This window comes from Euleptes europaea, chromosome 7 (genome assembly GCF_029931775.1).
Source record: "Euleptes europaea isolate rEulEur1 chromosome 7, rEulEur1.hap1, whole genome shotgun sequence".
NCBI classification, from domain to species: Eukaryota; Metazoa; Chordata; class Lepidosauria; order Squamata; family Sphaerodactylidae; genus Euleptes; species Euleptes europaea.
Window position 1 is genome coordinate 37,149,174 of NC_079318.1, and position 143,123 is coordinate 37,292,296.

Below are 143,123 nucleotides of genomic sequence, written 5' to 3' on the forward strand. Positions count from 1 at the left end.
TCCAGGAGATGGGTGCTATCTTCCAGTGTGGTGTAGTGATTAAGAGCAGAGGTTTGGAGCAGTGGAGTCTGATCTGGAGAACCTGGTTTGATTCCCCACTCCTCCACATGAAGCCAGCTGGGTGACCTTGGGTTAGTCACAGCTCTCGTCAAGATCTCTCAGCCCCACCTACGTCACAGGGTGTCTGTTGTGGGGAGGGGAAGAGAAAGTGATTGTAAGCCAGTTTGATTCTTCCTTAAGTGGTAGAGAAAGTCAACATATAAAAACCAACTCTGCTTCTTCTTCTGGCTCCCGTTACTAATGTTACAGGGGTGGTTCTGGGAAGCGCAGAGCTGCAAAAAGGACAGCTTTCTCTCCCTTTAGGGAAGGGTCATTCTCCCCCCACCCCCGAGGATTTCCTGCCCTAACATATTCAAGTCACTTAACAGTTGCCGGCCCTTTTGTCCTTAGGAAAGTCATTTGTGGAACAGCTAGAAGCTGTCAACAGACCGCAGTAGTAAAACCTTGCTAGACGTTAATTCTGCAGCTGTGCTTTGAGTCAACACGGCATTTCCAGCCTGAGCTTGGATAGCCTGCAGATAGGCAGACACACATTTGCTAATTACAACTGTCCTTCCTCCCATAAAGCCCTCCTCCTCCTAGTCAACCCTGTGTGGTCTTTGGCAGGCCAGAATGGGGCTGCCAGGCATTGATGCTCTTCTCCTCACTGGCCAATAAAGCCAGGGGAGGGCAGTTAATCATCTGGCTCTTGCCTTAGAAGGGCTGTCCTCGGCAAAACATTTACTGGCTTGTGGCAACCGTGAGCAGGAACTGTACGTGGTACAAATGGAACTGAACCAATGAGGGATGTAGTCAGTTCAAACTCGTTCAGCCATGCTACCAACAGCTTGTCAGATACTCATAGGCAGTGCGTGGCTAGTTCTAATTACCATAGTGTCTTCTCTTATTTTTTAAAATTCCCCCTCACTTTCTGTAAATCTCCGTTTTATCCACTTTGCATTCCCCCTCAAAAGGAAATTCATAAACTTTTTGGGGCATTTGATTATATTTATGCCTGTAGTGTCCAGCACAGTGAGCGAGCACAGGACACAGCAAAGCAACTTTTATTTTTTAATGTAGATTATAAACCCTCCACAAGTGTATTGATATCTATGTTATGTACGTGGCACAGAGTGGAGCCCCATGGCGCAGAGTGGAACGCTGCAGTATTGCAGTCCAAGCTCTGCTCACGACCTGAGTTCGATCCCAACAGAAGTCGGTTTCAGGTAGCCGGCTCAAGGTTGACTCAGCCTTCCATCCTTCTGAGGTCGGTCAAATGATTACCCAGCTTGCTGGGGGTAAAGGGAAGATGACTGGGAAAGGCACTGGCAAACCACCCCGTAAACAAAGTCTGCCTAGTAAACGTCGGGATGTGACGTCACCCCATGGGTCAGGAATGACCCAGTGCTTGCACAGGGGACCTTTACCTTTTATGTACTGGAGCAAATGAAAAGGTAAGCAGTAGGCTTCATTCCAGGTATGCCGGGCTGTGTTACTGCTCCTCACAGTCCTGCCTCCGGCGGCTGCTGAGGCAAGAGCTGCAGGCGGATGCCATCACTTATTCAGACGCACCAGAATCCCTCTTTGTACCACATAAAATATCCCACCGCTATGGGAGTGACTGGCTACTGATTTGTGAATGTAGCCATGATGAACCATCACAGGGACAGAAATCTTTCATAGCAGAGCAAAGGATTAGATTTTGGAGCAGTGATAACAGAATTCAGGGCCTGAAAGCTAACTTGCCTCAACAAACAACAAAGAATGAGTTGATTTTTATATGCTGACTTTCTCTACCACTTAAGGAAAAATCAAACCAGCTTACAATCACCTTACCTTCCCCTCCCCACAACAGACACCCTGTGAGGTAGGTGGGGCTAAGAGAGCTCTAAAAGAGCTGCAAGTAGCCCAAGGTCACCCAGCTGGCTTCATGTGGAGGAGTGGGGAAACAAACACAGTCCTCCAGATCAGAGGCCACAGCTCCAAACCACCGCTCTTAACCACTACACCCTGTAGGGAAAGTGTGTTGTGTGGACCAGCTGCTTAACTCCCAAGATCGGTGCAGTCAATGAGGGGATGAACACTCAAAATATTTCACAAGATATACAGTATAAATACAGAAATGCTACACACATCTACCTCTGAGTAAAGTCCATGGAACTAGTTAGGATTTCTTTCTCAATAAACAAACTTGGGCTCATGTTCCAGATTGTGGCTTACCACATCGAGAACAGGTTTTCAGAGACAGAGATCTCCCACCTCACTCAGATAAAATAACCCCACAGGCAGACACAAGCGCACATCTTTTGACTGTTCTTTATTATCAGAATGGTAGCGCTCCACAGTCCTTCTACCCAGGGTATCCTCAACAATGCAGAGTGAGAAAGTCGTGTCAACGTCCACAGCATTCCTTCATGCTCGTAGGACAAAACAGGCCTGCTCCTCCTCCAACATAATCCTCGCGTGTACAAATGAAGACGCACAGCAATCTCTGTGTAGACCACGCTGACACCTAGACATTCCATCAGAAAACTGCAGTCCAGAATAAATCCACGGTGCCAACAGGAGCAGCTGAGTGACTGTGTGCTTCTCTCCAGTGAGTCCTCATCCACCAAAGGATTGTCTTGTTGCAGTGTCCTTTGCGCTCCTTTGGCCACCCAGGCAGACTTCAGAGTTTGTTCCTTGCGTATTCCAGAGCTGCAGTTAGGACCAGCTGCAAGTTGTCGGTGCTCCCAGAGCCCCTGGCGACAACTCCAGAACCGCCTGCCTTGCCTCCCATTAGAGTGCAGACAGCCAGGGCCCAATCAGCGGCAGAAAACACCGGCAACAAACTCTGGCGAGAGAGAGCAGGAAATACAGATGTTAAAGTGAACTTCCGGCTGCAAAGAGCAGGCCAGCAGAGCAATCGTAGGCACCCTGGCTTCAGTCCTTTGTATACCAGCAGCCAGTGTGCTGCAGTGGTTAAGAGTGTTGGATTAGTATCTCGTTCTGGCCAAATAAGACACTCTTCAGCTTTCCTTGTTTACCTGCGACATGCTCGATGAAGCTAGAGACAGATGGATAAAGCCTTTTATTTGGGAATCTGTTTGTGAATTAGATAATTTGAGGGTTCTTTTAGCAGGGGTGGATTTTAACACTACATTGGCAGTTGCCAAGTTTCCACCCCCAGTCAATCAAGATAAAAAAAAAATACTAATTTTCTTATGGGTTATCTAGATAGTTCTTTTTCTTTAATTTTTGATCTCAGTGTGACACTGTTCAGGGCCAAATTGGCCATATGAACAGTATCATTAAAGTAAAGGATTAGTATCTCAAAAACCCAGATTTGAATCCCCATTCCTCGTGCCAGGGAAGCTTGCTGAGTGACCTTGGGCTAGTCACACTCAGTCAGCCTAACCTACCTCACAGGGTTGTTGTGAGGATAAACTGGAGGAGAGGAGAATGATTTAAGCTGCTTTGGGTCCCCATTGGGGAGAAAGGTGGGGTACAAATGAATTAAATAATAAAGGGGATTAAACAAATTCCTGGAGGAGAGGACCATCAAAGGCTATTAACTGCAAAGACTAAGTAGAACCTCCATGTTCAGAGGCAGTAACTGCCTGACTTCCAGTGTTGAGGGGCAACAGCAGAAGGAGGCTTTAGTTTCCACCCCCTGCTTTATGTCTTTTGGGGATATCTGGTTTGCCACTGTGAAAAACAGGATAGTCAACTACATTGACTATTGGTCTGGTACAGCATGGGTGCCATTATGCTCCTGTATCTTGGAACTTTTCTTCCTCAAGCTCCTGCTTTGTTTGCAAAATCACAGATGCAAAGCCTCATGGTCATGAATTGTACATATTACAAACACCTATAGGATCTTTGCACAAATATTGAATCTACATTTTCAGCCCGAAACATTAGATTTCCTTTTAAAACCAAGCATATCTTGAATCCTCCTGACTGAAATGATACACGAATATTACGAAAGCTCAAAACCAAAGAATAGGCAGGCAGTACTTTGAATCAGAGCCGGGGGGGGGGGCGGGGGGCGCTTAGTTGTTCTGCGCAGATAGGTCTTTTTTACGGCTGTCTTCCTCACCCTCTGTGGCCATCTAATTCCAGACTGTGATTAGGGGAGGGGGCATGGCTCAGAGGTAGAGCATCTGCTTGGCACGCAGAAGGTCCCAGGTTCAATCCCCGGCCTCTCCAGTTAAAGGGACCAGGCAAGTAGGTGATGTGAAAGACCCCTGCCTGAGACCCTGGAAAGCTACTGCCGGTTTGAGTAGACAATACTGACTTTAATGGACCAAGGGTCTGATTCAGTATAAGGCAGCTTCATGTGTTCATGTGCTCCTTGCTGTTTCAGTTCGGGGCTTTAGGTGCAGGGTTCAACATAACTGACTGGGGCCCAGTCCTGGTTATACAAAGATCTGGGGAAGCCTCTGCTCTGGACCTTGCCCAGTAAATGCCACCAAGTAAATGCCGCCAAGAAGTTGGCACGCTTTCTGTTGGTTCCTCTAAACTGCAACGGCAGTGACGATGTGTAGTCATTTTTAGCTACTGAGCAAACAAAACTTGTGTCCTCAAATAGGCTGACTGCATCTTCCCCTCGTGCTCCGGTTTCCTGCTTTCTGTCATTCATAGAAAAGTGAGCTATTAGCGCCCTCTGGAAATGAAGAGCAGGCAGAATCCAGCTTACCTTCGGTACCTGGCAAGCACAGAAAACCTGGCCAGAAGCTTGTGGGCTTAACAACATGACTGAGGCGCCTGGGATTTTGTCACACAGCTGGTTGACCACTTTCATCAGGATCTAGAAAGAGTGTGGCAAAGATGAGGTTAACATTGAGATGTTAAGTTTACAGCATTAAAACTCACGGCCGTTAAAATCCTGCAGAACAATTTGGATTATGAAATTTAAGCATCTGAGTGGCTGACCTTTTAAAAATGTATCTTGGTGCTTCTGAGGCTTCTGTGGTGCACTAAAGGCAGGGTAAGTACCAGTTACATTCAGAGGCAGGCAAAAAAGGGAATGTTGATTACCTGGATGATCTGCACCAGGGCAAGCAGCATGACAGCAAAGGAAAGCACTCTTCTGCAAAGGGGATCAGAGCTAGCCATTCCACTCCCCTCCCCATTTTTATCCCAATATCATCTTTTCATATTGTTTTCAGTTCATTTGACATACTTGTGTCTATTTTAATTAAATGAGAATGTATTTTGGAAATTAATCCTTTTGCGCCATTCATACGTCCCATTAGGATCTGTTCAAATCTCATCATTTTTCTGGTCATACTTTGCCTTACTTAGGATTCATAATTAGGTAGTGTAATTGATGAAAAAGAATCCAATTCATTGACACTCCTTGCAGTTTTTTAAAAAATGTACTACAGTAAGGGCAGTTCTATTTCCATAAATGTCTCTCAATCTGTAAGTTCCCTTTTCTTTCCATTTAATTTATGAGTCTTGTCTACACAAGAAAAACTGGGATGTAGCATAAATGGAAGCAGCGGAGATATTTCTGGAATGAATTTATTTTTCCATTTATTCCAAATGATCAGTGTATAGAAAAGGATTCTCAACCCATTTTATATTTTTTTCAATTAATTCTAGATGTTTCCTAGTTGCTTCTATATCTACCCATGGCTGATCAGAGGCTTCCTCCAGATATGATACCAGTGTTCTCAACTGGTTTGTCTCATAAAATTTACTTATACTAGGTTCTCCCCACCCCACTTGATCCAATCTCTTTTGTCTTAAAGCCTTTGTAAGTCGTGGTCCTTTGCCTCGATAAATAAAACTAGTGCGTATTTTTGCCAAGTCTTTTGGTTCAATTACTGTGGGGAGTGTTTGAAAGAAATAGTTTAATTTTGGCAACGCTACCATTTTTATAGCACTGGTTCTGCCCATGATAGTCCCAGATTTCTCTTTTAACATCTTTTCTTATTTGCCGGATCACTGTAAGAAAGTCTAACTGCTGAAGTTTATTTAAACTCTTTGCAACAGTTACTCCCAAATATTTAAATGATTTATGAAATACTGGGATACCTATGTCATTTTGGATTTCAGGTTGTATTTTGGGTTTAATGTTTACATATAGCACTCCAGATTTTTTTATAATTAATAAGTAATCCTGCCACTGCTCCATACATTCTTACCTTCTCAAGACCCGAGAGAGTTCAGGTCAACCCACTGGATGGTCAGACCTGCTCATCACAGGGTGCTCATCCATCCTAGCTATATTTTAATAGAAAGGCACACCTGGTTAAAACTTACCGAGGGTGACTCAACAGGGATGGTATCGATTATGACTGGCTGGTTGGAATGCTTTGCCACCAGGTCGGGCACCTTCTCTGCAGCCTGCGGGGTCAGAAGACACACTTGTGTATGGCTGAATGCAGTGAGACTGCCCCTGTGCAACAGGGAAGGGAACATTGTCCAGAGAAGATCATACCCACATCACTACTTCACACAGCTTAAAGCAGGGGCGGGGAGCCTCCGGCCAGCGAGATCATTTGCTGCGGCCCGTGTGCTGAGACTGGGAGCTCCAGGGCGCCACTTCCTCCTCGTGGCTGTGGCTCAGTGGTAGAGCATCTTTGGCATGCAGAAGGTCCCAGGTGCAGGATGCAAATGTGCAGCATCTCTCTCTGTGTACTCTGTGCCCCTCCCCAATCTGGACCCTTGCTGTGTGACTCCCACTTCTCCTTTGGGCTCAGTCTTAGAGCATCTGCTTAGCATGAAGAAGGTCCCAGGTTCAATCCACGGCATTGCCAGGATGGGCAAGAAACGAACAGAGGTGAGTTAATTAAATGTTTGACCAAAAATAGCAGGCTAATTTTTGTTGATAATTTTGTATGGCTCCCGAATGATGTTATAAATATCCAAATGGCCCTTGGCAGAAAAAAGGTTTAAATGGTGACTAAACAATGTCTGGCCACAGGATCCACGCTGGTTATCTCTTTCAACAAGGTCTTCCTGGGTGACCCTGCCTTTAGAAGATAGGTGAGGGGCTATTGGAGATGGGGAAAGCTCTGTCATGGTGCCCTGGCAGAGGGATTCCTTTCTCCTGCTGGAGTTAATTCAGGCCAGGATTCCAAGGATCATGCTCCATTTACCCCGGGGGTTTTGGAAACTGAGGGGAGTTGCAGATGTAGTTTGTGATGAGCTTGGAGATTTGCTGTTCAAAGGAACGGGGAGCCAAAAATCCTAGTGGACCAGCACACAGCTCTTGGGTGCCCAGAAAACAAAAGTTTGGTTTCTGGCCCAGGTTTTACTATAAACAAGACTCTTGTAATAAGAGACAGGAATGAATAACTAAAACAGAGTGGCTAGAAATACTTCACAGACCACGAGATCTAGCAGAAATTCAGCCTAGGTATATAAGAAAGGTATATAAAGTATATAAGAAAGCAGCAATAGTCTGGCTGGAAATCCTGATTTCCATTTCTGCTTCTGTCACTGATTTTCCATGTAGCCTTGTGCTCTGTCTGCTTAGTTATTCCATGCATGTAAAGGTCTTGCATATATCACCATGGCTTATGGCTTATGGAATTGTGGGGAAGTGCATGAGAATTTTGTTTCTCATTATATTCCCATTTGGCGAAGACCTGTCATCATTACTAAAATTAGCATCTTTTTGACTTAGCTAGAGGATTTCAGCTGCTTTTGAATCATTAACAGAAATTCCAGCTCAGAACTCTTTGGTCACTGGGGGGTGCAAAAACCTCCAGGTCATTCATTTAGCGCATTAGCTCATGTAATTGATTGCCACTGTTCTCCTGCACAGAAAAGTCATTCTCCAAAATGAATACATTCTTTCTATGCATGGTTGTTTGTGGCGTTTTTGCCATGCCAGCAGCATACGGGATGGGTCTTCTGGATCCTTACCAGTTTGGTTTCCCGTTTTCTAATGGCAGAATTGGCTACTCGCTGCAGAGTTTTGAGAGTGGCGTGCAGCTCCCTTTTCAGCCCCTGCGGCATTGCAGTATTCTCCACCGTCTGGAAAACAAAACCAAGTATCTAAATTAGTCCTCCCCGAGTACTTTATGCCATTTTAACATTTTACTAGATGGCTGCACAAGTAGGGGAATGGAAACCAAAGAACAGAGGGGTGCTTCCGGTGAGGGAAGACCAGAGGACTGCAGTGTCTCTCTCTCTTAGTGAATAAAGCTTTTCTTGAGCAGGACCGCTTTGGACCTGATGGTGGGTGGTAAGCCTAATTGTAAAAGTCCAAAAGTAAAATCCAAAAAGCCAAGGACGCAATCCATGTAATGCCTTTATTAGGACCAACTCAACAACACCTGGGGGACTGCGGATGCAGAGGAGAGCGACGAGGATGATCAGGGGCCTGGAGACCAAGTCCTATGAGGAAAGGCTGAGGGAGTTAGGAATGTTTACTCTGGAGAAGAGGAGGTTGAGGGGGGGACATGATTGCTCTCTTTAAGTATTTGAAAGGCTGTCATTTGGAGGAGGGCAGGGAGCTGTTCCTGTTGGCAGCAGAAGATAGGACTAACAATAATGGGTTTAAATTGAGGGTGGAAAGGTACTGGTTGGATATTAGGAAAAAACTTTTTACAGTAAGAGTTGTTTGACAGTGGAATCAGCTACCTAGGGAAGTGGTGAGCTCCCCTCACTGGCAGTCTTTAAGCAGAGGCTGGACAAGCACTGGTTAGGGATGCTCTAGGCTGATCCTGCATTGAGCAGGGGGTTCAACTAGATGGCTTTATGGTCCCTTCCAACTCTATGATTCTAATGGTGCGCAAGCTTTCAAGCAATAATGCTGTCACATTCCCCTGACAGACAGCTCCTGTTTCTTAGCCACCCATTTTGCTCCATCAAGAGAGAAGAGGAAGGGTGGAAGGGAAAGACAGTGGAAATAAGAGGATGGGGGGGGGGGCTCATTAGGTATGCACATAATCTGACCAGCCAGGCAACCAAGGCATGTGTGTTGAGCAAAGTAACCTGAGCTCAGGCTTCATTATGGATTAAATGATCACAGCACCCAGTCCCAAAGTAGGCACCCTGCCCTCTTATACCAAATAGCAGTGAAAGTTTCAACCAGCCAGATGCTGCCCACTAATAGGTTAACTCGGGGGTTCCCAAATTTTTTGAGTCATGGAGCACTTTTCAGGAGAGAAAATTAGTCTTGGAGCACTAATTTTCACCTAGCACCTGTATACTAAACCGAATGACAGTAGCATTTTTCTTTCCAATCTCTTCACGGAGCACCAAGTGCTCTACGGAGCACAGTTTGGGAACCTCTGGGTTAACTAAATGTCTCTAAGGGATGGTGCTGTTGTTGTCATTTCATTCAACAGGTATCCGAGAATACAAGCTTTCTGGGGCAACTAGCTTGGGGCAGAGAACATGGTCACGCAATACAACAACATGTATTGACAGCTTTCTTGGGTCCCTTTGGAGAAAAAGCACCGGCAGTACTCACATCAATCAGAAGGCCCACCTCCCTGGAGAGTCTCTGCGCACCGTCTAGAGAGGCCCCTCCCTGTTTCACCCGGACGGAGAGGGAGTCCACTTCTTCTGCCGAAAACCGGCCAGCTTCCCGGGCCTAGAAGAGCAATAAAAGGACAAAGACTTTCAGGAGAAAGGATTTATAAAAGCAAATATACCAAGGAAGGAGGGGTTTATTCATGACTCAGAGAGTTAAACCTTTCAGGACTGAAGAGTTCTCAGGCGCAAGATGCCTAAGTGTGGTTGACTCAGGAGCCAGAGACTCACATCATACAATTCCTGGATTGAGTTTAACCGAGATGTTCTTTTAAAAAAAAAAAAGATACTTAGAAGGCTGAAAGAAAAAAATGTTTCTGGATAGTTATCACCCCTGATAAAATATACAAGGTAAGAAGCCAAGGAAATGGGAGCCAGTCAGAAAATGCTCTGCATCACACTGACAATAGAGTGTTACAGTTGATTCAACAGGCCGTATGACTGCCCATTCAAAAAACTAAATGCCGTAAAAAGTCCAGTGCAGCCCTAGGAATTCTTGCTAGAGCTCAGTGCTCCTCAGGGGATTCTGTGCTTGCTTATGTGGTGAGGCAAAGAACCCTGGAGGGAAATCACTGTGGGAAAAGAGGTTTCCTTCTCTCCTGCTCCTCTTTACTAGCTCATCTGGCCTACAGCCAGGCTGCCCAAGTGATGTCCTTAGGGTTACCATCCTTTATAAACAAAAGGACTCCTGCAATATGCAAAGGAAGGAGAATTTTGGCCGTTTATACACATAGGGGTGTTACTGGTGCACAAGAGATTCAGTGCAGCTTTGAATTGGACAGATCTGGCCCTCTAGCATCAGGGAGGGACAAAGAAATAGCCAGTGGACGAAGTATCGGTGAGGAAGCTGGTTCGGCCCTGAGGGTGGCCATCAGAAAGCCCATAAGCCTCAGTTGAGATAGCTGACCTTGATAATCTCATCAGTAAAGCTTGAATCCTAAGGAGCTCTTCTTCTAATGCAGCAGCAACTCCTCAGTTGCTCCTTCCTTTCCCCTCCCCACAACAGATACCCTGTGAGGTAGGTGGGGCTGAGAGAGCTCTAAGAGAGCTGTGACTAGCCCAAGGTCACCCAGCTGGCTTCATGTGGAGGAGTGGGGAAACCAACCCGGTTCACCAGAGTAGAGTCTGCCACTCATGTGGAGGAGTGGGGAATACGGATTAGCGTCCACCCGTTCCTAACCACCGCCTTTAACCCCTATGCCATGCTGGCTCTAATATAGGCTATTATAAACATTTGCTATATCTTGAGGATCCTGATGCTCACATAGAACAGTCCTGTGCATTTGCCTTAAGTTTCTTTTTAGCTACTATAGTTTGATGGAAAGATGGAATTGAAAAATACGAAATAGGACATTCTGCCTTTTACTCCAGAAGCCGTTTCAGAACTCAGGAATGGTTTGCTCAATACAAATTCATGCCCTAAGGTAGCAAACCCTATTCACGTGTGCAGTTGCCACTGCATTACACGTACAAATTTCAGCTGGTTCAAACTGTACCCCCTTGGTGCCTATTTTGGGTCATCCACAGGTCAGCGGACCTGTCTACAAACCCCTCAATCTACCTGTCAGCGTATACAGTCCTGTCACTGTTTTACACCAAACCCATCTTTAAACAAAACCTGAAATGTGGGACCAGCTCAGTTTTTTAACCACCTATGCTCATCTTTTCGATCCGACTCACTGGTAACCAGATGAAAGGAAACGCAGGGCTTTGCTAAATTAAACAGGTACATGGAAGAGGGAGCTGTGACAGACGCAGCCTGTCGTGTAGGAGTGAGAAAAGCTGTATGTGCTAAACCCTCTATAACCTCTCAAAAGGTATCAGAGGGGGCCATCCTTTAAGAACATAAGAACATAAGAAAAAGCCATGCTGGATCAGACCAAGGTCCATCAAGTCCAGCAGCCTGTCTACACTGTGGCCAACCAGGGAATCAAACTCTGTCTCTCACTTCCTCTGTTTAGAGATGCTGCCTCATCGGCTTAGAAAACATGGCCTCAAGTGAGAACCACTCCCTTCAGAGCTGAACATAAAAGGAAACTGCAGGTGAACATGAAGCACTGACATGAGGCTGCCTCGGGTCAATGCTTGCAGTTGACTGGACAAGGCTGCCCTGAAGCCTTCGCATCTCTGTGGCAGGCAGAGCCCTGTCAGAAATGTAACCACATAGAAGACGACGCGACAAACAGCAGAAGCGCCAGGGCAGAACACATTTGATGAATGGAATCCCCATTCTAGCCTAAGAGAAGGTAGCTGATAATGTACCCCGAGTAACTGGCCTAGACCCTGAATTGAGATTTCTGCTTAGCAAACGCCAGAGTAGAAGACTCACCACAGAGGGCTGCGAGGAGAGGGGGGGAAATAATGAGAGTAACAGACGCACAAGGGACCAGTACTCAAAAGTTATAGCTGTAGTGCTATGTTAAAAGCTGTAACTCTGTTCAAGAAGGGAATCTGAATATCATGCAAAGGAGCACAACTCCCAACGGAAACAACAATGCTTCAAAAGATCCATCTGTGACTCCATACATCGTCACTCAAGATAGCGAGCAGCTCAGAAACCGAGCTTAGAGAACTTTGGAATACTTCTGTTTCTTGGTCAGAAGTAGACAGTACACAAGAGGAGCTTTCCAGGGATCAGGCAATGAAGCACCAACGCCTTGTCCCCACTACAAGGACTTGTTTTCATCTCCCCCCCCCCGTCTACACGATCTTACAGTACCTTAAAGAATGTCCCCTGAAGCAGCAATGCCTTGCACAGCTTGTCCCCACTACAAGGACTTGTTTTCATCCCCCCCCGTCTACTCGATCTTACAGTACCTTAAAGAATGTCCCCTTTCCTCGATAATCTCAGTGCTAGCAACAATGAATGACTTCACACATAAGGAAAATTTGCACAACTGACTCTGAGTTGCAGAAATGACATTCTGTTGATGCAGAATTTGAAGGGCGCAGGGCAACAAGAGGCATTATTGTCGAAGGCTTTCACGGTCAGAGTTCATTGGTTCTTGTAGGTTATCCGGGCTGTGTGACCGTGGTCTTGGTATTTTCTTTCCTGACGTTTCGCCAGCAGAGACACTTTCCTTCAGTGTTACTCCTCTGAAGATGCCTGCCACAGCTGCTGGCGAAACGTCAGGAAAGAAAATACCAAGACCACGGTCACACAGCCCGGATAACCTACAAGAACCAAAGAGGCATTATGTTCTGGCAATTCTAATGCTAAATCAAGATTGAAGAGTGTGAAGAAATTAAAAAAAACTATGTATTTATAAATATAAAATTGTAAAAAGAAAAGTATATGTATTAGAATGCATTTAAGGACTATATATGTATTAGGATATTGAACAACCATGCAAATTCAGAGTTTGTAACACTAACCAATTAGAGAAGGAGGGAAAATGGAGCTACTGTATTGGTCCCTTGGCCTGGTTAGAGAAGAACCAGACAGCAGAGAGAATGTAGCAATCCTATTGGCACCTTTAGCAACCTTTGATAGGAGCCAATCACAAGTTAGATTTTTCAATCCCCCTTCAAAGTATAAGTAGAACTAGCTTAGTCAGCAAGAGGAGATAGAGGAAGAGCTCTGAAGGACTTCAGAAAACAGGGACAGAGCTGAAGTCCAGATACCTGCAGCAGAGAATTCCTTCAGGAGGTGGAAGGAGCCTGAGAGCTAAGAGAGCTGAAGACCAGGGAGGACCAAATAGAGAGCTAGGCCCCAACCGCCTGACTGCAGCCAGTCTTAAGGCAAAGTCCACAAAGGGAGCTGTTACGCTAAAGTCCTGGGAAGAAGAGATTCCTCTCCCCATAAGAATGCCGGCAGAAAAGGCCCAAGAAGACTGTAAGTTGAATTAACATAGAATAAGAACAAAGCCAGTTCTCCTGTACCCAGTTCTGCATTTTTCTATTTTTCTTATCAAGCTGGTGTTAAATATTAAAGAATACAGTTTGTTTGGATCCGAAGAGAAATGAGTTGTTCTTTTACCTGGAAAGCAAGCTCCTAAGGCCTAACCACGTTAACCAACGCTGAGTAACCTGGCAAAGAGCAACCAGGAGAAGGATAATAATAATTAATTTTGATACGCCAACTTTCTCTGCCACTGAAGGAACAATCAAACCGGCTTACAATCACCTTCCCTTTCCCTCCTAACAGACACCCTGTGACAATGTAGGCAACAGGTGAGGAAGACCAAGGAGTGTTAAGGAAGGAGAAGACATTAGGTAGCTGAAGCATTCAGTTACCTGCAGACTATATAGTGCCTATGAATTAAAAAACCACCATCAGCAGACCCACAGGAATGCTTACAGGGCTCCGGCAACATCGGATCAAGACAAGCAAGCTGCGCATGGACCTTACCTGCCTGGCTTGCTCTCCAGTCACTGCAATGACATGGCTGATCCCTTTGACTAGCTGCCGCTCATAGATGATAGCAAGGTCCTCTATGGCTCCTGTATGCCGAAGGTGCCTGGAAAGGAGAAGGAAAACGATGCATGTGCCAGAATCTCCACTAAATCTACTCTTTTGGTTTGAAGAAGAGCCATAGCTTTAGGGTGCATGTTCTGCATTTATTCAAAAAAATCTCAAGTTCAACCCCTGGTGTCTTGCCAGTTAAAAGTAACAGAGCTGGGAAAGTCCTCCAAGCTGAGACCTTGGGCAGCCACAGCTAGTAAAATAAGAATGGAGGGGGGGGGAGGTGGAAGCTCGTGTCAGTGGGGAGGGGCCATGGCTCAGTGGTAGAGCATTTGCTTGGCATGCAGAAGGTCCCAGGATCAATCTCCGGCATCTCCAGTTAAAGGGACTAGGCAAGTAGGTTATGTGAAAGACCTCTGCTTGAGACCCTGGAGAGCCGCTGCCGGTCTGAGTAGACAATATTGACTTTGATGGACCAAGGGTCTGATTCAGTATAAGGAAGCTTTATGTGTATGTGTAATGCTTTCTGTGCCCCTCTAGGCCAGCAGATGACCCAACTGGGTTTTGAGTGAGTGCCTGCCAGATACATACATACATCAGGAATTTTATGTGTCATGTAACTCATTCACAGAGCAGGAGCTACGATGAACGGCCAAGGTGGAATAAGAACAAAAATCCACACTTAAATAATCATCTTTTGTTAAAAGAGTCTCCTCCCAGACCGGCAGGGTGCACTTGGTATGACTAATGAGGCTACAATGCCCATCCACAAGCACTCGTGTGGTAACTGCTAGGCAAAGCACTCTGGTTATTAACCTTGTTGGATTATTACAAGGTACACAGTGGAACGGTGTAACCGTGTCTTCTCCTTGCACCTCGAATCTGCACCTTGCACAGAGAAAGCAAAATTCTCCTCACAAAATGTATCTGCAAAATCTCTGAACTGGAAAAAACCAGCAGGGGAACAGCACTTACGTTCCACAGCAGAGCTCCACAGAAGCATGAAAGGCATCCTGAGACTCTGGAGCCAATACGCTTTCCACTGGGACCCCCACAGACACCACCCGTGCCAGATCAGGGTACACCTGAGGGGAAAACAAAGCCCGGATCAGCTGAAAGTTTTGAGAGAAGAAGAAGAGTTGGTTTTTATATGCCAACTTTCTCTACCACTTAAGGAAGAATCAATCCGGCACACAATCACCTTCCCTTCCCCTCCCCACAATAGACACCCTGTGAGGTAGGTGAGGCTGAGACAGCTCTAAGAGAGCTGTGACTAGCCCAAGGTCACCCAGCTGGCTTCATGTGGAGGTGTGGGGAAACCAACCCGGTTCTCCAGATTAGAGTCCACTGCTCCAGACCACCGTTCTTTACCACTACACCCTGCTGGCTCTCTAGACCAACTTGAATGGAAGGGGTTAAAAACTGCTTCATGGTCACAGATGGCTGGCAGTTTATGCTTTGCGTGGAGAAGTACTTCCTCTACTTTTTTCCTGGATCTTCAAACCAGTCAGTTTCACTAGAGCCCATTTTCACCAACACCTTGCCGGCAACCACATTTTAACCAACGCAGCTGGCAACAACATGCTGACATGGGCATACCAGGGGCGAGAGCTAGCGTGGGTCTGCATGTGATAGAAGCAAATGGAGGCAAACTAGAACATGGCTAGTTTATCACGACTCCATATGGGAAGAGTTACCAACCAAGGCAAAAACTTGGCCTCTTTGAAAAGCACTGGATATGGTTTCACATTAATGGGAAAGCATGTTGAACTCCCAACTGCTTCCAGCATTAGTAGGCTTGTTACCAGGTTTGTGACCAAAAGGACTGGAAGTTTACATTAAAAAGAGGAACGTTTCAGGAATATAAAAGGCAAACTACATAGAAATTTCCCAGGCATTACAACGCCCACCCCCCGAAGTCAATAAACCTGCCTCACCCACTACGTCCCTGTCTTACCTCATCTAGTTTCCGGAGTCCCTGCACACCATTCGTCAGCTGGAGGGGGACTTCAGCTGTGTAGACCAGCTCATTCCGTTTGATTATTTCTTGTATCACATCTTCTATTTCTTGCAACTGTTCAGTCTTTACAGGGGCCTGTTAAAGGAGATCAATCAGAAAGATACAGCATTAAATGACATTAAAAAAAGTTTGTGAGAGGGCTAGGGTCTTCAAAGAACTTATGCCCGGCCTCTAGAGTTCATTTTGGGTTTTAATACTAGTCCTGTTTTTATGCCTTAGTTTCCACATCTATAAAACGGACTCCCTAAACCAAGTTACTTCCAAGGTTCATTCCCCAACACCCATGATGATCCTAGATAAAAGACACTTAGCAGGACTTTATCAGCCAGGCTTTTTTACCTGCTTTATCAAAAAGAACAGGATATCCACTAAAGCAGTTCAGGTCAAGTAGTTACTCAAAGCCTCTCTCTCTCTGGAATACCAATTGCTACATTGCAAGATGAATCTCCACAGTTCCATATTCTAGAACAATATCTTTCTGCAAACAGCCCATCTCCCTTCTTTACTCATACAGAGGGAGGGAAGCATCGAACAAAGAGGAAAGCACCTTTCCCCAACCCCATACGTGAATTCTGCTAGAATGGAGTATGGTCAGTTCAGTTTATTGGCATATCCAACATTCATCCAAGTACAGTAAGGACATAACATAACTTATTAAAAGGAAGAGCGAATTGCCATCACACCAACAAAAAAATTAGCCACAATTTTTATGATTTTAGGGTCCTGGTTATTAAGAAGGGTAAGAACCTTTGAACAGTTAGAAAATCCCTCCAACTGAATCAAACTAGTATTTAAGAGTTTTAATCGTAATCTGCGATACAAAGGGCACCGAAGGAGAACATGTTGAATGGTTTCCGTCTCTTCCATAGAGCAAGGACACCGTCTATCGCAGGGGTGGGGAACCTTTTTTCTGCCAAGGGCCATTTGGATATTTGTAACATCATTCGCTGGCCATACAAAATTATCAACTTAAAAATTAGCCTGCTATATTTGGTCAAACATTTAGCCAAGAGGCACGACCGGAGAGTGTCTACCACATAGAGCGACTCGCTTTTGAGCTCTGCCATCCCCAGCTGGGCTCAAGAGATTCAGGCAGGGCAGCATCCTTCTGAGCTAGAGATCTGCTAAGACCCATGAAGGGCCAGATCAAATGATTTCGTGGGCCTTATACGGCCCCCGGGCCTGACGTTCCCCACCCCTGGTCTATCGGGAAGGGGGACACCAGGATAACGGCCAGTTAGTAAGGCTGATGGTAATACATTGTCTGGCTAGTGAAAAAGCCCTGCGCACTTCCGGAGTGTACAGTTGATATAAATACGTGGAAGTTTCACCAGATTTAGGGAATATTCCATGGTGGAGAGGTGAGCATGTCTTAGTAGCAGACTCATATAATAAATGGAGCTCATGCTGAAGTAAATTGGCTCTTATAATTGAAAAGGCCGCAGATTCAGTAAGTAGAAAAAGGGAATCTATAGTGATGCTGAGAGACCTTATTTTTGATTCTATATAAGAGATCCAGTTCGAGTCGTTAGAGTCTAAGAGGAATTGAAACACATAACTAGAAGGATTTGAGTGGAACAGAAGGCGAAGCCAATACTTAATAGTAATAAGCCACATTTTAGTTATTATTAGATTCTGTCCACTTTCTAGGCAGAGAGCCGCATAGGGAACACATGGTGGTACATGGAGTATGGTAGGCTTACCAGCATTATATGTTTACCCACCACTAAAATGTGATGAGTTTTAGAGGATCCCACTGTAGGGAACAAGCTGGGTATTCACGTCACAGAGCTATTCTCAGATAATTTCACCACTGTGAGAACACATGAGCACATGAAGCTGCCTTATACTGAATCAGACGCTTGGTCCATCAAAGTCAGTATTGTCTACTCAGACTGGCAGCGGCTCTTCAGGGTCTCAGGTAGAGGTCTTTCACATCACCTTCTTTCTAGTCCCTTTGAACCTGGGACATTCTGCATGCCAAGCAGATGCTCTACCACTGAGCCACGGCCCCTCCCTAACTCCAGTTAGGCTAGGGCTCACAGCACACTCAAAGGCACCAGTGGAAGGGCTCCCTAGTTTCCAGGGAAGATAGAAAATGCTGGGCTTCCCCCTGCGGTCTGATTCCGTCCTGCCTTGCTACGGTATGGACTGTTTAGGGATCCCAGTCACCTTGGTGCTGACATCGAACCGTAGCCGCTCAGCTGTCACTTGGGACCCCCGCTGTTCTATGCCGTCTCCCAAGACCTGGCGAAGTGCAAAGTTCAGCAGATGGGTGGCAGTGTGATTCACCATGCAAGCCAGCCGCTGAGCCTGAAAGCAAAAGCAATGATCTGGGTAGGAAGGGAAGACCAGAGGACACTGCAGCATTTAACAGTCAAAAGGGAAGAGAAACAAGAGCGTTTTTTTTTATAAAGTCATTGTTTGAACACATAAACGAACTTGCATCTGAAATGGACTTTAATTGGATCAGACCACTGACCATCTTATGGACTTTAATTGTGTCAGACCATCTTCTTTCTTATGCTCTTAAACGAAGCATGTTTTCTAATTAGCAACCCAGCTTCCCAGCCCACATTGTAACATTAGCAAAATGCCTTAATAACAGCTCAGTCTTATGCGTGTTTACTCAGCAGTCAAGTCCCACGGAATTCCCCCAAGTTAAGACTGCACGATGGGACACCCAGCTAAACCTGCTGTTGCACACCTTGTTCCCATTCATTTCAATGGGACATGCCAAGGAGAGTTCTTGGGGATCTGTATTCTTGTCTTTGTTGAACAGAAGCTCTAGTTTTCTGCAACATCCTACTGCTCGTTAAGAAGAGTTAGGGAAATGCAGTGGAAAGGACAGTGGTCAAAGTCAATGACATAAAATCTGAACCCTTGATCCTAGTACCCAGAATCAGCTTTCAGTTAGGGTGCAACGTGCTTTCATTCCTTTTCCATCAAACCTGGTCGGTCTGCACAGCAAATGCAAAATCACAAGGCACAGCACAGACCCAGAAATTTCCAGGCAGCACCCAGCAACGACTGTTACCTCATCTACAAAGAGCTGTACTTGGTCCCCAGCCTTCAAGGTCTCCGGAACGATCACTTCATGGAGCACATAGCCACCAGAAACCTGTGCAGACACCACTGGGAAAAGCACATCCTCAAAACAGAAACAGATAAAAGGGAGGCTTAGCACAGGCGAGCGCTTGTCTTCTCATAGTAGGTCTTGAGAAGAATGCAGGGACTTCAAATCACTTTAACACCTTTTAAAAGATATATATATATTTATTGATATGGTCTGTTCAACCAGCCAAAGGTTAATACATAAAATTATCTGACTTAATAAAACTGTAAAACTAGTATAAATTACAAAATTAGATAAAAGACTATGATGTTAAAATGTAGGATATTAAAACAAATCACAAGATTAAATTTAACAACTTAATATTTCTAAAAGTATTCCCCGGTTTTGTAATTTTTTCCATCCTATTTTTGCGAATTTTAATTGCAATGGCACAGAATTTGGCAGTTGGGAGTGAAAAGTATGGAGTTTCACCCATCAGGAGTCTCTTAGTCAGGAATTCTACTGGCTTATCGGTGAATTCACTGATCAGGGGAGCAATGAATCTAATACGGGCCTCATGATAGACTTTTAAAAGGTATCAATTTGCCAGACCTGGAGACTCCTAGATTAACCACAGGACACATACTAGATGGGATGCAAAAAACCCCACAACATCAACAGATTTCTTATGCTCAGCGTCAACACTATACCAGTCAGTTTGTTTCAAGTTCACAACCAATGAATTCTAGTCTCTCAGTCATCAGTGGTGTGATGATCTCATATGCCTTGTACTTAAGAGTGACCTGCTTGGCTCAGTAAGGGATGATATGGATGAATCTACTGAAATAATTTCACCCAGTCTTCCTCGGCTGGGACAGTTTCATCTACAACAGGAGATGGTTGAGGGGCGGATGGAACGGAGGAAATATTTCACTCCATTACAGAACTGATGATGGCACAACTACTTAACTTCACGGTGAATATTCCTTCTAAATTAGAATTTCCCCACCATTCTTCTGTCAAACAAATACTTTGCCCATTCTCACTGATTTCTGTCAGATAAGAGTGGCTGCAACACAAGAAGGCCTGGAATAAGACAATACAGGCAAAGTTGCTTAGTTACTGAAATTGAGATGGATAATCCCACTCAAGAAAGTCCTGTCTAGCCTATGAACACAGGCAGGAAAACAAGGGGTGTCAGTTCCACAGCTGGGCAGTTAAGAAACTCACCTGCTGTTCATGATGCACCATGTAGCCTTGATCAGATGCTTGGCCACCCTTCTCGGCATAGAAGCAGGTCCTGTCCAGGAGGACACCACAGCGCTGTCCCCCACCAACTTCCTTCTGGAGAGACCCATCTTTATGCAGTGCTAGAACAGTGGCTTGGCATGGACTGAAGACTGCAAAGAACAAGAAGAGTATCACATCTGACGTGTCCGCTAGTTGGCCAATTTGATGGGACCTTCTGAAGACCTTCAGTCTCAAGACGGTCAGTTATGTTGTGCTACCTTTCCAAGGCTAAGATACACTCTGTGGCAAGAATAACAGCAAAAGGGACAATTCTTTTGTCATCCCAACCAATATTCTGCTCTAGTAATTTTGAAAAATCCATTTTCTAAGCAGGCCTAATCACCCAAGTTTAAAGTGTGTTTTAAGCCAGCATGGTGTAGTGGTTAAGAGCAGTGGACTCTAACCTGGAGAACTGGGTTTGATTCCCCACTCCTCCATGTGAGTGTTGGACTTTAATCTGGTGAACTGAGTTGGTTTCCCCACTCCTCCACATTAAGCCTGCTGGGTGTCCTTGGGCTAGTCACAGCTCCCTCCAAACTATCTCAGCCTCACCTACCTCACAAGGTATCTGTTGCGGGGAGAGGAAGGGAACTGTAAATTTGTTTGATTCTTCTTAAAAGGTAAAGAAAGTTGGCATATACCAACCAACTCTTCTTCTTCTTCAGTTGATTAACAGGTAGGGAGCCTTTATGGGGTTAGCTCTGCTCATGCTTCCTGTTTATAAACGATAATAGTCTTGCTTAGATGCTTGCTAGTCTCTGTGACAATGATTGCAACCTTACACATCGCTAAGTGCACTTCAGTACCTCTGATTCTAATGGGAGTGCACTTAAAATAAATGCAGTCCAGCACACAACTAAGTGTATTGAGCGACTACATGAACAGGAGCTCACCAGACTGTCTGTGGAAAGTGTCTTTCTGTCTGCGAGGATGGTAAGTCTATACCCACCAAGATCAGGAGGGCAGGAGCTTGCCCATGTGCTTCCAAGGTACAGCATCTTAGCAGAGATTATTCCACCACCCTCCCACACACTCACCAAGGTCACAAAACCCATGCGCTTTGGTGGTGCTCCAAGGTCTAAAGCTTGATGAGAAAAGACCCCGGAGAAGGGCGCCAACCCCAGATACTGGATGTCTACCAACGCTAACCAAATTTTGTGATTCCCTTATCCACGAAGTTACTAAAATAAGTCCAACGAGAGAGAGAGAAAATGTGCATTACTACTTTGGCTTATTTAAATTATTTATATATTGCTTTCTTCATTGAAAGTGCCTGAGATGGCTCCCAACAAAAATCAGTACGATACATTACCAGTACAAATGTTAATAGCCCAGAACAAATATCCTTATTTAAACAGCAGCATATAATGAAAGCAAAATCTCACATAACTAGAAACAGAGCAGAAAAATATCTAAAAACATCAGTGCATGAAATTCTAACAATAAAACAACTCAGAGAAATACATAGCAACAATTGGGTGAAAGGGAAAGAAAAGATTCAGCGAAATGCCTAGGAAAATAACAGTTTTTACCTGTTGCCTGAAGCTTAATAAGCTTGATGGCAGGCAGACCGCTTGCAGGAAGGAAGAGAATGCCACAGCTGAGGTGTCATAAGAACAGAGAAGGCCCTGTCTCTGGTTGTCACCCAACTCACCTCAGAGGTACACTAACTAAGCAGGGCCTCTGTAGAGCATCTGAACAGACAGTCAGCTCTGTATGGGAGCAGGTGGTCCCTCAAGAACTCTGGCTGGAGCCCATTTAAGGATTTAAAAGATATGGACCTGCGCTCTGGATTATGGTCAGAAATTAAACCACAGCCAATGTAGTTCTTTTTGAAACTGGAGAATGTCTCTATGCAGCCACCTCAGCAAAACCAAGAGCCTGACAGCCCCCACTAAAAGATATACTGCAGTAAACGTTAATTCTTAAAGAAGAAGAGTTGGTTTTTAATATGCCGACTTTCTCTTCCACTTAAGGCAGAATAAAACTGGCTTACAATCACCTTCCCTTCCCTTCTCCACAACAGACACCCTGTGAGGTAGGTGAGGCTGAGAGAGCGTGACTTACCCAAGGTCACCCAGCTGGCTTCATCTGTAGGAGTGGGGAAACAAATCCAGTTGACCAGATTAGCATCTGCCGCTCATGTGGAGGAGTGGGGAATCAAACCTGGTTCTCCAGATGAGACTCCACTGCTCCAAACCACTGCTCTTAACCACTACACCACGCTGGCTCTCAGAGGCCATGAGACTTCTTTGCACAGGGTGTTTATACCCATTCCTTAACTGTGTGAAACTGCCATCATGGGCGTGGCTGTTATTGACTAGTCTCTCCAGTTAGCAAGTAGACCATTCTCACATGTCAGCCGGTTATCTAACTATGAGAGGCAAGCTGGACAGAAATGCGGTAAATGTAAACTGCTGTGGACTCATTCAAGCTTATGCCACCCAAAAGTCTACATCCACTTTATGCTAGGTATGAAACAGCGACACCTTGAGGCTTGCTGCAATAATGACATGTATACAATAACCAAGAAATTTCCTTCCTATTTTTATTTACTTCATGTATAGCCTGCCTTTCTCACTGAGAAGATGGGAGTACAAAAGTTTAAAAACAGGGTCAGTCAGACAGCAAGGATCACCAACAAATTATACAGTGGACTAGGAAACACTTTGCTAGAAACTTATTATATGATCAGTTGCTGCCTCTCTACACTCCATCTTATATTGTCTCTTTGCTCTGTATCTAGCTGACATTAGCAGGAATTTAACAACCAGATACAACCATATTTATCATTTTAGAAGATAGCCATGTTCATCTGCAGTAGAAAGCTAGATTTGAGACCAGTCGCACCTTAGAGACCAACCAGATTTCTGTCTGTGACGAAGGGAGCTTTGACTCAAAAGCTTATACCCCCCCCCCCAAATCTTGTTGGTTTCTAAGGTGCTGTGTGCGTGTAAGGTGCCATCAAGTCATAGCCGACTTATGGCAACCCCTTTTTGGGGTTTTCACGGCAAGAGACTAACAGAGGTGGTTTGCCAGTGCCTTCCTCTGCACAGCAACCCTGGACTTCCTTGGTGGTCTCCCATCCAAATACTAACCAGGGCTGACCCTGCTTAGCTTCTAAGATCTGACGAGATCAGGCTAGCCTGGGCCATCCAGGTCAGGGCTTCTAAGGTGCTACTGGATTTGAATTTAACCATCTTTATGAAATAGTAAGAACCACTATTAGGTTCCTAATGCTTATAATGAAGCCACACACCACTGTTACATGACAGCATGTATTCTTTTTCTAACTTGAGCATTATTTCCTACACAGGAAAATGTAATGGGAAAACTGGCCTTTAGCAGGAGCAGAACAGTAAAATTGGCACTTTGCTCTGCTCTCTGATAAAAGAACGATGCATCATTAAAACTAAGCCAACACTTTAAAACGTTTGGCACCTTATAATCATGCTTTTCCAGAATTGGAAAAGAACACTACTGAACATGCAAAATCCAAGTATTTAAGGCTTTAAGGAAAAATACTACAAAACCCAAACCCCTCGCCCTCAAACCTTTGCCCTTTAAACTCCGGGTTTTTAGAGGAACACATTTTACAGAACTCTCTTACGTGCATATAAAATTCCTTCCTCAATGGAGAAAACCAGAGAATGAATATATGCAAATCACAGTATATCACACTACACATGGACTCTGGTTCAGTGATCTAGGGTAAGATAAGCACTTTGTGTCTGGGTTCAGGCTGAGGTAGGCATTAGTAGTTTCCAAGATGGATAGATAATATGCTTGGTACAACAGATTCATCAATTTGCCAGACTTCTGCTTGGAGACAAGGAGGGAGTTGCTCCTGAGTCTCCTGGGTATGAATCTTAACCTCTTTCTTCCCCGAGTTACCCGTTTTGGTACTTCTCCTGGCATGGCTGCATCCTTACCATATTTCCCATCTGGCCCAAGTTCATAGGCAAACACGGGAGAGTCATCAGTAAGAGGTACACCATCATGCTGCAGTTTAGCCAGCGAATGCACATCCAGCTGCATCGCTGAGCTCTCCTCCTGCTGTTTTGGAGCTTTGCGCTGCACATGTGGAAAAGTGGGAAAGACAACTTAAGCACATCTGCTTTGCCAATACGGTCCATGGAGCTGCAGCATCTTTGCCGGTTGTTGAGGTGCTGCCCCTGCTCACTGTCCTCACACAAATTTGTCTTGCTGCCGCTGACAGCCCTATGGGAACACCACCAACACCCCCGACAATACAGCAGACATTCAAAGAGCAGGTCATATTTATTTTGAATGCTGAAATTTGGTTTGCTTTAGGACAGAATTTAGATATTGGATTTTAAAGCTAGCGTTTAAACTCATTTGTGGATTTGGGACGATTATAGCAGGCCTTCTACAGGCAAGATGCCGTAATCCCTTAAATGGCCACCCCAAGGACAGCAGTCAGGGGCAATGGAGTGTGAAGCACACTAAGGACACTCGGAAAACAGGAAAAGGTTTTTGTCTTACTTCAGTATCCTCCTGAGCCAGCCGGTCCAAAGCAGCAGCGTCCAACTGGACCCCCTTTTCTTCAAGCATCAAGCCAATAAGGTCCAGCGGGAATCCCAAGTTTCTGTAAAGACCCCAAGCGACTTCCACTGTGGACAGGAATAAAACCATGAGTGGGAAGTACGGAATACTTCTTGGAGACTCTATGATCATCTAGCAGGATCCTTATTATTTCTTCACCAGTAAGACTTCTGAAGGTGGCAGCTGAATAAGAATAGTCTCTGCTAGTAGACTAAAATGTTAAACAGATGGCAGTGAGATTTTATTCCCCTGGGATGACATCTTGTGGAGCCAAAAGTAAAACAGTTTTTGCAGTGTGTGTGTGTGTGTGTGTGTGGGAGGGGCAACCTCTTTGGCTAATGTGCCATAAGTCCAAAAAGGGTTGTTCTAGAACCCACTACGATGTCTAGTAGGCCTGACAGTGCAGTCCTAAGCAGAGTTACATCCTTCTTATTGACTTAGAAGTCAATGTGCGTTTATTTCTATGGTTTTCTGTTTTTTCCAGCCAGAAATAATCTGCTGATGCCTCCCTCTTACTATATTCTAGGATTCTCCTTTGGCCATCAGTGAAAAAAACTTGCCTGGGAAGACTTTGCAGTGATCCATTTGCTGGAGTGTTCTGTTTATAACGCGACGCCCTTGCAAGAGGCAGGACAGAAATGCATTCTCATTCTCATTGATTGTATTTATAACCTGTAAGGAAGAACAGAGCCAGGTTCAGATATCTTCCCCCCCCCACCGCCCACACTCACACACAGTAGGAAGGGATACGATACGAAAGTAGGCAACAGATACGAAAGTAGGCAAAATGTTGCATCTACAGATTTCACCAGAAACTGTGGAGGCTTTGTAGGAAGGGGAGATGTGTTTCTTCTGCATGCTTGTAAAATAAAGAGAACTTGAAATAAGCTTTAAACTAAAGAAAACTGTGCAGACTCATCCCTTTGCGTCAAGTTTCTGATAAAAGCGCCAGGCATAATTGCAGTGTGGTCATAGAGAGCAAGCCCCTGGGGGCCATCTGCTAGAACACTGCCCTTCACACAGACCTATGACACAAGCAAGTGGAAAAAAGAGGGGGGTAAAGTGAACGCTGCATGTTCTTTGACCCCCTTCTTTTAGATTCTTTTAACAGTAAGGAGTTTGGAGCAGCTGCAACAAATTCAAATTGGAAATTCACTGAACAAACTGAGTATGAGGGGAAAAAACCCATCCCTTGAACAGCAGGGAGCAAAGGATGAGAAAGGAAGTGCAGAAAAGCTTCAGGATTAAAAGGACTGAGCAGAGCTGGGCAGTGAGGAAGATGGGCTGGAATGCAGCTGTGTTCATTGCGCCTATCAATCACCTGAGTTCAGTTGCTTGCAGAAATATTAGAACTCCCCAAACTAGCTTGAACTGTAGGAGCAAAAAGCAGCTACGGTATATTCTGGGAGAGAAATCTCGGTAAGAATATTGATACTGTTCCGGGTTTTAAGTACATCAGATCAGCAGAGGGAGTGATTGGCTTCATTACGCGCAGCCAGCTGTGGCACAGAAGTGACCTATAGGACTTCCCTTCAAACGGGAGATGGGAATAAATCACACAACCTGCTCGACGTGTGGTGTTAATACCAACCACTGCCTCTCTTCCATTAGTATGAAAAGAGGCAGAGTCTCTTCCCCACTGAGAAAAAAGACAACAGCATCCTTCTTTTCCACAGTAACTCAGGTGGCTGCTCTGCTGATTGTTCCACAGAATAAAGTAGCAGGGAGGGGGTTGTGGCTCAGTGATAGAGCATCTGCTTGGAATTCAGAAGGTCCCAGGTTCAATCTCCGGCATCTCCAGTAAGGAGATGTGAAAGACCTTCTGCCTGACACCCTGGAGAGCCGCTGCCAGTCTGAGTAGACAATATTGACTTTGATGGATCAAGGGTCTGATTCAGTATAAGGCAGCTTCTTGTGTTCACAAGAGGCCTCCTCCTCCAGGCACCATGGAATAACTATTTATTTATTCAGCATCGTTTTATTCCACCCTGCTCCTCATAAGGACTCAAGGCAGCTTTAAAAAGCAAACTAAAAACATAAATTGCAGAAGGCAATAATACCACAATAAAAAGATACAAGACAAATGAACAGCCTCCGTATTTTTCAATTCTCCTCAAAAGTCCTTCTGAACAGCTCAGCTTTGCAGCTCTTCCCAAGTCAAGAACGCCTTCCTAACAACCTGTTCCAAAGTGTACGGGGGACAACCACAGCAGAGGCCAAGAAGAGGTTGTGGGGGATCTAATCAGTCTATGCACAGGAAGGCCTTGCTTGGAGCTGCCAGGTAGGCTCTTGAGGGCTGTCCTTCAGCTAGGAGGATCCCAGGTTGTGAAGGGCTGTAAGAATCAGAACTCTGAGCTGTACCCAGAAACAAACAGGCAGCTAATGTAAGGTCCTCTAAATAGGGACAGTGGAGTGGATCCAACCATCCTCCAAGGAGCCTTCCTTCAACATAAGCATCTCCAACATAAGCATCTCTTCCTCCAACATAAGCATCTCTTCCTCCAAGGGAAGACCCACTTAAGGCTCCTTAGGCTAAGGGAAAGCTTCAAACGTTGCTCAGTGGTAGAGCAGGAGTGGTAGGGTGCCATCCTATGTACAGAGTGACTTGGCTCCGTTCATAAGCCCTTAGATGCAGCTTTCATGCCACCAGCTCAAGCTGCTTACCATGTCCGTTTCCCTCTTCAGGTTTGGATAGGCATCTCCCTGCAAAGGTGGAGTCACAGGTCATCAGCGATGTTACTGCGCAGATCTGCCCCCCTCCCTCCCACCACACACACACCTCATTTCTACTACAGAACAGCTCTGCTCCTTAAAACATTAAAAAAGAAACTGGGGTCATATCACGCAATTGTTTTGGATGAATCGGACACACTAGAAGAAGAGCTTACGCTTGGACGTACACAGCACAGCTTTTCATCCCATATGCCTTTCTCCCCACCAAGCCTCCTGATCGGAATCTCTCTCCACCATACATCTCTGACAAGGACTACTCTGAAGATTTCGCAGAGCCTCTAGGCAGAGGCTGGTCCCTCTGTTCGAATGCTACATTTGATGGGCAGAATAGGAGAACAGTAGCACCAATCAATGTTTCCCCTTTTATAGGGGAGATCATGTATTAGATTGCCTTCCCAACGATACTTTAGTTCTCACTTCATCCACCTTCTTTTAGATATGTTCATTGCAAGCTCAGCAACTGCTAGAAGAATAACATTAGGAAAATGTTTTTTCCCATAATAGAAGGATTTTTTTCCTTGCTAGAAAAAGTACCCCCCCACACACACACACTACTGTAGGACTGACCCCCTAAGCAGACTCCTCCTCTGTGTGAAGCAAGAAAAGAGAGAGGCCACCGCAAACCACATTCGGCGTAGAGATGTGCATTTCATTAAATAGAACACCCATTTAAACTATCGAAATTGCTATCCGTTAAACATTGACAAGTTCACAATCTATCTAGCCCACGTACAGATTTCTATTCTGGTATTGGGTTTTGTACGCAAAATGAACATGCTAATGCTGTCCGGTTTCAGTCATGCGCGCAGACAATTAACAGTAAAGCCAGCACTGGAAAAAGCTTGTTCGGCAGGCACAAACAATATTGGGCTGCACAGGTAGCACTTTGCCAATTTCCCAAGCCTTGGAAAACATTTAACTGTTTACAGTAGTGTATAAAGAGTAAATAAATCCTTGGAGGGAAGGCACCATGGGATAGCCCTATCTTGTCAGATCTTGAAAAATGAGCAGGGTCAGTACTTGGAAGGGAGACCTCCAACGAAGACTTTGCAGAGGAAGGCAATGGCAAACCACCTCTACTTCTCACCTGCCTTGAAAGCCCATTGCTGGGGTCGCCATAAGTTGGCTGTGACTTGACAGCACTTTACACACATAAAGGAATCCCTATTGTAAATGCTTTACATTCCTAATCTGGCCATCCAGTATCAATCAATCATCACCTTTATCAATCAATCATCACCTTTATTGGCATAAAAAGGAATAATCAGAACAGTTAAAATAAATCCAAGTTTAAAATTTGCACAGTTAAGAAACAAGCTCCCTTATTCTTATTGAACGTTGTAGGAAGCCATCCAGTATCACTAGACATGGACTCCTGGTCTAAGTACTAACAGCCCATTCCTGAAAGGGGGAGGCAAAGCTCCTTAGGAGCCAGATTGATTCTGTGCTGGCGTAGGTGCCACCTTATCACGGAATAAGGTGGCACGTACATCGGCATGGGAACAATGCCAGCATCTGGGTGCTGCCGGCTGCCACCATCAACACAGCCATGTGGCAGTGCTTTCCTGGAAGGGAAAGCCCATAACAGTGTGTGTGGGGTGGGGGTGGAGCTGCCTTTAGGCAGCTTCCACAGCTCTTTTGGCCCAGGAATGCCTCCTTGAATGGTGGCGGGGCTGTGCCACCTTTTTTCGTGGTATAGCCTCGCTGCTCACTGTGGGGCATTTTCCCCCGTTTAAAATTTTAAATGATTAAAAAAGGTTTTTTTTTTGCCTCCATGGTGGCTGGAAAACCTTGGAGGAGGCAGCGCAGCTCCGACACTCCTGGCCACAGCGGATCCACCCTCCCCCCCCTTTAGGATCGCGATCTTAAACAGGGAAGCCATTACAGTGTTCACTTCTATATGACATGCTAGCTATAGACAAGAAAATAATTTCTGTGTTACCAGAATCTCAACCACAACAGGAACCAAGCTGGCCAGGAACCCAGGTGGAGCCTGGAGGACTTCGGAGCAAAACCGCACAGCCCGACGCAAGATACGGCGCAGAACAAGCCTGCGAGCAAGGGGGAAAAAAGCCATCTTCAGTCAGCTGTGCTGCACCCCTTGATGCCATCTCACCCTTCCCAACCACCTTCACAAAGCCCAGCAGTAGAATTCCTTCAGCATGTACCCTGCCACCTTCCTACCCCCCGGGCACTACCACATGTACAGCTTCCTACATGTGCTCGTCACATCCACAGCTGTACTTCTCTCTCGCTTCTGCACCCAGTTTCTTTCTTTCTTTTTTTTAGTTTTCAAAATTGTATTTTTAACATAAACATTAAAACATACACAATCACAACATCATGTTATGTACGGAACTTACTATTTAAAATTGCATTTTGGTTATTAACTTCTTTGAATTATTTTTTAACATTACATTTCAATTGTTAACTTCTTTGAATTACATTACTCTTCGTTCTCAATATATTTTTCATATCTGATCAAGTATTTATTATTAAACGTAAATTACCTTAATCTTTCTTACTGTGTTTTAACTTGCTTTAATTCGGTTCTCAATTTTTAGCTACATACTTCAAGAAAACATTCAATTTTTCCTGAAATTCTGAAATTGTTCTATTATGTACAGGAGATGTTAGTTTGGCATTGTTGCGCAAATCAAATCTGGATATTTCTCTGGTTTCCACTTTGTTACATATATCACTCTTGCCGCCATCAGCGTGTAGTTAAGTAGTTTGTTATGTGTTTTTGGAATATTAAAAAAGGTAAAGGTCCCCTGTGCAAGCACTGGGTCATTCCTGACCCATGGGGTGACGTCACATCCCGACGTTTCCAAGGCAGACTTTGTTTGCGGGGTGGTGTGCCAGTGCCTTCCCCAGTCATCTTCCCTTTACCCCCAGCAAGCTGGGTACTCATTTCACCGACCTCAGAAGGATGGAAGGCTGAGTCAACCTATCCTAAGTCTCCACTTCTTCCCTTTCAGAGTATCTTCAAACACCCTCAGAAGATTCCCTGGTAGGCCGCATCCTGTAGCAACTCAGGCTCTTTAAGATCAGCCACCTCTCTGTCCCCAACCAGCCCTTGTTACCATGCAGCTTCCTTACTCGGCACCAGACATGCCTGGATAAACACCATCGGCAATGCAGACAGACAGGGCGCGGACATGGTCTGCCACCACTCTGTAGGCCGTATCCACACCTCCAGGGTCTGCCTCCCCAACCAAACCCTGGTATCGGGGCTTGCCACAACCCTGAAAGAGAAATTCAGAAATATTTTAGGAAAGCCTGAAAGACAGAGCCATGCTGGAAAGTTTGCAACCGTAAATACAGCACATAGTTTCTTCAAATGACTCCCTCCCCCAAAAAACAGCATCACTTTTCCTTAACTTTTCTGTTCAAAGTTCTTCCAACATTGTTTTCAAATGTTAATGCCTGTCCCCCCCTCAAACTAAGGCATTGGTTATTATATAGATGTTCTTTGAGCCAGCATGGTGTAGTGGTTAAGACAGGTGGTTTGGAGTGGTGGACTCTGATCTGGAGAGCCGGGTTTGATTCCCTGCTCCTCCACATAAACGACGGACACTAATCTGGTGAACTGGATTTGTTTCCCCTCGCCTCTTCATGAAGCCGGTTGGGTGACCTTGGCTGGTCACACACTCTCAGCCCCACCTACCTCACAGGGTGTCTGTTGTGGGGAGGGAAAGGTGTTTGTAAGCTAGTTTGATTCTTCCTTAAGTGCTAGAGAAAGTCGGCATATAAAAAACAACTCTTCTTCCTCTTTGCTAATAAATCTGTAAAGCCTGTCTGGGTGTCCCTTTATTCCCTGCTTTTTCATCATACACAGCTCTGCTTATCTCTCTGAAATGAACACCGAGGGTCAAACCACAGACATTTCTCCCACCCTTTTAAGGTTTGAGGAGACGGCTGGGAAAGTGCCAGAAAACTCCTCCCCAGCAACTGAAGGCCTGCCACGGTGCCACTGCAGCCATTTCTTTCAGCTCCTGAAGACTGTGCTGTTACAGTCAGGGAATACGTCAGTTCCCTTAGTGGGGATCCTTTCAGTTTTAAAGGGCCAGCTGCAATGGGGGAAAAGAAGCACCGGCAGGCTGCTGCAGTTGGCTCTCATGGCCCACGCAGTGTTTGAGCAACAGTGCCACAGCCCTCACCATCTCTCTCCTGCGGAAGGAGTACTCTGAGGCATTCCACCTCTTCTAGGTTTAGAGAGATTGATGGACAGCAGTGCGTCGCTGCATTTGCACTGCATTACACTCTGGCCAGGCCAATAAGAACCGACGTGTATTCTTCTCAGCCAAACAACAACAAAATGTGGTGGTGAAGACATTCATCTGCTTACCCAGAAGCAACAGCTACTCTTAAGGCCATGCTGGATCAGACCAAGGCCCATCAAGTCCAGCAGTCTGTTCACACAGTGGCCAACCAGGTGCCTCTAGGAAGCCCACAAACAAGACGACTGCAGCAGCACCATCCTGCCTGTGTTCCACAACACCTCATATAACATTCATGCTCATCTGATCCTGGAGAGAATAGGTATGCACGATGACTAGTATCCATTTTTACTAGTAGCCATGAATAGCCCTCTCCTCCATGAACATGTCCACTCCCCTCTCAAAGCCTTCCAGGTTGGCAGCCATCACCACATCCTGGGGCAGGGAGTTCCACAATTTAACACAATATGTGTTGTGTGAAGAAACACTTCCTTTCATCCGTTTTGAATCTCTCACCCTCCAGCTTCAGCAGATGACCCCGCGTTCTAGTATTCTTCTCTGGTGAGCAGCTGGTAATGCTTTTCACCTCCCTCTCAGAGGAAGTATCAACCCCATGACACCACCCACAACATATCCAGAGTGCTTGCAACACAACCTGGAGACTACAAAGTGAGCCTGGTGTGTCAGCCTGCTGAAGTCTCACCTTGTGGATGGCGTCCAGGAGAGGGGTGAAGAGGTCTGTGTCATAATTGGAGTGCTTGCTCTGCAGAACCGTCAACAGCCTTTCCAAGCCCATTCCTGTGTCCACGTGACGCTGGGGCAGCTGACGCAGACTTCCGTCAGCTTCTCTGGCGACACACCAGTCATCAACCAAGAAACAGACAAAGGGAAAAAAAGCACATAAAAAGTCCAATAAGGTACAGAAGCCAACGGCTCACCTCGGTGAGCTCAATGTCTGGATGGAAGGCAAAAGGAGACAGGGGGAAGGACAGAATTTATACGTATGAAGAAAACCACAGAGAAGAGTAGCAGATGCATTAAAAAAAGGCTCTAATGGAGCAGAGGGCAGCAAAGGTGTCTGGAAGTGGCATCAGAAAGTTTGCCTTACAGGTTATAAGATTCTGGAAAAATCAATGAAGATAAGTCTGGGAATGTTCAGTAGTATGGAAGCTCTGGCTCTGGCACAACCCCATGGCCCAAGTAATTTCCCCATTCTATACCTGTTGAACTGCATGAAAACCAGGTTCCAGATCTCCACCACGTCAGGGTTGCCTCGATTCACCAGGGCTGCCACATTCCTGCCACCACCCACGTGATCATAATGAATCTCAGTGCAGGGCCCACAGGGACCGGTATCCCCCATCTCCCAGAAGTTGTCTTTTAATGGAAAAGGAAGCACATGGTGGTGAGGCACGCTGAAAAGGAAAAGAGGACACTGCTGGGACAACCATTCCCACTCTCCTTTTCCTCCTTTCCCACTCTCTATCCTGCTGACCCGTCATCCCCTACAAGCAGCTGCAGCACCAGTGTTGAGTTGGTGCTGCTGTGCTCCCTCTCCATACTGTTGCTTTCATCAGTGAAGGCTGATATAACAAGAAAACAACACTACAGACTGTGGCACATGTCTCACAGCTAAAACTTGGCCAATAGCTGGGCCTGGTGGCAGAAAACATTTGACAGGCTGTACCGTATATACTCGGGTATAAGCCGACCCGAGTATAAGCCGACCCCCCAAATTTGAGCCAGAAAAGGGAATTTCTTATTGACATGCGTATAAGCCGAGGGTCAATAAGAAATTCCCTTTACCGGCAATGCTGAGCCCTAAAATGGCGGCCGCCATTTTAGAGCGCAGGGCCCCTGCCCCAGGTCGCCCTCCTGCCGGCCTCCCGGGCCCTCCCGACCCACCCCGACCCCAGTGCCATCCAAGGGGGGGAGGGGGAAGAGCCCCTGAACCCCCTACTTACCGGGAGACGTGGCGAATCGGCGGCGGCGGCGTGGCCTTCCTGGGCCGGCAGGAGGCCCCTCCAGGCCCCTGCCGGTCGGAGGAAGGCGCCTGGGCGCATGGATGGCGGTGGCGCGGCCGGCAGGGACCTCCTGCCAGCCCAGGAAGGCCCCTGCCGGCCGGAGGAAGGCACCTGAGCGCCTGAGAGCCGGCGGAGCGGCCGAGAGGGACGTCCTGCCGGCCAAGGAAGGCCCCTGCCGGCAGGAGGAAGGCGCCTGGGCGCGTGGGTGGCGGCGGCGCGGCCGGCAGGAACCTCCTGCCGGCCAAGGAAGGCCCCTGCCGGCCGGAGGAAGGCGCCTGGGCACGTGGGTGCATAACTCTTGTCAAAACAGTCATGTGTATTTAGAACACACATTTTTTACATAAATTATTTAAACCACAGCATTTATTTGTATATATCCAAATACCTTGGTGAAGGGATGGCGAGATGGGAAGCAGGGAAGGAACATGGAACTATGCTGGGTACAGATACCCAATGGCTGTTGACTGGAAACAGCAAGTAAGGCCTATGTTAGTTTCCAACAGTGCAATCCTATCCAGCGTTATACCCCTTGACTTAAATGGACTTAAGAGGGTGCAACTATGCTTAGGACTGCATTGCAAATCTTCAGTTAATTAACTAACTTTATTTATATACCAAACCTTTCTCCCCAAAGCAACTTACATCATTCTCCTCTCCTCCATTTTATCAAACCAACACTATTGGCACATTTTCAAGCTGTTCTCCTGTAAAAGCTGGAAACTTTCTCTTAAATGAAAGAATGTGGAATACAAACAGCTTTTCTTGTTTACTTACCCCAGACTAAGCCATATTTCTCGGCACTCTTCATCTGCAGTTAGCCCAAGTTTTGCATCACCTCCAAAATAGGTAACGTAGAGACGGTCCTTTGGAATCTCATAGACCTGAGTGAGGAGCTCCCATGCCATGCTGCATGCTTCCTCCTAAACAGGAAATGGGTGGGTGGGTGGAAAAAAGCAAGCATAGTTTAATAGGGAAGGAATTGCCTTGTTACAGTGGATGGGAGGGTGATGCATTGGATAACTTTTCTTTGTCTCAAAATTAAAGGATACTGTGGGAATGGAAAGGCCTGGATTTATGCTCCTACTCAGTCACCCTACTTCCTGGGTAACCTAGGTCTTTCAGTCTAAATTACCTCACAGTTGTCATGGGGATAAAACCACTTGTACTCTTTGGAAGAAGAACCAGGTTAAAAAAAAAACCCAGATAAATAACACCATTAACAACAGAGGAAGAAGAGGAAGAAGTGCCGTCAAGTTGCAAATGACTCATGACAACCCCATCCACTGGGCATTCCAGGCAAGATACGAGCAGAGGTGGTTTTGGCTTGCCATTGCCTTCCTCCACGCAGCAGCTCCAGTCTTTCTCGGTGGTCTCCCACCCAAGAACTGACAGAGGCCAACCCTGCTTAGCTCCCAAGCTCTCACAGGCTTGGGCTAAGCTGGGCTTCTTGTGCTGCTATTGACAACAGAGGGAGATTTCAAATGATTCTCTCATTCACAAATATCTCAGTTAAACGTTAAAAAAGATGAAAGCCTCATAAAGCCAAATTTCCACAAAACAACGCCAACAAAACCAGAACCTTATTAGTGCATGTCCTGTGGTTCATGCTGCAACAAAGCCCCCCTGACTTACTGTTCTCACAACAGAGAGGATAACAGTGACATTATACCTGCTCTCAGGAAAAGCAAGCAAATCTTATTTTCAGCAGTATGGCAACCAGTTACGAACATTCATTCCTCAGATCTAACAGTGCCAATTCTTGAGATGGTTTGTACAGCATACAGTCTACAAGCAGCCTTCTACATTTCAACCCATGTTACAGAAAATGGATGCTCGTTCTCCCCCCCTCAAGCCCCTAAGACAGCTTTCCAAGGACCAATTCAAACACGCAGAAACAGACTATGACACTATGCTGTTGGGTCTGGACCATTTCAGACAGGGAACTATCAGATTTGGCAGCACATACAAAGCACCCTGTATGTAGACGGTTAATCCACCAGGGAGAAGCGACTAAGCTAAAATTATTTACTCCTACATGCTAGTTTCCCATGTGCAGGGGGTTCTTTTTTCTTCTTCCTTTTTTTGAAGGAGATGGTGACCTCGGCTTTTTGCCCTGCTGATAAGGGAAGTTGCTGTACCGCTGTTCTTCCTCCCACAGATCCCGTCTTGCTTGGAGTTGCACACAATGATATTCACGTCCTCATGACAGTCGAAGCGCGGATTGAAGTGGAGCACCAGGTTCTGCTTCTTTCCCAAGATTCACTGCAAAACCTTTGGCATCCAGGAGGATCCTCCCCTTCACTAGGTCACTTTCTCCAGGCTGGATTTTCAGCTGAGTTGCAGTCAGTCCAGACTCCATCCTGTAACATTGCTTCAGGTCCAGCCTGCAAATCCAATATCAGCTCATCTATGACTCCAGGGGATTCTTTACACGGGGGAGTATTCAAACATGCAGTTGCCCACCTCAGTCTGAAGTGGTCCAGTCTAAGAAGGGCTTGACCGCATCCTATTTCTGCATGTTGGAACTGACTTTAAGGAGTCAGTGGCTTACAACTGAAGTTATCAAAAAGAAACCCTAGGGTATGAAATATAAGTCTGTCTCTATGGTAGCACAAACAGAATGTCCCAGTGTCATTTCTGGGAAAGCATATTTTGATATCTTACTTTGAAATAATCTCCAAAGGACCAGTTCCCCAGCATTTCAAAGAACGTGTGATGATAAACATCTCGGCCCACATCTTCCAGATCATTGTGCTTCCCGCCTGCGCGTACACACTTCTGGCTGTTCACTACCCGCCGATAACGCGTCAGTTCACTCCGGGGGTCTGCTGTGCCCAGGAAAATGGGTTTGAACTGCAAAATTTAAAAGAAACACCCAACAAATTTCACATTCAACAGAGGTCTGATGAGAAATGTAGTACTGCTCAGTATATAAAACTATTATAGTAACTGTCCTGATCTGAGCAGGGAGTGACTAAGGCTTGGATGTTGTGTGAAACTCAATCTGTGGATTGACAGCTGCAGGGGTTGGTTTCCTGTTCTCACCAGGCTACAGTGAGTGTGTTTTAGCTCTGTGGTGGTATACATGCTTTGCTTCCACAAGATCCCAGGTACAGTCCCCAGTATCTCCACCTAGTATCCCAGGCAGAAAGGCCAGAAAAGGCCCTTAACTTCCAACACCTGCTGGGAGTCCTGTGTTCATATACTGTTGTTTGACTGTTACCTACACAAGCTGCTGTACACAAGAAAGCAGAACGATGCATGAACAACACAGCCCCATCTCACATTGGAAGTCTTCACTGTCAAAAAGCCTCAAATTAATACAGTGAAAATTAGACTAATTTATAGTGGGACTACTCCAGATTACGGTACATGAAAAATTTTTCTTATACTGTGACAAAATTAGAACTGTCTCCAGAATCTTCAGGAAAACACATTAGTGGTTGCAATGTGAATGTAATTTAATCTTTAATCAGTCAACTGATCAATTAAATGTTGAAAGCTAGACAATCAATCGATTAATGGTGCATAGGAATGCATGCGTACTTGGAACTCTTGATCTTGTGATTTTAGAATTAACATATACATTACTAAAAGATCTTTAATCGATGAACAACTCTTAATATTGAAATGATCCAATTTCTTATGTAAACAGATTGTATAGGCCACTGATTGCTGCCCTGGTTTTGAATAAGGTACACTCAGATTTCTTTAGAGTTAATTTGATGCTCTTTGACAAATAGCCATTTTCCCTTCAATCAGGTACCTACTGCAGTCTTAAGTGCTGGCTCCGACAGTGGAGAGTTGGTAAACAAAGCACAGGAGATCAAAACCCTGCTTATATTCATACATCTTTTCCCCAGACAACATGATGGCTCACTGGCTCACTGCAAGTATATGTCAAGTTTGCTGCTCCATAAGAACATGGATCAGTCGCTCATATGGTTGACAGTTTGTGATTAGCACCCCACCACTTTTGGTCCTTGGTTGTCTTGCTGTCATTGAGCGGCTTTCAAGGATGTTACCAACAAGACCGTCTAATGGCAGCATCACTTTACAAAGTTCTTACACAGGAATCATAAGAATTAATGTGCATTCTATCTGTAGTTGATCTTATATGACAGTCCACCCTCAGATAGCGCAGTCAACTTGAGTCTTCTTGGATTGTTTACACGTAGCAAAGCACACAAAGGACATGTGGGGCTCCACAGTATGAATGGTAACTTCTACACTACAAAAAGTAAACCTCCGGCTACTGCTGAAGGTTTATTGCAGCAGAATAAAAATCAAATGAAAGCCTCCTGTATTTCGATTTGAAATCTTCCAGCTTAGGGGTGGAATTCAGGTTTTTGATTAAAGTGATATGGTAAACCAGAGGTTCGTGGGGGAAATAGAGACCTGAACCGTTATTTCAAGAAAACAGTTTATTCTGGCAGCTGCGACCCAGAGGCCCTAATGGGCAGAAATCTCTGGAGTCCAGATCATACTGGGGAAAGAGATATTTATCCAAATTCAAGTGATGACGATACATCAGAAAGTTATGCCTATCTGATTGTATTACAGACAGAAAGGCGACTCAGGACAGTTGCCGTTTCATCCAGTTTCTCCTATCATTGTTTGTCGTTCACGCTGACACTCCATGACTCTTAACCCACTTACTTAAAGCAAGCCTGGATCTAGGTAGACATTCCTTCCCCCAGCTTCCCTGGCAGTCTGGATGCCAATTGTTACCGGGAGATCTTTTGGGCCACGGTTACAGAAGCTCTTTTAAAAACTGCCCCTGTTAGAATTTTAAAATCAAATGCATTGGGCTCCCTATCGTTTTTTTTTTTTTTTAATTTCTATTTTAATAAACAGCCTTGCTCAGGCCACTCTTTCGATGCACCTTCCCCCCCACCCGAGTTCTCAAAACTCTGCACGGGGGCTTATTTTTGAGTCCAGAGAATGTGACGTTTTCTGCAAACACGACGCGAGTTCAGTTTTGAGGACCTCTCCCTTCAGGAGGCTGCACGTGAAGCCGTACAGCATCGGGATCCACAGACCAGGATAAGCCCCGGGGGGCCAACAGGTCCCGCCCGTATCTGCGCGGGAACCCTTCCAGGGCGCCTCTCCACCCTCCTCCTTCGCAAGGCCGTACCTGGTTCATGCCCGCGTTGACGAAGTGCAGACTGGGGTCTCCCCGCGGTCGCACCGGGGCCGAAGGCACCACTCGATGCCCATGCCTCTCCTGGAAGAACCGGAGGAAAGCCTGTCGCGCCCGCGAGGCGGAGAAGGAGGAGGCCGAGCGGGCAAGGCAGGCGCCACAATGCCGACCCGGAGATGCCCGGAGAACAGGCCGCACGGAAGCCGCCGCCGCCGCCGCCGCCATCTTTACTGTGGGCGGAATTCGGGGCGACGCGGATTCGAAACTGCCGCAGAGGATGGTGGGATTGTGACAGACACTGTACAGCAAGTGATCCCTTCTGGGACGTAGGCCATTTATGCACGGGAGGTTTTGCCTTGGATTTCCCTAGATGCACATTTCCCCCATCCAAATTCTTAAAACTCAAAGGCCGTTTATGCACGGGAGGTTTTGCCTTGGATTTGCCGTTCCCCAGATGCACATTCCCCCCGTCCAAATTCTTAAAACTCAAAGGCCGTTTACGCACGGGAGGTTTTGCCTTGGATTTGTCGCTCTCTAGATGCACGTTTCCCCCCGTCCGAATTCTCAGAACTCAACAATAAGCCCCCCCCCCCCCGGGGCAGAGTTTTGAGAATTCGGATGGGGAAAATGTGCATCTAAAGAGCGGCAAATCCAAGGCAAAACCTCCCATGCATAAAGGGCAAAAAAATAAAATAAAAAAAATAAGCCCCCATGCAGAGTTTTGAGAATTCGGGTGGAGAAAATGTGGAGAGAGCAGCAAATCCAAGGCAAAACCTCCCATGCATAAATGGCCGTAATATTTTCCCCAAACCACTTTCAGCTTTTGAGGCACCTCGCCGGGATAAAAAATAAAAAGAGACAACACATAAATACAAAATGGGGCGTAAAAAAGGAGACAAAATTAATAAGTGTCTAAATAGAATCAAAAGTAGGTATCCGGGGATGTCTTTTGAACTGGTTCAAATCATTCCTCATGGATCGGACTCAAAGGGATGCTGGGGTAGACTAGTTGTCATCGGTGTGGGACTTATCCTGTGGAGTTCCACAGGGCACAATCCTGTCTACCTTGCTTTTCAATTTCTGTGTAAAGCTTTGGGGTTGGTTGTCAGAGATATCCTGATGATCCTCAGCTTTATATATCCTTATCCAAATCTGGCGGTGTGGTAGAGGTCCAGAAACATGGCTTGGCCCCGTAGTTGGTTCCCAATTCATCATCGTGGTTTCTGTGCAGTCCCACATTGGGAATGTGTGCATGCACAAGCCAGCCGTGCAAAACAAGAACTAATTTGGGTTGATACAAATATTGTTTTGGGGTGCAGCTTGGCCCCAGTGTCTGCATGTGAATTTGTCCTGGGAGGCACCTCACTTTGGAGCAGCTGGCACAAGAACTGGGCTTTGGACCAGGAAACAGAATAAATCCCCTTGGAGGGCAGAGTCCGCTGAAGCTGAGGATGTATGATTTGTGGCGGTACAAGCCTTATTTTGGGATTAAATTAAAGGTCCAGTGTACCACGGCAGTAACGAGTTCAGCAAGGCTCATTACCTCGTGGTAATGTCAGATTTCTAGTACTAGCATTGTTGTGCTGACTATCAAGCCTTAATGCACAAAACAGACTTCAGGGTAGTTTTATTAAAGCTGGCAGACATACAGGAGATTAAATCACAATATGTGAGTGGCAAACTAAATTTGCAACCCCACACACATTTTCTTGCTTTCTAATAATAGGTCTGTCCAGTTAGCACCCTTATGGGAAACAAAATAATGCCTTTGAACTGTTTTCCATACAGAAGGAGCTGCTGATACCCTGGCCAGGAGGACAAATCCAAAAGTGTCCGTGTGCCACATCATTCATACGCTTATCCCCAAGCACCCTAGGGCATACAAGGGATGGGCAGACTTAGAGCAAGAGGATTTAGGAAAACCCACCTCTGCCCTCAGGCTATAAGATCATCAGTTGCCCTTAATGCACTCCCTCAACAATGCTGCTGCCTATGATCAGAGCAAAAGGGGGGAAATCCAGACCAGAATGAAAGTAAAGGAAAGAATAATAATAAAAATGACTGGCAGTAGTTGGTATAAGAACATAAGAAAGGTCGTGCTGGATCAGGCCCAACAAGTCCAGCAGTCTGTTCACACAGAGGTCAACCAGGTGCCTCTAGGAAGCCCCCAAAATAAGACGACTGCAGCAGCACCACCCTGCCCATGTTCCACAGCACCTAATATAATAGGCCTGCTCCTCTGATACTGGAGAGAATAGGTATGCATCATAACTAGTATCCATTTTCACTAGTAGCCATGAATAGCCCTCTCCTCCATGTCCACTCCCTATCCATCTAGATTAGAACATTTTTATCCTACTCTTCCAGGGAAGGGAGCTCAAGGCAGCTTAGAGGACTCTCTCTGGATCATTCACAACAGTCCTGTGAAGTAGGGTTGGGCAGTGAAGGAGATCAGCCCAGGCCTCTCAGTCCAGAGACCGTTGCGCCCAACGTTCCCTCCTGCCCCTGGCATCGATTGATCCTGCCTGGCCCAGCGGCGTTTGTGGGCGGCCCTAGCCAGGCGCCATCTTTGTGACGGGCGCCTGAAGCGTTTAAGTGCCTGGCAGTTCCCCCCCTCCCTCCTGCTCCTCCTCCCCTCAGTTGGGCGGTGCTGGTCCGCCGACTCCCCATGAGGCGATTGCTTCTGCCTGCGGGTCGCTGGGGTCGGGGAAGATGGCGGAGAGTTTTGGCGGCGACGGCCGAGCGGCCCGTCCCTCAGGGGACTCGGGGCAGGTGTGGTGCCTCAAGCGAGCGGGGATGGGCGACGAGTGGCTGCTGCTGGAGGCCGGCAGCGAGGTGAGAGGGGGGGTGGTGGTCTTCGACCCCAGGGTTTGAGGGAGGGGGAGCCGGCGAAGAATCAGGGGGCGACGAGCGGGCTTGGCGGGAGGGGAAACTTGGCGCTTCCAAGAAGGGGCATGGCAACTTTCAAGCCTGCTTCCCTTGAGGGGTTTGGGACATGGGCCTTGGCCGGTGCTTCCTCGTTCAAAGGGCTGTTTAGTTCTAATCTAACTGTAGTTTTTTTTACATTCCTGTACCTATATTCCCTATATGACCCTAGAAGCTAAAATGACTCAACTGAGGCTGTCGTATTTTGGTCACGTCGTGAGACGACAAGAGTCACTGGAAAAGACTAGGAAAAGTGGAGGGCAGCAGGAAAAGAGGAAGACCCAACAAGAGGTGGACGGACTCAATAAAGGAAGCCGCAGCCCTCAATTTGCAAGACCTGAGCAAGGCTGTCAAAGATAGGACATTTTGGAGGACTTTCATTTATAGGGTCGCCATGAGTCGGAAGCGACTTGACGGCACTTAACACACACACACCTATATTCCCGCTGTTTTATAGATTTCCCTTTAATATCTTTGGCTGCTGTTTTCAATTCTGGCTTTTACTCTAAAATGTAATGCATCTTTCTTACTCTGTTGGAGATTGCTCTTATTTGTTGTTTTATCATGTTGATTAATATTTTTTTTAAAAAAAACAACTTTGAAGAGTGGTACAAATACATGAAGCTGCCTTCTACTGACTCAGACCTTTGGTCCATCAAAGTCAGTATTATCTACTCAGACCGGCAATGGCTCTCCAGGGTCTCAGGCAGAGAAAGGTCTTTCGCATCACCTACTTGCCTGGTCCCAACTGGAGATGCCGGGGATTGAACCTGGGACCTTCTGCATGCCAAGCAGATGCTCTACCACTGAGCCACAGCCCCTCTTGTTCTCATTTTGTCTTTTGCATCATAATTTATGTGCAGCTGCCAAAGCAGGGCTTCCCCTGAACCAAATTCTAAAAGTATGTGGAGAGTAGTTCAGTAGTCTCTCTGTTTATTTATGTGCTTCATTTGTATCCTGTCTTTCTCCCCAATGGGAACCTAAAGCAGCTAGCATCATTTTCCTCTCCTCTGTTTTATCTTCACAATAACCCTGTGAGGTAGATTAGGCTGAGAGCATGTCAGTGGCCTAAGCTTAACCATTAAGCTTCCATGGCATGGCAGAGTGGAGACTTGAACCTGGGTCTTCCTGATCCTTGGCTGATATTAACCACTACAGCACATTGGCTCTTGAGTTCCACTAGTCTTAACAGACTACGGCTGTGTGAAATGTTTCCAATTTAGCAGAAGTTAGTAGCTATGTACGTCTTGGCTGTTCACCTATATTTTTTCCAAGAGAACTGTGGTCTGATGCATCAGTAGAAATGGCTGCCTCTTGTGTTTTTCTTGTAAATACGTATCAGAGTGTAAAACAAACCTAAGCAGAAGTGAATTAAGATTGAACTAACTCAACTAGCACTGTGCTGGGTTTTAGTTAATAGTAGATTTCTTTGAAGATGTTCTGGGCAAGATTGCTAGGCATGGCTTGGATGCTACAATAGTATAAATGATTGATCTCAATATACGTGATTTTGCTCTCTGCTTGGGATGGCAAAAGCAAGAGGATTATCGGGCATGTGACATATCACAATACATGGTTGGAATGGACTTGAAGAGTCACAATTAATGTAGGCCTGATTCAGTCTGATTATACTCCTGGAAACAAAAACATTTAAGACACCATAACAAATAATGGGGAGGGAAGTCAGATCTCGGAAACTAAGCAGGGTCAGCCCTGGTTAGTATTTGGATGGGAGACCATCAAGGAATACCAGGGTTGCTATGCAGAGGAAGGTATCGGCAAACAACATCTGTTAGTCTCTTGCCTTGAAAACCCCATAATGGTCACCATAAGTCAGCTGCGACTTGATGGCACTTTACGCGCACACACACACACACACAACAAACAATGTGTCAGAAGTTTTTTCAAAGGCTTGTATAATTTTAGGGAGAACAGTGTGAAGAACATTGAAGTCACAGGGCGGTTGGGAAAGTTTATGACTTGGAAACTGTGATTGTTCCTTAGAACTCTACACACATGAAGCATGGTGATCTCAAAAGCCACGTGGTTGTGAGGCTGAGCCTTATTGTGAGCAGATTCTCTGGGAATCCTTGCTCACCTGAACACATGAAGCTGCCTTATACTGAATCAGACCCTTGGTCCATCAAAGTCAGTATTGTCTACTCAGACCGGCAGTGGCTCTCCAGGGTCTCAGGCAGGGGTCTTTCCCATCACCTAGTGGAGATGCCGGGATTGAACCTGGGACCTTCTGCATGCCAAGCAGATGCTCTACCACTGAGCCACAGCCCCTCCACGCGTGGGGATGACACAGCTCTGAAGGATCTTGAGGAGTCTGGCCTCATTCAAGAGTTTGTGAGCCATTAGGAAGCTGTGTCAACTGCAGTGTTTGGGAAGTTTGGGAAAGAGGGAAAAAATGGTACATGTCTTGAGACCTGAAGGGAGTGCAATGAAAATATTTGGGCACTACAGTCTAGGTATTAACATCCCATGTTGATGCAGATTGAATTGTTATAGAAAACAAGAATTAATGTCAAAATACCTGATAAGCCTCTATCCAAATTAATTTGCATTCTGGAGAATGTGTAATAACAATGGCTTTCTCTTATACTTACTGGCGGTTAGTTTTTACTTGTATTGGTACAGATGGCTACATAGGATTTGTCTGTTACTCAGCACAGTCCTCTTTTTAAACAGACATGTTCTTTACCTTGTTTGCAAAATAATCATTTGTTCAAAGGGTTTCTATTATGTTTTGACTATGAGATTAAAAAGTGGCACAGTGAAATACTGTTCCTAGAGGAATATTTGCATGGTGTTTTACTGTATTTCCTTGAATTATGGTAAGGAAGTAATTAATTCAGAGTGAGCATACTTTCCATAACAGTTTATTCTAAAGTGAATTTATTAGGATTTTTTTATTTTTATGTTCAGGTTACTATAGGTCGTGGAGCTGGTGTCACGTACCAGTTGATGTCAAAATCCTGTCCATTGATGATCTCACGGAACCATTGTGTGTTCAAGCAAAATACTGATGGCCAGTGGACAGTGACAGATAATAAGGTACAGAAAATTATTATAACGGATTATGACTTTAAAGAAGTTGAATGTGGAATCCAATTCAAAAGCATGGGGTTAGATCCAGACTAAATTGGCAGGTTACACAGAATTTCCCCTTTCTGCTGCATACCCTCCATAGTAGTTCCTCAGGGTCCCCATCCCCGAGGAGTGGCATTTGTGGAGATCAGTGAGCTGGAATGGGGAGGCAGGAAAGTTCTGTTCCACTGAAGCAAAATACAGTCTAGATTTGACCATGATCTGGAGGATCAGGCTAACTATAAAAACGTGCTCATTTTGAATATAATCAGTTGGGTCTGACCGAGTAACTTTTCTGTCTGGAATTGAGAATTACCTCCAGAAAGTGGAATTATTTTCTGAGAGAATTGCTGAGGATGGAAGAGCATGTGGTCTTCATGCAGGTGAGGGCTGCATAAATTGAAGCTATCCTGTTTTATCCACACATTAAATGTGTGGGGTTGGTTAATTGAGAGCTAGTCATTGGTATGGGGCTTCGGCCTTAGTAAGGATTAGCTCTTCCTTGTTCTAACATTGTTCACCTCACTAAACTGGCATGAGAACATAAGAAGAGCCCTGCTGGATCAGAGCTGTGCTCCATCTAGTCCAGCATCTGGGTTCACACAGTGGCCAACCAGTTCCTCTGGAGAGCCAGCAACAGAGCATAGCGGCCGAGTCCTTCTCCTGATGTTGCCTCCTTGCGCTGGTATTCAGGAGATTTTCTGCCTCTAAATGTGGAGGTTCCCTTCAGTCACCTTTGCTGGTAGCCGCTAGTAGACCTATCCTCCGTGAATCTGTCTAATCACCTTTTAAATCTTTCTATGCCTGTGACCATCACAACATCCTCTGGCAGTGAATTCCACATTTTAATCACTCCTTCAGTAAAGAAGTATTTTTTTAAAGAAGTTTTATTTTTAAGAAACACAAACATAAAAACATTAAAGCATAAATGCAATATAACAATACACGTGGAGCTTAGCTTCAAAATTACAACTCAGTTATCAACTTTTTTGAATTACATTACTCTTTGTTCTCATATTTTTCCATATATAATAACATATTTATTACTTGTTTTAGACATATATTAGTCAAATCTTTCTTATTCTGTTTTAATTTAGTTTAATTCTGTTCCAAATTTTTAGCTGTATAATTAAAAAAAAAATTTCCCCTGAAATTCTGAAATTGATCTATTATGTATAAAAGATGTCAGTTTTGCCATGGTTCCATACTCTGTTATTTTATTAATCCACTCATCTAAATCTGGGTATTTCTCTGTTTTCCATTTTCTCGCATATATCACTCTTGCCACCATAAGAAGTATTTCCTTTTGTCTGTCCTAAATCTAGTGTCCATCAAATTCATTGGATGGAGTTGTAATATTTTGGGAGAGGGAAAAAAGTTCTCCACTCTCTCTCTGTTTCCTCAAGTCGCATCCAACTTATTGCAACCCTATGAATTAATGACCTCCAAAATGTCCTGTTGTTAACAGCCTTACTCAGTTCTTACAAACTGAGAGCAGTGGATTCCTTTATGGAGTCAATCCATCTCATGTGGCGTCTTCCTCTTTTCCTGCTGCCTTCAGCTTTTCCTAGCATTATTGTCTTTTCCAGGGAGTCTAGTCTTCTCATAATGTAACCAAAGTTTGGTAATTTTAGCTTCTAGGGAGAGTTCAGGCTTGATTTGATTATAGAACCCACTCTTTCTACCCCGTGCATAATTTTATACATCTCTATCAAGTGCCCAATCATCTTTTTTCTGAACTGAAAAAACCCATACTCTTCAGCCTTTCTTCATAGGAAAGGTGCCCCCCACCCCTTAATCATCTTGGTTGCCCTCTCCTGTACTTTTTCCAGTTCTACCATGTCCTTTTTGAGATATGGTGACCAGAACTCCATACCGCATTGCAAATGAGGCCTCAGCATAGATGTGTACGGGGGCATTACAAAGTTGGTTGTCTTATTTTCAGTCCCTTTCCTAACAGTCTCCACCATAGAGTTTGCCTTTTTCACTGCTGCAGCACACTGGGTGGACGCTTTCATTGAACTATCCACTACGACCCCAAGGTCTTTTTCCCTCTTAGTCTCAGCAAGTTCAGACCCTATTAGCATGTACTTAACATGGGGATTTTGGGTTCCAATGTGTATCACCTTACACTTACTAACAAAACTTCATTTGCCATGTTGTTGCATCACCCAATTTGTGGAGACTGTTCTGGAGCACTTCACAGTCGGCCTTGGTTATCTGCCAGTTTGGCCACTACACTGCTCACTCCCAATTCCAGAGCTATTATGAATAAATTAAATAGCACAAGCCTCAATACCGATCCGTGTGGGGCCCCACTGCTTACTTCCCTTCATTTTCTGTTCATGTGGCATTCTCATATTGATTTGGAAAGTATTTTGTATTGCTGTAGGAGGAATCATATTAAATATTGACTTATTTTGGGGAACTGTATTTAACCGAAACCTTTGATGTCTTTGTGTTTTAACGTAGCTGATGAGAGGGGCAGCATCTCAACATACGAATTCGATTCTAAAGCAGGTTGTCTTCCTTTGACTGTGCATATATTTGTAAACAAATACCTGTGGACTTATTAATCCAAAAGTAAAGGAGAGTTTGTAATAGATAGTTGTGCTTAGATTTTCTTCTGAAAGGTTTTTCAGGTTAATGTATACAGGAGCCTGTCTGCTAATTCTTGTAGCAGTACTGTTTTGGTTTTTGATCACAAATATAACAGGAAATACCCATAAAGGTATTAAGAGTTCCATTTTCCATTCTAGAGCCTCTTATGCAACAGGTGATGTGAAAAGCCCCCCCCCCCCCCCCGTGGGCCTTTAAGCATGTTATAGGTTATTGTCGAAGGCTTTCACGGTCAGAGTTCATTGGGTCTTGTAGATTATCCGGGCTGTGTAACCGTGGTTACACAGCCCGGATAACCTACAAGAACCAATGTTATAGGTTGTTTGGGCAATGTGATATCTGTTTGTCCAGTGGTGGAAAGTGCTATCAAGTCACAGCCGACTTATGACAACCCTGTAGAGTTTTCAAGGAGAGAAAAAGAGAGGTGGTTTGCCATTACCTGCCTCTAAATAGCAACCCTGGACTTCCTTGGTGTTCTCCCATCCAAGTACTAACCAGAACTGATCCTGCTTAGCTTCTAAAATCTGATGGGATCAAGCTAGCCTAAGCCAACCAGGTCAGGGTCTTCTTAGTGTTGGTGAATGGTTAATATTTTTTGAGAAAGGGAGAACTATGCCAGCTGATAGATAACATCAGTATAAATATACAGAGTTGCTGCTTTCCCACAATCAACACTGTTGGTGACTTTCTATTGGCTCCTAATATGGTTTACAATGGCAGTAATCTGACAGTCAGCCAATCAGCAGTGGAAGTAAGTTATGGAGAAATGATGGTTTTACAAATGTCTAGAAGGGGTTTGCTAGCCGCAACCTGATTTTGCTAGCCGCAGGATTGTTTTGGCCTTTGAGGTAGAAATTGGGGCCAAGCCTGGCAGCAACCACTGGGTGACTTGCTGCCAACTGATGTTTATGACTCACCCAAGCCTGGCTGCTTGCTACTGTTCAACAGCAGCCAACCCACAAAAGCCAGTGTGGCATAGTGGTAAGAGTTTTGGACTAGGATCTGGGAAACCCAGGCTCAAATCCCTATTCTGCCAAGGAAGGTGACTGGGTGACCTTGGGGCAGTCATACACTCTCAGGCTAACATACCTCACAGGATTGTTGTGAAGATAGAACGGAGAAGAGCAGAATGATGTAAACTTCTTGGGTTCCCAATTTTTGCTTTTGTTTCTGATATTTCCTCCTTGGCCCGAGCTTACATCCCATGAGGCGCTCCCCTCAGTAGTGTTTAATGTACTATATACATTTGGATAACAAATAATGCTTTGTGCATTTAAGTCTTTCTCCATTTGTTTTTGATTGCTGTACGTGTATGTAATTCCATTGATATTACAATACTCAGCATGCCTGAGTACAACATTGTACTCTTTGATTTGACAGGTGTTGGTATTGCAACGTTTTCTCCATTTGTCTCTTAAAAAAACTTTTATTGTCATATTCTCAAGTATCCAGTAACAATATTATTTAGCTTTTTGGAATAAATGCTTCATCAGTATGGAGTGTATATGATAGTGTGATTTAAAGTCTTCTCTAATGGCTTCTTCAGCTATTTCCTATTCACTTGTAAAGCAGAGAATAAACTGCTTGTCCTCATATCTTATTACTAGGCACAATAAGCCTGCCAATCACTGTTGTTCTAAAAGTGCTAGAGCTATGAGCAAAGTGGATTACTGCACTTATAGTTTTGATATTATTTAAGGAATGCCAGTTTATATTGCATTTTTTCCCTGAAAGTACTTTATTTTTGCAAAAATATATATGCTTCTGTAGTTTTCTTTAAAAACAACAACAAACAACTCTTTCTCCCCCCCCTTCCATCTGCAGAGTCTGAATGGTGTCTGGCTAAATTTTGAACGCATTGATCCATCAAAGGCCTATCTTCTACAAGAAGGTGACTTTATTCAGTTAGGAGTGCCTTTAAAACATAGAGAAACAGCTGAATATGAATATACGTTAATAAAGGATGAATGGAAGAAAGTTAGTCCCCTTTTAGCATTGAAAAATGACCAGCTGACTGAGAAAATGAAAGATGTGAGGGCTAAACGTAAAGTTAGCTTGGAGGAAGTAGACTCTTCAGGTGTGGAAGGACCTTCCAGTTTCAGGTCTAAGAGAGACAGGCTGTCCTCTGATGCTGATTCTTTAGGGAAATCTGAGGCAGTCGGTACAGAATTGTCCAAACAACCAACAGAAAACATGGATGTAGTGCTACCTCCTCCAAGACCGAGCAAGAAGGAGAAGAAGAAAAATCACTGTAGCGTTGTGCAAGTTGGGAATGCTGCATCTCCCATCTCTAAGGACCTAAAAGCTCCCAGTTTGGCACAGTCTTGGAGTGGTTTGGAAGAAATAATGAAAACACTGGCGGAAATGACAAAGTTAAAAGCCAAGATGCAGGAGAAGCAGACAGCTGTCTTGAACGTGAGGCAGAAGAAGAAGAAGTGTACTCCAAAAGACATCCAGGTTTTAGAGCAGGAGTTGCAAGACTTGCAGGACCAGCTCTGCACTGAGCAGGAGCAACAGCAGCAGAGAGTGGAACAGTTGGAAAAGACCTATGAGGAACTAGAGGTAAGCACTACCGTGTACCTGGCACTGTACTATATTTGGAAATGATCTTTAAAGACAGGCATAAGCCAAAAGGAATGACTGGGAAAGAGGTCGGCCTCTTTTTCGTGGACAGAGTGACTCTTATCACAACTGGATTCAAGTTTAGCAGCACCTCAGAGACCCACATGTTTTTATGGGGTATACGCTTTCAAGAATCAAAGCTCTCTTCATCAAATACAAGTAGGAATGGAGATCCCTGAGTTCTTATATCCCGGTCTGAAGGTAGGAGTGGTGTTGCAAGGAAGGGAGTCAGGATGCAAAACTATAATGCAAAATGTTTTCAGCTTAGAGCAGGAAAGAAATGCTTAGGGACAGAAAATTATCATCTGTAGTGAGATAAGAATCCTATGTCCCTGTTCAGCCATGGGGAGGGTCCATTGTTCTGAATTTGCGAATTAACTCAAGTTCAACACTCTCACATTGAAGCTTCTCTGTTTGAGGACTGCCATTCTTAGGTCAGCAATAGAATGAGCTAAGTTTGTTACCTGTAAAAATATGCTAATTCCTAGACTTACTGGACCTTATGCAAACTGTCTCAATAAAAGGAAAACAGTTCTTTAAAATAAGCTTGCTATCTTCTGTGCTTTGCTACCTTCAATATAATCTAATGTATGCATGAAATTATTTTTACTTTCATGTTGTGGTTAATTTCATAATGTTGACTAGTTTGCCCTTTCAAGTTATTTTTGAATAGCTACATAATTATACATATGCCCAAATACTGTACAACATGTACAATTGCTTGTGAAGGAATCCTCTTTCATAAGCTGTGAAGAAATTTGGGCCATTTGTTTATACATGGGAAATTTGTTCATACATGGTGTATAGGACTTGGTCTTATTATAAAGGCTACAGATTTGCTGTTAAGAGCCAATAAAATGTGCAAATTCTTTTCCAAAAGAATTTATTACAAAAGTGAAAAGAACTGGCCAGTGTCACAAGAACAAGATGTTCTGTGGCACCCTAGAGTTCGCGCAGGACAGTCCACCTCTTCAGATAATACTTTTTCAAGATGAACCTGGGGTTTGGGCTGTGTATAGAGAGCTTAGTGGAAGAGCACATGCTTTACATGCAAGAGGTCCCTGTGTTGAAGTTCTGTTGTCTCTGGTAGCAGGCAGGGAAATGATCTGTGGATAACACCCTCCTGTTCAGTGCTGTTCAGAATAGATAGTGCTGAACTGGCTGGACCAGTGGCCTGACGTGGTATAAAACAGCTTGGGGAGGGGCTGTGGCTCAGTGGTAGAGCATCTGCTTGGCATGCAGAAGGTCCCAGGTTCAATCCCTGGCACTTCCAGTTAAAGGAACCAGGCAAGTAGGTGATGTGAAAGACCTCTGCCTGAGACCCTGGAGAGCCACTGCCTGTCTCAGTAGACAATACTGACTTTGAATGACCAAGGGTCTGATTAGGCAGCTTTATGTATTTTTTACATGTTCAAGGGTGTAATCCTGGGCACATGTACTTGAGAATAAGCCCCATTAAACCTAGTAACACTCACTGCTGAGTAAATATACATGTGGTCAGAATGGATATTGCTGGAACTCCCTGGCCACTAGGTTTGAAAAATGTTTAGTAGAAATCAGTTACAAATCTGATTTCCATTAAAAAATTATCTACTCTTACCTGATAGATAGCATAAAGACAGGAAGGGTACTTTTTGTGATGGTTCTGTGCTGGTACTTGGGCTGAAAATGAAATAAAAATTGGCTGTAAGACTTAGAGCAGCAATTCTCTTAAAAGCATAGGGTTACTTGCTCTGGGTTAGGAAATTCCTGAAGATTTTGGGACTGAAGTCTTGAGAGGGGGTGTTTGGGGAGGAGTGGGGTATGATGCCATAGAGTCCACCTTCCTAAGTGGCCATTTTCTCCTGGGTGGGGGGGAATGATCTCTGTCCTCTGGAGATTGATTGTAATCCCAGGAGATCTCCAGCCACCACCTGGAGGTTAGCAACCTTATAAAAACATAATGTAGCAAATTCCTTTGCCTTAAAAGATAGTCATCAGGAAGAAAAATTTCCTTGCCACTGATCCCTCATTGATTTTTGGCTCTAAAACACTTCATTTCCACCGGTGTTTCATGGGGGACTACAAAGCTGCTGTTCATTTTTTTCTTTTGTCCTCATGTCCCAATCACTTACCCTTGGAATGATCTCAGGATGTGGCTTCCATTTTCTTTGGCTAGCCTGTATCGGGTACACTAGTTGCAGGAGTCTGATTATTCCTACTACAGCATCCATCAGGTACACACAGGAACAGAAATATTACAACAAGTGTAATTTACACAAGAAGGATTCAAAGGCTCTTCTTATAGCCCACTTACTTCCAGTGCGGTCTCCACATCGTCTCAGTTCATCTTCACCCCTTGATTTCCCCCCCGAGGTTTCAGATTCCTGGCGTTGTGCCTCGACCTCCATGGTCGCTGGTAGGCTCCTAAACCGACAAAGACACAGTCCAAGCCCAGTTGAGCTGAGCAGCTTCTTGTGCCCTGTCAGTCTATCAGGATGCCACTTTCTCTTCTGCTCCCCCTTTTAGATGTGGCTGTTAACAGGTGCAGTAACCATCGGGAGGGTAAGGCAATGAGAAGAATGCAAGCCATGAGAATCAAAAGCAACATCTTCCGCTTCATCCCGTCCTCTGCCGGCAGAATAATTTGATATTCCTCCCTCTATGCAGTTGCCCAGTATTGTGCATTTTGACTAGTAAGATTTGACTAGTAAGATAACCTCAGTGAGTTCAGAAGGGCCCTGGAGGACTGACAAATGGGGAATACTGTCTAATGCCTTGGCCTGACGTTCAGAGGTTCACTGTCTGAATATCAAGGTTCCCTTTAGTTACCATGGCTAGTAGCTGATAAGAACATAAGATGCCCACATGAGAAATATTAGAGATTGGATGTCTTTGGGCTGTAAAACTCAAAGTGATCAGCTGCAGCTGTAGAGGGCTGACTATCAAACATTGCTTGGAATCTGCCCGCCAAATTTTTTGGCAGCCAGGCCTCTTGTTCTTTCAAGTTGTTGCAACTGTTATTTCCTTTTTTAGAAGTTATTTTCAAATCTGTACTCAACAAAACTTGTCACGTTATGAACTGGCCTTCTGTAAAGACTGTTCATATAAGAACCTAATAAATAGCACAGTTCAACTATTCATACAACAGATTAAAAAAGCCACCCTGTAACTAGAAGTCCCAGCAGGCGTTACAGTTGCTTGTGGCAGAGAGCGTCTCTTTTTTTTAGCAAGAAGAAAGCCAGTGGCTTTTCACAGTTATTGTTGCAGCTTATTTAGTTTTTTTGCTAGAAAGGAACCAATACATAGTTGATTTGTGTTCTCCTGACATCCATCAAGTTCTTAGTTCTTTTTATACCTGACTGACAGCCTCTTTTTTGTCATTTAGGGAACGGAGGAACAAGGAGAAGAGAAACTGAAAGAACAACTGGCCCAGGTCCTGGTGCAGGTAACTTAGTACAGTGCTAGGCTATTCCCGTATATTTAATTCTGAACTTATCCCAAGAGTGCACATCAAAACATCCACACAACAGGGTGATGTATGGAAAGGTAGGATATTTTTCCAAGTGGAGGAAACATCCAGGTTTGCAGAAAAATCTCATGGTTTCATCATTTGGAAGCTGATTGCTGTCTTTCCAATTATGGCTCTTATTGGCATATGTTCTTCATTTGAAACATTTAAGATTTATTTAACAATGTATTCCTTCAAACCGGTACATTGCTATGGTAATCAGAAACAGTCATCTTAGCTGAACAATTGTCAGCTGTGCTAGGTTAGATGGATCAGTAATGTGACTCAGCAAATGTGTTAAATGCCGTCAAGTTGCTTCCGACTCATGGTGACCCTATGAATCAGTGTCCTCCAAAAAATCCTATCTTTAACAGCCTTGCTCAGGTCTTGCAAACTGAGAGCTGTGGCTTCCTTTATAGAGTCAATCCATCTTATGTTGGGTCTTCCTGTTTTCCTGCTGCCTTAAACCTTTCCGAGCATTATTGTCTTTTCCAGTGACTCCTGCCTTCTCATAATGTGACCAAAGTACAATAGCCTCAGTTTAGTCATTTTAGCTTCTAGGAACAATTCAGGCTTGATTTCATCCAGAACCCACTTATTTTTTGTTGTTTTTGGGTGGTCCACAGTATCTATAACACTCTCTTCCAACACCACATTTCAAAGGAGGCTACTTTCTTCACATGTATGATGGCTCCCATATTGGACTCATCAGTGATGCATTGGACCAGGAACAGACACCAAACAAAAGGGGATAAGAATGAATAAAGAGCTGCTGAGGGTACCTAAATGGGAAAATTAGTAATAGTCAACAAGCATCAATGAAAGGCTGCTTGCCTGCCGCCGCCAATCTTTTACTGCAATGTATGGTGTGTTCTAGTGCACATTCTACCCTCACACAGGCATAATTAGAAAAACAAAAGATGAGCGTTTCAGAGAGATGCCGTGTTGGTCTGCAGTAGAACAGGTACAGTCGCACTTTAGAGATCAACAAGTTTTTTGGAGAATAAGCTTTTGAGAGTCAAAGCTCCCTTCATGAGATGCAAATTAGAATGGGTCCTGGAGCCCTTATATCCCAGTCAGAAGATGGGAGAGGTGTTGCATGGAAGGGAGTCAGGATGCAGAGGTACAATGCAAAATGTTTTCAGCTTGGTTAGAGCAGGGAAGAAATACTTAGGGGCAGAAAATTAGCATCTGTAGCGAGATAATCCTAAGAATTCAGCCCTGGGAGCGGGGTCCATTGTTATGAATTTGTGAATGAACTCAAGTTCAGTAGTCTTTTTTTTTTTAAAACCTCCCCTTTGAAGCTTCTCTGTTCTAAGACTGCCACTCTTAGGTCAGAAATGGAATGACCTGGAAGATTGAAATGTTCTCCCACTGGTTTTTGAGGGTTGTGGTTTTTAATGTCAAATTTATGCCCATTTATTCTTTTGCAGTTGTTTGTCCTCTGTAGAGAGCAGAAGGGTATTGCTGACATTTGATGGCATGTATAACGTTGGAAGAAGTGAATGAACCTGAGATGGTATAGCTGGTATTGTTGGGTCTGGTGACTATTGTCAGAGTGAGTATGGGGACCAAGTTGGCATCTTGGTTTGTTGCAGGCCTTGGTCCCAGAGTCCGTGTCCATGTTAGGGAAGGCATTGTTGGTGAAAAGCTGTTTAAGGTTAGGAGGCTGTCTGTGTACAAGAAAAGGTTTCCGTTCCAATGCTTGTGAGGAAGGAGTATCATTGTCCAGCATTGGTTGTAGGTCGTTAATGATGTGTTGAACCGGTGTGAGCTGAAAGTTGTATGTGACTGCCAGTGGTTTTCCGTTGTTGTTTTGTTTGGGCCTATCTTGTAGCAGTTTCTCCCTTCAGATCATTCTGGCTTTGTCGATCTGTCTCCTTACTACACCCAGTGGGTGTTGTAATTCCAAAAATGTGTGTTTGAGATCCTGCAGGTGAGAACCTTTGTCGGAAGAATCAGAACAGATGCAGCTGTAGCGTAGACCTTGACTGTAGATGATGGATCGTTTGGTGTGTTTGGGATGATGACTGGAGGCGAGTGGATATATTTGGTGATCAGTAGGTTTCCAGTATAAGGTGGTTTTTATGCTTCCGTTATGTATTTCTAGTGTTGTCTAGAAAATGTACTTCTTGGGTAGATTGGTTCAGATCAGGTTGGTGGTGGGGTGGAAGTTGCTGAAGGCCTGCTTAAATATCTCCAGTGCTTCTTTCCCATGTGTCCAAATGATGAAAATGTCATAAATAAATACATAAATTTCTGGTACAAGAGGGGTGTTAGCAGATGGGAGCTGAGGAAGTACTGCTCTGGGTCAGATAAGAGCAAATCTGTATCTGGAAGGCACCCCATTGGAATGTGTAACATTGATACTTAGCATGAAAAGTGTTCCCCGCACATAGAAAGCTGACATGCCAGGGAGTACTTTATTTCCTGACATCTGTGTGGGGAACTTTTTAGTGTGGAGGAATGTTTGATCATAAGTTTAATCTGCAGTCTGAATGTTTATTTTGGTGGCATCTGTCAGCCAGGGCATCCATTCGGACCCTGGATAAGCATATGTTTAGTATCAAAGCCACTTCCTTTCCCGTGGGAAGTTGAGGTATCGGTGTGAAGACCGGTGGCAGCGATCTCCACTTCAAAGTAAGCCGTCCAATGGTAAAACTGCTATTTGCTCTCGAGGTGACAAATACTCTTCCTTTGATGTAGCTTACCCTTTCATGTCCTACCAATGATGTAACCAAATGTATTGTATGTTCCCTATAAAGATGCCCTGTATTCACCATACCTGCATTCTGACCTTAAGTTCGTTAGAGCTACTGACCCGTTAGCTTTTCTTAATAAATCTTTAAACTCTCTGCTACGTCTGGAGTAAAGTTTATTGCTGAGACACAATGGGGTACTGAAGCCTGACAGTAGGTCAGAATCTCCAAGCCTTCTTTTTTATTTTTGTGTTTAGGAAATAGTATTAATATGTCCACGCGATCCACGCACTCGCTCCTCACAGGGGAGAAAATCCTGATTGATTTTGGTCCGGAGGCGACGACCCCCGAGCAGCGCCCGTCTGGGCTTACCGGGATGCCAACGTGGACCTCCTTGCCCACCAAGCAGAGCAGCGACGGAGAGTTGGGGCCAACGAACTGGTGGCGTCAGACCCTGGTGGTGGATTCTACCGGGGGTCACTAACCGCCCGGTACGGTGAGGAGGGGGAACGAAACCGAAAGGCCGTGCCTACAGAACGGTTGGAGGAGCCCTCGCTCACCCACTCCCCGGTCACCCCGGCTGTTGTCGCCTCGGAGGAAGTTGCCCTGCTTCACGGCCAGAACCAGATGTTGGTTCTACAGAATTGGGACCTGCAGACACGGATGGACGCACTGCAGAGGGACTTGGGTATTGTTCTGGGGGAAGTGAGGGAGCTCAGACAGACCCCGCAGCAACCCCCAGCGGGCTCTCTGGCCACTGCGGAAACTCCCATCAGTAGAGAGGCACCCTCGCTCAGGCGACCTACCACCAGAGATCTGAAGGTGTCCTTTGACGGATCCAGCACTCAGCTACCATACTTTCTACTCCAAGTGTCCGGGTTTATGAAGAATCAAGGGGAAACCTTTCCTTCAGAGGAGACCCGGGTCAGATACATGATCAGCCTACTGGAGAGGGAAGCGATAGAATGGGCAGTAACGGCGGCCGAAACTATGCCTGGGGCCTTGAAATCCCTGACGGAATTTATGTCTGCGTTGCGCCGTCGTTTTGAGGATCCCCACAGTGGGGAAAAGGCTAAGATTGCCATGCGTCGTTTGAAGCAAGGTACCCGCTCCGTGAGTACGCTCAGGACTTCCAGTCCCTAACCTGTAAGATAAGGGAATGGAGCGAGGCCGCTAAAGTCCAACACTTCCGAGAAGGACTGCGTTGGGAAGTGCTGGACGGCTGTTTGACCCTGGGAGATCCGGAGTCGGTGGAGAACTGGATTAAATTGGCGGCCTTGGTGGAGACTCGCAAGCTTACCCTCCAGTTCTCTAAGGATCGCCCGTCAAAGGTAAACCCCGCGGCTCCCACCAAAAGGGGCAACACAGCAGAACTGTGGCGAGACGGAAAGAACCGAGGGACTTTTAGCCTGGATAGGGCGCGCCGCTTCAGGGAAGGAGCATGTCTCCAGTGCGGAAAGATGGGTCATTTCGCGGCGAAATGTCCCGGCACATTGGCGGAAGGGTCTGGCAACCGGGCGATCCGAGAACGAGAGTTTACGCCACCTCAGGCCCAGGATCGTAAGACGGCTGAAGGGACTACCGGCCGGCGCGGGACAGCGGCTCTGCAAGCAGAACCGGCAGACGACCATAATCTTCTGGATCTTTACAGTGAGCCCTCGCCGGCAAAAAACGAGGACAGCCTTCTGTGAGTGAGCCGGCACGGAGGGCACCCTCGGAAGAAACCAAACCGGCTCCATTTAGGGTGAGTGACCAGGGAGAAACGCTGCTGCTACCTGTTGTTTCAGAACCCCCGGGGAGGGGAACCTGTGGCTGTTGTTGCTATCCTAGACTCCGGGTGTTCCTGGACCTTGATTGATCAGGCTGTGGTAGAGCGCCTGAAAGTCGGAACTCGAGAACTGGCCCAGCCCTTGCATTTCCATCAAATGGATGGGAGCGATCTTCGGGGGGGGGGGGCGGTCCATTTGCGCTCTCGGAAAGTGTTGCTGGGGGTGGGAAACCACTGGGAACAGATCCACTTCACGGTAGTACCTAAGATCTCCTACCCAGTAGTTCTCGGCAGCAACTGGCTGGCGGGGCACAACCCGAGCATTGATTGGGAACAGAGGCGGGTTGTGTTTCGGGCTCCCCAGTGCGAGAGACACGGCCGGGACGACATTCCCGGAGGCGAAGGGGGGGGATGCCGCTGCGATTGAGACCCACGCGCTGCCCCTGGAGTATAGTGACTTTGCGGATGTGTTTGAGGGGACGGACTGTGACCTGTTACCCCCTCACCGCACGACGGAATGTACTGTAGAACTACTTAAAGACATTAAGCCTTCCAAAGCCCGAGTTTATCCCATGAGCCCCCAAGAGAAGGCGGTACTGCGGGAATTCCTGGACAAGAACTTGGAGCAGGGTTTCATATGGCCGTCCAAGGCTGCGTTTTCTTCTCCCTGCTTCTTTGTGAAGAAAAAGGGGACCTCTGATCTCATACTGTGTGTAGACTATAGGGGGCTTAACGCAATTACAGAGACTAATGCCTACCCCATTCCTTTAATTCCGGACCTCCTGAGTGCTCTCCAGGAGGGCTGTGTGTTCTCGAAGCTTGACCTGGCAGAAGCCTACTACCGGGTCCGAATCAAAGAGGGGGATGAAGCAAAGACGGCCTTTTCTTGTTGTTACGGATTGTTTGAATTTATGGTAATACCGTTCGGTCTTTCTGGGGCACCGTCATGCTTCATGCAATTAATTAATGAGATCCTCCATCTACTGTTTAAAGGGATAATCGTTTATTTGGACGATATTCTGATATACTCCAGGGACCCCGAGGAACACCGGGGTTTGGTGCGGGAGGTTTTGCGTTGCTTAAGGGATAATCATTTATATGCTAAGCTGTCCAAGTGTGCTTTCAACCAAAACCAGTTGTCTTTTCTCAGATATGTTATGTCCCCCCAAGGTTTGATTATGTCCCCCCAAGGCAGACAAACACAGGGCACCCCAATGGGAATTAAAGGTCGGAGGGAAGGTGTACCTCTCCACCAAGAATCTCAGATCTTTACGTCCGTGCAAGAAACTAAGTCAGAAGTTTGTGGGGCCGTTCACAATCTCCCGGGTTATCAATGAAGTTACGGTGGAGTTGGAACTGCCAAAAACTTTACAGGGGGTACACCCGGTATTTCATGTAAGTCTGTTAAAACCTTTTGTACTGGCACCTGAATGGCACCCTGAACCCGCAGCTGCGACCCCGATCATGGTGCAGGGGGAACAACACTTTGAGATTTCCAAGGTATTAGATTCTCGGGTGCGGAGGGGCCAGCTGGGGTATCTCGTGCATTGGAAACATCTGAACTCTAGCCACGATGAATGGGTGTCCGCTATGCACGTAAAAGCCCCCACCCTGGTAGCAGAATTCCATCGGCTCTACCCCACCAAACCGGGATGTCCCGGGGAGGGATCTTTGGGGAGGCAGAGTGTCATCCAGGGCATCCATTCGGACCCCGGATAAGCATATGTTTAGTATCAAAGCCACTTCCTTTTCCGTGGGAAGTTGAGGTATCGGTGTGAAGACCGGAGGCAGCGATCTCCACTTCAAAGTAAGCCGTCCAATGGTAAAACTGCTATTTGCTCTCGAGGTGACAAATACTCTTCCTTTGATGTAGCTTACCCTTTCATGTCCTACCAATGATGTAACCAAATGTATTGTATGTTCCCTATAAAGATGCCCTGTATTCACCATACCTGCATTCTGACCTTGTTCGTTAGACCTACTGACCCGTTAGCTTTTCTTAATAAATCTTTAAACTCTCTGCTACGTCTGGAGTAAAGTTTATTGCTGAGACGCAATGGGGTACTGAAGCTTGACAGCATCTTTAAGAACAAACACTAAGCTATTGCACATTCTAAATTGATCTGAATGTTGACTAATAACATGTTAGATGTCTTTGGTTGGGGATTTGGTTTACACTCTGAATCTAGAAAATAGGAAGCTACTAGTGGTCCAAAGGGCCTGTTCAGCACCTTTCCAACTAGAATTCATTTGGAAGATAGCCCAAGGGCCATAATATCTCTACATTTTTCCAGAATAAAAACACTGAAGTCTTTGTACCTTTTCAAGGGATACATTTATTTAGAGAGATTGATTAGTGAGTTGATAGATGGGGGGAGTATCAAGTAGAATGTCATGGTTCAGAGTTGTTCATTCAAATTTTATCTATTTTTTTTTTATTTCTCAGCATCGTGCGCTGATGGAAGAACTGAGCCGTAGCAAAAAGGACTTTGAAGAAATAATTAAAGCCAAGGATAGGGAGTTGAAGGAAACCAAGGTATTGAACAGAAGTAGGATGCAGTATAATGAGACAAGTTGGTTCAGGCTTTGCTACAAGGTTGTCCTCTTCTTTGAAGCATCTGTTTTGCATCTTAAGGAAGCTGCTTGCTTATGGGGCTGAGTTTGGGATGGATGTGGCTTCCGAGGCATCTTCATATTGTTGACACCTTCTTACTTCTCACTGTTTAGAAAGTACGTTTCTCATGTCCAATACATTGTCTCTCATATCTAATGCATTCTCTGCAGTTGTTGATCTTGTGTGTTTTTGATTACAGGAGGAGAAAGAGAAGGCAAGAGCACAGAAGGAGGAGGCTTTGAACCAGATGAATGATGTGCTGGAGAATGAGTTGCAGTGTACAATTTGCTCTGAACACTTTATTGAGGTAAAAAACAATTAAAACATGAGACTGAATGGCAAAGTTTCAAGAAGCATTATAATAGCACGAATATTTTGTTCCTTATGGAATCCATTCTTGAAGTTGCCCTACCCAATTTAATTCATTGGTCTTGTATTTATGTAGCTCTCTTCTCCAGACCTGTATGTCTACAAAATATGGATTCCCCTCTGTAGCTCTCTGCAGGGCCTATTCCCTGTTCAGAGTACACTGATATATTTGGTGCTGTTTGGCTATAACAGCGTGGATAGCACCTGTCTCTTTCTATAATTCTTTTTAAGAGCTTTCTTGTACAACATTAGGACATATTGAAGCTGTTGTCTGAGAATTATTTTTTTCTGAAGTTTTGGCAATGTAACTAGTTACTTCCATTCACTGGAAGTACAGTTGCTGGTAAACCCTTTCAAGACAAAAGTATGAAGAGGCTTTCTTGGCTTACTTTTAATGTCTGATTTGGCAGTACGTGAGTGAGCCTTGACCAGATGTGAGCATTCCTCCCTTGGTGTACTGATTTCAAGATGGATGTGGAGGACAAGTGCAAACCATAGTTTGACAGTAAGCTCTGGTTTGTTTGCCATGAAACAAGGGAGGAGAAGGAAGGCATGAGTTAATGGCTAATTGAAGAAACACCAAAATGTTGTGTTATAATTCTGGATTATAATTTTTACAGCTATTGAATGTGCAGGTTTTTTTTTTAGTAAATTTAGGAAGCTCTGTATCTTGATCTGTTGCTTTTCATGTATTAAAGAGAATCTTGATGATAAATGGGTCTGTGCTGTTTTGTAGAGTTTATTTTTTAAATGTGGAATTTTCAGTAGCATAGGGCAGTTTACAGAGAAACTACCAGTGGAGTCATCTTTGCATAGTCATTCTAGTATTCGTTCAAGAAGTAATTAGTCTCCTAATGACGTTTCATACTAACTAATAAATGGGGAAGGTCACCAAATGCAGGCATGGGTTTCAGCCTGATCACCTGGCTCCAACAGTGGTGTGAGTCCTCTCTGCCACAAGTCTCACCCCCACACTTCCTGAAGATTAGATAAAATCTAAGGTATCGATAATAAGATTGCATTCTTTTTAAAAAATCTGATAATTTACAGAGAGAGAGAAAGAAAGAGAATACAAGCCTAGCTAGCCCACCACACCTTTCAGAGGTAGAACCAGGGTTATTCCTTGGGTGGGGGGTAGGGAGAGAGAAACAGTCTTCAGTACAGAGCTTTGTTTTTTATTATTTTAAAGTCAAAAATAGAGTGGGAGGATATATGCCACAAATTGTCGTCAAATAATACTCAAACCAAAGTGTCACCTATACAGAGAAGGTGCACACCATAAGAAATTAGAAAAGCTCATCACATTGCATGAAAGAAATAACCCTACAAAATCTTAATCATTTTCTTCCCATTGTATTCTTCCCACCCAAATATACTTTCTTCTGCACAAGCAAGGAAATAAAGCACCTCACTTTTTCCAGTGATAAATGGGAGAGTGCTCAGATAACTAGTCCATTTTTGCTTTTGCAGGCTGTCACTCTGAACTGTGCACACAGCTTCTGCTCCTATTGCATCAAAGAATGGATGAAGCGCAAGGTGGAATGTCCAATCTGTAGAAGGACAATATTGTCCAAGACCCGATCGCTGGTTCTAGACAACTGTATCGACAGGATGGTGGAAAACCTGGATATTGAGATGAAGCACCGTCGCCTGGCACTCATCAAAGAACGAAAAGGTGAGAGGTGGGTCTTCCGTTCTTAGGCATTTGAACTTTGCTCAACACTTACTTATCGTATTGCTCAGTTAGAAATATATCAGTGGCAAAGGCTTCTGTCCGCATGAAGAGCTTTAAAAAAAATTTTTTTTTAAAACATGTCCAGTACAATTCCAAAGACTGCTTTGGGTTCAGCATTTCAAAAACGATTATACAACAAGATGTATTGATCAGCACTTACTTGACATTGCAGAGGAGGTCCGGCCTACTCACCAGCAAGCCGGTTCCTCTTTGGGTCAAAAGTCACCAAATGTTTTCCTAAGAAAACCCAAAACACCCACTGGGCTCCAGAATTTCTCCTATAGCACAGTGTACACAGTGTAGGTAGGTCTGCCACCAGCTGTCTGTTCCAAAAGGTTTAGCCTTAACAGGGAGGAGCTGAGAGCAACTCTTCCCCAGCTAGTTCCCAAAAGACCAAAAAGACCGCGCCAGCCCTGCAGAGTAGAGATTGTCAGGGGAGGGTAGCTGTCAGCAAACGTTACAAAAGGTAGGTGGTTTACACACACACACACACTTAGGCACTTAGATTTAGCCCTGAAGCCCAAAAAGGTTTCACAGACTCCAAAGTAAAGTCAAAGATTTATTCTAAAGAAATGTGCTCATTACAGAAAGTAAAATATTTGTGGAAGCAAAATAGCGTGAAAACAAGAAAGTCTAACAATTGCTAACTACACATTAATTCTTAAGCAATAGGCAAGGCTTGCAAGAGTTTACAACGACAAAAGGATTTGCTTCAAAATTATTACCAGATTTCCAAATGCAAGGCTTATTTCCATCTTGCAGAGTGTGAGTCCCACAGGGAGTCCTCCTGGGGCAAAGTGATGCAGAATGAGGACACCCCAGCGCATCCTCAAAACTCCATAGTTCTATATCAGAAGAGGTTCAGTCTTATACCTTCCGAATTCATCAGCTGGTGATCAGTCAGCCAATGTAGTCGTCAGGAAAACAATAGACCACATTAATATCGGCCATGTCGTCGCTAGCTCTTTGAAGACATGAGGTAATCTGCATCCCTGCAGTAAATGCAAATCACCAGGAGGTTCTCAGAGTCAGAGACAACTAAGGTGTGACAGATGTGCCACCTTGGAAACAAATGGGCGGTTATGGCCTACAATCAGTGAGGAAGCTTCAGAGGAAAGGTAGTTGTGAAGGAGCTCTTTCCCCCGCTCTCACAGTCTTCAAACAGAAACCAACTTCACTTTGAAGTGCATTTGCTAGGGGCTGACCTTTGTCCCTAGCCCTCAAAGGATTGATATTAAATTCTGCCAGCTAGGAGAAAGCTGCTTCTCTCCCCCTTGCTGGTAGAAAATCACACCAGAAGTTGGATGCTGCTGCTTTCTTATCTTATTGCTTTGTTTTCTGCAGCCCAACAGTTTGTGTAAGTCATCTTTGTTTGGAATGGAAAGGTATGAGTTGGTTTACACGTTAGAAAAAGTACCTGAATTTGAAAGGATAGAAGAGAACCATGGCATTATAAGTTGTGAATGAAGAAGAGTTGGGTTTTTATACCCCACTTTTCTCTACTGTAAGGAGTCTAAAAGTGGTTTACGATCACCTTTCCTCCCCCCTCCCCAACAACAGGCACCTTGTGAGGTAGGTGGGGCTGAGAGAGTTCAGAGGGAACTGACTGGCCCAAGGTCATCCAGCAGGCTTCACATGGAAGAGTGGGGAAACCAACCCGGTTCTCCAGATTAGTCTGCCACTCTTAACTACTACACCACGCTGGCTCTCAATGGTGTACACATCTTTGACAGCTGGGATTCTTCATAGCGTGAAAGTGACTTAGGCCTCAGTTCTTAGGAGTTTAAATAGTAAAGTGTGAATTGACTCCAGGTGGGATTGCCAAAGAAAATTCTCATTTGCAAGCTGCTGGCCTAAATAAAGTATTGGCATTGTTTTCAGCTAATCACTCTTTGTGTGTGTGTTTTTAATTGCAGGGAAGCAAGTCGCTCTGGAGAGCCCAGCATCAGAAAGTGAAAGCAGTAGTATCACCTCTTTCTCAGACAGTGAGAGCAGTAGTGATACCTCAACATTAGACAGTGAGACTAGCAGCCTTACCTCTGTTCGCTCCATCCTGTCAATCAGCAGCGATGAAAGTGATGACTACGAGGGGGACTCTGATAGTCAGCACGTTATCTGAAGAATATGGGCTGCGCCTTCGCAGCCTGGTGGAGTCTGCTGGGAGAAAGGACTGGACGTTTGGGACAGTGAAGAGACTGGAGTTTAAATTGTGGATTAAAAGGGTTTGGCGGGGTCCTGGTTTTTTTCTTTTCTTAAATGGATGTATAATATCTCCAAAGCGTATCATCAAACGCTGTATGACTCAAAACCCACTTTTCATCCTAGACCAGTGGCAACTATAAACTTCTGTTTCTGTTCTTGCTTCAACTACTTCAGGAAGATTACATACTGCTTAGCTTGAAGGCATCAAGTTCACCTCAGCTGAATACCTATTTTGAGCATATCTGTTGGTCGTGCAGGGGCTGTGGCCCCTTAAGCAGCTGAGTTTGAAGGAAGCTTTTACTTTATAGTAGTGGGTTGGCAATAGAAACACCACTGTGGCGATGGACAAAGTTACTTTCCTTACTCACTTCTGCAAACGTAGCCATAGCGGGACAAGGCTATAAGACTGAGACCAGCAACTTGCTTTTTCTGGAACAGAGAGGTAGGGAAGAGGAATAGTGTGACCTGGGCAGTTTGTATGTTTTTGGCTCCATTTTGCTTTTTTGGCAAGTTTAAGTGTGTTGAAAGCCAGGTGTGGGATATGTCCAGGACATATTTGGCCAGTGGGACATCAGTTCCCACCACCATCTTAAAACTGCAAGATTTAGGAAGATTCCTGTAAGATATTCCTGTGTTCAAAACCAGGTGCAAATATTTTATGTAACTGGACACAGCTTTGGTGTGACCTGCAGAAAGACTTCGGAAATCTTGTCTTGCAGTTCTACATATTGTTGTTCTGAAGTTGTATTAAGAATCTGTCCTAAGATTCCTGCCCCCCCCCCCCAAAAAAAACCTGAACTATGCAATTCAAGGCACAGGTGGTGGCTGCCAGAAAAAGCAGCCCAGTATTGAGTCCCGATCTATTTCAACCCAGGCCTGATGTCAGTAAGATGTGTGTTTCTCTCCTTCCTCCATACCCTTTATTGCTGCTTGCAGGAGAAAAGCAACACATCATAATGGTGTGACCTGTGTTGAAGTAGAAATTATGGAAGGGGGTGTGGAACTTGATGCTTGGCAGCCCATGTTCTTTGGAATTGTCATTTTTGTGTAGTACCATCCTGAGTTTTCACATCTTGCAAGGTAAGTTTGCTTTGATGATAGTGAGCTCATTTGATTAAGTCTCCTTATGGCCCATAAAAACGTTGAGTCTACCTGGCTGTTATTACTTTAAAAAGTAGAAGTAGGTGTCGAGATTAAATTAACCCTTCCCTAAGCTCCAAAGAATCCTGTGCCTAAATTCCTAGGAAAGCATCTCAACTGGTTTCCCTCTAGCCCTGTTTCCAAAGATGAACAGCAAAAAAAGGTTAGCAGTGTTTGTGTGGGTGGACTGGTTTGGCTTTTGCAGAAATGTTGTTTAGTAGATGGGATGGCAGAGTGAAGAAGCTGTATCTCCACCAATTAAAAGATGATAATTACATAATTATCAGTGTTCAAAAACCATTTCTGGAATAAGTTTGTAGCGACCCACAATCCATTTCAGAGGTTTCAGTTTCAAACTAGCAAGTAACTAACTAGGTAGGCCTACTAGGTAGGCAACCTTTCTTTATTTGCTTGTTACGTGTAACCAGAGGTTGATTGTTATTTATTTAAAATGTGTAAAAGGAAGAAAGTTCTTATTTCTGTTTTGTACATTCTCACGAGCTAATATCCGTTGCTAAGGAAACAAATGGATACATGCTTATCCTTGCCATCTGTACAGCCTGTCTGGCTGTCCCCTCTTTGTTTTCATGCTAAGAACTTCCAAACGCTAATATGAATACTGGTTACTTCAGTGTCACCTAACAGTCTCTTGGGAGTTTACTATTGTCAATAAATTATTGGAACATGTTCATAAATCCCAGAATTTAGTTCAGGACAACATGTCCTTGAAATTGTTTATGGTGTTAAGTGCCTGTGAGTGATGTCATGGCATACAGCCCCTTTGCTCTGGACTCTTATCACTAAGTCTAGGGTCAAGTAAATGACAAACTACGCGAATGCGTATAATACAAACTGGAAAAGTCAACCTTTATTTCGGAGGGGAAGGGTGGGGATGCTTCTCCGAAAGTTCTGCTCTGCAATTGTTTCCTACACTGATATCACCCCTTCAGAGGAAAACTCAAATGTCCCCTCCCACTACGTGACTGTGGGCGCTGGGTTGTTAGAAGCCACTGCTGCTTATATGGACCTTTCACGTGACTCACAGTGTAATAGTTATATGTCACAGAACATTGTTTTTGTACAATTAACTGATGTTTTTGGAGAAAATCGTAATATGTGAAACAAGCTTAACCAAAAGGGGATCGAACATCTGCTCAAGGAACCAATACAGGCTATTCAGTAATCAGCTGGCATACTGTGTTCTTCCATGGTCTTAGGGCCAAACTCCAGACTTAATGCAGGAGATTAGTAAACAGGATTTCCTGTGGTTTTTCTGTTTGATTATTTCAAAGCAGTAATGTGGAACTTCTAATTTGATTGGGGGAATCAGAGCTGGGGAAAGGGCTGTTAACCTTTTAAAGGGGAAGGGGGCAGGGAACAAGTGCAGCATCTAGTTTGGCCTGTAGTGTGATCAGCCCTGATTCTTAACTGTTTTCTTGGTGTATGCATTGAGTTAAAATAATGGGCTTACACTTACCACTTGGCTTTTAGTGGGGTTTGTGTGGTGCTTCCAGCATCAACCACACAGACACCAATCTGGTACTTTCTGTAAAAAAAAAAACCACAAGAGCCAATTCCTTATACCTTGGAGACCTCTAGAGCACAAAGGGTTTTCTTTTACTTTTGTATTCATGTTGTACATTTTTTTGGCTGTTCTATTTTAACAAATATACACACATTTTTTTTTTCTAATTTGTCACTTCTGATTTCTGCCTTTGAAGGAAAGAGACCTTTTGTTGTTATCTTTGGACAGTTCCCTTTCTTGAACAGCTAACAGGACCCCTCCCTCACTGCCATTACTACTGGTATAAGGCAGGCCCAGCAAATTTGACATCCTTTTGCTCGTGTTCTTTTCTTTCCCCGTTCTTAGACCAAGGTCTTGAACAATGAAACCACAAAACTTGGTATCTGAAGAAGTGAGCTGTGGCTCACGAAAGCTCATACCCTACCAGAAAATATTTTTGTTAGTCTTTAAGGTGCTACTGGACTCTTGCCCTTTTCTACTACTGCAGACAGACTAACACGGCTACCCACCATAAAACTTAAATAAGACCCATCTCTAAAAATACCTCCCTTCGTCTCTTCTCTGCAGCCTCCAAAAAACAAACAACAAAATAAGTATACCTACCTCACAGGGTTGTTGTGAGAATAAAATGTGCTGCAAATCCAAGGCAAAACCTCCCATGCATAAATGGCAAAAGAGTTCGAGAAGCCACCTCTCGGCCAGGCATCGGTGTGTTCACATATAAAACCTGATAGTAATACACAGCAGATCTAAGATCAACCAGTAAGCGCCTTTGTGTGTCAGCCGTAATTATAACTCTATTTAGCATTTATCTACAAGCTGGGAGGGGAAGGCAGAAAAATAAAGTTGCCCGCCCCACCCCCGTCCGCCGTGTCTTACTGCCTGCTGTCATTCAGCGCAGTACAATTTCTTTTAATTTTTTTTATTGTTTTCTTCATTAATACAAATAGTTAAAAAAGAAAGTATAGTGACTTCCCTCTACTTCTCTTCCATCCAATAATTAATTGTATACACTTTTGAATGCACATTTTAATCCCTAAAGTATAAAACTTATCCTAACTATGCATAATAATTTTAAAGCTGTGTGCAATCACTTTACCAAATCTATAATAGAGATTAAATCAAAGAATATCCCTTAAACGATCCCGTTAAAAAATATTTTTCACAATGAATTCTCCATTCCCCCCCAAAATTGTGCATTATCAGTCTGATGCATCAAAGCAGCGCAGCACCATTTCCAAGCTGCCCTCCGCTAGGAAGCGCAGCAACTCAGAGAACCCGCGCTGCTCTCTGCCGCGCGCCCCCCCTCCTTCGAGCCTCTGGCGTCACTAGAGCGCGCCGGGCGCGAAGGAAGGGCCCCGCCCCTCAGTGAAGCTGCCGGGAAGCGAAACCGAAGCGTGGTGGAGGAGGAGAGTTGGGGGGGCTCGGCCAGTCTTTGTCTCTCCGGCCCGGGCCCGCTTCTGGCCGCCTCGAAGCCTTGCCCTGCCCTCCTCCTTCTGTAGGCCTGAGGCGCAGCCCCCTCTTCCCTTCCCTCGTGAGTGCAGCCGGGCCCTCGGAGGCGGGGAGAGCGCCCATGGGGAGGGTCCCCTCGCCCGCGCCTTCCCTCACCTGCCGTTTCTCCCCTTGTCTGTACCCCGCATGAGTATTCTTTGCTGCCCCCTCGCTCCTTTTCCTCGTCCCAGGTCCTTGTACTGTTCTTGCCTGGCTCTGGCCTTTCCTCCCTCCCTTCCCCGCGTCCCCCTCGGTCCTTGCTCTCCGTTTGCTTCGTTCGTCTTCCTCCTCGTTGCCATCTCCTGCTCTGCTTTCAGCGTATGGCCCGCAGTTCAGTGGTATAGTATCTGGGTTGCTTGCAGAAGGCCCCTCGGTTCAGTGCCTGATGTCTCCAGTTTAAAAGATCGGATGTGAAAGATCTCCGTCTGGAGATCCGCTACCAGCCATAATACTGACTTTCACAGACAGATGACCTGACTCAGTATAATTCACAGTGGGTCGCCGTGTTTGTCTGAAGTAGTAGAAAAGGGCAAGAGTCCAGTAGCACCTTAAAGACTAACACAAATATTTGCTGGCAGGATATGAGCTTTCGTGAGCCACAGCTCTGTTAGTCTGTCTGCAGTAGTAGAAAAGGGCAAGAGTCCAGTAGCACCTTAAAGACTAACAAAAAATATTTGCTGGCAGGGTATGAGCTTTCGTGAGCCACAGCTCTGTTAGTCTGTCTGCAGTAGTAGAAAAGGGCAAGAGTCCAGTAGCACCTTAAAGACTAACAAAAAATATTTGCTGGCAGGGTATGAGCTTTCGTGAGCCACAGCTCTGTTAGTCTGTCTGCAGTAGTAGAAAAGGGCAAGAGTCCAGTAGCACCTTAAAGACTAACACAAATATTTGCTGGCAGGATATGAGCTTTCGTGAGCCACAGCTCTGTTAGTCTGTCTGCAGTAGTAGAAAAGGGCAAGAGTCCAGTAGCACCTTAAAGACTAACAAAAAATATTTGCTGGCAGGGTATGAGCTTTCGTGAGCCACAGCTCTGTTAGTCTGTCTGCAGTAGTAGAAAAGGGCAAGAGTCCAGTAGCACCTTAAAGACTAACAAAAAATATTTGCTGGCAGGGTATGAGCTTTCGTGAGCCACAGCTCTGTTAGTCTGTCTGCAGTAGTAGAAAAGGGCAAGAGTCCAGTAGCACCTTAAAGACTAACACAAATATTTTCTGGTAGGGTATGAGCTTTCGTGAGCCACAGCTCAGTTCTTCAGATACATACTGAGCTCATATCTACCAGAAAATATTTTTGTTAGTCTTTAAGGTGCTACTGGACTCTGACTCAGTATAAGCCAGCTTCGTGTGTGCTCTGCTTAAGCTTCCAAGGTTCGCGTTTTAAGCACCTTGCTTAGGCAACAAGTTCTGCTGAACTCGGTGATACTTATTCTGAGCACACCTGCTTAGAGTCAGGCTGTCACTCTCCAGTCTTGCTCTTCCTTGGCTTCTGAAATGTGCCCTTCTTACCTTCCTACCATGTTTACTTCTCCAGCATATATTTTGTGTGCCAAGGAAACTCTGCACTGTTACCCTCCTGTTCCTTATTGCTTGCTCTAGTGTGTTTCTTTGTGTCTGTAGCCCACCTCCATGATCTTTTCCTGTCAAACTTGTCTAGTTGGTTGTGCTGCTTTTAGCAGTAATCCTTCCTGATGTGATAAACCTGAAAACAGTTACAGAACTGTCTTTTGTAAGGTGATTGCTCTCTTCCATTCCCTGCCCTTTAAAAGTGTTCCCAACAGTATTTGGCCTCTAAATCAGACAATTATCTTCCAAAAAAGTGGAGACTTGTTCTACATCAATGGCTCTGTTAACACTAATCCACTGAATAAAAAAGTCCTAACGAAACTTTCCTGGGAGTAAACTCCATTGAATAACATTGAACTGATTTCCAAGTAGCTTAGGTTGCTCTGTATGTTATGACAGCATCCTTTCCTTTTGAAAGGTTAAACATTGCATGGAGTACTTGGTACAGCTTCAGAATAAAGTTTGAGACCTTCCAAGTTTGTTTATAAATTGCAGTGGTCTTTATATAATTGGAAATAGGTTTGTGAGCTAATAAATATCTGGGCTCAGTGCCATTGGGGGGGATTGCAATGATTTTATTAGCTAAAAGTGTACCACAGAAGAACTTGTATTGGAATATTACAGATGATAGTCTTCTTAATTGGTTGGGGTTTAGTCTTAGAATTAGGCTGTGCTGGAAGGCATGGTCGGTCCTGAGATGCATAGGAGAAAGGAGGGTATATAAATATTTAAAATAAATGTTTTGCTTTCATTTCTTCATGTACTTGGTTTTATTTCTGCTGCAAATGAACACAATTGGTTTTCACTTTCATTAAACCTGTATTTACTCGAAAGGACAACTCTGAATGTAAGACCTCCCCCCAAATATTATGCCAAAAAAGTGTTTTAGTATTGGATGCAACTGTAATGTGAATGCAGTTTTAACATGCTCCCCTCTCTTTATCGACGGCATATCTGGAAAAAAAAACTAGTTTATTTCACACATGCTGAATAATGCTCTTTCAGTCCACTTTCAGTGCATTTTGCATCTGGATTTTACTGTGTGAAATGGCAAAGTCCACTTTCAAATGATTGCTAAAGTGTACTGGAAGTGTACTGAAAGTGGATTATTCAGCATGTGTGAAAGTGCTACTGCTAGTCTTGCATTTGAGAACTACTGTACTAGAGTGCAGTTCCTGCTTTCTTCACTTATTCTGAGGACATCCTATGCAGCGTAGTAAATGTTGTTTTTCTCCCTAATTCTTTAGCATTTTCCAAATTAGTGTTCTCCAGGAGTAGTAAATATTACACAGCCCTTGCATAATCTTGATCTTTTAACCATAATTATCTAACTTTGCCAATATGTGCCTCATGCCAAAGTGTTGGTTACCAGTTGAATTATTCAAATATGGAGGAACAGTTTTTATTTATAGAATCAGAACTAGTCAGACATTGGTTCTTCCCTTGCAGGTTATCAACAAAAAGTGCCTTCTAAACTGGTTATATGTTCATGGTCCTTAAGCCTCCTTCCTTTTTACTTTTCCGTGATCCTGTATGTGTGTTATGTGCCATCAAGTCGCTTCCGACTCATGGCGACCCTATGAATCAATGTCCTCCAAAAAAGTACTGTCATTAACAGCCTTGCTCAAGTCTTGCAAACTGAGGGCCATGGCTTTCTTTATAGAGTCAATCCATCTCATGTTGAGTCTTCCTCTCTTCCTGCTGTGATCATAAGCATACTTAAAGCCAGAACCACACAGTCCTTGTGGGCATAGAAGTTAGTCCTACTGATTTCAGTGAGCCTTGTTCTCTTATAATTATGCTTAGGAATGTGGCTTGAGTTGTAAGCAAGTTACGTTGAAATCAGTATCCTTTAAAAGAGAATAAGTTTATGACAGATGCACTAGAATGAAAACATGGCTCCTGTATATTCTCTGAACAAGTATTTTCAAACTGATGAATGAATGAAGACCCCATTCAATTTTTTTTAACACACTAGAGTGGAAATTGTGTCACCTTCCTGTTTCTGTTCCTTCAGTCTTGCAATGCACAGATGAAAGCCCAGACTGGGCTGTTGCATTGCCTTAGAGTGGTGCACATGTGAAATGGAAACTGTTTACTGTTTATTTCCCTGCTTGCAGTGAAAATGAAGCGAAGAGAAGAACCTGAATACTGCAGCCCGCAGAAGAGGCAGAAGAAAAGGATAGAGGAGCTGGGCCTGACCCTCAGCTCCACATCAGATGATGAAACTCAACTTAGTAATCATGCAGCTCAAGGTAAGGGTAGAAATGGTACTGACAGTGAGAGAAATTCTTGTTGGAGGCTCCTTGTGATGGGTACCTGTCACTGTTTTTGTACTTCAAAGAAGGAGAGAAGTTTTGTTTTTGTTTTTTGATGTTTTAGGCTGCTGTCTGGTGTAGTTTTTACTGATATGGCAAGTCTGTGTTTGGTCAGTGCAGATTACAGGTAACCCCATCCTCCATGCCTACACGTTGGAAACTGGTACATCGAAGAGAAGGCTAGGCTAGAATCCTTCTGCCTGCCATGTATAGGGAGGGAGTTTTTTTAGTACAGAGAAGCACTCAGTGATGTGAGCCTCCTCTTGCATTCCAAAGTGGTGCAGCCCATACAAATCGTTTAAGTGAGAACTAGGCTAGCAGATGTAGAAGGAAGCTCCATTACTGTTGGGCCCTGTATACCATACATTCAATCGGGTCTTTTAATATGTGGTTTGTACAGTGTTTGTGTGTTTTTCGGGCAGGCACTTGATAATAAATATGGTTATCACGGCCTTGCAAGTAAATCTCCATAATCAGTACAGTGTTACTATCTCAGCTGTCCTATAATGATGGCATTGTCCCCCCTTCTTAAACTCCAGTAACGGATGACAGATGGTGGGCTGGTTTTGCCCTCTCTCCTAAACACCACTAATTTTTGATGTTCTGTCAGCTATGTCAAAGTCCGATATTGCTAGGCTAACATGGTATCTGTGCTGTCTTCTAGGCTAACATGCTAGACTAGACTGCCAGGCTAACATGGTATGTGTGCTGCCTTCTTCAAGGTACTCCAAAACACTTGATTCTCATTAGGATGTGGAGCCGAATACCCCTGTGTTGAAAACACAGGACTGTCGACTTTTTATGGTTTGCTTCTAGCCTAGGTGTTGACAATTTTTTGGGGGGCTCTAGATGCCAGATAAAAAATTTAGGAGCCAGACTAATTTTTCAGCCGTTCTATTTTAATGGCCAAGGCTGGTGTTTTATATTCATATACAGAAGTTGATGATAGTTATTTTAAAGGGACTGATTTTCTTTGCTTATATGTAGAGAGTTTATATATAAATTCTATGATTTATGCAACTAAGCAGATTATTGGAATTTGTGATTGGGTAAGAGGGATCACAGTTTTTCCTTAGCAAAGAATTCTTTACCAGCTGAGGCTCAGCTTCTTCATTTTTGGTGCAGTAGCTTTTTCATATCAGGGAACAAAATCTTCTGTTGCTTGAAAAAGTTCAGAAAAAGAAGTCTTGCTTCTTGAAAGGATTAAAGATCTGTCACATCATCTGAGCAAAGTCTTCACACAGGACTTGCCAAAGGCAAGTGCTGTAGGAAAAACTCATCCCTTGTAGACCAAGGAGGTTTGATCTAATTCCTTTTGTTCTTTGTATTACTGAGGTTATGTTTACAGAGCTGTGCTTTGTCCGCTATTGACCTTGATGCCAATTTATATCTGAACTTGGTCGCCTTGGGTCTGCAACCAACTTGCATTGGACATAAAATGGGGTCAGAGATCAGCTGGTGGCAGTGAAATTCCCCGCTGCTAATTTCTATAGAAGAGAACTCATGAATACTGTGTAAGAGATGTACGATTTCTAGAAATGTTGAAGCCATGGGGAAAAAAATAGGAATTGGTGGAGGTGAAGAGTGAAATATATGCAATATTTATTTATCAAGCCTAAACTTATTTTACTGCTTTAACAATGTAAAATGCTCCATTTATAATTTAGCATATAAAAATTATACTCTTTTGCATATGTATGAAATTTAATTTTATAAACGTCTTCATTTTCTACAAGCAAACTGAGTATACCCAATACCAGACAGAGAACAGGAGTGCCACAGACAGATATCCTAGAACAGATAATCTGACATCCTGAAAAGAAAATATCTTATCTGTACAGAAACAGGCTTATACTCTCATATGGCTGAATTCAGACTAAATTTTCCGTCACCGGAACAGAGCTTTCCCCTTCCATCTGCAGCCTGCTGATCTCCACAGAAGGTTGCTTCTGAGGGACGAGGGGACCCTGAGGATTGACAGGAGGGCATCTGGAGCATGAAAGGGATTTCATGAGTACTGAAATTTCAGAGCACTGAAATTACCAGTTTAGTCTGACTCCTGCCCAGTGTAATAAGGCCAGCAGCATATTTGAATATTGAGTTAAACTTGATAACATTAAAAGCAACAAACATTTCAGTAATGTGTTTATATACACATAGCACATTGCATACTAAAGTATTCACATTTAAACAATGACTGTATGCTTGAAAATAGGTTGTGTGTCTCCAGCGTACACAGGAGTTAACATTATGTAATGCTGCACATTGTCTGACATAAAATCTCCATGCTACATATTTTGAATAACTACAACCTTGTCTTTAATGAAATGCCAGGAAAGGGTGGGGTAGAAATCGAATAAAATAAAGATAAATAATAAATTTCACTCATTCAAAAAAAAAAAAAAAATCCCCCCCAGTGCTTCCTCAAAATATCCAGTTTTTCCACTGGAAGAATGGAAAAGAAGCCCCTTTCCCCCTGCCCAGGGCCCTCATACCTCTGTGAAGTCAGGGTACCAGCACCATACAGGGAATAGGTTGAACAGATGATGATGCTATTTCAATTTGTTTAAGAACTGAAGCCTTTTGTTACGATTGAATTGATTTTCACATATCAATTAGCCATTAGCAGAACTGTTCTGATGTTACAGCATATTAACGCACATCCCAGCTTCTGAGAGTTGGTTGGAAAACCATGCAGGTGCCATAAAAGAAGTTTGGTGAGGCACGGATAAAACCTTACGTAACCAGAGGGGCAGTGGCCTGATGGCAGTGTGAAGAGGAGAGTCTGAGGAGGGACTGAACTTCCCAAACAAAATTAGGAATATGTGGTCAAATTTTGACCTGAAGGTTTTTAAGTCAGTGAGCTTTTCATACTGAACTGGCCTCACCAGAGATTGTTTGCTTAGTAAACCAAATCAGCTTTTGTAGAGCACGCTATTGGTCATTGCTAATGTGTAATGGAATGCCCCCGGGGTGGGGGCACTGTTTTGGTCATAACATTCATAACACTCAATGGCTTTCCTGTTAATGTGGAAGCGTGTCTGCTCACCACGGCATCTTGTGGATTGTTGAAATAAGTTCCCAGCCATCCATTGAGCTGTAAGTCTCTGAGGACATTATGGTCTCACATTGATTGAGAAATTCTGGTTCTTCTCTCTGTTTCGTTACCAGAGTCTTCCACCGCAAGCAGCAGCGAATCTGACAGCGAGAGCAATGAGAGGCGGCGTGCCGGTGGCACTTTTGGCGATAAGTTCGGGGCAGACCATCTTGTGGAGGACACACGCTCCCGTTACGCGATGTATAGCAGCGTGTCCCAGAAAATCATGGTAGGTCAGAGCTTCTGCAAAACCCTTGTCCAACTTTCAGTGCTGTCCCCTGTGGCTGATTCCCTTGGCTGTCCCTATTAGAATCCCCATGATTTTTTCAGTGTGATTTTTTTTTTTAATTGGGGGAACTGCTAATCTGCACGGTCACGATCACATTGCAAACTTTAGAGAATGTGGCTTCAGCTGTTGAATTCTAGCTTTATTTTTGTGAATTGGACTCGGTCTCCAGCATCTGTGGAAAGAAAGCTTTAAAAAGCAAAGGCCATAGAGTGGTTATTTTGGATAGACATTCAATGGCCAGAAGATGAAAAGTATTCATGCTGCACGCCACCCAGTACTCCTTGTGGGCTCCAGTCCCTGCCTTATCACTCATGTTGCCCTGTTAGCATCACCATACTTTCCCACATACATTCACAAGTAGCAAGTATGGAGAGGTAGGAAGTGGAGCCTAATAGAAATGCTCAAGGTAGAGAAGCTAGACAAATACTTGACATTTCTAGGTCCTATTATCACCTCCGTAGGCATCCACGGTTTCAGGGTTCCTGGGTTCTCGGGGCTTTTCCAGCCTTGGTTGTTGTCTTTTTAAAATTACAGTCAGAGAAATTGGGTCTTTCAGTATGCTAACTATTTTAGAGAGAGGATTTCCTCCCTGCTTCCCAGCTTTAGTGTTGACTTTACAAGTAGAAGTATAGTGATCTTGGGCTAAACAAATCTGAATTATAGCCCTGTAACCCAGGTTGATATATGCTTTTCCTTGAAGCAAATGGAAGAAATCCCGTGCAGCTATTTATGTTCCCGTTCTGGGATCCTTCTTACTCCTTATACTCTGAATGCCCCTTATTTGCTCTAGGCTATCAGAATTTCAAATGAAGTTCTGTTCAGTGGCTCTTTGAAATAGATTTAAATATAAATGGAACTCCTAGTTTAGGGTGCTGAAGTCATATTGCTGTTTGGCGCCATGTGAATTCCTGTATAATAAATAGATATATGAATGAAGTGACCTTTTTGAAACATGGAATATGTTGTTGTAGGCGAGTGTGGGAAATTTCAGCGAAGTGCGAAGCAGGCTTTGTTTTCGTCAGAACCTCTGAGTTGACTTTCCAAATACTGCAAAAAGTAATCTTGCATTTATAATGACACTTACCGAGCTTCTTGTGATTTAACAGACTCATTTTGCAGCTGCGTTGTATGCAGGCTTCAGAAATTGCCCAAAGGTCAGCAGGGAAGGTGCAGAGATGGTGGTGCCCCCTGAGGACATGGATGCAATGCCTCTGCCCCCCCCCCCAAGACCCTTCTGTGTTTTCACTTAGGGTTGCGACCTTCCTACCCCCTGGCAGCTGTTCACACTCAACACCTTGACAGAAAAAGATGAAATGCTCAGCTTGGAGATGCAGTGATTAGGAAGTCATCACTCGTTGAATTTCAGCATATTGCAGAGATGTCGAAGTTGCGGGATCCTCATCAGGAAACAAAAAAGACAACCCCGCCTTGTGGCTTACGCGAGTACTGGGTTGGCGTAAAGACCCCAGTTGTCTGTAGCGCTGTCCTTCTGAGTGAAGAACTTAAACCCATGTGAGAGTAACTTGGCTCTTGGCACTATTTCTTTTGTGTGCCGTTGCGTCACAGCCGCCAGCCTAACTCGAGTCTGTCCTTGAACAGCTTGAATCCGTTTTTATTTGGTAATTGCCCTCCCGTTGCAAGGTTGGCCTTACACTGGTTGCACTCAAAGCACGGTTCTGAGGGTGTGAGGCAGCGTTTCCTAAAGAGGCCTGGACAGTTGCTAGGAGACAGGCAAGTCCTTCCAAACTCCCTTTGTGATTGCATGCATTTGTGTTGATGAGCTGAGGACTCAGTGTATCAGCCACCAACAGTTATATTACCAGGAGCTTAGTGAGTTGTGGAGTTGTGCTCTTCCTGTTGTTTTGATTAATTGGTGCTATAAGTCAGCTAGGGCACCAAGCCCTCTACTGCAGAGTGTCCCAAACCTTTTGATTCACGGAGCGCTTTTCAGGAGGGAAATTTGTCACAGAGCACTAATGTTCACCTAGCACCTACATAATAAACTGAATGACAGTAGCATTTTTCTTTCCAATCTCTTCATGGAGCACTAGGAGATGTTTCGCGGAGCAACAAATGCTCCTTGGAGCACAGTTTGGGAACCTCTGCTCCACTGTATTTCGAAGTAGCTTTTTTGCTTCTTTGAAACACAGAGCACAGTCCTGGTCGACTAGCTGCTGTTCCTCTATTCTTATTTGATTTCCCTGTCCTGTGTTAGGGTTAAACACGAATGCTGCCAAGGAAAACAGCTGATATATGTAAATTCTGAAATAATCAGCCATCTTTCCTGTGTTGCCCAAGGGGACATGTAACAAAGTTGTTTTCTGTTGCCCCAGAAGGTCGGACCAGAAACAATGGGTTGAAATTAAATCAAAAGAGTTTCCATCTAGACATTAGAAAGAACTTTCTAACAGAGTGGTTCCTCAGTGGAACAGGCTTCCTCGGGAGGTGGTAAGTGCTTCTTCCCTGGAGGTTTTTAAGCAGAGGCTAGATGGCCATCTGTCAGCAATGCTGATTCTATGACCTTAGGCAGTTCATGAGAGGGAGGGTATCTTGGCCATGTTCTGGGCATGGAGTAGGGGTCGCTGGGTGTGTGTGTGTGGGAAGGTAGTTGTGAATTTCCTGCATTGTGCAGGGGGTTGGACTAGATGACCCTGGTGGTCCCTTCCAATTCTGTGATTCTAAATAAATAAAAACAGTAGAACCCAAAGCACAATAAAAGCACTACTGTAAATTGCTGTAGGTTACAAACATGAGAAAATTTCAGTTCACACACCAAACTGTGGTCATTAAAATATTGCGTCCTGAAAACATTTGTAAGGGAGGATTTGGGCATGCATCTGTTAAAGAGTCTGGGAATAAAAGAGACCCAGCGCTTGCTCAGTGAAATGTGCCAAGAGACGTGACACAAGCTGGGCCTTCACTTCAGCTATTTTTTATTCTTCTGAATGGAAGCTGAGGAGTAGAGGTTTGTTCACCTCCTCAAAGGCAAATCTTTACCACCTTTTCCCTCTCCCTTCACCATTTCTCTGTGATAACAAGATCCCTGTTAAATGACGTTTATTTTGCGCAAAATGCAGCACATTAGATATAATGATGGAGAGGTTGGGTGTAACTTGATGGTCTCCAAATGTTTACTTTCACAGTACCCTTTTCGTGTCAGCTTGTTTGCTGAGGAACCCCTGTGACCTCCAGGGAATCGCAGGGCATATCAGACTTGCGCACTGTTTGCATGGGACATTGGCCACTATTGCTGTGTGTGAATTGATAGTGTACCGTAGAATTTGTCTCCAGCTCTCCTGTAACTGCACTCTGCGCACAGTGATTGACAGTCATCGGCAAGTTGTCTTGCAGGAAAGTTTATAAGCCATTATTGATCTGTTACTTAATACCCCTGATAAGCTTCCAAGATTCCCAGGGTTCCCTGGAATACAGTTTGAAAATACATGTTTGCTTGTTTGCAGTGTTAATCGTTACACACAGCGTGTCTAGTTTCTGTAAATCTAGTTGCATGATAAGTGGAATGAGCTAGACAGGGAGTAAAGAAAGTCTTCTGTAGGATACATTAAGTACACTCAATACTTTTTAATCCCTGTAGTCCAAAGCTACATAATTGCCTGTCAGCCTAAGCATGGACAAAAGTGTGTAAGTTTGTTTCCAGATATTATCAAAATGTTTATTGCGCATTGCTTTTCAGGCCAAGATGGGATTTAAAGAAGGTGAAGGCCTTGGGAAGTATGGCCAAGGGAGACAAGAGGTCGTTGAGGCCTCCCAACAGAAAGGAAGAAGAGGCTTGGGGCTGACCTTGAAAGGCTTCGATGGGAAGTTGACCGTCAACTGGAAGGATGAGCCAGAGGTAGGAGTAGAGGGGTTTGGCATGTCCTCCTCTTGCTACGTGCTGGTGAGGCTGGTGACAAACCCTCCGTTTCAGAGTTAATGGTTTGGAAATCCATCTGGCAGCTGGCTTCAGGTTTCCGGGATGCTGGCTAAAGTAAAAAAATATTTTGCTCTCTATTAATTTTAAAAACACACACAAATATCCTTTGAAGTTGTTATTTTGAATCCTCATGTTAGAGTGTTCACCTTGTTGGAATGGATGGCTCTCAGCTCAAATTGTCCTTTCATGTCTTTGCAGGCTGGTGCCTATGAGCAAGTGGAATGGTTTCCAGAATGCACTACTGAAATTCCAGATGCTGAGGAAGTGAAGGACTGGATGACAATAGGAAAGGTATTTAGACTGCGAAACAAGGGGGGGAAATGTGGGGATAGAGTCCTGAGGTGCTATGTGTATATTTCTGCAGAAAAAACCTTGGCATAGATCCTAAGCTCCCTTTCTACTCACAGTAGGCCCTTCTGCGTGCAGAAGAGACAGAGGGCAACTTTCATGAATCCCCGCCTCTCGCTGCAATTCCTGACTTAAACCCCATGATGTTCCAGAAGGTCCAGTGACCCAGGGGGCACAGTTTGGGGGTGGGGTGGGGGGCTAGGCAACTGTTGTGGGAAAGTTCATGTTGATGCCCCTCAGCTCTGTTCACGATGCGGAGGAATCCCCAGTGTACTGTGAGTGCATTTTCTCAGGTAGAACTGCAAAGTAAAAGTCAAATTGCTCAAAATAATATTAATATGATTGAGTAAGCAGGATTACAATGATAACCGCGAGTGAAATGACATATTAAAGTATAAACAGAGAAATCACCATGATTTTTTAAAAGTTAAAGTTAATTTTATTTATTTATTTAAAAATTGTATCCTGCCTTTCCTCTTGGTCCAAGGTGGCTTACAATAATAGTTAAAACATCCCCAGCTAAAACCAAAGGTAAAACAGAGAGAAGAACCAGAATTTCTCAATCAAAACAGGGAGGGGTAGATAAATATAGAGTCGTAACAAAATGAGGTGCTGTTTTTAGTGAAGGTGGGAGAGAACCCTTTTCATAATTTGTCTTAGGAAAAGAAAGTTCCTTGAACACTTCTTTTAAGCCCAGCGCACACACATTGTGAAGCCCTGGAGTCAAGAGGCACACTATTGTGTGTTCAACCAATCAACCAACCTTCAATGGCATATGAATTACAGTTACAATAATTAAATATAGTTGTATTCAGATAAAATAGTACAGTTTATATGTAAATAAATGGCAACAATCAACTAGGTTTACTCTTAGTTCCTGGAATCCTCATAGCAACTAAAAGAAACTTTGCTACCTCCTCTGTAATACAGGGGCGCTGATCAGCCAGGAGGAAAAGCCACTTTGTCCTTTGCTATTGTGGGTTAAGACCATGTTGAACTAGGACTAGGGAGACCCAGGTTCGTATCCCTACTCACCACAAAACTCATTGGTTGACCTTGGGCCAGTTATTCTGTCTCATCCCAGCCTTCTTGACGTACTTGATTTGGACATGAAATGGGAAGTGGAGAACCACGTACCCTGTCCTGAGCCCCTTGAAATAAGGGCATTTTCTAAAATGTAAAAAATAATCCCCTTCAACGTGACTTGCAGCTATGACAGACAGGGGCATGCATCTGCACGCTACTGTCTGCTGCCAGCATTTGCAAGCAAGTATGAACATGTGGTGCATGCAAAAAACCCTTGATCACAATCAGGTATTTTTTTAGGGTGTTGGTGGTTTAAGCAGGGTTTTCCTTCATATTTTGGGGCGTCCTCCTTTTCGTCTAGAAGCTAAAATGACTAAACTGAGGCTATCATATTTTGGTCACATTATGAGAAGACAAGAGTCACTGGAAAAGACAGTTATGTTCGGAAAAGTGGAGGGCAGCAGGAAAAGAGGAAGACCCAACAAGAGATGGATTGACGCTATAAAGGAAGCTACAGCCCTCAATTTGCAAGACCTGAGCAAGGCTGTCAAAGACAGGACATTGATTCATAGGGTCGCCATGAATCGGAAGCGACTTGACGGCACTTAACACACACATACACCTTTCGTCTAATGCCTTTATGATGCTCAGCACATCCACCCAGAGGAGACCTGCTTTACAAATGATGCAGCATCTTTTTGTAGATAATTTGGACAAAATCCCTCTTTGTTGTGCAAGAGGTGGCAGTGGTTGATGCTGTGACTTACACCAACAGCCTCTTCTGTGTTGGACCGAGTGAATTGTACTAGCATTGTTGGCAATCTGAGCAAGTGTGGTATAGGATTGTACTAGGACATGGGAGACCCAGGTTCAAATCCCCACTCTGCCGTTGGAGTCTGGTTGGGTGACCTTGGTTGGGTGACTCTGTCTGAGCCTGATCTACCTCCAAGGATTGTTGTGTGGAGAAAATGGAGGAGAGGAGAATAATGTAAATGGCTTTGGTTCCCTATTGGGGAGAAAGGTGGGGCATAAATTAAGAAAATAAACAAGAAGGGGCGGGGCTGTGGCTCAGTGGTAGAGCATCTGCTTGGCATGCAGAAGGTCCCAGGTTCAATCCCTGGCACCTCCATTTAAAGGGACCAGGCAAGTAGGTGATGTGAAAAGACCTGTGCCTGAGACCCTGGAGAGCCACTGTCGGTCTGAGTAGACAATACTGACTTCGATGGACCAAGTGTCTGATTCAGTATATGGCAGCTTCATTTGTTCAGTCTGAGCAGATACTATTTTCTTTGTTGGGTTTAATCTGCCCTTGTTGGAACTGAAGGACCTGAGAGGCAGATGTTCTGTTTCTTCCTCACTGTGCTTTGCTTTCCAGGCATGGTGAGAGGTAGCAGTGGCACTTCCATATTTTGCCACCACTGATCCGTGTGCCTTTGAGAAAGAATTTGTGAGGCTGATTCTAGATCTTTTGAATTCTTTCATTTGCTTGGCTCTGTGCTCTGGAAAATGTCTTGGGTGTGAGCAGGGCGACAGGTTCAGTTTATTGATTCATGCTTTTTCCTTGTTATGTAGAGGAAACTGGTTATTGAAGATGAAACAGAATTTTGTGGAGAAGAACTCCTGCACAATATGCTGCAGCGTAAGGTAAATGTCATCTGTTAGAAGTGGAAACATAACCGAAGCTAGATCCTGCTAGAAGTCGAGTCTTTCTTTTCTTGCTGGCTGAAATAACAATCTGGTCCAGAAGAAATAACTTGGGCTCTCTTTGTGATTGCACCCTCAAGGTTGTTGTAGCATGAGTACATACTCGTTCTTCTGCTACTGTAATTATAATTTTTGCTGACCTTGGGTTATGGGATGATCAGACCATCCCTGTTTCCCATAACTAGGTGGCTGTTTGCTAAGGCCAAAATTAGTTATGGGGAGCTTGAAACCATCCTGTTTGGCTGTGTCTTCCTTGTTATAACAGGTTTGTTGCTTCCTTTTATAGACCTTGTTTGATGAGCTGAATGGAGAGGAGATGCGCAGAGCTCGTACAAGATCCAACCCCTACGAGATGATCCGAGGAGCTTTCTTCCTAAACAGGTCAATGGAGGTTCTCTGGTTTGCAGCCCTTAGGCCCGCGGAGACCAGGTTCTTAACAGGTGTCCGTCTTACGTTCACAGAGCTGCAATGAAGATGGCAAACATAGACTATGTTTTCGACTACATGTTTACAAATCCCAAGGATTCTCATGGGGTGAGGGTTTCTCTATATTTCAAAATCACTGGTGCCTTTGAATGGAGAAGTGGGCGGGGAAAATCCCCGCTTTTCATTTTCAAAATACTGGTCTGGCAAGCAGGCGTGTAGCTAGGGGGATGTAACCATTGTCTTGGATCGCAGGAGGATTCTGTAGGGGTGCTCGACTCTCTTCCCTTCTGCTTTTGCAGAAGCCTCTGATCAAGGAACATGGTGCCGAACTCTTATACTTTGCCGATGTATGTGCTGGTCCTGGTGGCTTCTCGGAGTATGTCCTCTGGAGGAGGAAGTGGCATGCAAAGGGTTTTGGGATGACCTTAAAAGGACCAAACGATTTCAAGCTGGAGGATTTCTATGCTGCTTCCAGTGAGCTCTTTGAACCTTATTATGGTATGTGTATCAAGCATGCACATGAAGTGTGTTCATGCATAAGCGTCTGTTTCACTTTCAGTGAGAGGTGAAAGAATTCTGAATGCTGGACAGTATCGTTGTTACCCCCGTAATGTTTTTGGGGACAACCTTGGGAGTATTTTATACACCATCTTATAGTAGGTCATATGAGGAGAATTGGCTGCCGTCTTGATGCTGCTCGTAGACGGGTAGGAACCAGACCCGAGGCCACTTTATCCCATTTCTACATGGCATAATGGATACTGCTCATCTGAAAACGGTCAAGAAGATTAAATATTCAGTAGCAGCAAAACTTTATAGTTCTGGGATCACATCCAAGAGATTCTAAGAAGTGGCATGTATTGTACAATACAATGGGCAGCATCCAGCCTTCAGCTGGAGGAAGTTCTTGCTTCCTAAGGAGCCTTCTTCTCACTTGTGGCTGGATGAAGAGCCTTTTAAGTTGGAGGAAGGTTGTTTAGGCTGGAGAGAGGCTTTAGTAGAGTAGTCGATGCAGACCAGCATCTTAGAATGCTTTCTATGAAATAAAGTAGTCTGGCTTCTAAAAATAAATGTGGTAGGAAGTCTTTAAGGAGCCCTGTGGCACAGAATGGTAAGCTGCAGTACTGCAGTCCAAGCTCTGCTCACGACCTGAGTTCGATCCCGACGGATGTCGGTTTCAGGTAGCCGGCTCAAGGTTGACTCAACCTTCCATCCTTCCAAGGTTGGTAAAATGAGTACCCAGCTTGCTTGGGGGTAAAGGGAAGATGACTGGGGAAGGCAATGGCAAACCACCCCTAAACAAAGTCTGCCTAGTAAACGTTGGGATGTGACGTCACCCCATGGGTCAGGAATGAACCGGTGCTTGCACAGGGGACCTTTACCTTTAGGAAGTCTTTAGAAGTTATTCTGTGGCAAGTGACTGCAGTCACACATTTATACCCATAGGTGAAGGAGGAGTTGAGGGAGATGGAGACATCACCCGTCCCGAAAACATCACTGCCTTCCAGAACTTTGTGCTGGACAACACAGATCGCAAGGGGGTGCACTTCTTGATGGCTGATGGAGTAGGTTCCTCCTGTTTCTTCCTTTTTCTTGCTGAGTCACTAAGACTAACATCTCTGCTTTGTGTGTGCTGTAACGCCTTGCTCATTATAAACGTGGTGGTGCGCTGAGCTCATTGGGGGAAAAAAAGTATCAACATTAGTTTTCCTCTGGAAATGGTGGTGTTTAGAATGCTGGAGGGGCCGTGGCTCAGTGGTAGAGCATCTGCTCGGCAGGCAGAAGGTCCCAGGTTCAATCACTGGCATCTCCAGTTAAAAAGGACCAGGCAGTTGGAAATGTCAAAGACCTGAGCCTGAGACCATGGAGAGCTGCTGCCAGTCTGAGTAGACAGTACTGACCTTGATGGACCAAGGGTCTGGTTCAGTATAAGGCAGCTTCATGTGTGTGTTCATGTGTGATTAGGACTTGAGAGACCCAGATTCGAATCCCCACTTCGCCACAAAAGCTTGTTGGGTGACCCTGTGCCACTCATTCTTTCTCTTAGCCTAACCTACCTCACAGAGTTGTTATGAGGACAAAATGAAAGAGAGGAGAATGTTGTGAGCTACTTTGAGCCCCCCCCCCCACTGAGGAGAAAAGCGATGTTTAAATATGTGAATAAATAAATACATGGGATCAGCTCGTTTTTTGTTTTCTAGGAGGTTAATGAATTGATTTTATTAGCACTGAAATACAAAACCCAATACCTCTTATATACAGTTTCACAGAGTACAACTTTGTAAACAGGTCTTTGACAATCAGCAGTTTTCATGATCTGTACTTGTTATACTGTTATTTCTCTTGTAATTATTGTAGGGACAGACCCTACATGTGTGATTAGCAAAACATAAACTCCACTAATCATTTACAACTAACAAAACTTTAACCTTTAAACTTTGGAGGGTTTTTTAGATGGTGGTGGTTTTAGCGGTTTGTGAAAGGGGATTTAATTATAAGGTGGCATTTAATTATTGGTCATGCAGAATGTGGTACTGGGCAAATATGCTCTAAGGACCATTGTTCATTTTATCTGTATTTCAGGGTTTTTCTGTTGAGGGGCAGGAAAACATCCAAGAGATTCTAAGCAAACAGCTGACGCTTTGCCAGTTCCTCACAGGACTCTCTGTTATAAGGACAGGTGACTATAGCACCTTATTTTCCTCCGTCTTCATTGTGGCTTTAGAGCTGGGTGGCTTTAGAGTGGCTTTAGAGCTATCTCATTGTGAGGTATCTCTCTTGAAAATGTTTAATAAGAGATAAGATCTTCTTGCCCGCATGTTCTGGTGTCCATACATTTTAGCTGGCATCCCTTCCTAAACAGGAGCAAGTATATGTACCTTGGTTGAATGGTTTTGAAAATATTTGGATGCAGGAGACATTTGACAAGGGCCTGTGGCTCAGTTGGTAGAGTATCTGCCTTGAATGCAGAAAACTGCCAGTTTCAATCCCCAGCATCTCTAGTTAAAAGGATCAGGTAGTAGATGCTGTGAAAGACCGCCTCCCAAGACTCTGGAGGGCCGCTGCCAGTCAAAGTAGGAAAATAGTGACTTTCATAGACAGATGGTCTGACTCTTTATAAGGCAGCCTCGTGTTCATGTTTACTGTTCTTAAACCTCCGAAGTCTGGAGCTTCCAAGGTTGGAGCACTGGGTAATATTAAGCATATTACGCAGGCAATGTTCTGCTGATCTCGGAGGGACTTAACTCTGAGCAAACCTATTTAGGGTCAAGCTGACGTTCTCCAGTCTTGCTCTTCTGAAATGTGCCCTTGCTACCTTCCATCCATGCTTGATTCTCCAGCATTTATTTGTGTTCCTAGGAAATTCTCTGTACTGTCACCCTCCTGTTCTTTATTGCTTACTCTACTGTTTTCAACTGGTCTCTTTGTGTCTCTGGCCCCATGCCCCACTCCCTTTCTCTTCCCACATCCAGTTTATCTAGTTGGGTGAGTTGCTTTTAGTGGTAAACTGTCCTGATGTGGTAAACCTGAGACCCTGAGCAACTGCTGATCCTCATAGGCCAATGGTCTGACTCAGTATAAGGCAGCGTCGTGGGTGCTGAAACTCCTATTCAGCCACAAAGTACATTGCATACATAGCCCTGACGGGGGCACATGCTCTCAGCCTGACTGACATCACATGCAGTTGTGGGAATGGAAGGTGGTAGTTCCCTGTCCACCCCATGTGTGCGTTAGAGGAAGGGTGGGGTATAGAGTTGTAAATAATAAACACTATGCCTCTCACCTCATTCTTTGTGGGCTGTTAACTTCTGGGATGTTTCCCCCCTCTCTGCTCTAGGGGGGCATTTTGTCTGCAAAACCTTTGACCTGTTCACACCATTCAGCGTCGGCCTGGTATACTTGCTCTACTGCTGCTTTGAGCGCGTGTCAATCTGCAAACCCGTGACGAGCCGTCCTGCCAATTCTGAGAGGTGAGGCTGAAGTGGGTCAGGATTGAAGTAGCTGTTTCTTTAAACACTACTATAAAAGGATTTCTGTTTCTGCTGGCCTCATACGAAGTCTGTGACCAGAAACCTCCCTTGGAAGACAAGGAAGATCTATTTTAAGGGCTGGAGGAGTAAAAAAAAGTATTTGACAGGGCTACTGGACTGTTGACCACCTAACTACTTTCCCTTTGTTCTTTTTCTTTCATGTCTAGCATGAGAGCTTAGCAGAAGAGCTTTAGTGCAATACGAGATTTAAAATTTGTTGGCACATCAGATTGTAAATGGTCAGCAGTTGCTGTAGCACCAAGTGGAGGCAATTATTTTGTGCCGTGACAGACCCTGAGAAAAGCAGTCAGATCTTTTATTTATTTCTATCCCGCTTCTGTCCCCACAGGGGACTCAAAGCAGCTTACCAAGAAGCACAAACTTTATAATTTAGACAAACAGCAAAACAGTGTATAGTACAATTCTGGTTCTTGTTAATTAATTGAAATGCCTTGTGAATATTTTCAAGTATGGCAACGTCAGAAGAACGCCCAAGCAGCGTATCTTTCACCTTCACTGCAGTCTTTGTCAAAGAAGGCTCCGCTCCACAATCAGTCAGAGGGTTGTCGTCTTATGCGAGTAACTGGAGTCTCTCTTGCCCTGCAGGTATGTGGTATGCAGAGGATTGAAGTCTGGCATTGAGGAGGTGAGGGACTATTTTTTTGCGGTGAACATGAAACTCAACCAGCTGCGCAACTCAGACCAGGACGTTAACCTCATTGTCCCCCTGGAAGTAATCAAGGGCGACCATGAGTTCTATGATTACATGGTACAGTCAAATGAAAGGTGAGTTCAACAGCAACGAGAAGAAGCCAGTGTCTGTGGCGGTGGTTAGCGGGGCTGCAGGCACGCGGTTGTGGCAGCCTTCTTGCAAGTGGCTTTTCCGAAGCAGCCCCCTCACGAGGGTCTTCCTCTCCAAGGCCTTATATGGTAGATCTGTGTGCAAGAGAACGCTGGCCAGCAAGGTAGTACAGTGACCTAGTTTCTTCTCAATGTGTGAATTTGGAATGTGTGAGTAGTCAAGTAACTCATGGCTTGTATTCCTTCCCTCTTCTGCTTTTGTCTTTCACTGAGCCCTGACAACTCCCAAGTGCTTGTCCCTGAGAGGGCTGATTGCATTCTATATTTTGCAGTGCTGTATGAGCGAGATGTAGTATAATTAGGTTCTTACAGAATTAACAAGCTTTATGTACATTAAAATAATTTTATATAATTTATATAATCTTGGCTAGCTATTCCTATCCTGTACATATAGCAGTAAAGGTAAAGGTAGTCACCTGTGCAAGCACAGGGTCATTCCTGACCCATGGTGTGACATCACATCCCAATGTTTACCAGGCAGACTGTTATGGGATGGTTTGCCATTGCCTTCCCCTGTCATCTACACTTTACCCCCAGCAAGCTGGGTACTCATTTTACCAACCTTGGAAGGATGGAAGGCTGAGTCAGCCTTGAGCTGGCTACCTGGAACCAACTTCCTTTGGGATCAAACTCAGGTGTTGAGCAGAGCTTTCGACTGCAGTACTGCAGCTTACCACTCTGTGCCACGAGGCTCTTACATACAGCAGTACTAATGCTCTATATATTTTTTCTGAACACAGCCTAACTCCCAAAACGTAGATGCCTGTTTTTTTGAAAGTGCAACTCTCAAGGAAGAATATAAATGACATGTTTCTTATTTCTCTGACAATACTGTGGTGGTGTAATTAGGTTATGATGCACCAGAAACTGTGCCCCCGGGGTTATTTTTGATGTTGCTGCGGTTTACAAGACCTTCAAACAGCATGTCAGGTCTTGGTGGTAGATACCCCACTCTAAAACCGAGACTTGTTTAATTTTCCAGGTTCTGTAAGGCTCAGATCAAAGCACTAGCCAAAATTCACTCCTTTGTTCAAGACACGTGAGTAACTTGGTTTTTATTTTTTAAAGTATGTCGCTTTAGGCCAGGGGTCGGCAAACTCATTAGTCAAAAGAGCCAAATATCAACAGTACAATGATTGAGATTTCTTTTGAGAGCCAAATTTCTTAAACTTAAACTATATAGGTAGGTACACTGTTTATTAACTTAATAAACTTTAATTAAAGTTTTAAGTCTTAATTAAACTATAGGTACACTGAATAAAACTTGATATCATACTTAATAGTGATCATATTTATTGATAAAAATTTAATTGTAAGTCCCTGCCATTTCCCCTCCCCGTCCGGAGTCCTCGTCTGGAGGCCTGGTCTACCACCATAAAAGCCTATTGGTAGACCTGGCCTCCGGCTGAGTCCCATTGGGAGGCCAGGTCTACCCATTGGCTGTCTTGGCAGTAGACCTGGCCTCCTGAGGCCCTTAGAAGCCAATTGGTAGAGCCAGTGGGTAGACATGGCCTCCCAATGGGATTCAGCCGGAGGCCAGGTCTACCAAAGGAAGCCCGCCCCGCCCAATAGCTGATAGGCGGGGGGGGGGGGCAGGAATCGCTGAGCCGCCCGCCCAGCAATCACGTGGCTAGAGGGGAGGGGAGGCTTTAGCCTCCCAACCATTGAGGGCAAGGGCAAGGGGGACCCGGCCATTCTCCACGGTGGTGGTGGGGGAGAGACAGCGAGCCTGCTCGCCCGCTTTCTCTCTCTCTCAGGCGCGCCGGCTCCACAGCCTGGCTGCCGGCGCGAGTGGGCGCAAGAGCAGTGGCTCCGAATCAAGTTCGGAGAGCCGCACTCAACGGGCCAAAGAGCCGCATGCGGCTCTGGAGCCGCAGTTTTGAGACCCCTGCTTTAGGCAAAGACTAAACTTGAGTGTGTGCTGTTCTTCGAGGGGTTACAGAATCACATTCACTGAATAGAGCCTTCCTTTTGAAGGTGGAGGGGCCATGGCTCAGTGGTAGAAAATCTGCTTTGCTTGTAGAGGGTCCAAAATTCAACCCCAGCATCCCCAGTTCAAAAGATCAGGGAGTAGGCAATGTGAAAGGCCCTGACCTGAGACCCTGGAGAGTTGCTGCCTGTCTGAGCAGACAGTCCTGAACTTGGTAGGAGGTCTGGTTCAGTATAAGGCAGCTTCATGGGTTTGTTAGATTTGCGTCTTGTCCATGTTGCCCAAAATCAAGCATAGGGAGGGACTTGCATAACATTGGCTTCATTCAACAGAAAGTGAGATGAGCTTAGTTGTTAAAATCAGTGGGTCAAGTAAGTCATGACTGTCACATTACTTTTTTTTTTTTAATTGTGGTCTTTCCCTGGTCAGGAGAGGGTGGGATAAAAGTCTAATAAAAGTTTTTAAAAAGATAAAAGCAGTATGTTTTATGTTTGAATCTATAATGTGATAGTGCTGATGCTTTTACATTTGGATTATGCCATTTGTTATGAGAGGGAGTCTTTTTAAAACATGAAAGCAACACCTGTCTGTGAGGAAGGAAACTCATTAGCGTGGTTAAGTTTTGTGCAGAAATTGCTGTGTGAATGGACTGTAGAGTCTGTTCTTGCAGGGGGTGGTTCATGGTCTGGGATTATATTACTGCCGCAACATTTAGCGAATTAAAAAAAAATTCTCCTAGGACCTTGAGTGAACCTCGACAAGCTGACATCCGCAAAGAATGCCTCTTGCTCTGGGAGGTGAGTATCACCGCGTGACAGAACTGCAGCAACGTCTCCCTTGTACCTCCCTTTCATTTCGAGACCTGATCTGGGTGCGGAAGTCTCACATCCCAAGCAAGGGCAAGTCCCGAGCAAGTCTCGCATCCCAAGCAAGGTATTCCTTGTCACAGGGGGTGGTCCTTACCTGCAGCGATTGTGAAGCATGGTTGGGGCTCTGTATTTGGAGACCCTGCTAGTCGGTTGATGTCCTAGATAAGAATTCCAGTGGAGGATCAGACCAGTAGTCCCTGCGGTCCAGTATCCTGCTGCTAACAGTAGTAAGTCAGGTACCTCCAGCAAGCCTTCAAACAGCGCATGAAGGCAGGGCCCCTCCCCCTGTTGTTTGCCCCCTGGCACTGAGATTCAGTGGGTGATAGCCACCAACAGACCTCTGGCCTCTGTGAATCCGACTAACTAAACTGGCAGCCATCAGTACACCTCGTAATAGCACGTTCTGGAAGTCAGTTATACATTGTAAATAATAGAACTTCCCGTTGTCTCTTCTGAATTTGCTGCCTGACAGTTGCTTTTGCCAAAGGTCAAACTAAAAATGTTAACTGTAGTGATTTCCAGGATGGAAATCTTCGTTAGGACTAAGCTGATTGTAAAAGCATTTCTCCATTAAGTGTAGCCCACTTAATGCAAGCAGCTGCCTATGTTATCTGTATTTTATACACCAGTCCCGGACTCATACAAGGCACAGTAGAAATCTAGGGAAAGAAGTTTTAATTGGGCTATACAATTATCTTGGGAACAAGTGTGCCTTTGCTCAAAACATGATGCAGCTTATTACAATAGGGTTTTGATCAAGGGTGTTCCCATCTCAATATGACTTGTCCATCTACTCACAATGTAACTATGTGCCACACTTCTTGCAGACTCTCCTTTCCTTGAAGTGTTGCATCATATACTTAATTCAGGGCGGAGTCTTCCTTCCCATCCTTGATCTTCCCTCCCCTTTCATGAAATGAACACTTCAGGGGAGTTAATTAAGGAAGTTTGAGTCTTTATTTTTTTTCTTTTATCGTTTGTGCTCACTTTCCAATTGATATTCCTGCCTTGTACGGATTTACATGATAATTTAGGCAGCCATAATTTCCACACGGAATGTCTACGTCTAATTAGACTTTGATATATTAACTGATACGAAACAAAGAGATGCTGAGATCACTTGATGCTAACTTTTAACATCTAGTAATGCTTTTTCAAGACCGCTTTTTGACACGGAAGCCTTTAAAAATTTGACTTCTATTGACACATATGAATTTTGTTTCATGTTCGACCTGCTATCTTAAACTGTATGGGATAGTTTTCTCCCCATACTTCACAGTGGGATAAGGTGACATGTCTGGTTATTGCTAATCCTGACATTTTCTCGAGCAAAGATTTTAACTTTGACTTGATTAACATTGTTTAAGAAATAGTATTTACCTTTAGACTCATAGTGTCTGGTTTGAGTGCTCAAGTAGCAGCCCTTGCCATTTTAAAATGGCCACCCCGTTTCCCTTTTCTGAGGAGGAGCTTGGAGTTTCTTGGGAAGCACACGTCATTCTGGGCGATGGCCAAAAGCTTCCTGACCCAACTTGCCTCATATTTTGGGGATGGGCAGACTGATGGAAAGAGAGAAGTGTCTTTCTTACATCCCTTCTCCACTGTTATGGACAGGAGGAGGAAAAGTTTCTCATTGCCCTCCTTCTTTCCACATCCCCTCCCCCTCAGTGACTCAGACACTGGTTTAGCAGCAGCCTGGGTACCTGTTACAGCTGGAGAAGTGATATTTCCAGGGATGCCTGGCCAGGAATGGGAAACTGTATTTTCCAGAGTACACCAGGTGCTTTGCCTACTATCAAAACAGTCCTCTGGGTGGTGTGTGCGTTTCTCCCCCCCCCTCCAATTTGAGGCCGAGACCCTTCCCTCCTTTCGTCCACTGGCCTGTTGGCTGCCACCACCACGTGTTTCAGCAGCCAGGGATGTTGGGTTGGAGGAAGGTGGGGAAAAGTTCTTTGGTCTGTGTTTGCATTTGAACCTGGAGAAGAATTCAAGGAAGTGAAATGCGTATTGAAGTGAGTGAAACGGAACTCAAAGAATTAACTCAGAATAAAAGAGAGCGATACGATAGATGCGTAATTATACAGTCTCCGAACTGGGAGCATTTTCGCTCTCCCAGAGAACATCATGGACATTTTGAGCCCTTGAGAGACTCCACTGTAGGCCTAAGCAAACCTTTTCCTCACCATTTGGCGAAACTGCCTCATAGATGGACCCAGATGCTACAACGGCCACCACCACTGAGAGCTCAGAAAAAAAGAAAACCGGTTCAGCTGCAACTTGTTTTCCCTGCTTGATCCTTCTTGGATTGTGGGGATTTTTATGGCATTATATTTTATATGCTAATTAAGTGCTGTGTGGGAAAAAGTATTTTATTTCTGAGGAAAGGAACTGATGTTTCCATTATTCGCATTTGCGTGAACTGCCAAAACCGGCTGGACATTTTACAGGCAAGTACAAAAGCTGCACAGGTAGCCTGTAATAACGCTTGAAAACCCCCACTACTTTTTCTTGAGCTGCTTGTGGGATTCTGTCATTCATGAGGAAGGAAGTGTGGGAGGAGAAAAATACTGGGAAACCCCACGGTACTAGGAAATTTCAGTCAGACAATAGTCTCAGGGCAAAGTCAGGCTTCTGAGCTTTGTTCTTTCTCATAATCTTTTAACTTGAGTTTGCCTTTTCTGTTTCCCTTTGTACTATTTATCCATACATGGTGCTAACAGCAAAAGGTGAGGCGTGACTGAATAAATGTAACCCAAGAGCCAGATTCATCTGGATTAATCAACTTTTTGGTTGCTTTAGATCCCGGACCGGGCCCGAGTTGCTCCATCTTCTTCTGATCTCAAGTCCAAGTTTTTTGAATTGATTCAGGTGAGACTTTTCACTTTTATTCTGTGTGCCCAGGCAAAATGCATGCCCCCTTGTCAGGGATCCATAAAAAGCAAAGATGAAAGCACCCCTGTCCCTAGGCTTTACCTCAGCTGCTGTTCAATTTAGCAATAGTTGGTGCACTAAAATGCCCTTTTAAAGAATTACACTCTTAAATCGTGATGAAGTTTGTGAGTGTGAGAAAGAGAGACTCTCCCTGACTCCCCTCAACAATAATGTATTCTTATACCACCTGTTTGAAAGAATGAGTGTTACAGAAAACATTGTTGTGCTAAAATTGCTTCTTATATAGTTCAAAGGCAGTTCATGAAAGGGAGGGCATCTTGGGCATCTTCTGGGCATGGAGTAGGGGTCGCTAGAGGGGTGTGTGGGAGGTAGTTGTGAAATTCCTGCATTGTGCAGGGGGTTGGACTAGATGACCCTGGTGGTCCCTTCCAACTCTATGATTCTATGAAACATCAGCTGGCCAATGAATGATGAAAATGATACTCCCTCAGGGCCTAGAGTTCTGAAGCAGTTTATGTATGAGAGCCAGTGTAGTGGTTAAAGTGTTGGATGATAATCTGGAACGACCCTGGTTTGAGTCAATTAGCCAGTCTTTATTACGGCCCACACGCCATATAGAAGGAGACCACCCAATGTTAATTAATTTCCTAAAATCCTATCTCAACGTACATCATTCATCCTAGTACATGAGACAATGAAAAGAGTTAGAGGTTATCAATGAAAATGATACACAGGGCATTATTTCAGCCCATATTTTCATAATAGAGGACAAAAACTTAGCTATTTGTAGAGCGATTCTTTGGTCAAACCCAGCCAATAACGTTTTTAGACTCTTCTGCTCAGAAAACAGGTTTTATCTGCCAAAACGGGTTCCAGTAAATTCAGCCATGCTTGACTGTAAAAACTACAATGAAACAATACATGAGCCAGTGATTCAATCAAATTATCCAGCAGGGACAAAAGCTATGAGTAGCTGGGATATTTTTATATCTTCCCGTCATCAATGCAGATGGTAAAACATTAAATCTGTCCAGCATAAAAGCATGGCAATATCTTGAAATGGTTAATGTTGATAAATAACATGCATATTGATAACGGAATCATTGTAGCTAAATTGAATAAGAGAGGATAACACACTCTGCAGGCTTTAGCCAGCATTTCTTGATAATGCAGTCATTAATTACTAAAATAGCTGTACATAGCCCTGCACATTTTAAAAGAGAAGGGGAAATACTGAGTGCGGTGAACTTCTCATCTGTTGGTTTAAGGAAGCAATTTTCTTCCAGGCCAGACTGGCCAGGAATCCTGGAGGATTTTTTTTGGCCATCTTCTGGATATGGAGTAGGGGTCACTGGGGGTGAGGTAGTTGTGAATTTCCTGCATTGTGCAGAGGGTTGAACTAGGTGACCCTGGTGGTCCCTTCCAACTCTATGATTCTGTAAGCCAAGTTTGACTATGAAGATCAGTCATTAAGCTATAAAGAAAGTTATTCTGATCATTAATAAACAGAAGTTGAATTCTAAATTTACATGCTACTAGCCAGGCCAAATGTATAAGTGATGTAGAACTATGTTCTAATTTAAAAGCCATGGAGAATGCTCATCTAGGGGATTTAAAAATTGTTCTCATAAATTTTACTTCAATAGAAGAAACAACTGCTTGTATTCAGACCGGGTGATGCATATAAAAACATAATCCTGGTGGCAAATAACTGAAGTGTGGCAGGGTTATACTGTGCCCTTATCATAAAAAAGAATTTTAAAATTGCTCTGATCTCTGTTGGCCTAACCTAGAGTTAGCAGAGTTATATATGCAATTTCCAACATAACTTATAAAAAATAACCCCTAAATATTTATTGAACTGAACTTGTTTGCTATTATATTTTTCCATTTCCACATTAATAAGTTGGTGAGAGGTGGTTCCAAAAAAGATGATTTGGGTTTTATCAATATTAATAGTCACTTCATTTTCAGAACAATACCATAAAAAATGCCCTCAAACCTCTCTTTAATCTCACCTTTGTTGATGAAGTAATTATCATATCATATGCAAATAACAATGTAGATATTCTTTCAGGACCTAGTTTAGGAGAATGGCAATTCTCTGCTTGAAAAATCTGGATTACATCACTTAAATACAAATTAAATAGCAGAGGAGCCAGTACACAATTCTGCCATCCTCCTTTATGCACAGGGATGTTAGAAGTCAGATGACCAAAATAATTATAGCATAACTTGCATTGTTGTATTATGATGAAGTGACTCAAGTAAAAACAATAGAGTCTGTGTTATACTTTTGGAGCTTAAACCACAGTTTTTCATACATCTTGTCAAACGCAGCCTGAAAGCTGATAAAGGCCAGTTGCGAGACACCTCTGTGGCCTTTAACATATTTACAGATAAGGAAGTTTAACATGTAGCAATTAGCAATAGTTGATCTGCCCTTTCTAAATCCTGATTGCTCTCGATTTACTATACAGATTCAGCCCAGTCTTAGAGAAGCCCAAGATCATATGATGCATAAGGTTTCTCTGTAATCGATGGGTCTATAAATGCATGGGTTTCCACCAGACAATCAGCATTATCCGTGAATCATTTATTAAAGTGAATAAATGGGCAAGTAAAGGCATCCATTTGTCTTTTTAAAAAATTAGCATTTGTGCAGGAATATAATAATCTCCCAGAGGTTTGTTAATTTTTAACCTTAGAGTTAATGTTTATACCCATAATTGAAACTGGGAGCCAATCTAATAATTTGGCTGCAGTTGAAGCAGATCCAGTGTCTTGCACTGCAGTTGAAAAGAGAGCTGCAAAATGTTGTTCCCCCCTGAAGCGGTCATGTGATAATTTAATGGAGAGTAAGATGTAGTGCGCCTTGACCTGGATAGCCTGGGCTAGCTGGATCTTGTCAGATCTCAGACACTAAGCAGGGTCAGCTCTAGTTAGTACTTGGATGGGAGACCACCAAGGAATACCAGGCTTGCTATGCTGAAGCAGGCAATGGCAAACCAGTTCTGAATGTCTCTTGCCTTGAAAACCCTAAAGGGTTGCCATAAGCTTAAGGCACATACAAAAAAGACGTAGCAGATCCATCACAAATAACGCCTCAGAATCGTTCTGTCCAGCTGCGGATATTAACTTATCCCAACTCAATCTCATATCTCTAATATTATGACTTTTAATTCCTTCCTTCAGTTCATGTTCAATGATGTAATATTCCATAGGATTTTCTCTCAATCCTCTGGCTCTGTAATCTTGATGATCCAGGTTCAAATCCTCCCTCCGCCCTGGGAGCTTACTGGGTGGCCCTGGACCAGTCACTCTCTCTCAGCCTAGTCTATCTCACAGAGTTGTTGTGAGGATAAAACAGAGGAGAGAGCAGAATGATGTTAGTTGGCTTGGATCCCCCATTGTAGAAAAAGGTGGGGCACAAATGAAGCAAATAAATGAAATGAATGCCAGCCGATGGAGGAGACCTTATATAGCATCACCGTTCTCTCTCCTACTTACTTGTTTCAGGGTGATGACATAGAGATCTTCAGTTACAAACCAACCCCGCTCAACTCAAAAACCAAGGAGAAGCTCCGGTCAGTGTTGGATTACAGATGTATGGTATCGGGAAGTGAACAGAAGTTCCTTCTAGGACTAGGGGTAAGCAGTGATAGCCCTTCACCCATTTCACTTTGACTTCAAGTCAGGATTTGGGAGTGGATCAGCATTACTGGCTTTGGTGGATAACCAATAACTGCAGCTGGGCAAAGTCAGTCCATTACTGCTGATAATTAGATGTGCCAACAGTGTTTGATACAGTTGACCATATTTTGATGGCTCAGTTACCTTTGGGGTAAAAGAGACAGCCCTCCATTAATTTCTCTCTGTTCGTTTCTTCTTTCCTGCTGGCAGGGACCAGTATTTCCATGGGAGAGGCAGAAAAGGATAGTTGGGATCTGGGGTGTCCCAAAGGTCTGCTTTATCCCCAGTGCCATCTTACCTGTATGTAACACCTTTGACGGAGATCGTTAAGAGCTTTGGAGTGGCTTGTCACCGATACGTGTGTGACACCCAGCTTTCTAAATCGCTCTCCAAGGCTGCAGAAGCAGCTGTGTGAAGGTCCTGGGCCAGTAGCTTTAGGCTGTGGTCAGATGGTTGAGGGTTAACAAACTGAGGCTTAATCCAAAGAAGACAGAGGTGATGCTGGTTGGGACGGCAGAGTGTTGGGCCGGTGCTGATTTGCCAAATGTAGATGGGTGTGTGTGTGAAGATTTCTTTGGCAGAACAAATTAAGAGGTGTTGTTCTTGTACCTGGCCATGTTGACGGATAAGCAGGCTGTTGCTAAGAGTGCCTTCTTTTGCTTAGACCTTGCTCTCAGGCTGACCTCTTATTTAGAATCTGGAGACCTCGCCATGCAGCTCCGTGATACTGTAATATGCTCTCTGCGGGGGCCACCTTTGAAGAAAGCTCAGAAGCTTCAACTGGGGCGAAATGCACTGGCAAGACTCCTGCAGCTGCTGGAAATGTCTCGCATCAATGGCATCGGCTACCTCTTTGCTTTTAGGTCCAGTTCGGAGTGCTGGTTATTACTTTTAAAGCCTCTATGGTCTAGAGCTCTCCTACTTATTGAACCACATGTCTCAGTATACTCCCAGGTGCTGGTTGTGTTCCTCAAACAGCTTTCTCTTTGTGGGGCAAGCTCTTAGGACTGTCCATGCAGAAACGACTAGGCCAGTGTTGCCCGCCCCCCCATGGTAAATCTAGTCCTCTGAAATGGCCTACCAGAGTGGATACCCTGGGTGCCTTCACTGGCTAGGTTTAGGAAGGCATGCAAGACGGTTCTATGTCAGAGGGCGTCTGGAGGAGAGTGAACTGTTTCGGCAGATCTAACTGTGTTTTTAAATCTGTCGCTGCATTATTAGCTGCCTTGAGTCAAAGGAAATAAGACAAGATAGATATATATTAAATAATAAATGAACAAATGTATCTATGGCTTCCAATATGTAGGAAAAAACACACTTCTGTTAAGCAATATAAGAGCTTGTTTTATAATTTTATTTTAGTCCCTCTTTGCTGCAGTTTATGCTCTGGAAAAGGCAGATTAAAATTTGCGAGTGATGGTATCATGGTTGTTGGTTGTCCTGTGGACTTCTTTTGCCAACTTCAAGCTAAGTAATACCTGCTCCATTCTGTCATTCTGATGATTTGTTTCCCTTCTGTGAGCTTCAAAGTATGCAGTGAGGATGGGAGAAAAGCTTGCAAAAACAAGCTGAAATGTTCTGTGTCTGTTCTTAAGACTGCAGGTGTGGTTCTTTTTAGATGCCTCCTAATAAATGTCAGCCTGCCATGGAAATCTCTCTGTGTGCAGTCCTAGAAGCAGGGGCATTCGAGGGTGTATGGCTTCCTTTGTGTGAACTCCTTTGATTGTTAACCTGGCAGCCTTCTCGTTCACTTCTATGCAGAAATCTCAGATATATACTTGGGGTGGTCGCCCGTCAGATCGCTGGACAAGACTGGACTTGAAAACTGAATTGCCAAGGGACACCCTTCTGTCTGTGGAGATTGTTGATGAGCTGAAAGGAGAGGTCAGAGATTTCCTCCAGAAGGGGGCTGATGTCTTCCATCATCTGTTTAATTCATTTGACATGTGGGAGGAGGGACCTTTCAGGTTGGGGCTTCTGGTTAGTGTGTCGGTGTTTAAGTTCCCTTCACGATTCAGACTGCTTCAAGTTGCAGATAGTATCAGACATCAGTCTGCTTTGCATTGATGTTCTCTGTCTCCTCCGTAGTTGCCCGATAAACAATGGTTTTTATTCTTCAAAGATAACATGCTCATTGTAGCCTCACGCTACTGTCATTACTGTTCTTTCAGGAAATGGTTGAATTTAGGTGAAGGTCAATTCATAGTTGGCTTACTGCATTTCAAAGCTTGTGGAACAAAAGCTGCTTTAAGATGGTCGGCCACACGGTCACTTAGGAGCAAATCTGTTTTCTCTGTATAAGCTGTTACGTTATGATTGAATTGTGTGATTCCTCTATGGCTTTTGACACTGCATTTAAAGAAAAGAGTACACACATGAAGCTCCCTTATACTGAACCCCAGACCCTTAGTCCATCGAGGTCAGTATTGTCTACTCAGTCTGGCAGCGGCTCTCTAGGGTCAGAGGTCTTTCCCATCATCTAATACATGGTCCTGTTTAACTGGAGATGCCATGTTTGAACCTGGGACCTTCAGTGTGCAAAGCAGATGCTTTACTACTGAGCCACAGCCCCTCCAGTAGAGCTGGGTGATCTGTTCGCCTAGTCCAAAAATGCTTTGAGGGAACATCTTCAGGGTAGAGGAACATTAAGGCTTAGTAAAATAATGAACAGCATAAAGACTCTCTAGATATTAAAGGAAAAGAGCAGGGAAAGAGGAAGACCCAACAAGAGATGGATTGACTCAATAAAGGAAGCCACAGCCTTCAGTTTGCAAGATCTGAGCAAGGCTGTCAAAGATAGGACATTTTGGAGGACTTTCATTCATAGGGTCGCCATGAGTCAGAAGTGACTTGACAGCACTTAACACACACACACACACACACACACACACACACACACACACACACAGATATTAAAGGCCAAGATAATGCTGTGGAATTCAACGACAGCAGGTTTGGGATCAGTGACATGCAATGCTTAATTTTTTTTTAAAAAAATTGCTCCCACAGAATGTGGTAATGACTGCTAGCGAAAATCGCTTTTAATAGGATTAAGCAGGCCTCTTTCAATGGCTGTCCACTAAAAATGGAATTTCCATGTTCTGAAGCAATAGACCTCTGAATACCAGATCCAAAGGCTCTCTCCGTCACAACCTGCCCATGAGCTTCACTGGGGCATCTGACTGGTCACGGTTAGAGGCTGAAAGATGGACCTCTGCTTTAGCCCCACCAGCACTTCTTGAGTTGAATTCGCTTGATTTAGACTTTTTCCTGAGGATATACTGCTAGGATTTTGTCGCTCTTCACGAACTGTTGGTGGTCTGCAGTATTGCTTGGTTACTTCCTCTACACGATGTCATGCGCTGGCAGCTCATCCACTGTCTGGAAATCACTTAAATGGACAGAGAAGTGAACATTAAAGCCAGAGATGGCATGCGTATATGCATATGTTGTGTCATTCATGGAAGAAAGTGTATGGGTGGCTGTGGTGGAGGAAAGGTCCTGAAACAGAGAACTGTTTTATTTGGTGTTAAAAATTCAGCCATTTCCTTTTTTTTTTTTTTGAGGCAAACTGAAAAGGGACAAGCCAACGTACATGTAATGTGTGGCTCTTACACAAAACAGCCACGGTTTATTATTTGCCTCCTTTTCTCCCCTAGGGGAAAGCGCAGCGGAAAATTAGTGCCATCCACATCCTGGATGCCCTAGTGCTGAATGGCACCGATGTCCGAAAACAACATTTCAATCAGAGGCAAGTAGAGCTTGGAGATGTCCTTGACTGTTTATTGATAAAAGCAGTTGGGAACCTTCCTAGTTTGGAGCTCGCACTGTTTGACCACTCCGATTAGACTTCAGAAGACTTTTTAAATTTTATTTATTTAAAGCATTTCCATGTCACTTTTACACCTGAATGGGTCCCCGAGGCAGTGAACATCAAAACATGAACACAGCATTTCAAATAAAGTTTGTATAGAATAAAAGAGTCAATTAAAATACATAAGCAAACATAAATAACACAAGGGAAGATGGCCAATAGCGGTTATTGGGGGTATGCCAAAGCAACACACAAAAAAGTCTTCACCTGCTGGTGGAAGACAACGATAGAGGGAGACAGATGTTGGGACACACCCAAGAAGGCTGTTTCTTGGGTTGCCACCTGTCTAGCCTCCGATTGTAGCACGGCCCAAAGCAGGGCCTCCCAATGATGACTGGAGTGGGTTCATGTGGGAGAATGTGGTCCTTAAAGTATACTTGGCTCTAAGCCATATAGAGGTCAATACCAGCACCTTGAATTGGGCCCGGAAGCAAACTGAAAGCCACCGTAGCTAGTACAAGACTGGTGTGATATGGTCCCCCAGGGCCCACTCCAGTCAACATTCTGGCTGCAGCATTCTGTTCCAACTATAGTTTCGGAATATTCTTCAAGGGCAGCCCTATATAGAGCGCATTGCAGTACTCTAATCTGGATGTTACTAGGGTTCGCACCAGAGGTAAGAGTGAGAGCCAGTGTGGTGTAGTGGTTAAGAGCGGTGGTTTGGAGTGGTGGACTCTGATCTGGAGAACCAGATTCTATTCCCCACTCCTCCACATGAGCGGTGGGCAGTAATCTGGTGAACTGGGTTGGTTTCCCCACTCCTACACATGAAGCCAGCTGGGTGACCTTGGGCTAGTCACAGTTCTCTTAAGAGCTGTCTCAGCCCCACCCTCACAGGGTGTCTGTTGTGGGGAGGGGAAGGGAAGGTGATTGTAAGCCGGTTTGATTCTGCCTTAAGTGGTAGAGAAAGTCAGCATATAAAAACCAACTCTTCTCCTCCCCCCCTGCCCAGAACAACCACAGCTGGCTTACCAGTCAAAGCTGATGAAAGGTACCCCTTGCCACAACAGCTGCCTGTGTATCCAACAGAAAGCCTGGGTCCAGCTGCACCCCCAAGCTACAGACATGCTCCTTTAGGGGGAGTGCAACTCTATCCAGAAGAGGAGATACCTCAGTTCCTGGGTCAAACCTTCTCCCCACCCGTAGCACCTCCATTTTGTTGGGATTAAGTTTCAGTTTGTTAGCCCTCATCCATACCAAAATTGTTTCCAGGCACCTGTTCACAGTTTCTCTAGGATATGCTGGAAGCATGAGATCAAGCTGAGTATCATCTGCATATTGGTGGCAGCTCCGCCCAGATCTCCAGATGACTTCTCTCAGCAGCTTCATGTACATGTTGAAAAGCATGGGGGACGAGACAGAGCCTTGTGGGACCCCGTAGGCCAGGAGGCAGAGCAGCAGTCCCCCAGCACCACACTCTGAAACCTTCCTTTGAAGTAGCACCAAAACCACCACAGAGCATTGCCTCCCTGTCCCCAATGACGGTCCAGAAGGATACCATGACCGATGGTACTGAAAGCTGGCGAGAGGTCCAGGAGAATTACCAGGGTCGCACTTCCCCTGTCTGTCTCCCAGCGGAGGTCATCTGCTAGGACAACCAAGGCTGCTTTAGTCCCATGACCAGGCCTGAAACCAGATTGGAATGGATCCAAACAATCAGCTTCGTTCAGGAATGGTTGAAGTAGCCTTGCCACCACCTTGCTCAAGAAGGGTACATTTGAAGCTGAAGAGTAATCATTCAGCTCTCCTGGGTTTAGAGCAGGTTTCTTTAGAAGTGGACACACCACTGCCCACTTCAAGGCATGGGGGGACCACCCCCTCTCTCGGGGGAGGCATTTTACTGTCTCCTGGACCCAATCAGCCAGCCCCCCCCAGCAGATTTGAAAAGGAAGAGCAGCAGTCCAGCCTCTCCATGTGTTGCACCTCAGAGAAGCCTGTGGCAGAGAAGACCACTCCATTAGCAAGGAGATTTTAAATGGTGGAACTCCCTGCCCCAGGATATGTTGATGGCTGCCAACTTGGAAGGCTTTAAGAGGGGAGTGGATATGTTCATAGAGGAGAGGGCTATTCATGGCTACTAGCAAAAATGGATACTAGTCATGATGCATACCTATTCTCTCCAGGACCAGAGGAGCATGCCGAATATATTAGTTGCTGTGGAACACAGGCAGGACAATGCTGCTACAGTCGTCTTGTTTGTGGGCTTCCTAGAGGCACCTGGTTGGCCACTGTGTGAACAGATTGCTGGACTTGATGGAGCTTGGTCTGATGCATCATGGCCTTCCTTATGTTCTTATGAGATAGATCACGATGGGTAGCTGTGTCAGTCTGTCTGTAGCAGTAGGGGAAAAAAGCAAGAGTCCAGTAGCACCTTAAAGACTAACAAAATTTCTGGCTGGGTAGGAGCTTTCATGAGCCACAGCTCACTTTTTCAGATACAGCTATTATATCTCCTTGGCGTTCGTCTCTCTCTCCTTTTGTGAGCTGTGTCTACTTGCCTGCTAAAGTGGTACCTAAACAGCCCAACTCTTTTCCTTTGGTTCTAGAATTCAGTTATCGGAGAAGTTTGTAAAAGCGGTCTCTAAACCTAGCCGGCCCAATTTGAACCCCATCAGGTGAGCGAGGCTTCCTGGATTTTTGCTGCTGTTTTGGATTGTGACACGTAAATAGTGGGCAGTGGGGCTATAACCAACTAGCCCATTACTCTGTATGTTAAAAATACAAGAGTGACCTCTTGTATTATTTTATTGTTGTATAGTTTTTACTGGCCTGATTGACCATACCAATAAATATTATTATTATTATCCCCAAAGAGTGACCTGTGGGCAGGTAGGGCTATTTTTCCTGAGAAATACTTTTCCTGATCAATCCATTGGTGAAGACATTAGGTTCAAAATGACCTGGATAGAAAAATCCAGCATGTGCTGCCTGTGGGGATCTCTCCCTCTGTTCCTGTGGGCTCAGTGATTGCAGGAGGGCGGCCAGGGCAGGAAAAAAGTTTTTTTTAGCATTAAGAGTCACCCTGGAAGCATCCCATATAATACCATGTAATAGAGAGCAGTTTTCATCTTATTTGTTTCCTCTTTGGGAATATTGAATTTAATTTGAATAAACTTCCTGGTCAGTAGCACATTTTAAAAACCCAACTTTGCTTGCAAAAAGCCACACATCACTTGGGCTTTTTTAAAAAAATGGTGATTCAGCAGCGATTCACGGCAGGGCAACACCTACCGTATTTTTCGCTCCATAAGACTCACCTGACCATAAGACGCACCTAGTTTTTAGAGAAGGAAAACAAGAAAAAATATATTCTAAATCAAATGGTGTACTGCCCCTGGAAGCCCGGGGGGTGGTGTCTTTAAACTCCTCTGCGCTGCCATCCCAGGCAGCACAGAGCACTTTCAAGACCCCCCTCGCCCGGCTTCTAGGGACTCCCTGGAAGCTTGGCGGGGGGTCTTTAAACTCCTCCGTGCTGCCTGCCTAGGCAGCGCAGAGCAGTTTAACCTCCCCCCTCCCCCCGCGCTTCCCTGTCCTGAGGCTCAGCTGTTGGGCAGGTCCCCACCTAACAGCTGAGCCTCGGGACCAGGAAGCGCAGTGGGGGTTTAAACTGCTCCTCGCTGCCTGCCCAGACAGCACGAAGTAGTTTTAAGACCGCCCCGTCCAGTTTCCTGGGACTCCAAGGAAACCGGGCGGGGCAGACTTTAAAGGCGGGGAAAGGCAGGCGCACGGGGGGGGGTCTTCAAAGTGCTCTGCGCTGCCTGGGATGGCAGTGCGGAGGAGTTTAAAGACCCCCCCCCCCGGCGGGCTTCCAGGGAGTACCTAGAAGCCGGGCGGGGCGGTCTTGAAAGTGCTCTGCGCTGTCTGGAATGGCAGCACGGAGGAGTTTAACCTCCCCCCAGTGCTTCCTGGTCCCGAGGCTGCGCTGGGCGGCTTGGAGGGGCCTTCTGCCCCCCAGCTGGCTGGCGGCTTTAAAGCCGGCTCCTGGGGCGCGTGGGCTCCGCACCGGGCTCCCGTTGTGCTGGGCGGCTCTGCGCTGGGCTGCCGCGGCCGGGGGTCGGCCGTGGCTCCCAGGGCCTCTCGCAGCTTTGCCCTTCTCCCCGGGGGGCGGATTCACACACATTCGCTCCATAAGACGCACAGACATTTCCCCTCACTTTTGAGGAGGAAAAAAGTGCGTCTTATGGAGCGAAAAATATGGTATTCTTATTCACCAGAGTTTTCAAATCAGGCAGTTGAAATGATCCAAGGGCTCTACAGTGGCATTGCTAACCTGTACTTTTCAGATCATGGAAGCAGTGGACATAGGAATCATTATATTTGTAAACACAATCAGTGTTGCATTTTTTTAAAATCAGTTTTCGTGGTTATTTTTTCAAGCTTTTGATATTCTCGAGGGCTGGGATTTTTTGGTCTCCTATGCACGATTGGGACATAAAGCCCTGGGTAGTATAACAGGTCTTTAAAAGCAGAGTCGACAACATCCTTTCATAGTTTTATCTACCCTTTGAGAACCTTTGATTTAGAATCCTCCAGGTGAGTTTGGGCCTGCATATAATTCAGCTTTCTGGTTTCGTTTTCTCACAGAGTGAAAGAAGTGTACCGGTTAGAGGACATGGAAAAGATTTTCCTAAGGTGAGTCCTCCGAAAACCTGCACTTCTAGGGTTCATTCCGTGGAATGAAAAAGGAGGGGTCCCGTTAGTGTTTGAAAAGGCTCTTCAAAGTGTATCCTGTCAAATTCTGGATTGACGGGGAGGGAGAGATGGCGGCCTGCCCAAAATATGCCTAATGGCTAGCGTTAGGAAATTTGTCGGCTTACGACCGCCAAGTCTGCAGCCTCCAGTGTCGTCCTTGCCAGGCCTGCAGAGTTCCATCTCCTTTCCCTCTCGGTGACATGGCAGAGTATTGCACGACTGGCTCCACACTGAGAAAAGGCTTGGCTTAAAAAAAAAAAAGATTAGTACAATGTTTTTTTTTTGCATAACGGAATCAATAGATTGTGGGGAAAGGGTCAGCCGTCATAATATCCCCTTCTTTAAATCTGTCTGCTTCCTTGGCCTCGCATAGGAGTTCTGGCTTTTTCCCCTTAACTCTGTGGGAAAACACCGGGTCCACTGGGCTGCTGTGCCTATTCTGTCTCACTGAAATAAATTGTTTCTGTAGCACTTTTTTTGGTGTACAAAGTCCATTCAAAGGCCTACTTTTACCCATCTTTGCAACTCCTCCTTTGAGCTAGATGGTGGTGGTTGTTTTTGATGGGGAACTTAAGTTGAATTTGCAATGGGGGAATAGCAGTGGCTCAGCAGTACAGCATCACGCAGAAGATTCTGGGTTCAGTCCCTGGTATCTCCAGTTAAAAGGATCAAGTTGTTGGTGCCCTCTGCTGGAGCCCCTGGAGAATGGCCGCTAGTCAGAGTAGACGATATCTACCTTGATAGACAAGTGGTCTGGCTTATTCTAAATTGGCTTCACATGACAGCCATTTGTCTGAACAAGGACTTGAACCTAGAGGCTGAGTTAGCCTATAGTTTTCAAATTTCATGCTTCAGCTGCTAAGCTGTATTGGATTTCCCAACACCCACTGACGATTTAAGATTTGTACTTATTGTCATAGAATCATAGAGTTGGAAGGGGCCACACAGGCCATCTAGTCCGACCCCCTGCTTAATGGAGGATCAGCCTAGAGCATCCCTGACAAGGGTTTGTCCAGCCTCTGCTTAAATAAATGTTGTGTTGCATGTGAACACCTCCTCTTCTCCCTTTTCTGGGTGCTCAGGTTAGAGATGAAAATCATCAAGAGCTCAGGGGGAATACCACGGCTGTCGTACACCGGCCGAGACGACAGGCACTTTGTACCCACGGGATTGTACATTGTTCGGACTGTCAGCGGTAGGTCCTTCTCTGTGAACGTCAAGCCCATGGTTGGGGGCGCGTGTGTTCTGCTTGGATCGGAGACTCTTCTTTGTCTCATTCAAAACAAAACTAAAATGAGCATTATTTTTCCTTTGGGCTCTCTTACCTTTGTTGCGCTGTCTGTACCTGGCCATCCTGATTGGGGTAGCCTGGAGCTGGCTGTGTAGGAGAAATATGGGGCAGGGGTGGCTGAGGAGAAATTGCTAGTTCCTCCCTCCTTGTTGTGAAACAACAGTGCCAGGCACTTGCTGGAGACTTGCTGCAACCTACTGCAGTGGTGGGTGTATGACTCTCCCTGTCACCCCTCTGCTTTTCTTTTCCCCAGAGCCATTAGAAGTATTTATTTAGTGCATTGTGAATGTGTGTTCCTTTCCTTCCTAATGCCATTCTAGCTCTATTGAAATGGGTAGGAGACACACAATAGTTGAATAAGAACATCGGGCAGGCCAATTACCAGTTTCATTCAGTGTCCCGTGTCTGCCATCTGGCACATTAGGTTGACTTTCTATGCTCATTTTTAGCTAATAGCCATTGCTATTAGCATGCCATGAGTTTTTCTAGTCATTGTTTTAATCCATTACCACATTCCGGGACAGAGGTTCAGCGTTCTGCTGCACTGAAGAACAAAACTTCTTTTGCTTTGTGTGAATTTCGTCTGGCATCTTTTGATTCTTGAGGATCAAATGCTGTCCCCGTATACTCCTCCAAGCCATATTTATGTTATTTATCTCTTAAGCCAGCCCAATGATGGGTTCTTGAGAGAAAGTGATGCCATTGGGAACTGTCCTGAACTACCGTAGAAGAAGATGTGTACCGTTGTTTAGAAATTCTTCCATTATGAAAGAATATTTGTTAAAAGGACACAGTGCACGGTCAGCATGGGCTTGGCAGGGAAGATTAAGGAACAGGAGGCTAATCACTTTACGGCTCCTGCTCGCAGATTGATTCAGCAAAATACACGTGGATTTTGTACTTGGATGTAACAGGATGGATCCTATGGGAGGCCGTGGGGGAGTTGGATGTTTCTTGCCTCTCCCCCCCCCACCAAAAAGGTTTGGTGCTCAGAGGGTTTGGGAGATTGCCAGGGTTTGGGAGACCCACATAGATAAAAAGCCACATGACGTGGGCAAAACTGCCCGTCCTTGTGAAGGGAAACCTGACAAAAAGGCCTAAGTAAGGCTAAGACATATCCATAACCATAATGCTTTGCAAGAAGATTCATAAGACCTCTCTAACATATTCTAAACCATATTAATAACCTCTATCCTATTAAGGAACAAATATGAGTACATTTCTGAGAAACAAAAGAACTTGGCAAAAGGGACTAGAGGCAGGGGTGGGGAACCTTTTTTCCGCCAATTTGGATATTTATAACATCATTCGCGGGCCATACAAAATTATCAACTTAAAAATTAACCAACCAAGCCCCAAGCAGGCAGGCATCCAACCAGTGGCGCACTTGCCTACCTGGTGGCACAGGATGGTCTGTTGTACCAGCTGGGCGTAGCCATCCAGCTGCATGCTGGAGTTGCTCCTGCTCTGCATGGGCGGGGCTGGAGTCTACAGCCGGCTCCTGCTACCTTCGCCTGCAGGGATAAAATGAGGACACACTGGCTAAGAAGTCGCCCCCCCCACACATTCTGGCCCTGCCCCCTTTAACCCCTCCATTGTCGCCACTTCTGCCCCCAGCCCTCTTGTAGTACAGAAGAAATACGTTTCTCCATGGCTCGGGTGGCAAAGGGTTAACACAGTTTCTTGGGCGGTCCTAGCAGCTCCATAGATAACAACTCTTCTGCAAGGGGGAAAGAAGTTTCCTTTTCTTGGCAAAACAAACATCCGCCTTGAATAGAGGCTATTCCTATCTGTGGGAGGGGGCGGATCGCCAGTCTTAGATCCTTCTGAGCTTGAGATCTGCCAGGACCCACAAAGGGCCAAACCAAATGATTTCGCGGGCCTTAAACGGCCCCCTGCCCTGAAGTTCCCCACCCCTGGACTAGAGCAAGTCTCTGCCAAAGAGGGTCAGCTTGACATCCTAGTTTCTAGACACTATTAATTATGACTTAGGGGGATTCCAAAAGTTCATGACAATGGAATGTGTTTACCACTTCTCTGTATTCTCTTTAGCCTATAAAGGGGTCTGTAATTTAGTAGTAGGTTGAGGGAGAGACTGGCACTGTGCTAAAGTTCATTGACATATCTCCCTCCCTTCTGCACAGAAGTTCTGTTGTATGTTTTGTCTTTGTCCATATCCGCCATTTCCTTGAATGCTGTCTGTTTCCTTGGATCCCTTGTTGCGTTTATTAAAGTTTTACCTCTAAAGTTCTCTGAGTCCTTTCTTAATTAAGGGAGTCCAGCCTGAGACATCCACCTCACTTGCATGTTAAGAAAAGGAAGCAAAGATCCAGCCAACATCTTTCACTACCTGCATGCGTATTCCTCCGTGGGCATACGTGATGCCTGCTTAGCCCTTGGGTAGGATTCTTTGAAAGAAGTGATAAGGAATAACCTGACAAGAGAGGTTGATTTAGAATTCCAGAGCATGGATTTAAACACAGTTTTTCTTATGTCTGTTCCTTGATATGATCTCTGGCTTTTCCCCAAGATCCCTGGACCATGGCAATCAGCAAAAACTGTAACAGGAAATTCTTCTACAACAAGTTAACGCTGAAGTCAACGTATGAACTTCCTCCTGAATCTGTCTCTCCATTTCAGTGAGTACCATCCAGCAGCTACTTCCTGTTCATATGGACTCTGAAGTTTGCAAGGGGTGCTGGTAGTTCTCTGCCCCCTTCATTAAAGTACAGTTCCATCGATTCCAGTTAAATAGGTTCAGAGCTAGTTAAACATTGCAGGATAGAAATGCATGCCTACTGTAAGGACCTGTGATTAGTTTAGTGGTGCTGGAAGAAACTGGTTAGAAATCTAAGAAAAGGGCAGCGCGCAGTGTTAAGGCCTATGGGAAAGGGAGGGATAAAAGAAGATAAACTCTGGGTGCATGTGGCAGGTTTTTTTTTTTTTTTGCACAGTTTGCAAAGCATTCCTTGTACCAGCACCAAAAAAGTGAGGAGCACAGTATAACATCACCAGTTTAATCCAAAACAGTATGTCCTGAGTGATCAGAAGAAGTAACGTGCAGGTTCTGGATTCTGTGACAAGTACAATAGAATTAACTCTTATTCCTTAAACCTGCCTTGCATTGACTGTAGTAATTCTCGTATTTCATTAGTCTTTCTACCTTCTGCCCTTAGTCCATGAGTTCTTCCACCTGTTGAATGTGCTTTGTTTGCAGCTTCAACCATGTTCCCTTGTTTTTCAGTTCACTTGATATTTCTTTTTTTGCATATAAAGCTCATATTTGAAGTATCTTCCAGTGCAATCCCAAGCAGCAGTACATCCTTCAGAGTCCATTATCATAACTGAAGAGTATACCTCTGTTTAGGATTGTGCTTTTAGTCTCTAGTTCCCTCTGACCCCTCGTTCTGTCTTCCTACCCTTTCCTAGATTTTGTTTTTAACACGGGATCCACAGGGATCTTGGCTTGGTGTGGTTGTTACCACTTCCGCTCTTACCCAAGTCATGCGGCCCATGCAGAGACCACGAAGATGGGAAGAGACGTTGTCCTAGCGCTAAATCTTTGCAGAAAGCACAAGCAGCCTGTCATCACTGCTGTCTTCTGCAGAAGCTCAGGAGGAAGGGAGAAAAACAGCTCTTCTGTTGCTCCTGCATCTGGTGAAGGAAAGCAGGGGGTGATTTCTCTCCTTTCCTTCAGAACACAGCACGAGAGAACACCCTTCCTTTCCTCCCAAAGGTTCTCTGTGGAGAGAAGTGAGGGGTGGGGTTTCCCCCATGAGCTGGGCTTTCCCTGGATGTGTAGGGGTGTTCACTAGAAGGGGACCTGTTTCAACTTTGACACTAAACTTTCCGTGTGCCCTCTTCTCTCCTATGCATCCATCTCCCCCCCCCTTATTGCTCCATGTCTTTTGAATTCTCTTCCCTGCCAATACCCACCACACTGCTCTGTCTTTCTGTAGTTTTAAAGAACGTATAAGACTTTTCCCGCAGAGTTCAAGGGGAAGAATTTTCCACCTTTTCTGACTGGCAGTGGGGAGACTGGCAGCTTTTTCATCTGTCCCATTCACGGGAACATTCTTTAACCTATCAGGCAAGCGAGCCTCCTCCTTATCTCTGAGTGTGCCGGAGACCTGAGAGCGTTAGTGGATTTGCTTCTAATTCGCCTTTTCTCTTGGTACGATGGGGAGTGAGAAACTAGGGGAGCCCTTTGAACTTTCGTTTGCCAGCTGGCTGTGTGGGCAGCAAGAGACAACTTGCTGCTTTTCTTTACAAACTCCAGCATTCACTCCCCTGCCCATCCCCATCCCCCCGCGTATTTCTTGCAACAGCATTTTGGCAGAAAACTTTAAGAACGGCTCTAAGAACAACGGGAAGGCAAGAGGCTTATATGTGACTTTGATAATTGATGCATTGCATTATCATTTGTGAGCGCTAATGTGACTGTAATTAGACGTTGATACATTTTCTTGTCACAATGCTAATATCGCTCTGTTTGGAACAGTGCAGCTAAGTAGGCTGTGAATATTAAATGCCAGCAATTGTTGGACTCGACGGCTGCCGTGTCTGTGGCAATCAGCTCCTCTGTTTCCACCCCCACTCCATTGTGACAGCAGTCTTCAACAAGAGGGAGAATCTGAGCTCAGGAATGGATTCCTGACTAAACAAGTTAAGCCGAGAAGGGTTCTTTTTTTCTTTAGTACCATTCCGAGTTTTTTTTTAAATGCCTTTGTCTAAAATGTCAAGCTTCAACAGTTCAACTCTTCGCATTTCCTGCTGTGTCCATTCTATTTGCTGGACCTTTCAGAGGACTCCTGTAAGACCTTTTATGGGCTCTGGCGAGGTTACTTCATTTCCCTTACCTCTTGGAAGCCTAAAAAAAATCCACTTGTGTGAGAAAGGGGGGGGGATCACAATAGACATTGATTTCCCCTTTCTGCTCAGTGCTTTGACTTGAGGCACAAATGTGTCTGTTTCTGTTAAAACAGCTTCCTTTTACAAACCTGACCAGAGTGGTTGCACTAGGAACACTGTAGGTTTTTGAATCCTGGAGAAATGATTGATGATCTTGCAAAGTTTGGCCATCTCTTAAGGCACTCTTGTATAGGTAGCAAACTTCTTTACTGCACGAAGGGCAGACAGTGACTTCTGATGGGGGAGGCTGCATGGCCAGCACTGGATACATTCTGCACATCTGAGCTTGGCTGCATGTCCTTTCTCTGTCTGGCTAAGTCTGCCATAATGCCAGCCACATCAGCCCAGCAGAGACACAGCCGTAGTGTCAAGGACATACCTTATCAGCAGTTTCCAGTCACTGGAGGCAGCAGAAGGGTAAGCTTGTATGGGTTGCCTGAACATTTATCCTGGAGGCAACTGTGAAAACTGCATAATTTATATTAAAAAAAAATGCCCAGCAGTTAGCTGCAGCCTTATGGGTCTCAGATACTTTCAGCCAGGTTGAGCCTTAACTGTACAACATGGTGTAGGATTTCTGTTGAGAATCCAGTTCAGAATTCACATTCCAAGTATTTTGGCTTCCCTCTGTGTCAAAAAACCTGAAAACATGTTGCTGAAGAGACAAAGCAAGGCATTAAGCCGGACTTCCAGTAGGGGGATACGTTTTCTGTCCCTTCACAAATCTCTGCCCACAGGTGTGGCTTCTAGCCCTTCTCCTCCCCTGATTCTTTCTGTGACATACCCTCTTCCCTCTTTCCCTAGCAATGTGTTGGGTAGACAGCTCTTCAACAAGTCCCTCCAGCAGGGCAGTACAGGTTGAGTGTCCCTTATCCAAAATGCTTGGGACCAGAAGTGTTCCGTATTTCGGATCTTTCCGCATTTTGGAATATTTGCATATACATAAAGAGATATCTTGGGAATGGGACCCAAGTCTAAACATGAAATTAATCTATGTTTTATATACACCTTATGCACATAGCTTGAAGGTAATTTTATACAAGATTGTAAATAATGTTCTGCACGTGGGGCATCGCGGGGAACCTGCTGTTGGTGCGACTGGCCTGCACGTGTGCCATTTCATTACACTTTGTGGGCGCTCAAAAAGTTTTAGGTTTTGGAGTATTTTTGAATACCGGATTTCCAGATAAGGGATACTCAACCTGCAGTGATTTCCAGAGAAATTGGTTTTTCACCAATTCTCCACACTGTTTCCTGCCTTTGAAGATGAAATAGATTTTGCATTGGGCTCAATTTTTGCTGGGCAACTTGTGGGGGCGGGGGGGGGGACACACACTAGCTGCTCCATGTCAGTCATTCGCCCCGTACACTTTTCAATGCCCAAGATGGCAGCAAAGGGAGGAGATCATGCTTGGGGTGGGGGCGTGGGGGTGGGACTTTGTTGCAATATATATAAATGTTACAATGAGATGAAATACCGTATATACTTGAGTATAAGCCGAGCTTTTCAGCCCTATTTTTAGGCTGAAAAAGCCCCACTCGGCTTATACTCAAGTATATACGGTAATCTGAAACTAAGGAAGTTTCTTTTGGGAACGCGGCGGAAGTCTCGCGTAACTGGGCACGATCCGAGGAGAAGTCTCCACGGCTTCTCCCCCCCCCCCCAAACACACACACGCAAGCACCCGGCTGCTGGGGCGGCCGGGCGCAATCCGGGGAGAAGTCTCCATGGCTTCTCCCCCCCCCCCCCCATATACACACACACACGCAAACACCCGGGCACGATCCAGGGAGAAGTCTCCACGACCTCTCCCCGGCATCTCCCTCCCATACACACACACAAGCACCTGGCTGCTGGGCCGGCCGGGCGCAATCCGGGGAGAAGTCTCCATGGCTTCTCCCCCCCCCCCATATACACACACACAAGCAACACCCGGGCACGATCCAGGGAGAAGTCTCCCCGGCTTCTCCCCAGCATCTCCCCGCCACACACACAGAGAAAGGAGGGCGCCTCTGAGGGGGAGGAAGGAGGAGAAGTGGCATGGCAGACGGAGCCCCCTGTCCCGCGCCGGGCGCCAGCCCAGTGTCCAGCCTGCTGCCGACCAGGGGCGGCAAGAGCTGTTCGCTGCCCACCCCGTTGTCCGCCAAGCCGCCGCAGGCGGCGGCGCTGCATGGGAGCACGCCCGGCCACGGCTTCAGGTGGGTCACCCTCACCAAGCCCACCTTCTGCCACTACTCCACCGACTTCATCTGGGGGCTGGCCGGGTACCTGTGTGAAGGTAATGCGTGCGTGTGTGTGTGAGAGAGAGAGACAGACCATCCAGTGCAGTGGTCCTCAACCTTTTTTTGTTGCTCCATTCCCCCCCCCCTTCACCGTTGTTCAGAATATAATTCCCCCCCTTTCCCCACCCTCGGCTTATACTCGAGTCATTCAATTTTCCCAGTTTTTTGGGGTAAAATTAGGTGCCTCGGCTTATATTTGGGTCGGCTTATACTCGAGTATATACAGTATGTTAAATTTGCATAACGTCATACCCAGTGTTTGTGTACATATTTTAGATTTGCTTTTGGTATCCAGCTCAGTTTAAAAAAAACCCAATAAATTATTTAAAATGAACTGTAAGCTTCTTGAAAATCCTCCTGTATTTTATGAGATGTCTTTGAAAAGTGTGTTTGGATAGTCTGTGAGAGGTAGATGCCAACAGCTGCCAAGAACATCTAACTTGGTATGATTGACGCTGCTTTCCAGGGTCTTGAGCAAGCATCAGCCCTGTTACCAGGAAACCTTTTACTGAAGTGGCCTGGAGTTGAGCTAGAGATCTTAATATCTGCCAGGCTTCCTGCCTCATCACCTGGGTTGGCTTTCTGTGCTGATTTCTGTCTTCTCTGTCCACAGCATTTGCTACTTCAACCGCCTTTTCTGGGAATGGGGGGAAGGCGTCAAAGTGCATGACTCTCAAAAAAGGGAAGATCCGGAGAAGCTGTCCAAAGAGGCCGTCTTGTCCTTCATCAGACTCCATTCTCCTTCTGACCAGTCCCTCATCAAGTCCTAGGGGGGCAGGGGTGGAGCCTGGCTTGGACTCTTCAGCCGAGGATCAGAGTGGATTTCTTCCAACCCTATGCAGTGAGCCATTGGGAAGAAGCTGCTGTCAAGGACGGGCAGTGGGGTGGTAGGGCGCTCAGAGTGAAATAAATTGGACAAGGTTTTCAGACTGCAAAACAGCACTGTACATACTAAGTATTTGATCCTGGCAGCGTTTGTTTCAAGGAGCGCAAGAGATGAGACTCCCGGAGCAGAGGACGTTCTTCTGGATTGATCCCCACCATACCCCTCCTGAGACTTTTTCAACCCATGCTTTGAACATAGCCTGGCTTGTGCCCCCCTCCCCCGGCAACAGGTTAACACAGCAAACGAGGACGTGCACTGTTCTCCAGTGGCGCCTGTAAGACTGGAGGACTCTGTGGCTGCAGCCGGAGTTGTTCAATGGGATGTGGCCAGAGGGCAGAGTATATTTTGGACAGCTTCACTTTGGCTTGTGATGCCTTTCTGTGTGGCAAGCCTCTAGCGCAAGTGATGCATTGGGAAATTGTCTCTTGCTTATGGCCTCGGCCCTGGGAGTTCTGGGTGCTGGTGTCTTCGTGAGCAGAAGTCAGGCAAGCGTTGATCGTAACAGCGTAGGTAGCAGTGATCTTGTGACTCTGCTTCAAGCCGAATTTCATGGTTCTATGCAAATATACAAGGCTGCCGCCCTGAGTCGTGTCCTCTTTTGACATCCTTTGGCTCTTACTAGTCCTAGAAGGACGATGTCTTGCCTTTTCTGTGTGCTTGAGGCATGCCCGGCCTATGGCTTTCCCTAATTCAGAGAGAGGGGGAGATCTGAGACTGATAGGATTGGCGGCCATAGAGAGATTTCAGAAGCCTGTGGATTGGTTGACAGGCTGAAAAGACCTCGGCGTGATCCTTCTAGTGTAATGCAACTGCCCTCTCGTAAAGAACTTTTTCTGAGCCTTTTGAATTCCTAAAATAGGCATAAAAACATCTACCTTTGTGGATCAAAAATCCTGTCTGGAGTGAAGGCACAGAACTGTGAATAGGGGATCTTTCACGTTTTCCCCGATAACAATGAAAAATAAGCCTGTCTTTTGTGAACTGTCCTTTGTTCAGCCTGGCCATCGGGCTGGGAACAAAAGGCTGTGCGAAGGTGCACAGCTGTGCTCTCCCCTTGCTGGGACTTTGTGTAGGATCTATGGGAAGGTATTTGCTTTCTGTTCTCTAATAGGAGCCATTTGTTAATAGTGCAGCAAGAAGGGCTGTGGCTTAGGCAGTGAAGTCAATTAAGCATTCGCAGGTTGCCAATAAAGGACAGTATTGATTGGAGGGGGATGGGTATTGGTTGCTGAGGTTGTGCCTTAAAGAAGTCTGTCAGACCTCCTAAAACGGTAGGCACCAAACAGGCCTCAGCCCCTCTCACACACCAAAGCAGTCAGAGCAGGAATTACGCAAAGGGAACCAGTTTGTCTGTGACAGGAAGTATTGGATTCTGGGTGAGGTGCGCTTTCACTCACACTAGGCAGCACAGACCCGTGTCCATTTGTAAAATTCACTTTTAAACTCTCAGAAGCCTCCTTAGGAGCGGTACATAAATCTTGTGCCTATTTTTGGCTTGTGTGACTTAATCTCAGGCACAGGGAATAGTCCGTCTTTTGAGCCCGGTGTCCTTGTGACTGGAAAATCCAACCTATGAATGTCAGTTTAGTTACAGAAGTTCCCTAGTTTGACCAGCGTTGCAAAACATAGATTAAAGTTTAGGTTTTTTTTTTACCGGAAACTGGTACTAAAGGGAGTTGTAGTTTGGTGTTAAAAGCTGCTGTGTATAAAGGTGGATTAGGGACGAGAAGGAGGGTTACTTTGTAATGCGGCATCACTGTTGAGGTCTAGTATGTACTCACAAAACCACTACTTGCAGTGTGTTTATGGCAGGGCAGGGAATGTGCAGGCTTCAAACTGACTTTCCTTCCCTGTCAAAAATGGCTTCCTGTCCCAAAGACTGGGCAGAATAATAGAAATTATACAGCTCAATCACACTTATTTCAGACGGGACAGAGGTGGATAAATAACGGCTGATACCTTAAATTTGAACTTCATGGTTTAATTTTTAAGAAGTATTTTGTTTTAAAAGAAGTTGGGTGTAATTTGAGCTGCTTTCCCCTGTGAGCTCAATGGAAGGCAGCTTGTAAGATTAATAAGCTTTTGGATCACTTTTTTGTGATTGACAGGGGACACCTTTTTTGAGGCTGAATCTTAGGTCAGGAGGGAAAATAGTATAGAAAAACTAGATTTCTCTTCTATTAGTCCATTATTTGGGAGAAATTTGTGGGAGGGCATTAGTGGGATACGATAATTCTGAAACTCCTGTCCCACTAGTCACCTGCGTTGTAACTATTGTTCTCCTGTGACAGTAATTACTGTTAGCAAAAGCTCTGTTGTCATCTTGGGATCAAGAGCCTTCCATTTGAAAGGATATGAGGATCTTTGGCATTTTAAAGGCATTTTTTTTAAAACTAGCAACTGAAAGCCACATGCCTGAAGAAGACAAAGACTCTAATGAAAATTAGAACAGCTTAATCCAAGTGCAGACATGACCTTATCATTCCAGGGTATTATAAAGATTAGTCTGACCCTGTGGATAATTCAACTGCCCTCTCCTGTTGGGAGGGGGGGGCAAGATGTCTTGCTACAAAAATGTTTATACCATCAGTTCTGCGAAGCTGTGTATCATTTTCTGTTTATCCTTCCCTTTATTTGTCTGTGTATTGGCAATACAGTCCTTGTAATTCAGAACTGTGCTTTTGTTCTTGACTTAAATGGCTTTCCAAGCACTGTGCTCTGATCTGAAGAAGAAAAATTGTGTTCTGGCCTTAACACTGTATAGAGAAATGGGGAAACCAAAATCTACTCAAAGTCATCCACTGAATCAGTGAGATTAATGTAGTGCTTTGTTAACCGTTTCATGTGAACAACTTCTTGGGTTGCTGTATTCAATAGAAAAGCAATTAGCCATCTGGTGAAAATGCATGGACCAAAGTAAATGCAACAGATTGACACAAAATGTATCTGCCATGGCATATATTCAAAGAACCATTTTTTTAAAATTATAAATCTTGTGCCATCTATAAGTTTATGCAGAACCTGATGTAAGTCCCAGCCAGCGTATGAAAGCTGACTATTGGCTGCTCTATGGAAGCAGGAGTTTTTTAAAGCTATGGAAGTGTGTGTGTGTGTCAGTCAGTTGCGACTTGATGACACTTCCTTATTCTACCTAGGACCAAATGTAGTGGGGAAAAGCATCCGAGTGGTAAGCTGCAGTACTGCAGTCCAAGCTCTGCTCACAACCTGAGTTCGATCCCGACGGAAGTTGGTCTCAGGTAGCCGGCTCAAGGTTGACTCAGCCTTCCATCCTTCCAAGGTTGGTTAAATGAGTACCCAGCTTGCTGGGGGTAAAGTGTAGACAACTGGGGAAGGTAATGGCAAACCACTCTGTAAACAAAGTCTGCCTAGTAAATGTCGGGATGTGACGTCACCCCATGGGTCAGGAATGACCCGGTGCTTGCACAGGGGACCTTTACCTTTTTAAGCAGGGAAGAAGAGCTAATCTCTCCAAATGCCTGAGACGCTGGAACAGTTTGAGAAGCTGATAGTGCACAGGTTTAAGATAATTTAAGATCAGGGAAACCTGACATTTTTCTTAGTTATTTAATTCATCCAAACATTTACACTTCACCACCCACATAAGCTTATTCAGATTACTGTCTTTGGGCTTCTATCAAACACGAGCCTTGTCTCCAGGACTGCTGTTGCTTTATTAACTTTCTCGAGGTATCCAAGGTGAGAATGGCCTAGATCGCGAAAGGTGAGAGAGCAACGCACCCCTGAGAGAGGCCAAGGAAGAACAAAGGAGGCTCCTGCAGTCAAGTCCTTTGGGAGGCATCTGTGAAATCTCTCACATAGTCCAGCAGGTGTAAATCACCACCACCAAAACTACAAGGGCTACCGAGAGTGCTGCGTTCTTGCGATTTGCCTGACGAAGCATTTTCAGTTCTTTCTCTGAAAGAAGGTTGGGAGGAAGAGGGAAAATACAGTGAGATACTCTTTTAACCTCAAAATTAAAGGTAATCTTGTGCTTAAAACTTCTTATCCTTCAGATTTGGGATCTTAGACAAATCTCTCAAGCAGCAGCTGTTGGACCGCTACAGATTTATTTTCCTCTGTGCGGCCTCCACCGCTTTTGGCAACAGATAAGCTTTGTATTGGTCCTTTGACTGTGTTGCCTACAACTGTGGGTGCATGCCCCCCCTGCCTTCTCTTTGTCTGCTCCCTGCCTTGCAGGTCGATCACTTCTTCAAGAAGAAAAGGTTAGGCTGCAGAGTCTAGGTTTAGTCAGCAGTGTGAAGGAAGGTCACGTCAGAGCCCAGAGGCCTTGTTATAAAAGAAAGCACTGTGTGAGTTTTCATTTTCCACTTGGCTGAACTTTCCATATGGTTTTACAAAGAGGGAACAAAAATCTTCATTTTATGGAGAGGCAGCTCGAAGTCTCTGTATACAATTAGTCCTACCTTGCTGCTGTAATTTTCATAGTCATCCTGTGGCTGTTTGCTGTTTAGCTCTTAGGCGGGGAACAGAATTGAAAGAAAGGTGGCTTTTGCCCACCAACACAATGATGTGCTTTAATTTAACCCACATGGTGAGCGGGACAGGATCATGGTGGTAGGATTGCTTTGTTGCGTGATGGCACACTCGTTCAGACAGGATCCCAAATGGCCAAGTGTAAGATACATGTAAGAAGGGGTTGCAAGCGTTTCAGAAGATTCTCATGAAAATGCCTTTTACACCGACAGTCTAAATCGGCCTACTTGTTGAAGAAGAAGAGTTAGTTTTTATATGCCGACTCTCTCTGCCACTTAAGGAAGAATCAAACCAGCTTACCATCGCCTTACCTTCCCCTTCCCACAACAGACACCCTGTGAGGTAGGTGGGGCTGAGAGAGAGTGACTAGCCCAAGGTCACCCAGCTGGCTTTGTGTGTAGGAGTGGGGAAACAAATCCAGGTCACCAGATTAGCCTCCGCTGCTCATGTGGAGGAGTAGGGAATCAAACCCGGTTCTCCAGATCAGACTCCACCGCTCCAAACCACCTTTCTTAACCACTATACCACGCTGGCTCTACCACTACACCACGCTGGATAAAGGACAGCAGCTTGCTTCTTTATCCTGGCCACAATTATCTGAATAACTCGCCTATCTGCACACCTCTTGGTTCAAAAGGCATTGTTATGTGATGCCGGTGCCTTGCCGAGTGACCTCACTGATCGCAAAGCCTAGAGTGTGCTGTGCTAATTTGCGCCGCTTCCTCGCTCAGATGCCTTGGAGAGAGCAGCAATCTCTTGCTACATATTCAGAAGCGGCTGCGGTGTTTCCTGCTTATTTGACAAAGCCTGTCCGTGCCTGTGTCATAATCTAAGTCACAAACTAAACGGTGTGTGGGAGGTGTCCCTAGGGCTTGTTGCGGTCTTTCAGTGTAACCTACCTCACAGGGGAGTTGTGAGCATCACACGGAATCTCCGTATGTATTCTACCCTAAATCCCTTGAAGGCAGGGTGGGGACTGAAATGTAAAAAACCAAACCAACGCAGTCTCACTTCATTCAAAGGCTACGCAGCCTGCTGCTGTTCTCGCTATACAGCCAACAAGGCTACTCGGAGACAATTTCACTGCTTTTTGTACTGCTCGGTAGAGGTTAGGCTGTGAGGACGGCACACTTGACAATAGGATCATTGTTGCCATGCGCGGTGGTGGCAGAGGTCAGAGCGCAGCCCAGCGTGAGGCTGCCAGAGGAGCCAGTTTTAAGGGGAAGCTGCTGGTGACAATAAGATGGCTCAGACAGCTGTCCCTTTGCGTTTGCTAGCTCCCCGAGGGAGGCCGCTTTACAGAGAATGGGCCCACTGTTTTAAAGCACGGACAACAGTACTCCAGCTCGGGAATTAGCTGGAGATTTTTGGGGCGGAGCCTGAGGAAGGCGGGGTTTGGGGAGGGACTTCAATGCCGCAGAGCCCAATGGCCTAAGCGGCCATTTCCTCCAGGCGAACAGATCTCTTATCGGCTGGAGATCTGTTGTCATAGCGGGAGATCTCCAGCCACCACTTGGAGGCTGGCAACCCTACCCCTTGGCTGGATGGTAGCTCATCACAACCATAATGCTGCTGTGACAAGGTGAAGCGTAAGAACGTAAGGCAACCCCTGCTGGAGGGCCAACAGCAGGGCATAGAGGACAAAGGCGTTCCCTGTTGTTGCCTCCTGGCACTGGTATTCAGATACCAGTGGAGGTTCCTGAAGGTGGAGGTTCCCTTTAGTCTCCACTGTTAGACCTATCCTTCATTCTCAGACCCTATGCCATCACTGCTCCCAGCAATGTGCGTCACGCCACAGGCTTCCTGAGAAAAATACAGTCTGTTGGCAGTCTTCCAGGTAACACTGTTCTGGCCATCACAGCTGTTGGGTCTATATACCAACAACCCCCCTCCCCCCCAAAAAAGATAAACTACAAGCCATCAGGAATATCATCTCGACAACACCACAGCTCACCTCGCTACCAAGCGCTGCCATTTTGTCCTCTCCCGCAACTACTTCAGATTTGGTGATGACTTATTCCTTCAGGTCAACGGCATCACAGTTCGCCAACGTTTTCATGGCTGACCCGGAGCAGTGCTTCCTCAGCTCCCATCTATTAACACCCCTCTTGTACTTGAGATTTATTGAAGCCAATTTTATCGTCGGGACTCCTGGGACAGAAGCGCTGGAGAATTTTCATCAGGCCCTCAGCAGCTTCCACCCTATCATCAACCTGAACATGAATTAATCCGTGCAAGAAGTATATTTTCTAGACACCACTGTACAAATACGTAATGCAAGAATAAAAACCACCTTATACTGGAAACCTACTGATTGCTGAACATATCTTGTCACCTCCAGTCACCATCCTAAACACACCAAATGATTCACTGTCTACCGCCAAGTGCTGCTCTACAGCCACATCTGTTCTGACTCCTCTGGCAAACTCTCACCTGCAGGATCTACCATAGACATTTTTGGAAGTACAACACCAACTGGATGTAGTAAGAAAACAAATCAACAAAATCAGAATGTCACCAAGGGATAACCTGCTACAAGACAGGCCCAAACGAAACAACAGAACATCATTAGTGGTCACATACAGCTCAAAACAGTTTAACGCATCCTTAATGACCTGCAACCCATGCTAGATAATAATACTCCTCACAGGCATTGGGAGGCAAACCTTTTCCCGGCCACAGATCTGATCCTAATCTTAAAATACTTCTCACTCACAACAATCCCCTTCCTAACACAGACACAGAGCCTGGGACCAGGGCCTGCAAAACACCAACTCTGTCCCCATACTCACTCTGACAACGCAATCACAGGACCTAACAATACCATACCCTCTCAGGTTCATTCACTTCTTCATCTTCCAATGTTACACACGCCCCTAAGCATTGCTCTCCTGCTCTGATCAAGCAGAATACATTCTATGTTGTACCTTTGCATCCTGGCCCCTTTCTTTGCAACATCCCTCCCGTCTTCTGACTGTGACATAAGGACTCAGATCTCTATTTCTACTTCATCTCATCAAGGGAGCTTTGACTCTTGAAAGCTTATATTCGAAAATTTTGTTGGTCTCTAAGGCGCTACTGGACTTGAATCTTGCTCTTCAGCTGCCAACCAACGTGGCCACCCTCTGCAACTATCCTTTATGAATGTGCCTGATCCCCTTTTACAGCTGTCTATGCTCGTGCCCGTCACTTCATCCATGGGCAGCAAATTTCACATTTTAATCACTCATCTTGTAAAGAAGTACTTCTTTTTGTCCGCCCTGAATCTACTGCCCATCAGCTTCACTGGATGATCTTGATTATTTCGGGATAGGGGAGAAAAAGTTCACTCTGTCCACTTTCTCTTCCCGCATGATTTGATAAATGTCTATCGAATCCCTCCTTAGACGTCTCTTTTCTAAACTGAGAAGTCCCAGACGCTTCAGCCTTTCCTCATAGGAAAGGGGCTTCAACTCCTTGGGTACCCTCTTCTGTACTTTTTCCAGCTCTGCAATGTCCATTTTGAGATACAGTGTCCAGGACTGCACACAGCATTCCACCTGAGATTGCACTATGGAGCTGTACAGGTGTATTGTAATATTGGCTGTTTTATTTTCAATCCTTTTCCTAATAATCCCCAGCATAGTGTTTGCATTTTTCACTGCTGTGCTGCTGTGACACTTTCATTCAGCCAGCGTGGTGTAGTGGTTAAGAGCGGTGGTTTGGAGCGGTGGACTCTGATCTTTGAGAACTGGGTTTGATTCCCCCTCCTCCACATGAGCGACGGAGGCTAATCGGGTGAACTTTTGTTTCCCCAGTCCTACACACGAAGCCAGCTGGGTGACCTTGGGCAAGTCACAGCTCTGTTACAGCTCTCTCAGCCTCACCTACCTCCAGTCTGTTGTGGGGAAGGGAAGGCGATTGTAAGCCGGTTTGAGTCTCCCTTAAGTGGTAGAGAAAGTCGGCATATAAAAACCAACTCCTTCTCCTCCCCACCCCATCCCCACTACGACCCGAACCCTGAATACTGGCTGTTTATAATACCCAAGATCAGGTGGGCAGGGAATTATTTGAGGTTACATATCTGGAAGAACTTCACAATGCTAAATTGATCTTTAAATGCTTTGAATATATTTGTATGAAGGCAGCCAAAAAACGCAGTAAATTAAATACATTGGCTGCGGTAGGGGAATTTCCATCCAGGGCCCTTTCACACAAGAGGCAAGCCTGATTCTGCCATCAGAGCAGCTCCAGGGTTTTCTGGACAACTTGTCTATCCTTGGCTCTTTATCTATCAGGCTTTGGAGCCCATAAAGCCTTGGGTTGCTCTGACGGCTGACCTCCGCTTGCAGACGTGTAAAAAGGAGTGCCTCCCTATTAAGTCTGCAGGCTCTCAGCTGCCTTTGACACAGCTGATTGCCCAGTTTTACGGGTGCACTTAACAGTACGGTGTGGGGACTAAGGGCAAAGAGCTTCAATGGTTTATTAGCGGACCGTGTTAAAAAAGGTTGTGATCGGGAGATTCTGAGTCAATGGAATGGAATTTAGCGTGCAGGGTTCAGCGTTATCACCCATGCTTCATGAGTTGTACGACCACTGAATGAGATTAGCCGACTGCTCGGCATTAGGACACCGACACTATGCTGATGACACCCAACTATACATCCCTTTAATGAAGCCCTCAGCAGCTATCTGCCAGCTCTGGTCAAGTAACAGAAAAAAACCAAGTAGAATTCAGTTAAGTCAGATGTGGTCCTGGTTGGAGGGGAATAGTCTGAATAACATTTTGCTGCTTAGCCTCGATAGGGTTACCTTTGTTGGATTCAGTTAAGCGTTTGGGTGTTTTGTTAGACCTAGTCCTCTTGTTTGAAAAATAAGTGTGTGGTGGCTACCCCCCACCCCCAATTTTATCGAGGGTGACTAGCCTCTTATGGGCCTGGCTGCTCCAGGTCCTCTTATGGGCCTGGCTGCTCCATGCCACAGTGACCTTGAAGCTAGAATACTGAAATGTGTCCTTCATGGGACTACTCTCGAAGGCAACCCAGAAACTTCAGATGATGCAAATTATTGTCCAGAGGTCTGTCTCTCCCAATATGAACCCATGGGGCAGTTCTGATCCTCTGGTCAGGGCCTTCTGCCCATCCCCTTTTGCAGGCTCATAATATCTGCCACTTCTCCATCACAAGGTTTGCCAGTTGTGCAATGGCCTTCCTTAATGTGTTAGTAAGACACCCACTCTTAAGCCTGAGGAAGCAGCATAAGACAAAGCTGTTTAGGAGATCATTTGTTTAGCTATACTGGGTTAGAATAGGAGCAAATTGATACTGTTGTGGATATCTATGTTAGCTACCCTAAGTCATTCATAGGAAAAGGACAGGCTAAATCACAGCTCCCCTTATAGGTCTAAGAGATCTCGCACTGAAGTTATTTTCTATAATCCAGAGAAAGGAAACCGGAGTGGGATGTTGAAGAATTACCAGCAGGTGGCAGCACAACTTAAATAGCCAAGAGGTAGTCTGCTGATCCAGTAACTTTCAGTGTTTTTTGAGACAACAGGTAAGAAGCGAGCATAAAGGTAGCACTAGCTCAAACGGGACCAGTGGTGCAGTACTGTGTCCATGGGGGAGAGGAGTAATGAGAGAAAAGTCTTTGCTCCTTTTGTCTAACAGCATTTGTGCACTGTATAGAACTAAGCAAAAAATAAGCTTTGCAGAAAAGCTGGGCAGATAGCGGGAAAGAAAAAAATTATCCTTGCAGGGTTTGCACCAGGATTCCCCCCCTCCCCTTTATTACACTTTAAAAGAATAAAGTATGAAAGCAAGGAGGGCTCACAATATAACCAGGCAAAGTCAATGAAAAGGAAGTAATGCACTGCTCTTGGCGCAACTACAAGCATTCCCAGCAATTGCTGGTGCAATCATGGAATATTGAGTGCTGTGAAGATACCATTTCCTCCACTATGGATACTAACTATACGGGGAAAGACATTTGGTTTTGATATCTGGGACTCTCTGTTTCTCACAATTAGGCTGCATCAAACTTTGCCACGGTGCTACTTGCTGCTGTCTTCAGCTAATTATTAATTGAAATTTTACCGCCCAAGCGCCAAAAGAAAAGCCATGTGATACCACTCCTTAGGACCAGCCAAAATGACACAAAACTGCGTGCAAGCTTTCAAGTGCTGTACATTTCATCAGGCTAGTTGTGGTATGAAAAAATAGGGGGAGGGGCAAGAAGAGGAAAGATGTTTTAGGGCCATGATCTTCAGCTCTGCCGAGTATATCTCAGACCTCAAAATGCTAGACCAGGCATGTACCCAGAGTTCACAAGCAGCTTCTCTTGCTTGCTAAATCAATGGTTGGAGCCATCTCCACCAAAAGGTCTATCCAAATTACTTCCCTGACGCACATCCATTCCTCTCCAGCTCTCATAAGACAAAACATTACGATGTCAAGGGGAATTTTTCTTATCTAGAGGCTATTTTATGTCACACTTTAGTGTTTGTTTTGACACACAGCTACCATGACTGTAAGCATCTCATTTTTCTCACCAGGGGGCACCCAAAACTTGTAAGACTAGTGTTTGTAAAATTGCTTCTTCTTCTTCTTCAGAATCTTGACTTTATACCAGATCAAGGCCTACGGAAATGTATCACGTACAAAACAGCCCCCAGCCCCCAATTACTGAACAATCAGCCCCCTTTTGATGGACAAGCGAAGTATGGAAATTTGACAGGTTGTTCTGCATTCCTGTTTAGTACAAGGCAATGTAAGACGGTCTTTCCCTGAGATTAACAGGGCACAGTGGAGGAGATGTACAGGCAGTCTTCTCAAAAAGGGTGAATGGCCTTGATTAAAAGAGAATTCCCTCTTCCTTCTAAACTTTCAGCAAATCTTGGAATTAAAAGCATATTGTGGCATATAATAAAGTATCGCTAAAGAGACAGGAAGTATGGTTTTATCCCATGCAAATAGGGTTGATTGCATCAGATTTTTATAGCCCCCGCTTATTCTGGATCAGTGAAACAGCCTGGTCCAGAGAAGGGTCTGGGGGGAAAGACGCACCTGCTGCAAAGCTCCTATCGGCTCCCGCATTTAGTAGCTGACCTTAAAGGAGCATCACTTAGCCTCAGCACCCAGTCATAGCACTGGGATGGTAATAATGACCTATTCCGTTTGCGCTGTAAGGCTGGTAAAGGATGCTCAGCACGTTTTCTAAACCGTCCAACCACGTCAACACTCAAGCATCTGACAAAGGGAGCTTTTACTTTCAAATGCTCAGACCGCAAAAATCTTGTCCGTCTCTAAGGTGCTGTTGGATTTGAATCTAGCTGTTCTACTGCGGACCAACATGGCTACGCTCTGAAACAAACACAAAAGGATCACTTCTGTCCCTTTCTATGACTGACGTGCTCTATTTCTACTTACCTGTTACGCCTCACTCCCATTTTACTTCACTGGGTTAAAATATTGAATGTTTGTCTCCCACCCACCCCTTTTTTGAAGTAGCCTCCGTTCAAGCTACATTATCTGAGTGGAATTGTATACAGTTTGAAAGTTATTGCAAAGGGTGTGTGCTCTTGCTGCGGAACAGTTCAACCTTCTATGGCCCAAACCACCAGGTGTGCGGTAAAACTCTGTTTAGGGTTTGTCTATTAAAAAACTGCCATCTCCCAACTCAAGACCAGATGAATGAACGGTTTCAGATTTATACCCCCTTGCTTCCTTGTGACTGATTTTAGGGTGCACCCTGAGGCACAGCAGTATCTCTGGTAACTGCCTTCCCGCACTTACCGTAGTTTTCAGCTTCGGCTGCTAGCAGGTTTTTCTCCTTCTCCAGTGATTTTCTGCAAAGATGCAAGGAAGGCTGTTAGATGCTCAGGGGGCGGGAGCAGACACTCCAGAAAGCATCTTTCCATCTCTCCACCCCTGCCTTTGTGGTCCCCTCTGGTACAGACTCCTGCAGTCGGAAACGGTGCCATTCAGATATAGCTTTCCCACTTTGTCTGCTATTAGGGAGACCTAGGCCTAAGTATGCTCCCTTCCAGAGGCTTCTATAACAAGTGTGTGTGTTGTGTGTTAAGTGCCATCAAGTCGCTTCCGACTCATGGCAATCCTATGAATCAACGTCCTCCAAAATGTTCTATCTTTGACAGCCTTGCTCAGGTCTTGCAAATTGAGGGCTGTGGCTTCCTTTATTAAGTCAATCCATCTCTTGTTGGGTCTTCCTCTTTTCCTGCTGCCCTCAACTTTTCCTAGCATGACTGTCTTTTTTAGTGACTCTTGCCTTCTCATAATGAGACCAAAATACGATAGCCTCAGTTTAGTCATTTTAGCTTCTAGGGTCAGTTCAGGCTTGATTTGATCTATAACCCACTGATTTGTTTTTTTGGCAGTCCATGGTATCCGTAACACTCTCCTCCAACACCACATTTCAAAGGAGTCTACTTTCTTCTGTCAGCTTTCTTCATTGTCCAGCTTTCACACCCATACATAGTAATAAGGAATACAATGGCATGAATTAACCTAATCTTGGTGGCTAGTGACACATCCTTACACTTCAGAATCTTTTCTAGCTCCTTGATGGCTGCCCTTCCCAGTCTCAATCTCCTTCTGATTTCTTGGCTGCAGTCTCTCTTTTGGTTGATGATGGAGCCAAGGAATAGAAAGTTTTCAACCATTTCAATTTCCTTATTGTCAACCGTAAAGTTGTGTAATTCTCCTGTAGTCATTACTTTTGTCTTCTTGATGTGTGTGTGTGGGTTCATAATATACTCTCATTAACACATGAATTGGTATTTGGAGATCTCTTGAGGAGATATTCTTACCCTTTGCTCTTGAGTCTAAGAATCTGTGTCTTGGGCTCAGAGCCGCTTCACACAATATGACATTTCAAACACAAAAGTTACTTCTACCTAGGAAAGGTCTGAATTGAATGTGTGATTCATCACGAGCCATGAACGGAAACACACACCCCCATTTCACCAATGCTGCATCTTCTTGGTGCGAAGTGGGCCTTGTTCCAGTAGAAGATCTAGCGAAGCAGCTGCAGTATTTTGCTCCCTTATGCTTTCCAAGGAGAAGAACAAACCCAAAGCCTGTGCTGTTAGCTGTGCAAGATGATTAATTAATCCATAGTTTATAAGCATAAGAACAAAACAAATTGCCCCAAAGCAGCACCTGCAGCCACGGCTCCATTACTGCACAGAGGACATAACAGCTTTCGTGTGGCTAGAAATAAACATGCACCAGCAAATTATCTGCCAGTTCCAAGCAGGCACTGTGGGATAGCGGGGAAAGGCAGTGAGCGTAATAGGGTTTGTTGTTTCCCTGGAGAGCAAAGCAGCAGCCAGGGTGGAAACGGAGCCAAACCAGACTGCGGAGCGAGTTGAGGGAAGAGCGCGGGATGCACTAGCACTGGATAAAGCAAAAGTAGAAAGACTCTTAGAAGTACTTCAGAGGAAGAGGAAATGGAGACATCAGTGTGTTAGAGCAAGCCAAATTTAGAATATTTTAAAGCAGTACTGAACCGCGACTGTGTGGGTGGGGGAAACTTTGGAACGGTAACACAAGAGAAAGCCTTAGGGTTTAGAAAGAGATGGAGCCAACCAATTCAGCTGGAAACCAAAGCCTCTAGCACTCTCCCTTGCAGTTCACTGAAGGTGGAAGGGATGTTACCAGAGACATGAAGTTGCTGCACCAAGGATCTCCCCACACCTACTCCTTGCAACACTGAGTTTAATACCAGGTGTGAGACATGGCATTACACAGCACTGCTCTGTCCTTGCTGCCAACAGGCACTCAGGCAAGGGCAATGACAGCGTGTTTAACGTTCTCTGTTAATATTCAGGGCCAATATGGCTGCTAAGGGAACTGATCCTTCAAGTTGATTTTAATGGTCAGTTGGTCCCATTGGCCGATTGGGACACCACCACAATTTTTAGTTACTATTTTGTTGTTGTTGTTTTTGTATGCATCAATTTAGCATAGTTTTATTATGTATATTTATTATTAATCCAAAATTTTATTAACCTAATATTTCCTTTTATTATGTATCGGTGGTATCCTTGACATGCTTGGAATGGCCTATGGCTAAATGCAAATAAAACCATTCATTTGTTCATTCTGTTAATATTCAGAACAAAAGAGGGAGCAGGATGTGGAACTGTGGTAACCGCATGTCCCTCTCTTTCCATCCTAAGAGAAGAGTGGGAGGAACCAAGCCACAGGCGCTAAGCCATAGTTCAGACGCTCACAGAAGGCATGGGGAAAGGTTGAGAGCTCTCCTTTTCACCAGTCGCTTCTCTGCTGCAAACTGCCAGCCATTGGGCATTTGTCTGGCAGAGGGTCGGGCTTACGATTCCCTGGGAGGACTTGGGTGGCTACACAGCTCTTCCCCCCCCCCCCATGTAGGAGGCCAAGAATAAATTATGCAGAAATGAATACAGGGTATCGTTTCTCCATGTCTACTCCTTCCCTGAAACCTGACTTGGCACCATTGCTCAAGATGCCCTTTGCCTCAGGAGAGAAGGAGCCTTCACGATAAGTAATCAAGGCTCCGTTCTGTTCAGCAATTAGCATGCTATGGTGCTGGATATATACAGAAATAGACTTAAGACTAATGGTAATGTATGGAGGCAACAAAGAGGGATGCTGCAAAATTTGGCATTTCCAGGCACCAAGAGATCAGTAGATAAAAGGTAATTCACTAGGTTACAAAGGAGAGGGAAATTGCTTTTGTGCGGAGTGGACAAAAGCACTTAAATTTAACTAATCAGCAATCTCCAAATGTTAATGGGAACAAAATAACTAAAGCAGCAGCAGGATAGTCCAACACGCACCGGTGAAAAATGCATATTAGGGCTCTCAGTATGGGTTTGCACGGTAGCGAAGGGCAAGACTCAAGTTTAGCTGTTCTTCTGCTTCCCCCATTCACGGCCAGCTCCTTTCAAAACAAACTGCAGCCTGGGAAACTCACCAACTATGCTCTATCCGGGGCAGTCTCTAACCTTGCCCACCAGTGGTTTGCATGAGCAACAGACGTCTGAAGCTCCACAAAGCAATGAATGTACTCTTGGAATTCCCACCAGTACCTTCCCTCTGGAGTCAGTTCTTTTCTCCGTAGTTTAAAATCCACTTCTTCCAAGGTCTCTCTGCACTGGGACAGCTTCTCCTCCAGTCTGTCTATCTGAAACACATACAAAAAAAATACCCTAAATGCCTTTTCACCAAATGTTCAACATTATTATTTGGGGAAACAAGGAATTTTGAAGACCGACAAGGTTTAATTTCTATGCCCCCCCCCAATAAACCCCTGGTTGCCAATGAGAGCTTGAGACGCTAACATGAGAGTACTTTCCATCTAATACAGAGTACTTTGCAATATATCAAGAGTATTCCAGAAAGGTAAAAGCATCTTCCTTCTAGAGAGGGACTCCGGGGTTATAGTCAGGCATCGTGAGCAAATCATAATTTGTTTATGGGATGAATAAAATCTGAAATGCTCAGGCTTATGCACACAACCACGCTTGAAGAATTTGCATAGTTGTGGGTCCGTAGTCGTCCTGGAAACAGAGGCATGGGACAGTATAGCACAAGGGCCAGAGAACAGATATCTCAAATACAAAGAAGTATTCTTGAGCAAATCACAATTTATTTATGGGATGAACAAAACCTGAAATGCTCGGGCTTATGCACACAACCCGTTTGAAGAATTTGTGTAGTTGTGGGTCCATAGTCGTCCTGGAAACAGAGGCATGGGCTAATATAGCACAAGGGCCAGAGAAAAGATGTCTCACATACAAAGAAGAATTCTTGTTTGTAAAGTATTCCTGGAATCCCTGTGTCAAGGGGCATATTTACAAAGGCATTACGACAAATTACATGTGTCCTATAAAAAACAACTTGAAGTTGGCATCAGATGCCACCTGCAGTTTTTAATAAACTAGTGGCTGCTTCATAGTACACAGCTGTGTACACCATCGTGCCTAACCTAGAGAGATGCCCCAATTCAGCTACATGCAACCAGATTCAACACACTCCGCTAACGGAGATGCAAATCTGGGTCTGCACTCTGAAGCTCAGCCAGGCTCCACTGAGCAGGATGCACGTATCATTTGATGCAGACGAGCTGTGAATCATCTACCTGTGGCTACTCACAGTTGCGCATGGCAAGAGCTGGATCAGAGCAAAGAGTCTTTGTTGGCCAGAAGGGAAGCAAATGGCAGTGTTTTCAATCTGGGTATTCCCAGCAAAACTGACAAAGCACTGCAGAACTGAGAGTGTATACACTTCCCCCCTCCACAAAGATGACTTTAAACACAGGTCTTTCACGCATGGCTGTTTCCCTCGCTGTCACCCCTCCAATGACTTCGGGTCTTTGTGTTGATTATGCATGCCATTTCCGACCGTCAGAGGTCACCTCGCTCTCCCACTGCGTTTCCCTGCGTTTTATCCGTGTTTTTAAATCTGAGATAAAACAGGTCTCTGAAAACACGGGCAAAGCGTGGGGAAATGCAGGGGGAGAGCGAGGCGACCTCTGATGGTTGGAAACAGCATGCATAATCAACACAAAGACCCAAAGTCGTCAGAGGGTAACGGAGAGTGAAACAGCCATGCATAAAAGACCACAGAAGAGCACACTCCCATGGATTTAAAAAACACTTTGAAGACTCTTAACACACACTTCCACATCTCAGACAAAAACACAGCTGGAGCCAACTTTTGGATGCCGATAGACAGATCTTGCACTTATGTCTCCAGGACATAAGACGCGCATCACCTCTTTGGCAGTCCTGTCTTCCAAAAACTGGCTTTGGAAGTGCCCCAGTGACTTGGACCAGGTGGAGCAGGCAAATTAACTTGGGCAATTCTGAGTCCCAAGCGGATACTTTTAACTGCTGTGATCATCTTGTATTCAGCTGGAATTGCGGCAGGAAGGAACCGCCGGCTGCTTAAGACAGTCATCTAATTAGTCTGCTAATTTATTTTCTAGTAAAGCGAAGAGAGGGAGAGGAACAGGTGAAGCACAGGAGAGCAGGTGACTTTGAGTTTGGGGAAGAATGGAGGAAGGAACCCTGCTTGCTCGGAGTCCAGGGGAAAATCCATCAGGAAAAGGGCACAAAGGTATCAAGACAGAAGCAAGTGTCCTTTGCAGGTCGTGCACAAAGCTACTTCATGCTATCAGACTATGGTCCATCTAGTCTGGTCAGTGATGTCTATTCAGACAGGCAGCAACTCTCCAAGGTCACAATCTTTCCCAGCCTTGTTGCCTGACACCTTTTAATTGGAAGTGCCAGGGATTGAACCTGGAACTATCTGCACGCAAAGCCAGTTCTCCACCGCTGAGCTAGGGCCCCTCCCCACACACAGGGGAACTGAAAGGGAAGCTCGTCCTGACTGACAAGCTAAGGAAAAACTTGTCAATCAGTACTAACTCCTCTTCCAATTTCCCTTTCTACTGCATGCCATGTTATACACAAGAAGAAGCCAGGCTGAGAAAGACCAAAATGTCCTTCTGGATCAGCTCTCCCTTTTGCCTGATGTGATGCTGAATCCAGAGACATTTCCTACCATGCTCTCCACTTCTGCGAGAATTCTAGTTGCCCGCTGGAGGGTGTGTGTGTGTGAAAAGGAAGGGCACTCCTTCCAATAATTATACAGGAAATCAATTGTACTGATCCCCTGATTAACCACTTTATGACTCAATTCTCAACTAATTAGTAACTCTCAAATTTTGCTCAAGGAAAGCAACCACCGTATTGCCACAGGCAAGGCATGAGGGGGAGAAAACACTAAATCACAGGTTTCAATGTGAAGGGTGCAGGTAGCCAGTTTATGACAGTATCAGCAGGTTACTGTGTGAGAAAGAATGCCAGCACACCATGCACGGTTGTTGTAAGGCTTCCTGGCACAATCTATCTTCCTGGCGCAACGTACTCAGAGCGCATCAAATGTTTGAAATTTGCTATAGAAATGCTAAATATTGGGCACTTTCACACATGCCTTATAATGCACTTTCAATCCACTTTGCAGCTGGATGATACTGTGTGAAATGGCAAAATCCACTTGCAAACGATCGTTAAAGTGCATTATTTGGTATGTGTGGAAGCGCCCATTATTACTGTACTGTTAGACTTTAAGGTACCACAAGAATATGATTTTGGTTTGGGGGGGTTGGCAGGCTTGCTTTTTGTTTGTTTTGCAAAAGGTCAACGCAGCTCTTAAAAGTTCAAGAAGAACCTCACTCCAGCCTCAGGGGCTGTACGTAAAGGACCCCTGGCATGAGATCTGGTAAAAAGGATATAGTTGCAGACATGATCCCTCTGTTTCAAATCTATGTACAACTTTGGTCATATCTGATTCGTGAGGCAGCACAGGCAGGGACAGAAAAGGGAGTTTGGGCAGGTACAGATTTTTAGCACGCCCAAAGTTCTGTTACGTGACACGCTGCGTTCATAAAAATTCCCTTATTTATGAGTGCATGAGCGGGAGAAGCCTGAACGGTGGAATTTGAGAGCTACTAATTAGTTGAGAATTGATATAACTTCACAGTACAATAGATGTATGTTTGAGAGACAGAGAGAAATGGAATGGGCAAAGGATTCAGGGCACTTGGACAAGAGTTAGCACTCAACTCTCAAGACTGCTGAAGAGCTTCCCAAGGGCCTTAAGTGTGCACATAAAAACCCACACAGAGTTTGAGAAACAGTAAGACTTCCACAGGCTCCCCAGAGGCAGCTTTCCACAGAGTGTTCCTTGAAGCACCTGAACATTTGAGGTTGCTGTAGATGGGCAATCATTTGCTATTATTAAGGAATGAATGCTCTTAAAAAACAAAAAAGACAAGCAAATTGCCAGGGCAGTCTGCAAACAGACTCACTGGATCAAACCTGTGGCCTACGGAGCCCAGAATCTTGTTTCACAGCGGCCAACTGGCTGCCTTGGAGATGTAACAGACAGGGTAGAGAGGCCAAGGCTTTCCATGATGCAGCCTCATGACACTAGTGTTCAGAGGTCTACTGCCTCTGAATGTGGAGGTTCCATTCAGTCACCATGGCTAGTAGCCCTTGATGGACCTGTCCTCCATGAATCTGTCTAATCTCCTTATAAAGCTATCTCTGCTATTAGCAGAATGAATGTGGCATGGTGTAGCCTGATCTTATTAGATCCTGGAAGGTAAGCAGTGTTGGTATTTTGTATGGGAGACCACCACCTAAGACTTTGCAGAGGAACACACTGGCAAACCACCTATGCTTCTCACTTGTCTTGAAAGCGCCTTGCTGTGGTCACTAAAAGTTGGTTGCAACTTGATGGCACTTATGTATGTACATACGCTCTTCTACTGGAAGAAGCAGAAGAGTTGGTTTTTATGTCCTGCTTTTCTCTACTGAAAGGAGTCTCAAATTGGCTTACAATTACCTTCTTCCCCCTAGAGCAGGCACCCTGCGAGGCTGAGAGAGTTCTGAGAGAACTGTGGCTAGCCCAAGGTCACCCAGCAGGCTGCATGTGGAGGAATGGCGAAACCAACCCAGTTCTCTAGATTAGAGTCTGTCACTCATGTGGAGGAGCAGGGAATCAAATCTGGTTCTCCAGATTAGAGTCTGCTGCTCTTAACCACCACACCTCAGTGGCTCTCTCTGGCTGTGAGTGGCACAATTTATTTACTTGTTGAATAGAGTAGAATACTGTGAGTAGAATACTGTGTCAGAGTAGAATACTGTGAAACAAGGAGAGGAAAGGCAAAGGAAAAGGAGAATAATTGTGATATAACTTTTTGTACAAGATACCTTCGTGGCAACCTCAGCCCACGAATGAATGGGACATGAACAATACTTAGAAATAAACCCTGCTGAATTCACTAAGGGCAAAAACGCATGGTCGCTTTAGCCTCCTTTATTCCCTGTTTCAGCCAGGAGGCTAAAGCGACCATGTGTTTTCGCCCTAAGTGAGTGCAGGATGGCAGCCAAAGGCAGATTATAAGCCAGCCCCCAAATGGGGCACACAGGAGACATATACGGAAAGCAGACCATTACCAATCACCAGCAACCGTCCCCTCAGGCATCTGAAATGGCCACCGCTTTGAGGCAGGGCTAGGCTACAAAAGTGTTGCTTTCACTCACTTCGGGGTCAGGAAGACACGTCCCCTAAATTCAGATTCACTAGCAATTCCAGGCACTTTTTTGGGGGTGGGGGTGGGGAAATCTGCTAACTGAACCGAAAGGACAGGTCACTTTCATTTCCCTCCTAACTCAAATGGCTTGGGGACCAAATAAAGACAAGGTATTTGGCCAGGGGGGTTTGGAAACATGGGAGAGGGAAGTATTGAGAGTACAGAATGATATCTGAGTTAGCGAATGGGCCTTGCATTTGTAGAAGTGGGAAATTTTTAAGGAATGTGACCGACTCCACTGAGACAATCATGTTTGCCGTGAGGACACCAATTTTATATCAATGCTTCCCACAGCAAATGTATAAACTGTGAAAGCAAGGTACACATCCTTGAATACTCATGTGCACACCCTAGGGAGGCCTGATGGCTCTGGCTTTCTGACAAGCATCCACCAGTGTTTAATGACACATGACTGTCATTCACGCTTTAGATGCTTGCTGCAGGAACCCCCTCATGTAACATTAGTATACCCTCAACAGAGGTGACTGTCACAAAGCCAATGCAACTCAGAGGATTTCTCAGCATCTCACATCGAACATACGCTTCCTAGAGAGTATTTAATATCCAGCACCATAATGAAACAAAAAGAGGTGCCCCCATAACCCCCATGCCATCGATGTCTTCCCACAAGCTTCTAGTTCAGTGTGCTCTGAAAACAGAAAGCGCTTTCATCCTTTCTAAAAATGGTAAAGCCGGCAGCATCCTCTATCAGGAGACGCATTTACCAGGAACAACACCAATTTCCACTGAAATTTAGATTCACTTCTGTGCAGTCTGAAGAACTTCCAAAACACAGATCCCGGGGGTGGGGGGCACAGCTAGGGGGTAAGAGGCTGCAATTCAAAGAGACATACACGCTTCTTACTGTTCTCATTTATTCCTAGGGTCTCCAGGCAAGGAGGCCAAGAGGAAGTCTGAAAAACAGAGACGTTTGAGGTGGGCTAGATTTTTGGCGGGATTTTTATATTAATGTGTTGTTGTTTTTTGCAATGAATTAATAAAAAAGCATTCTTCCCTGCAAGAAGGCTACAAGCAATTTTCAAGAAGCGGCATCCGCCCTCTGTCTTTACAAATTCCCTAATTAAAATCCTGGCGCTCGGCCACAACACACATGCACGGACCACCAATGGAGCCAGATAATGAGGTTTTACATCTCCTGACCCCCATAAAACAGATCGGAGCCAAACACAAGCGGTGGGGCTTGGGAGGAGGAGACCGATTAAATTGCCTCCCTGTTAAGCTGCCTTCCTCCCTTGTCATTTGCCAGAAGCATCATTTCCCAGCCACTGGTTACCCGACTGCATTGAAATTCATACATTCTTGTGACAATCCAAGAATTATATGGGGAGGCTAAGCCAAGTCAGAAGGCGACGGCAACAACTGTCATGTTTTTCACGGGCACTTTAGCCAACCTGCCTTTGCTATTTGTAGACAATATGCATTTTAGCCTGATAAAGAGACCACCAGAGCTGACCCCTCAATCAATTCCTCTAATTATCTAGCTATTGTACATTAAACCCTCTTTTGGACTGTGCCAACAATACCAGTCACAGCAACGTGCCCCAAAGCCAAGCTTTCGCTAGCAGCTTCCTTGCCAGAATGTTTCGCTCGCATCTCCACGCTGGAGGCTCCATTAAATGCAGAGATGACTTCATCCACTCTTTGTTTCCCCCCCAGTGAGAAACCCGTATTCCACCACACTTGTCTCTTCTGCCTCACAGATATAGCTCTCGCTTTTGACTTTTGTGGGGAGAGTTGTGTCAGAATGAAAGGGCCACCTGCAAAGTTCCTAGGAGTAGCTGAAAGACCGGTCACGGGACTGGCGGCGTTATTCCGTTCTTTTTTTTTGCAGCGGCCTAGATTTAAAGCCGCCTAGTCCCTTTTAAAAAGGGCCAGAAAGAAATATTCTTCTGAAAGAACAAGCCGTCTTAGGGGCTTGTACGATTTCTGTCGCTTGACTCCTTGAAAAGTAAACATCTGTCAAGAACGTGATGGTTGAGGAAGGAAGATTTAGGTCCGTTGTACAACCTGAGGGCCAAGAAGCAGAGTGCCGGCGCATCTCACCCAATCACCACCTTCTTAAGATGAAAGGCAGTACTGAGGGCCAATGAGAACAAAGGCTGGAGGAATGTGAGGATACTGAACTGACAACTACGGTGACAATTAATGTGGAAGCATTATGCACAATGTTATGTACTGTTCTTCAATATGTCATCTTGAACTATCAAGCGGGAGACAAGCGTCATAGCATATATGATTTACCGGATTTCTGTCCAGACACTTTTACGGCAGGGAAACTGGCTCCTTCCAGCCCAGCACAATCCGAAACACCATTGTCCCAATTCCCAAACGCCTACGAGAACTTGCGTAGGCTATCAGTGTGGATTCGACTAAGCAGACGCTGTGTTAGCGTTCAGACAGGGGAAGTAAGAATGTGGGCCACACATGCCAGGCATCAGCGAAAGCCTCCGGTGCAGACATTCCCACAGAGGGGTTCGCTATGACACAACCCAAGAATCCCTGCTTAGGGTACAAGGCTCTTTTGCTTTCAATCTGTCTGTTCTCATTGGAACATTCGACTCAGAAATGAGCGCTTATCTTCAGTGGAACACTAGCCAGAGCTAACTAGAGCAGAAAACGACCACAGGTTCTGGTCCCGTGAGTGAATTTTAATACAATAATGTGTTTTTGGTCACAGTGCTACACGGCCCACGTGCCGCCCCCCTCAAAATCCTGCTTGGCTACAGACGTTAATTTTTAAGGACTTGTTCACGAATGCTGTCACTTCCCATTTCTTATTCTAGTTGGACTCAATTTAAGGAGCACGGTAATTTTCAGCTCTTCTCCAAAGCTTCTTTAACCTGCACAGATCACGGCTTCTGCGCTGCATCATAAGCAGTTATAAAAAAAAAGGTTAACTCTAAGTATTAGCATCGGATCCAGACCTGTGTGTGTGCAATCACACAGTGTCCATTTGAATTAAGACCGTTAGTTTAAGCCTTGTGACAAAAGGGAAATCCCACTACTCTGGAGATCAGATAATACACACAGGAATACATCTGCAGCAACTGTCTGTCGCTGAGAAGTGTTTCTTAACTTTCTCTCAATAGCTATTTATTAATACATTAATAGGCAATACTGTAACATTCACTGGGCCTTCTCAATGGTTGCCACAACACTGTGCAACTCTCTCCCCTGAGTTTTGGCTGCCCCACTTCCTTTCAGGGGCAAGTAGAGCTTTTCTGCCAAGCACTTGATGGCAGGTAGTCAGATCCTTGTGTGTGTGTGTGTGTGTGTGTGTGTGTAAAGTGCCATCAAATTGCAGCCGAATTATGGTGACCCCAGCAAGGGGCTTTCAAGACAACTGAGAAGCAGAAGTGGTGTGTCATTATCTTCCTCTGCAGAATCTTCCTTGGTAGTCCACCTTCCACGCACCGGCCCTGCTTAGCTTCCAAGATCTGATGAGATCAGGCTATACCATGCCACCTTCCCTCTCGTAGTCAGATCCTTAATCCAGGTTAAATGAGATGAGCTGGAATGCTACGCTGTTCATTTTTGCTTTGCTGCTTCTGATTTTGACTTATGAAGATTTTATTCCTGTTTATATTAATGTTGTGATGGTTGATGGGAACTGTTTGGAAAGTTCTTGCTATGAAGTGGTAAGAAGCTCTGCAAAATAAGTAAATGAACCAGCTGCTGTTGGTGTGCTTGAATTGCAGAGAATAAATCTGGAATGGCAGCTAACGTTCAACTACACGGCAATAACCTGCTACTTCCCATGGATCAGCATATAACATATGTTTGAACTGCAAATCATTTTGCCATTTAGTTGGTACCTGTCTTAAGCATTTACAGTATTTGCTTTAACAACTCACCTTGGTCTGTATATAGCCAAAAAAAATTTAGATGCCATGCCATTCTTCTACACAAACAGTACTGAGTAACTAGAAAGCTTCTACGATCTACTGTACACAAATAGAAAACAGTGTAATAACAGCCCATTCCTGAGGGGGAGGGCTGAGCTGGTGGCAGGAGGCGGCACCGCCACACCACCTCCAAAGGAGGATTCCCCCCCGCCACCGAAGCCAAAATGATGCCCTCACCCTCGAGCCCCATGGAACTGCTCCATAGGGTTCCACGGGGATACGCCACCTAAAAAGGTGGCATAAATCGACATGAGGGCAAAGGCCTGAAAGGGCTTAAGAGGCCACCTAAAGGCAGCTCCTCCCCTGAATCCCCCCAGGAACACCCCCTGGGAAGAAAGCGCACTTGTCAGGACACCGGCAGGAGGCTGAGCTGGCGTCCCAGGGGTGCGCTGCCACAGCAGTGCAGCGAGGGCAACATGAGAGGCCTGATGCCGGTGTCTGAACCAGTCTTGCAAGGGGCATGGGCACTGGCACACGGGGCAGGGCGCCGGCCCCTGCGCTCCTCCTAAAGACTTTTTCATCTTTCTTGTTCTCTGTGCCCACTAGAGTAACTGATTAAAAATTAGACCAGTCATATATTGAGCGAGTAGGGTAGAATTGTCTATGTACTGCCACGCACATTTGATTATCGCCATAAATCCTGCTAATGTTTCATTACCTTATAATTCATAGGGATTTGGTTATTTGAGTTTGTCCTGCTTTTGGAGTAGACACCACACCTTAAGAGCCCTCCATTAAAACAGATTCTCCTTGTAACAACTGAGATTTTTTCAATAAAATTGCTTGTATATATGAACTATGCCACTCTATGAGGCTAGCTAATCTAGAAATTTCAGCCAAGGTTTGTGTAAAATACTGCAGAAAAGGAAGGAAGCAGTTCAGTCCACAGCATTACCCCAGGCAGATCTCCAGGCAAAGACAGAAGGTGTTTGCTACCCAGTGCTAAAGCTGCTGTTGGACAGGCTGCAGCACTTATGATATTGGAGCTCGAGATCTTCTACTCCAGGATTTCCCACTTGTGAACATTTTGTTGCACTGTTCAGACTAGCCGATATTTTTGATTAAATCAACACATCATTGCCTCTGAGCCCGGGGAATTTTAATAAGATCAAAATAACTGCAGATGCCAGAAGACTGCAACACAAGGAAAAAACACATTTGTGAATGACTCTTGGGTAGTAGGTAAATATATAAAGTGGGAAATGGAGAAGGGAACAGAAACGTGGCAGAAGCAGAACCAACACACTCCAAAAGCTCTCTTTCATCCAGCCTCTATATCCTGGAAAGGGAAGCAGACAGTGCTAAATAAGCCAAGCAATGTGGAAAAACAATGGTAGTGCATATGGATTCTGGAAAGGTCCCAGGTGGTTTGTCACCCAAGCATTGATTTTTATATTAACTCTGGCTCCTAAGAACAAATGCTGGCCCCTAGGAATATGCAATTTTTTTCATCACCCAGACATATGTAGCATTTTATCTCATTAGCCAGAGAACACAGGTGAAATCAAAGCCAAGGGGCCAAGGTACAGAGAAGGAATATGTTACAAGCTTAGAGGTTGAAAACTTCCAGGACCACATGGACTGCAAATATGGAACAATTATATTCATCTAATTCATCTATATTCATCTAAGAGCCCCATGGTGCAGAGTGGTAAACTGCAGTACTGCAAAAAGCTCTGCTCACGACCTGACTTCAATCCCAACGGAAGTTGGTTTCAGGTAGCCGGCTCAAGGTTGGCTCAGCCTTCCATTCTTCCGAGGTCGGTAAAATGAGTACCTGGCTTGCTGGGGGTAAAGGGAAGATGACTGGGGAAGGCACTGGCAAACCACCCCGCAAACAAAATCTGCCTAGGAAAAGTCAAGATGTGACATCACCCCATGGGTCAGGAATGGCCCGGTGCTTGCACAGGGGACCTTTACCTTTTAATAGGGACAGGTTTGTTTCAATGATGGGACAAATCCAATTGGATACCTAAGAAATCATTATACTAGATAACCCTCCCAATGTGTAATACTACCACTCCTCAAGTAAGAAATGGACTTGTGGTGTAGTGGTTAAGAGCAATGGTTTGGAGCGGTGGACTCTAACCTGGACAACCAGGTTTGATTTCCCAGTCCACATGAGTGGCGGACGCTAATCTGGTGAACCGGGTTGGTTTCCCCACTCCTCCACATGAAGCCAGCTGGGTGACCTTGGGCTAGTCACATTCTCTTAGAGCTCTCTCAGCTGCACCTACCTCACAGGGTTTCTGTTGTGGGGAGGGGAAGGTGATTGTAAGCCGGTTTAATTCTTCCTTAAGTGGTAGAGCAAGTCGGCACATAAAAACCAACTCTTCTTCTTCCCTTGGA

General features: G+C 45.0%; 4 protein-coding genes across 4 annotated transcripts in view; 2 read left to right on the top strand and 2 right to left on the bottom strand.

Moving 5' to 3' along the window:
* Positions 1 to 2,679: 2,679 nt before the first annotated feature.
* On the bottom strand, positions 2,680 to 39,206 carry AARS2 (alanyl-tRNA synthetase 2, mitochondrial). The gene is made up of 22 exons (XM_056852559.1): positions 38,976 to 39,206; positions 36,503 to 36,691; positions 34,613 to 34,758; positions 33,035 to 33,229; positions 32,518 to 32,662; positions 30,694 to 30,839; positions 29,534 to 29,642; positions 27,523 to 27,561; positions 25,419 to 25,530; positions 24,799 to 24,926; positions 24,225 to 24,366; positions 20,233 to 20,402; positions 18,985 to 19,098; positions 18,120 to 18,260; positions 15,885 to 16,022; positions 14,903 to 15,012; positions 13,874 to 13,982; positions 9,461 to 9,583; positions 7,906 to 8,016; positions 6,295 to 6,378; positions 4,721 to 4,831; positions 2,680 to 2,872 (listed from the first exon to the last, which is right to left on the bottom strand). The coding sequence occupies exons 1-22, from the start codon at positions 39,204 to 39,206 to the stop codon at positions 2,708 to 2,710; spliced, it is 2,958 nt and encodes a 985-aa protein (XP_056708537.1). The 3' UTR covers positions 2,680 to 2,707.
* Positions 39,207 to 41,693: 2,487 nt separating this feature from the next.
* On the top strand, positions 41,694 to 65,034 carry RNF8 (ring finger protein 8). Its single transcript, XM_056853088.1, has 8 exons — positions 41,694 to 41,816; positions 44,838 to 44,966; positions 49,443 to 50,180; positions 53,608 to 53,667; positions 60,644 to 60,733; positions 61,011 to 61,118; positions 62,651 to 62,855; positions 64,832 to 65,034. Exons 1-8 carry the CDS (start codon positions 41,694 to 41,696, stop codon positions 65,032 to 65,034), a joined length of 1,656 nt encoding a protein of 551 aa, XP_056709066.1.
* Positions 65,035 to 72,953: 7,919 nt separating this feature from the next.
* Positions 72,954 to 116,068, top strand: CMTR1 (cap methyltransferase 1). The gene is made up of 23 exons (XM_056853280.1): positions 72,954 to 73,084; positions 76,319 to 76,473; positions 80,228 to 80,386; positions 80,666 to 80,758; positions 83,414 to 83,485; positions 83,832 to 83,926; positions 84,007 to 84,079; positions 84,271 to 84,469; positions 85,418 to 85,536; positions 86,555 to 86,651; positions 87,810 to 87,942; positions 88,609 to 88,788; positions 89,846 to 89,902; positions 91,533 to 91,590; positions 94,462 to 94,530; positions 98,074 to 98,205; positions 100,009 to 100,131; positions 101,907 to 101,998; positions 104,668 to 104,736; positions 106,706 to 106,753; positions 107,896 to 108,008; positions 110,635 to 110,743; positions 115,912 to 116,068. Exons 1-23 carry the CDS (start codon positions 72,955 to 72,957, stop codon positions 116,066 to 116,068), a joined length of 2,532 nt encoding a protein of 843 aa, XP_056709258.1. The 5' UTR covers position 72,954.
* Positions 116,069 to 120,012: 3,944 nt separating this feature from the next.
* CCDC167 (coiled-coil domain containing 167) overlaps positions 120,013 to 143,123 on the bottom strand; it is a 26,356-nt gene continuing 3,245 nt past the window's right edge. Inside the window, exons 2-4 of the mRNA XM_056853279.1 lie at positions 131,771 to 131,865; positions 128,472 to 128,524; positions 120,013 to 120,120 (exon numbers count right to left, since the gene is read on the bottom strand). Of these exons, the coding sequence (XP_056709257.1) occupies positions 120,017 to 120,120; positions 128,472 to 128,524; positions 131,771 to 131,865 (252 nt within the window). The 3' untranslated portion in view covers positions 120,013 to 120,016. The remainder of the gene's footprint in view (positions 120,121 to 128,471; positions 128,525 to 131,770; positions 131,866 to 143,123) is intronic.

Excerpts from the sequence above, each read along its gene's own strand:
- RNF8 (XM_056853088.1), top strand. The coding sequence starts at position 41,694 with ATGGCGGAGAGTTTTGGCGGCGACGGCCGAGCGGCCCGTCCCTCAGGG. Across the intron at positions 50,181-53,607 it reads AGACCTATGAGGAACTAGAG|GGAACGGAGGAACAAGGAGA; the intron begins GTAAGCACTACC and ends TTTGTCATTTAG. Across the intron at positions 62,856-64,831 it reads ACTCATCAAAGAACGAAAAG|GGAAGCAAGTCGCTCTGGAG; the intron begins GTGAGAGGTGGG and ends TTTTAATTGCAG.
- CMTR1 (XM_056853280.1), top strand. The coding sequence starts at position 72,955 with ATGAAGCGAAGAGAAGAACCTGAATACTGCAGCCCGCAGAAGAGGCAG. Across the intron at positions 84,080-84,270 it reads ATCCCAAGGATTCTCATGGG|AAGCCTCTGATCAAGGAACA; the intron begins GTGAGGGTTTCT and ends CTGCTTTTGCAG. Across the intron at positions 89,903-91,532 it reads CACTCCTTTGTTCAAGACAC|GACCTTGAGTGAACCTCGAC; the intron begins GTGAGTAACTTG and ends AAATTCTCCTAG.
- AARS2 (XM_056852559.1), bottom strand. The coding sequence starts at position 39,206 with ATGGCGGCGGCGGCGGCGGCGGCTTCCGTGCGGCCTGTTCTCCGGGCA. Across the intron at positions 15,013-15,884 it reads GACTCCGGAAACTAGATGAG|GTGTACCCTGATCTGGCACG; the intron begins GTAAGACAGGGA and ends TTTTCCCCTCAG. Across the intron at positions 2,873-4,720 it reads GTGCTTGCCAGGTACCGAAG|AGTTTGTTGCCGGTGTTTTC; the intron begins GTAAGCTGGATT and ends CTCTCTCGCCAG.